We start from the raw sequence: 144,179 nt of genomic DNA, 5'->3' as shown, positions 1-144,179 counted from the left end.
TTTTACAAAGCTCTGATTAGACCCAAATAAGCGGGAGGTGATCAGCATGATACCCGACTCCAGGGGTTAGATTAGGAAGGATTATACAAACTGGGATGTTTTCCCTGGAACTCTATTGGTTCAGTGGAAGTTTTCTTCATAATAAGGGAAACCCGCAGGGTGGATGGGGAGACTATTTCTACTGGCTGAGGAATTTGACAAAGGAGAAATGTCAAAAAGTCAGGACCAAACTTTTCATAGAGTTTGGAATATTCTTTCTGATTTAACATCGGAAGCTGAGGGGAGACCTGGTGGAAGTTAGTAAAATTACAAAAATCAGAAATAAGGTAGATAGTCAGCGCTGTTGTCCCAGGGTGGAAATGTCAAATACTGGAGGGTATGGGTTAAAGGTGAGAGCGAGAATGTTTAAAGCAGATGTGTGAGTGAGTGATTTTACACAGAGGGGTGGATAGGTGGAGGCAGATACAAGAGCAATGTTAACAAGACAATTAGAAAGCCACAGGAGTACAGTGAGGATGGAGGGACACAACCCAACTCCACCTACATCCCATCCTATCACCCACTCCCAACTCTCCTCCTCCTCAGTTCCAATGCATTCATCTTTTCTGTTCCACATCACTCATTCACTACCACCCTGTCACTCACACCCACTCCACTCACTCCCCCTCCCTGCTCAATGCCACTTCCCCTGCCTGCTCCACCCCTCACTCCCCCTCGCTCTCTGAGAGAGGAGACCCACATTGCTGTGCCCAACAACACTGCGCAGTTTCTCCAGAGGGCTCAGTGTTTGAGTCAATCTGTAGCCAATCGAGTGTCTTCACATGGGACATGGAAACACCCCATCACACCTCTCAGTGAGGTAACACTGCTGGCCTGTGTAAGTGTTGGTCTAGTGCCTGTTACGGGTCATTTCCAATGTTGGGCCCAGTGTCTGTTACCAGTCACTCCCAGTACTGGGCCCTGTGTCTGTTACCAGTCACTCCCAGTACTGGGCCCTGTGTCTGTTTCCGGTCACTCCCAGTGTTGGGCCCAGTGTCTGTTACCAGTCACTCCCAGTGATGGTTACCGATCATTCCCAGTGTTAGCACCAGTGTCTGTTACAGGTTACTCCCAATGTTGGGCCCAGTGTCTGTTACCAGTCACTCCCAGTGCTGGGCCCAGTGACGGTTACCGATCATTCCCAGTGTTAGCGCCAGTGTCTGTTACCGGTCACTCCCAGTGTTCACACTGGTGACAAGTTAAGTTCCCTTTGTACTCTTACTTCAGTTGCATGGAATCACATCCAGTCACAGATGGACAGGCTCACACTTGCTGGGAAAAGAAATGTCATTGGAGCCAGGTACGGGAAATTGATTGCTGTGTAAAACTGTGAGTTGCCTGGCCAGCCCATCCCTGGGTGGTGGAGAACTAGGCTGGGGTGGGTGAGCACTGGGAATGTGTGTGAGGGATGTGGGGAGGGGTGGGGTGTGGAGAGGGGCGGGTGTGTGTGGGACATGAAGTAGGGTGGATCAAGTGTATGTGATGGACTATGTTCAGTTGTGCCATGGGTGTAGTAGGAATGGAGGCCGTAGAAGAGTGGTGAGTTGAAGGTAGAGTGGGAGGGTGTGTAGGGCAGTAGGGGTAGGGTGAGATTGGGTTGGGAGAGGAGTGGGTGGGAGGTGGTGGGGGTAATGATGGGATGTGTGGGTTGGAGTGGGAGGGTATGTGGGAGAGGGCTTGGTTGGAGTTGAGAGAGAGTGGGGTAGGAGGTTATGTGGGTGAGGGGTAGATGGGGGGTGGGGGTATAGTCCACAGAGATGCACAGCTGAGGAGGGAGCTCCAGGGCAGAGGTACCAAGGAATGACTGCTGGGACCACTTCTTTTCACATTATATGTCAACGATGTGGATGACAGAATTGATTGCATAGATTACAGACGACACAGAGATAGCTGTAGGAGCAGGCAGTGTTGGGGAAGTAGGGAGGCTGCAGAAGGACCTAGACAGATTAGGAGGGTGAGCAAACAGTAGCAGATGGAATACAGTGTCAGGAAGTGTATGGTCATGCACTTTGGAAGAAGAAATAAAAGCATAGACAATATTCTAGATAGGGAGAAAATCCAAGGTACAATGGGAATTGTGGAGTCCTTGTGCTGGATTCCCTAAAGCTTAACTTGCAGGCTGAGTTGTTGGTGAGGAAGGCAAATGTAATGTTAGCATTCATTTTGAAAGGACTAGAATATAAAAGCAAAGATGGAATGCTGAGGCACAATCAGAGTATCGTGAGCAGTTTTGGAGCCCATAACTAAGAAAGGATGTGTTTCGTTGGAGATGGTCCAGAGGATGTTCATGAGAATGATCCAAGAATGAAAGAGTTAAAGTATGAGTTGTGCTTGATGGCTCCAGGCCTGTACTCGCAGGAGTTTAGAAGAATGGTGGGGGGGGGGGGGTGGAATCTCATTGAAACCTATCAAATATATGAGTGTCACAGTAGCTTAGCAGTTAGCAAGACTCTCTTACAGCTCCTGGTATTCCAGAGTTCAATTTCTCCACTGGGCAGTAAGGACTCTCTGTACATTCTCCCCGTGGAATGCGTTAATCAAGTTTGTCGGGGTTGCTGGGGCGGGATGACTCAAAGGGCTGCAAGGCCCTACTCCATGCTGTATCACTAAATAAATACTGAAAGGCTTCAATAGAGTTGACGTGGAGAGGATGTTTCCAATGATGGGGGAGTCTAGGACCAGAGGGCACAGAATGTAAGGATGTCCCTTTAGAACAAAGATAAGGAAGAGTTTCTTCAGATAGAGGGTGGTGAACTTGTGGAATTTATTGCTATAGGTGGCAGTGGAGGCCAAGTCAATAAGTACACTGTATTTAAAGCGGAGAGCGGAGATAGATAAGTTCTTGATTATTAAGGGTGTTAAAGGTTATGGAGAGAAGGCAGGAGAATGGAGTTGAGAGGATCGAATGGCTGATCAGACTCAACAGGCCAAATGGTCTCATTCTGCTCCTGTGAAATAACTTGCAGCAGATTAGACCGCTGGACTGTGGAGACAAAGTCCAGATGTGGATGTGGTCAGGCTGCTGGTTACAGAGAAGCCTGGCAGAAGCAATAGCTTGGTGGGGAGGGGTGAGGGGGATTGAAGAGGGGAGGGCTGGATGAGATTTCCAGAGGACTAGAACATTAGTCGGACACGGGATCACCAGTCGGTGGGCCTGGAAGGGGGTGAACTGTACACCAACTGACAGCAACTCCCACTTCCCATCAACATCCCTGTTCCCCAGATCCAAGAATTCCAACTGGGTATGGAATCCCAGTTTTAGTGATGGTGATGTGTGGTTATATGTTCAAGAATTCCATTCCTGGTGAATAACCGGGGCCACGGACCCAGTTACAGTGGTGGTGATGAGTGGTTACACATTCAGGCTGTTGATCGGTGTCTACAATGACATTTCTAAATGTCACAGAGCTGACAGTTTGGCATTGCTGACCTTTACAGAGTGTGACAACTGATGATTAAAATGGTTTGTGCTTTCTGCTGCCTTTGATGGGAGTCCTGACCCTGAATAACCTGGACCGCGCCCTGATAGAGCAGACTCAAGAGGCCTGAACTAGGCCTTGAGATGGCTTAGCTGGAATAAACGCTCTAACCTGCCTTCTAATAACATCAAGCAAAAAAAAAATTCTCCCCATTTAGAATATTGCTGCACATTTTCCCTGTCTTTTGTGTCTTGGCCTGAGCTTCTCTAGAAATCCAGGGATTCAGCTACACCCATAAAGTGCAGTTAGATTGGGAAAATCAGGGTCCTGCTGGATCTCAAGAGAAAGAATTTGTACAACGTATATAAGATGGATGTTTAGAGCAGCTTATGGTTAAGCACGCCAGGGAAGTGAGTAACATGTAATATGTAATGAACCAGATTTAATTAGGGAGCTTAAGGTAAAGGAACCCTTGGAAGAAATTGGTCTTGGTATGTTAGAATTCACACTACAGTCTGAGAGGCAGAAGCTAAAAACAAATTTATTGGTATTACAGTTGAGTAAAGGCAGATTCAGAGACATGAAAGAGTCCAGAGATGATTGGAAGGGAGGGGAGTAACAGGGTTGACAGTCGAGCAGCAATGGTTTGAGCTTCTGGGAGTAATTTGAAAGACACAAGATCTTAAAGGATCCCAAAGAAGAAGAAATATTCTAAAAGGAGGATGAAGCAACCATAGCTGAAAAGGGGAGTCAAAGAGAGCATCAAAGCCAAAGAGGGCATATCGAGGCATGACGGCACAGGCACGTGGACGTCAGTGGGATGGTTTTAAAAGCAGAGTATTTTTTCTTCAACGGTTTGATTGAGGCATGACTTCACAGGAGCATGGACATCAGTGAGTTAGACCGGCGGGAAGAATTTAAAAAGAAGACAGCTTTATAGAGCAGGTGTCAGAGTTGGAGGGCTTTGGCTCAACGGGACTTGGGCGAGTTAAGTTACTTGTGAAGAATAGGAAGTATGTCTGCGAGACCAGGACCAGGTTAGGAAACTGGAGATGCAGCTCGAAGACCTTCATCTAGTCAGGGAAAATAAGGAGGTGATAGATAGGAGTTATAGGCAAGTAGTCACACAGGGGCCTTGGGAGACAGATAAGTGAGTAACAGGCAGGCGAGGGAAGGGCAAGAGTCAGATACTAGAGAGTACCCCTGTGGATTTCTCCCTAACAATAAGTACTCCTGTTTGATACTGTTGGGGAGGTGGGGGGGTCATACCTGGGGGAAACAACAGAGGCCGTGGCTCTGGCACAGAGTCTGGCCCTGTGGCTCAGATGGGTAGGGAAAGGAAGAGGATGGCAGCAGTGATAGGGGAGTCTATAGTTAGGGGGTCAGACAGGCAGTTCTGGGGATGCAGGAAAGAAACACAAATGGTAGTTTGCCTCCCAGATGCCGGGATGCTTCTGATCACGTCCATGATATCCTGAAGTGGGAAGGTGAATAGCCAGAGGTCGTGGTACATATTGGTACCAACAACCTAGATAGGAAAAGGGAGGAGGTCCTGAAAACAGACTACCGGGAGTTACAAAAGAAGCTGAGAAGCAGGAACAGAAGGGTAGTAATGTCAGGATTACTGCCTGTGCCACGTGACAGTGAGTATAGGAATAGAGTGAGGTGGAGGATAAATGCATGGCTGAGAGATTGGAGCAGAAGGCAGGGATTCAAATTTCTGGATCATTGGGACCTCTTTTGGGGCAGGCATGAACTGTGCAATGAAGATGCACTTGAATCCGAGGGGGACCAATATCCTGGCAGGGAGGTTTGCTAACGTTATTGGGGAGAATTGCTGTGGGGTGGGAACCGAACTGAAGAGACAATGGCTCACAAATAGAGAAAGCCTGTAGACATTCGGAGAGGGAGGATATGCAGGTGATAGAGAAGGGAGGCGCTCAGATGGATGGTTTGAGATGTGTCTATTTTAATGCAAGGAGTATCATGAACAAAGCGGAGGAGCTTATAGCATGGATCAGCACCTGGAGCTGTGATGTTGTGGCCAATGCAGAGACTTGGATGGATCAGAGGAAGGAATAGCTACTTCAAGTGCCAGGCTTTAGATGTTTCAGAAAGGACAGGGAGGGAGACAAAAGAGGTGGGGGCATGGCACTGCTGATCAGAGATAGTGTCATGGCTGCAGAAAAGGAGGAAGTCAAGGAGGGATTGTCTACTGAGTCTCTGTGGGTGGAAGTTAGAAACAGGAAGGAGCCAATAACTCTACTGGGTGTTTTTTTTTATAGACCACCCAATAGTAACAGGGACATCGAGGAGCAGATAGGGAGCCAGATTCTGGAATGGTGTAATAATAACAGGGTTGTTGTGATGGGAGGTTTTAATTTCCCCAATATTGATCAGCATCACCCCAGATCAAGGGGTTTAAATGGGGTGGAGTTTGTTAGGTGTGTTCAGGAAGGTTTCCTGACATAATATGTAGATAAGCCTACAAGAGGAGAGGCTGTACTTGATTTAATATTGGGAAATGAACCTGCTTAGGTGTCAGGTCTCAGTGGGAGAGGATTTTGGAGATAGTGATCACAATTCTATCTCCTTATACCATAGCATTAGAGAGGGATAGGAGCAGACAATTTATGGGAATGTTTAATTGGAGTAAGGGGAAATATGAAGCTTGGAAGCATAAATTGGGAGCAGGTGTTCAGAGGATACTTGCATGGCATTCTGCATAGATACGTTCCAGTAAGACAGGGAAAGGGATGGTAGGGTACGTGAACCATGGTGTACAAAGGCTGTTGAAAATCTAGTCAAGAAGAAAAGAAAAGCTTACAAAAGGTTCAAAAAACTAGGTAATGATAGAGATCTAGAAAATTATGCCAGCAGGAAGGAGTTTAAGAATGAAAATAGGAGAGCCAGAAGGAGCCATGAGAAGGCCTTGGCAGGCAGGATTAAGGAAAACCCCAAGGCATTCTACAAGTATGTGAACAGCAAGAGGATAAGACGTGAGAGAATAGGACCAATCAAGTGTGACAGTGGAAAATGTGTAAGGAACCGGAGGAGGTAGCAGTGTTATTTAATGAATACTTAACTTCAGTATTCACTACGTAAAAGGATCTTGGCGATTGTAGGGATGACTTACAGCAGAATGAAAAGCTTGAGCATATAGACATTAAGAAAGAGCATGTGCTGGAGCTTTTGGAAGGCATCAAGTTGGATAAGTTACCAGGACCGAACGAGCTATGTGGGAGGTGAGGGAGGAGATTGCTGAGCCTCTGGCAATGATCTTTGCATCATCAATGGGGACAGGAGAGGTTCTGGGGGATTGTAGAGTTGAAGATGTTGTTCCCTTGTTCAAGAAAAGGAGTAGGGATAACCCAGGAAATTATAGACCAGTGAGTCTTACTTCAGTGGTTGGTAAGTTGATGGAAAAGATCCTGAGAGGCAGGATTTATGAATATTTGGAGAGGCATAATATGATTAGGAATAGTCAGCATGGCTTTGTCAAAGGCAAGTCATGCTGTACGAGCCTGATTGAATTTTCTGAGGATGTGACTAAACACATTGATGGAGGTAGAGTAGTAGATGTAATATATATGGATTTCAGCAAAGCATTTGATAAGGTACCCCATGCAAGGCTTATTGAGAAAGTAAGGAGGCATGGGATCCAAGGGGACCTTGCTTTGTGGATCCAGAATTGGCTCACCCACAGAAGGCAAAGAGTGGTTGTAGATGGGTCATATTCTGCATGGAGGTTGGTGACCAGTGGTGTGCCTCAGGGATCTGTTCTGGGACTCCTTCTGTTTGTGATTTTCATAAATGACCTGGATGAAGAAGCGGAGGGATGGGTTAGTAAATTTGTTGATGACACAAAGGTTGGAGGTGTTGTGGATAGTGTGGAGGGCTGTCAGGGGTTACAGCAGAACATTGATAGGATGCAAAACTGGGCTGAGAAATGGCAGATGGAGTTCAGCACAGATAAGTGTGAGGTGGTTCATTTTGGTGGGTCAAATATGATGACAGAATATAGTATTTATGGTAAGACTCTTGGCAGTGTGGAGGATCAAAGGGATCTTGGAGTCTGAGTCCATAGGACACTCAAAGCTGCTGCACAGGTTGACTGTGTGGTTAAGAAGGCATATGGTGTATTGGCCTTCATCAACATGGGGTTGAGTTCATTACCAAGAGGTTATGTTACAGCCATATAGGACCCTGGTCAGACCCCACTTGGAGGACTGTGCTCAGTTCTTGTCACCTCACAACAGGAAGCATGTGGAAGCCATAGAAAGGGTGTAGAGGAGATTTACAAGGATGTTTCCTGGATTGGGGAGCATGCCTTATGAGAATAGGTTGAATGAACTCAGCCTTTTTTCCTTGGAGTGATGGAGGATGAGAGGTGACCTAATAGAGGTGTATAAGATGATGAGAGGCATTGATCGTGTGGATAGTCAGAGGCTTTTTCCCTGGGCTGAAATGACTAACACGAGTGAGCACAGTTTTAAGGTGCTTGGAAGTAAGTACAGAGGAGATGTCAGGAGTAAGTTTTGTTTCTTAAACGCAGTGAGTGGTGAATGCATGGAATGGGCTGCCGGTGACAGAGGTGGAGGCGGATACAATAGGCAGATACAATTTTAAGAGACTCTTGGATAGGTACATGGAGCTTAGAAAAATTGAGGGCTATAGGTAACCCTAGGTATTTTCTAACGTAAGTACATGTTTGGCACAATATTATGAGCCGAAGGGCCTGTATTGTGCTGTAGGTTTTCTATAATATAACAACAATGAGTGGGAAGCCTTTAAAAACTAACAGAAGGCAGCTACACAGCCATAAAGAGAGAAAGGATGAAACAAAGTTTTTTCAGGAAGAGTAGACATTGAACTGATGGAAAATGACACTAGAGGCATAGTAGTGGGGGACAGAGAAATGGTAATGAATTTTATAAGTAATTTGCATCAGTCTTTACTGTGGAAAAATGCTAGTAATTTGAAGAGTGTCATGGGACAGAAGTTAGTATTGCAATATTACGAAGGAGAAGGTGCTGGATTGCTGAAAGTTTTGAAGGTGGATAAGTCACTGGGACCAGGTGGACTAGATCCCAGTGCTCTGAAAGAGATAAATAAAGAGATTGTGGAGGCACTGGTAGTGATATTTCAGAGGACTGGATAATTGCAAATATCACTCCATTCTTTAAGAAGGGAGGGAGGCTAAAGGAAGGAAGTTATAGGCCGGAGTCAGAAGTACTATATATTAATAAAAAAGTGAAGTAGCGTCCAAGGGTTCAATGTCCATTTAGGCAGAGGGGAAGCTGCTGTTCCTGAATCGCTGTGCGTGCCTTCAGGCTTCTGTACCTCCTACCTGATGGTAACAATGAGAAAAGGGCATGTCCTGGGTGCTGGAGGTCCTTAATAATGGACACTGCCTTTCTGAGATTCTGCTCCTTGAAGATGTCCTAGGTACTTTGTAGGCTAGTGCCCAAGATGGAGTTGGCCAGATTTACAACCTTCTGCAGCTTCTTTGGGTCCTGTGCAGTAGCCCCTCCATACCAGACAGTGATGCAGCCTGTCAGAATGCTCTCCATGGTACATCTATAGAAGTTTTTGAGTGTATTTGTTGACGTGCCAAATCTCTTCAAACCCCTAATGAAGTATAGCTGCGTGTCTTGCCTTTATAATTGCATCGATATATTGGGACCAGGTTAGATCCTCAGAGATCTTGACACCCAGGAACTTGAAGCTGCTCACTCTCTCCACTTCTGATCCCTCTATGAGGATTGGTATGTGTTCCTTCGTCTTACCCTTCCAGAAGTCCACAATCAGCTCTTTCGTCTTACTGATATTGAATGTCAGGTTGTTGCTGTGACACCACTCCACGAATTCAAGCCTGCTCTTATTCCAGGAACTTCTTCCATTATGAAATGCTTTGGTTCTGAAGGGAGTTTACACTTGACCCATAAGTTTAATTGCTGTTTCTTTCGACCAGATTGTACATTCTTGCTCTTGCAATGTTGTTTCTTTTCCTGCTCTATGGACACACAATCACCAGTGCTCCCTTCAGGTTGAAAAGCCCAGCTCTCTTCAACATCCACATCTGATGCCAGCTTTAGGGGTCAACCTAGGACCCTCCAATTCCAGTGTTAGGCTATCCCCTGTGTGCTCAGATCTGGAACCGGGTCCAGTAGACGCAGCTTTCCAATGAAAGTATCATGAAGCTTGGAATAACTCTGTGGCTGGGACTGGTGTACAGAGAATCTGGGCCACAGGGTGAGAGAGGCTGTATGGATGGGAGTGATGTGGTGTCATGGTGATAAGTGCACACATGCAGACTGGAGCCATTAATGTGACACAGGCAGACTGTGGATAGGTCAGCGGAACAGATGAACAGTGAGGCAGACTGAAGTGGGCGGAGTGAAAGATAGTTCAGTCACTGTATTAACACTGAATTACTGTAAATATATATATTAAATTAAAGAAGTAGTGAGGTAGTGTTTGTGGGTTCAATGTCCATTCAGAAATCTGATAACAGAGGGGAAGAAGCTGTTCCTTACTCATTCAGTGTGTGCCTTCCTGTACCTCCTTCCTAATGGTAGCAATGAGAACAAGCCAAACAGGTGGAACAGGTTCCGCGGGGTGAATATCACAAATGACCTGACTTGGTCTAACCAAGCAGAGTCCACTGCCAAGAAGGCCCACCAGTGCCTTTACTTCCTGAGAAAGCTGAAGAAATTTGGCCTGTCCCCTAAAACCCTCACTAATTTTTATAGGTGCACCATAGAAAGCATTCTTCTAGGGTGCATCACAACCTAGTATGGAAGTTGTCCTGTCCAAGACCAGAAGAAGCTGCAGAAGATCGTGAACACAGCCCAGCACATCACACAAACCAATCTTCCATCCTTGGACTCACCTAACACCACACACTGTCGGAGCAGTGCTGCCAGGATAATCAAGAACATGACCCACCCAGCCAACACACTTTTTGTCCCTCTTCCCTTCGGAGAAGGTTCAGGAGCTTGAAGATTCGTACAGCCAGATTTGGGAACAGCTTCTTTCCAACTGTGATAAGACTGCTGAACGGATCCTGACCCGGATCTGGGCCGTACCTTCCAAATATACAGACCTGACATGCACTACCTTACTTTCCCTTTTCTATTTTCTAATTATGATTTATAATTTTATTATATTTAATTCGATTTGTACTTCAGGGAGCACGAAGCGCAGAATCAAGTATCGCTGTGACGATTGTACGCTCTAGTATCAATTGTTTGGTGACAGTAAAGTAAAGCCATGACATGGGTGGTGATGGATGTCACCGTCATTTTGAGGCATCGTTCCCTGAAATGTCTTGGATGCTGGGGAGACTTGTGCCCATGATAGAGCTGACCGAGTTTACAGTTCTCTGCAGCTTATTTCGATCCTGTGTAGTAGCACCCCAACACCCCCCATACCAGACAGTGAACAGCCAGTCAGAACGTTCTCCATCTGTAGGAATTGTGAGTGTCTTTGGTAACATACCAAATCTCTTCAAAGCAGATTTATTATCAAAGTATGTATACTATATACAAGTTTGAGATTCATTTCCTTACAGGTAGCCACAAAACAAAGAAACTGAATAGAACTCATTTTTTTTTTAAATAGGAAGATGGTCAAACACCCAAAGTGAGAAAAAAAGAACAAATTGTGCAAGTAATAAAAGTAGGCAAATGACATTCAGAACTGAAGTTCATGGAAGTGAGTCCACAGCCACAAATCCGGTCATCACTGCAGCCCATTCAGGTGCCTATTAGTTGCAGGCCACTGCAGGGGCAAGCAAATCTTAGGGAGCAGTGAGCTGAACTGGCCCGTCCCTCGCATGGTGAAGGCAAAAGTATAACCATATAACAGTTACAGCATGGAAACAGGCTATCTGGGCCCTTCTAGTCCATGCCGAATGCTTACTCTCACTTAGTCCCTGCACTCAGTCCATAACCCTCCATTCCTTTCCTGTCCATATAACTATCCAATTTTACTTTAAATGACAATACCGAACCTGCCTCTACTACTTCTACTGGAAGCTCGTTCCACACAGCTACCACTCTCTGAGTAAAGAAGTTCCCCCTCGTGTTACCCCTAAACTTTTGCCCCCAACTCTCAACTCATGTCCTCTTGTTTGAATCTCCCCTACTCTCAATGGAAAAAGCCTATCCACGTCAACTCTACCTATCCCCCTCATAATTTTAAATACCTCTATCAAGTCCCCCCTCAACCTTCTATGCTCCAAAGAATAAAGACCTAACTTGTTCAACCTTTCCCTGTAACTTAGGTGCTGAAACCCAGGTAACATTCTAGTAAATCTTCTCTGTACTCTCTCTATTTTGTTGACATCTTTCCTATAATTTGGTGACCAGAACTGTACGCAATACTCAAATTTGGCCTTACCAATGCCTTGTACAATTTTAACAAATTTAAAATTGTAACAGTTTTAAAATGTACTAACCACCTTGTCTACCTGAAGCACAGCTTTCAACAAACTCTGTACTTGTACTCCTAAATCTTCTGTTCCACAATACTCCCCAGGACCCGACCATAAGTCTTACCGTAGTTTGGCTTTCTAGACTGCAACTTTTCATATCTATCTGAATTGAATCCTTGGCCTACTTATCGCTGTCAACAGAAGAAGGCTATCAACAAGATCCAAATCCATAGCTCCCTGAAAGTGGCTGCACAGGTTAACAGGGTGGTAAGGAAAAGTTATAGAAGGTTTACTTTAATTAGCCAAGGAATTGAGGAAGTTATGTGGCAGTTTTACAAAACTGGTTCGACTACATTCAATTCTGGTCACCCCCAATGTAGGAAAGATGTGCAGAAGACGTTTAACAGGATGCTGCCTGGTATTATAAGGACTCCCTTAGATTGACACATGGACGTGCAGAGAATGGAGGGATGTGACATTGTGTAGTTAGTTAGACCACAAACAAGAGGAAATCTGCAGAGGCTGGGAATCCAAGCCACACACACAAAATGCTGGAGGAACTCAGCAGGCCACGCAGCATCTATGAAAAGAGTACAGTCGATGTTTCAGGCTGAGACCCTTCATCAGGACTGGAGGAAAAAAAGAGGAAGAGTCACAGTCGCCAGGCAGCATCTGTAGAGAAGAGTGAAGTCAATGTTTCCAGCCAAAATCCTTCATCAGGACTGGAGAAAAAAATAGATGAGGTGAGAGAAAGAAGCAGAAATGAGAGCAAATGGTTAAGAGGTTTTCACTCAGCCGGAAATGGAGGGTATTGAACACGTACAAACAAGCTGGAGGAACTCAGCAGGTCGGGCAGCATCAGTCGAAATGAGCAGTCAACGTTTCGGGCCTCGTATTATTATTATTATTCCTGACGAAGAGTCTCCGCCCGAAACGTTGACTGCTCGTTTCAACGGATGCTGCCCGACCTGCTGAGTGCATCCAGCTTGTTTGTACGTCTTGATTTGACCACAGCATCTGCAGTGTACTTTATGTTTACTAATGGAGGATATTGACGGTATACAGGCAGATTAGGATAAGTTAGACTGGCATCATGGTCAGTGCAGTTATGATGGGCTGAATGGCCTGCTCAGGTTCTGTTCTGTGTTTGTGTATTTAACAGCTTCTCAAAGGGCTTTGGGGGAAAGAAAGGAGGAAAACGCAATGTTACATTTGAAAATATCTTGACAGAATACATCTTTATTATAAAAAGCAAGGTTCCAAGGTTGACATAGCCGGAGGTGGTAATGAGGATAAGCTCTCACTGCCTATAAACTGCTTCCTCGTGGCTTGCGTCTCAAATAGCTTCTGCCAACCAAGTCCAGCTCCCGGCCTTCACGTGTCGAAACTGTTCCTACCAACGGGAGAAGAGGCAAAGGCGGGTCTCTGGCGCCTCAAAACCAGATGCTTCGGGCAGGTGGGGCTCGTTAGTGCCGGTCGATTGCCCACCTAGGAGAAGGAAAACCCTGATTTTAAAACGTCCGCTGCCTTGCGGCCACACCCAATCATAAGAAAGGCTATGGGGGTAAACCCTGAGAAGAAATTCGGAGCCGGAGTCCCGTAGGCGGTCAATAGGGAGGTCTTCATCAATCTATTGTCCGGCGGCTCCTGCAGCCGAAGAGGCCACCATGTGTAACGATCTTCGTGCCAGTGGGTCCTGACCTCCGAGACCGAGAGAGTGGGAGTGTCTCCGTGCTAAGGCGTTTTCGCTATAATATCTCTCACGCACAGGTCCTTGTGTTGTGCATCTTCATCTTCTTTCTCTCTTCAGAAGCCCTCCGGCGATGAGAGAGCAGCGAACCAACAGGAGGAGGCGACCACTGAGTTGCTGTTGCAAACCTGCACGTGGGCGGCCCTTGGACAGATGGTCGTTCTCCTCTGAACCCAGGGCAGTAGGGGAGTCCGGCAGCATCCAGAGTGACTGGCCAGCCCTTTTCAGGACAGCGCTGCCCACCCTGTAATCAGGAAGGGGCCTAGAAAAGGTGGCCTAAACATCGGCTGCCCTAGATCATCCGGCCAGTTAACCGCGACTGACGGATCACCCAATCATTGCGGTCGAAATCAGAATCAAAAGAAAAGGATTCTCCGTCGAGGAGCATGGAACGTTCGCACCTTAATGGATAAGGAAAACATTGCAAGACCTGAAAGGAGAACAGCTCTCATTGGTAAAGAACTTGCTCGCTACAACATTGACATCGCAGTGCTGAGCGAAACCAGGATTGCAGATGAGGGATCCATCTCTGAGCTTGCCATCGGCTACGACTTCTTCTGGAGAGGAAAGGCGCAGAACGAAGACAGGATCCACGGGGTGGGCTTCGCCATAAGGAGTACCCTGGTGCAACAGCTCCCCGACCAGCCTGTTGGCATCAGCGAAAGATTGATGAAGCGACGTCTGCCCCTCAGCCATAATCGACGTGGAACTCAAACGCATCTCTCCCATTTCCCGCACATCTGCCCTCAACCCACTCGGGATAGGGTTCCCCTTGTCCTCACCTACCACCTCACCAGCCTCCAGGTCCAACGTATAATTCTCCGTAACTTCCGCCACCTCCAACGGGATCCCACTACCAAACACTTCTTTTCCTCCCCCCCCCCTTTCTACTTTTCGCAGGGATTGCTCCCTACGCGACTCCCTTGTCTGCTCATCCCCCCCCCCATCCCTTCCCACCGATCTCCCTCCTGGCACTTATCCTTGTAAACGGAACAAGTGCTACACCTGCCCTTACACTTCCTCCCTCACCACCATTCAGGGCCCCGTACAGTCCTTCCAGGTGAGGCGACACTTCACCTGTGAGTCGGCTGGTGTGGTATACTGCGTCCAGTGCTCCCAGTGTGGCCTTTTATATAATGGTGAGACCCAACACAGACTGGGAGACCGTTTCGCTGAACACCTACGCTCGGTCCGCCAGAGAAAGCGGGATCTCCCAATAACCGTACATTTTAATTTACAGTCCCATTGCCATTCTGATATGTCTCCTCTACTGTCAAGATGAAGCCACACTCAGGTTGGAGGAACAACACCTTTTATACCGGCTGGGTAGCCTCCAACCTGATGGCATGGACACTGACTTCTCTAACTTCCGGTAATGCCCCTCCTCCCCTTCTTACTCCATTCCTGACAATATTTAGTTATTTGTTTTTTTCTCTCTCTCTCTCTGCCCATCACTCTGCCTGTTTTCCATCTCCCTCTGGTGCTTCCCCCCTCCCCCTTTCTTTCTCCCGAGGCCTCCCGTCCCATGATCCTTTCCCTTCTCCAGCTCGGTATCACTTTCGCCAATCACCTTTCCAGCTCTCAACTTCATCCCACCCCCTCCGGTCTTCTCCTATCATTTCGCATTTCCCCCTCCCCCCACTACTTTCAAATCTTTTACTATCTTTCCTTTCAGTTAGTCTTGACGAAGGGTCTCGGCCCGAAACGTCGACAATGCTTCTCCTTATAGATGCTGACTGGCCTGCTGTGTTCCACCAGCATTTTGTGTGTGTTGTTCGATGCAACTATTATTAGTGCCTATGCCCCCACCCTGACCAGCCCTACTGAAACCATAGAACAGTTTTACGCCGACCTTGACTCCATCCTGCGCTCAGTGCCGGCCAGTGATAAGCTGATCTTGCTGGGAGATTTTAATGCCCGAGTCGGCCAAGACCATGATCAGTGGAGTGGAGTGCTCGGCAGACACGGAGTCGGGAAGATGAACAGCGATGGCCTTCTGGTTCTCAGCAAATGTGAAGGGCATGACCTCACTGTCACGAACACAGTGTTCAGAATGGCCAACAAATTCAAGACAACATGGATGCACCCTAGATCCAAACAAAGGCATCTGATCGATTATGTCATTGTGCGTCAACGTGACATCATACAAGCCGTGCGAGGAGCAGAGTGTTGGACGGACCACAGACTCCCCCGCACCACCCTCAAGCTACACATCGTTCAATCTCACAAAAAGCGTCCAAAGGCAGTACGGCCATCCTTTAACACCTCCAAACTTCAGCACCTTTCAAAATTTCAATTTCAAAATACTCTTAAACAGAAACTATCAACAAAGCAGCCACTCACGGGTAACCCAATCCAGAAATGGAGCCACTTCAAAAATGCTGTAACTGAAACGGCAAAATCAACCCTAGGCACAAAAATACAACTGCAGATGCTGTGGATCAAAGAATACGAACACAACGCTGGAAGAACTCAGCAGGTCAGGCAGCATCCATGAGAAAAGAGTAGCCAACGTTTCGGACCGAGACCCTAAAATCAAACCTAGGCCGCAGAAAGCGCACCCAACCAAGAATGGGTCAATGAGAATAGCACCATCATCGATGGCCTACTCACCAAGAAGAACAAGGCATTCAGAGAATGGCAGGGTGACCCGAGCTCCACTTGCAAAAAGGACAGATTCAAGTCCTATCAAGCACTCGCTCAAAGGGAAATCCGTATAAAGCGCGACACATGGTGGAATAAGAAGGCGAATGAGGTTCAGCACTATGCTGACACGAACAGCACCAAGCAGTTCTTCAACGCCATCAAGTCTGTCTTTGGTCCCTCAAAGTCAAGCATAGCTCCTCTGCTTTCTGCAGATGGATCCTCGCCTGTCAAGGACAAAAAGGGCATCAACACCAGGTGGAAGGAACACTTCAGTCAGCTCCTGAACCGCCCCTCCACTGTCGACCAGTCAGTACTTGACCAGATTCCCCAGAGCCCAGTCCATGAGCTCCTCGACAACCCCCCCCCCCCCCACCAACCAAGGTCAGCACAGCCATAAAACAGACGAGCTGTGGCAAAGCACCAGGCAAGGATGGCATTCCCGCAGAACTGTACAAAGCCCTCAACCAGGAGTCACTCGAAGCATTCCAGGACGTCCCGGTCAGTATCTGGGAAGAGGAAGTAATGCCACCTGACCTTCGGGATGCTGCAATAGTCGCCCTATACAAAAACAAAGGCCCGCGCACAGACTGTGGGAACTACCGGGGCATCTCCCTACTTTCCATCGCCGGCAAAATCCTGGCTCGCATCATCCTCAATAGACTTATGTCAACAGTATCCGAAGGAAACCTCCCAGAATTGCAATGCGGCTTTCGGCCTAAACGCTGTACTGTGGATATGATCTTCACTATTAGACGAATGCAGGAGAAATGCCCGGAGCGGAACATGAACTTGTACTTTGTCTTCATTGATCTGACTAAAACGTTTGATACTGTCAACAGAGAAGCCTTGTAGATCATCCTCGGGAAACTTGGCTGCCCTCCAAAGTTCACCAACCTCATACGCCTCTTCCAGGACAAGATGACCGGAGAGATTCTCTCAGCTGACGAACCTAGCGAGAAATTTGACATCTCAACGGCGTTGAACAGGGCTGTGTGCTTGCACCAGTACTTTTCAACCTTTTCTTCACTCAATTACTAATGCATGCCGTCAAAGACCTAAACCTGGGCATTTATATCAAATACCGCCTGGACGGGTCACTCTTTGACCTACGTCGCCTTGCAGCACACGTAAAGCCCCTCCGAAAGCTGTTCCTAGAAGCGCTCTTTGCAGATGACTGCGCACTCATGGCGCACCAAGAGGACCACCTACAAACAACGGTCAGCAGATTCTCCGCCGCATCTAAATTGCTCGGCTTGACAATCAGCCTCGGTAAAACAGAGGTCCTCCTGCAGCCTGCACCTAACAGCGCCCCGCCACAGTCATGCATCACCATTGATGACACACAACTACGAAAAGGTGACAACTTCAAATACCATCTCCAGCGACCGTGCCTTTGATAAAGAAATCACGTCAAGGGTCCAGAAAGCGAGCCAGGCACTCGGAAGGCTCCGGGTCAAAGTTCTGCAGCACAAAGACATTCGCCTCTCCACTAAACTGAAGGTTTACAATGCTGTTGTGGTCTCCTCACTTCTACATGGCTGTGAAACCTGGACACTATCGCAGACATGTCAAACAGCTTGAACCATTCCACAATCGCGCTCTGCGATCAATCGTATCTCCAACCTGACGGTCCGGGACCGAGCCATTGAAGCCAGGGTTTCGAAGGACCGGCCACGTGATCCGCACGGATGAGTCCAGAATGCCGCGTCAGTTGTTCTACGGAGAACTGGAGCAGGGCAACCGTGCCCAAGGTCGACCAAAGAAGAGCTACAAGGACAACCTCAAGTCAGACCTCAAGTGGGCCAAACTCCAGCCCCGCGATCTCAAACACACCGCTGCTGATCGGTCCAAGCGGCGCAATCTATGCTCCAAGGCAGCGCATGCAGCACCTCAAGGCGAGTCAAGAAAGACACAGGAAGATGTCCGCTCCTGCCCCAACAGGCGGTGCTCCTTGCCCCATCTGCAACCGTATCTGCGCTTCGGACCTCGGCCTCAGAAGTCATGTGCGTGCCCACAGACGTTGACCGCGCAACACATTCGTCTTCCTCGGACTTCGAGGGACAATACTATAAAAAAGCAAAGGGAATAGTGTTGAGGAGCGCGGTGTCAAGTGTGGATACCAGGCTTTCTCCCCCAGAAACTGTTCAGCAGTCCCGTCCCGTCCCCCCCCCCCCCCCCGTACCACCGCTTTGAGCTATTCACTGACACTGAGTTCCAGGTGAGGGGAGGAGAAGGGGTGGGACTTTGTACAGCCGAGTGAGCTGACAGGTGCTTTAAAGGCACCGTCTGCCTCAGTGGCAACAGACACAGCACCCAGGAAGCGGCTGACACATTGGCTCGGCCCCCGGCAACAACCGAAGGCAAGGAGCTCCCTGTCCTGCACGCCTCCTCTGCCCGCTGGCATCGTTGGTCACCGTCCAACGCACCCACAGAAGGAAACCGTAAGCTTCGCGTTGCTGGGGACCAAGTTATTTCAGAAAAGAATTCTGTTTGTAGTGTAATAGTGATTGTCAGAATCCTTACCAGTGACCTGTCAGCCAGTTTCACGCAACCAGTCGACAGTGTGAGTTGGTAGTTAATTAGCCAGAGTTCAAAAAAACAATAATTAATTAGTGATAAATAACTAGCAGATAAATAATCAGGGGTATTTAATAAGCTGGTTGTTAACCTTTATTTGTAAATTATCAGCATTAGCAGTATCAATTAATCAAAGGACAACCAGCTACCAAACAATTAACTTAGTACTGGTCAATGCATTGGGTTAATTGTTTGGCACAGTTACTCATGCCAAATAACCATGAGATAACTTAATTTCTCTACTCCAAAAGAAAGTTAAATGAATTGTAAATAAGACAAGTTATTGTGAGCCAAGCAATCCACTATTTATTCAACTAAACACTTTAAAATTCAGATTTTGTAGATTTTAAAATTATGTATACAGTAAAAAATGGACAGATACCACAAAGTATCCAAAGATTGTTTAAAATGAGAGAAAGTCAACATGATCTGAGAGGAAGATGTATATTTCAAAAACAAAGGATAAGAACAGATGTAAAAAATCATTGTATTTCAGTCAGAGGGGTGAATCTATGGAACAGTTGTAGTAAGAATTTAAAAACATGCACCACACTTAAATTTTAAAAGTTTTTAAAAATTAATGAACAAATATAAAACATGATTTAAAATGAATGGGAGTAATGTAAATAAGTGATATTTGGAATTGGATTTTGAGTTAAAAGATAATTTTTTTGTTTTTGATGTGATGATTGTCGCTAAATAGCTCGTCGTCTTGGTAAGAGGGGTGGGTGTAATAAGCTGTAGTTTCAGCCTGCACCCTTTCGGTCTGGTTTGAAGAATATCTATGTTTTGTCATAATTTTGTCCTGTGAAATCATCATTGTAAATTATGCTTTTTGTTATGTTTGTACTGACTGAAATAAATTAATTTCATTCATTCATTCAAATTATTTGATGGGACGTTAGCCATTGAACATTATTGATTAGTAAGCAGTAAGTGACCAGCAGAAATCATTAATGATCAATCAGGCAGCTGTTAACCAGAGCCAGTTAATTAGTAAGTGAGTAGCAACTAATGAAGTTAATTAGGATGAACTGGTGATAGTTAGCTAACTGGCAAATAATAAATAGCAATAATCAATAGCTATTAATAAATGGTCAATTAGTCAGTGGCAGCTCCCTCCATGATAGTTGCTAAACCAGGAAAATGCTAGCAGGGATGAGTTAATGAGTGGATAATAATCATGCAGTCAACTGCAGGTTAGTTGGCTGTGAAGTACTGGTTCAGGATAAAGTTTCAGGGACTGGGTTGTGAGGCTTCTCTGTGATTCTGTTACAAGTTATTGCAGAGCTGACTCCGACAGATTAGGATGTCTGCAGGGTTACAATAGGGGGCAACAGGCTTGAGGAAGCACAGGCAGAGATTCTAAGTAAGTTTCTGGTAAGTTCTTTTTCCCTCTATTAGTGCACAGTAGTGTGCTGAGGATAGGTCTGGAGATGGTGGTGTGTTTTTGCATGAGCTGTTGGATCTCTGGAAGAACGCCAATCTCCCTGATAACTACATCTACACGAAGTGCATTGAGCTGCGGCTACTTGCAGACTGTGTTAAGGAGCTGAAGCTGTACCTCAGTGACCTTGGGGCTCCCAAGGGTTGCATGCTCAGTCCACTGCTGTTCACCCTGCTGACCCACAACTGTGCTGCAACACATAGCTTGAACCATATCATCAAGTTCGCCGATGACATGACTGTGGTGGGTCTCATCAGCAAGAACAACAAGTCAGCTTACAGAGAGGAGGTGCAGCGGCTAACGGACTGGTGCAGAGTCAACAACTTGTCTCTTAATGTGAACAAAACAAAAGAGATGGTTGTTGACTTCAGGAGGGCACGGAGCGACCACTCCTCGCTGAACATCAACGGCTCCTCGGTAGAGATTGTAAAGAGCATCAAATTTCTTGGTGTTCATCAAACGGAGAATCTCGCCTGGTCCCTCAACACCAGCTCCATAGCAAAGAAAACCCAGCAGCGTCTCTACTTTTTGCGAAGGCTGAGCAAAGTCCATCTCCCACTCTCCATCCTCATCACATTCTACAGGGGTTATATTGAGAACATCCTGAGCAGCTGCATCACTGTTTGGTTCGGAAATTGCACCATCTCGGATCGCAAGACCCTGCAGTTGATAGTGAAGTCAGCTGAGAAGATCATCGGGATCTCTCTTCCCACCATCACGGACATTTACACTACGCGTTGCATCCACAATGGAAACAGCATTATGAAGGCCCCCATGCACCCCTCATACAAACTCTTCTCCCTCCTGCCATCTGGGAAAAGGCTCCGAAGCATTCAGGCTCTCACAACCAGACTATGTAACAGTTTCTTCCCCCAAGCTATCAGACTCTTCAATACCCGAAGCCTGGACTGACACCTTGCCCTATTGTCCTGTTTATTATTTATTGTATTGCCTGCACTGTTTTTGTGCACTTTATACAGTCCAGTGTAGGTCTGTAGTCTAGTGCAGCTTTCTCTGTGTTGTGTTTTTATATATTACATAGTTCAGTCTAGTTTTTTGTACTGTGTCATGTAACACCATGGTCCTGAAAAACGTTGTCTCATTTTTACTATGCACAGTACCAGCAGTTATGGTCAAAATGACAATAAAAGTTGACTTGACTTGAGATTGAGTCAATTGTATACTCAAAGTGGAAGGTGAACAGCTGGAAGTTGTGGTACATATTAGTGGGAGAAGGCAGAATCCTAAAATGCAGGACCTTCAGGGTAGTAATCTGTGGATTGCTGCCTGTGACATGTGTTGAGGACAAGAATTGGATGATTTGGCAGATGAATGCATAGCTGAAGGATTGGTGCAGGAGGGTCATTGGGATTTCTTCTCAGCAAGATATGACCTGTACAAAATGAATGGGTTCCACCTGAACCTCAAGGGGACCAATATCCTTTCTGACATGTTTGCTGGAGTTTATTTAAGCTAATCTGGCAAAGGACGAGGAACTGAGTGATAGGGCTGAGGATGGGGAAGTTGGTATACAGCTAGATCAGTGTGTAATGAGACTGTGAGGAAGGACAGACAGACGTTAGGGCAAAATTGCAGTCAGTGGAAGGAGTTAAAGTGTAATGGGGCCAAAATCAAAAAGGATGATGAATAGAGAACTGGAGGTGTTGTATCTGAATGCCCACAGTATGCAGATGATCTTGTAGCACAGTTAGAGCTTGGCAAGTATGATGTTGCGGGCATTGCTGAATCGTGGCTGAAAGAAGATCATAGTTGGGAGCTTATCATCCAAGGATACACATTGTATCATAAAAGATAGGCAAAGGGAGGTGGGCTGGCTCTGTTGGTTTACAAAAATGAATTCAAATCCTTCAAAAGAGGTGGCAAAGGATTTGAAGATGTAGAATCCTTGTGGTAGAGTTAAGAAACTACAAGGGTAACAAGACCCTGATGAGAGTTATACAGGCCTCCAAACAGTAGCCAGGATGGGCTACAAATTACATTAGGAGACAGAAAAGGCATGTAAAAAGGGCAATGTTGTGATGATCATGAGGGATTTAAACATGCAGGTAGGTTGGAAAAAATCAGGTTGGTGCTGGATCCCAAGAGAGAATTTGTAGAATGCCTACAAGACAGCTTGTTAGAGCAGCTTGTGGTTGAGCCCACTAGGGGAAAGGCATTTCGGGATGGGGTGTTGTGTAGTGACCCATATTTAATTGGGGAGCTTTGGGTAAAGGATGATTTGAGAAGGAGAAGCTAAAATTGGATATATCATTATTGCAGTGGAGTAAAGGAAATTAGCAGCATGAGAAAGAAGCTGGCCAAAGATGATTGGAAGGATACACTCGTAGGAATGACAGCAGAACAGCGATGGCTGGAGCTTCTGGGGAAAATTCAGACGGTCCAGAATAGATACTTCCCAAAGAGAGGATAAGGGAAATCAAAGAAAGTATTAAAGCTAAAGAGAGGGCATATAATATAACAAAAGTTAGTGGGAAGTTAGACAATTGGGGAGCTTTTAAAAACCAACAGAGGGCAACTAAAAATGCCATAAAGAGAGAAAAGATAAATTATGAAGGTAAGAGAGACGATAGTGTAACAGAGTAATTTTTTTTTCAGAAATATAAAGAGTAAAAGAGATGAGAATGGATATTAGACCGCTGGAAAATGATGCTGGAGAGAGGTAGTAATGGGGGATAAAGAAACGGTGGATGAACTGAGTAAGAATTTTGCATCAGTCTTCACTGTGGAAGACACTAGCAGAATGCAGGTGAAATTAGAGAGTATCAGGGGGCCCAACTGAGTGTAGTTGCTATTAATGAGGAGAAGTGGCTTGAGAAGCTTAAAGGTCTGACAGTAGATAAGTCACTTGGATCAGATGGACTACATCCCTCAGGTGTCTGAAAGAGGTAGTGTAAGAGATTGTGTAGGTATTAGTATTGATATTTCAACAATCACTACATTCTGGAATGGTTCCTGAGAACTGGAAAATTGCAAATGTCACTCCATTCTTTAAGAAGGGAGGGAGGCAATAGGAGGGAAGGGAGGGAGGCAATAGGAGCAAAATTCTAGGACTTCAATGATTGGAAAGCAGTTGGAGTCTATTATTGAGAATGAGGTTTCGGACTACTTGGAGGCACATGATAAAATGGACGAAAGTCAACAAGGCTTTCTAAAAGGGAGATCTTCCCTGACAAATCTGTTAGAATTATTTGAGGAAATAACAGGATAGACAACGGAGAGTCAGTGGATGTTGTTTATTTGGATTTTCAGAAGGCCTTTGACAAGGTGTTGCATTTGAGCCCATGATATTACAGGAAAGGTACAGGCATGGATAGATTAACTGACTGACTGAAGGCAGAGTGGGAATAAAGGGGGCCTCTTCTAGTTGGCTGCCAGTGAGTAGTGATGTGCCGCAAGGGTCAGGGTTGGGACAATTTCTTTTCATGTTCTACTGTATGTCATTAATTTGGATGAAGGAATTGACTGCTTTGCGGCCAAGTTTGCAGATGATACTGAGCTGGGTGGAGGGGCAGGTAGTGTTGAGGAAGCAGGGTGTCTGTAGAAGGACTAGGACACGTTGGGGGAATGGGCAAAGAAGAGGCAGATGACTACAGAGTAAAGAAGTGCGTGCTCAGCCATGACGGAATGGTGGATCAGACAAGATGGTCGAATAGCTTAATTGTGCTCTTGGGCCTTATGTTTTAGGATTAAATTCCTGTGGAGCTTGTATTCAAATACTTTCCAGCACTAGGGAATAGAATTTAAAAAAATTAAAACATGAATGCACTCAAGGAGCAGTAATTCCAGGAAATAATACCTACCCCATCAATTCTCCCTGTCGACCACCAGTTCACCTCCCCATCCCTCCCATAACAGAAATGTACCACCACTCCTACCTTCTCACTGTTGTTACAGATCACAACACCCCCCCCCCCATCAACACAGCTTGACTATAATCATGTCCTCTGGGTACAGTTGCAGCCGGTTGTCCCTCCTCCTGTACAGCCCCTTCCCGCCCAGGGCAGTTACAATCAAGCCTCCTAGGACACTGTCACTCTCAGTTACAGTCAGGTCCCCCCAGCAGCCACTGAGAAGTGAACAGTGCTGGACGAGAGGAAAGCAAAGCTTTTCAGATCCCAGTCCCGTACTGAGCTGCAGGTTTAGTGAGTGTCTCACCACCACAATTGAGGTTTTTGAAGCAGTAAGCAAGGTCGATGAGGGTAAGTTAGTTGTGGTCTTTGCGGACTTTGATAAGGTCCTACATGGCAGAATGCTATCTGGTTGCATGGGATCCAGGCAGAGCTGTCCAAGTAGATCCAGAATTGGCCTGGTTATAACAAGCAGAGGGTGATGGAGGGAGGGTGTTACTTTCAGACTGGGGGCCGTGATTAGTGGGGTGCCTCTGGTCAGAGAACATTGAATACAGAACAGTACAGCACAGGAACAGGCCCACAATGTTCTATTAAGCTAGTAATTGAAAGCCTAACTAAACCAATCCCTTTTGCCGACCCTCTCTCTACATTTGTATACCTATCTTAGAGCCCCTTGAATGCCTCTATCATGTGTGCCTCCACCACTACCCCCAGCAGTGCATTCCAGACACCCACCACTTTGTGTGAAAGAACTTGCCCTGCACATTTAATTGAACTTACTTTAAATCAGGAATTCCTGACTTGGAGTCCACAGACCCCCCCCCCCCCAGTTAATGGGGTCCATGGCATAAAACCCCTGCTTTAAATGTATGCTCTCGGGTATTAAACTTTTTAACCTTGGGTAAAAGACGCTGCATGTCTACTCTATCTATTTTCAAACTCAGCACCTTGATTAATAAAGGCAAGCATGTCACATGCCTTCTTTACCAACCGTTCAACCTGTGCAATCACTTTCAGGGAGCTATAAATCCCTAAATCCCTCTGTACACCAACACTGTTAAGGGAGCTGCCATTACTGCATACTGTCCTTTACTTACATTTGCTTTCCCGAAGTGCAACACCTCATGTTTCGTCATCTTGACTGCGTGACTTTAACTTAGAACCCAATAAACTCATCTTCACTTCACTGAACACACTGTCTCACAACTCATACTCTGTAACCATCTGACGCTGGGTGTGTTTGCCACATCAACATCATCCCAGCATCTACGGGAAGAAACATGAACTAATGAGAAGATGCTGAGAATCAACATCTGGGCCTGGCCTGGCCTCTGGTTAACGAGAGTGAATCACATCTCGTCTTCCAGATCTACATCGCTCATTAAAGGACAGCTTTTAACTTGCACAGAACACACACAATCTGAACCATATTTGAGGAAACAGAACATCATCTTTTAATGGTCAAGAGCCGTGGCAACTATTCTTTCATGTCCACTTCAAAGATTTAAATGAAATGCTTGCTGAGTTTTCTTCTGCAACAACGGGGACTTGACACACAGAAGGTTTATTAAAACCAAGCTCAGGGCAAGTGACTTGAAATAAAGGGATTTTAGTGACTTGCCCGAGTTTCTCTTCCCACAGCATCCTCATTATCTCTCAGCTGTGTTTTGAAATGCATTTTATAAACATTAAAGAATGCCATTGTGTGAATTTTATTTCCCTAATGAGTTTATTGATGTCACTGTCCCTGTCTCTGAGTCTTATATAAACCCGGCAGTATAGGGTCGAGCACACACTGACCAACACTGAGACCAGCTCACACCGACTGACAACCATCTACTACCACTAAGGCACTAGTCTGATATCAAAGACGGAAACACAGTATTTCTGGTGAGTACAATCTTTTCTTTGCGAGAGTGAAGTCAGAACTGAAATGAATAAGAAAGTGAATAGATACCTTACTGCGATGCAGTTCAGAGATCTGCATGAAGCCTTTGATCAGCAGCGAAATCCTGCACCCATTGGTGCTTGTAACCCAATTCTCCATCACCACAGTCTTCCTATCAGTGGCTCCCACCCACCAGAACCCAGTGATTGGCAGCACCCCAAGGGGTTCAGTGATTGACATATCGGACTGCAACCAGAATTTCACCATTGATCTGGAGATGTGAGTTGGAACCCTATACATTCCCATGCAAGTTATTTTAATTAATCTGGAATTTTTATATGAAAATACTTCTTTCAGTAATGGTGAATGTTATTTAGTTCATGATGTCCCTCGGAGAAGGAATTCTGCTGTCTTCACTGGGATGGGCTCATACGTGATCCCAAACTGACCCATAAGATTTACTCTCAACAGACCTATTGCTTAGGGATGAACCCATTCACCTCAGTTTCATCCTCCCAGTGACATTCTCCTCTTCCAACCTCTCTGCTGCTTACCGAGCTACTTCGATCTCCTTCCCAGTTCTGACAGAGAGTCTTTAACGTGAAAAGTTGCTCTCCTCACAGATGCTGCCTGATCTGCTGAGAAATTCCAGGACCTGCTGTTATTTCAGATTTCCAGCATCAGATGGAGTTTGTGGAGATGACATGGTCCATCAGACTGTTGCCACTAACAGTGTCTGGTAATCACTCCGGAAGTCCCACCGAGAACCTGTGACTTTGGACTCCTGGACAAGACACAGCCTAAATGCTTACAACCCAGCTCTTGAGTGTGTATGGGTGTCTATGTCAGTGTGTGTGTCATTTGAGGTGTATTACCATTATATCAGAGTGCTTTGCATTGCGTATATAAAGATATAAGATGTTGCGTGCAGGTTGGGGTGTATATATTAAAATTCAAAGTAAAATCAGGGTAGAGACACTTCACCACATGCAACCTTGTGATTCTTTATCCTGTGGGCTTGCTCGGCAAATCTATAGTATAATAATTGTAAACATGATCAATGAAAGAGCAAGAGCAGAGAAAGAAACAAACTGTTGAAATGCAACTAAAATAAATAAATATAAACAACGAGAGCTCGAAATAACAATCACAAACAAGAAAGAAATCTGCAGATCCTGGAAATCCGAGGAACTCAGCAGGCCAGGCAGCATCTATGAGGGAGAAAGTACAGTCGACAGTTTGAGCTGACACCCTTCAGCAGGACTGGAGAAAAAAAGTTTAGGAGTAGATTTGAAAGATGGGGGAAGGGGAGGGAGAAACACCAGGCGATAGGTGAAACTTAGAAGGGGAGGGATGAAGCAAAGAGCCGGGAAGTTGATTGGTGAAAGAGACAGAGGCCCATGGAAGAAAGGAAAAAGGTGGGGGGTGAGGAGCACCAGAGGGAGGTGATGGGCGGGCAAGGAGGTAACATAAGAGAGGGACAAGGGGATGGGAAATGGTGAAGGGGTTGGGGAGGGGAGGCATTACTGAAAGTTTGAGAAATTGGTGTTCATGCCATCAGGTTAGAGACTACACAAACGAATATAAGGTGTTATTCCTCTAACCTATGTGTGGCCTTATCCCAATGGTGGAGGAGGCAGTGGATGGGCATATTGGAATGGGAATGGAAGTGGAATTAAAATGGGTGGCCAAAAACAAGATAAGTGAAATCAATGTTTGTGGGAACATCTCAACAGATGAATGCAATTATCCTCTTGTTCAGGAGCCTGATGGTTGAGGGCTAGTGACTGTTCTTGAACCTGGTGGTGCAAGTCCTGAGGCTCTTGTACCTTCTGCCTTATGGCACAGCCTGAGTGGTGAGGATCTTTGACGATAGATTCTGCTTTCCTACAATCGTGTTTCCTGTAGATGTACTCAATGGTTGGAAGGGCTTTACCCATGAGTTACAGGACTGAATCCACTACCTTTTGTAGGATTTTGTAGAATTACATGCTCTAGTGTACGATTAGGTGCGATTTGGTGCATGTGATTTAAGTACGTGTGCGCTGCGCTGCTGTTGGGTGTGTGATTCTGCGTATGTGTGCCTGGGTGTGAGTCACTATCGGGTGTGAGTCTGGGTGTGAGTTGATTGCCAGGTACATCGTTGAGTACGAACCAGTCCCATTGGCAGAATGTAACTCCACTGTTCTACACAAGCTGCAGACCCAACCTGCCCTGTGTTTTACCGTGGGCCTGAAAGAAACATTCAGGTCGTTGTTTCTCGTTTCTCTCACAGGTCATGAAGCCTTGGTCCTATGTTCGGGTGCTGTTGGTGGGACTGGTACTGAGCTGCGTCCCAGCCCTGTGTGCTGAAGCTGTTTCTGCCTCAGCTCGACACTCAGAGAGGTAAAATTCCCCTCAGCAACAGTTGCTGTTGCCCACGTGCCGTCCGTATTAAACATGGAGAAGGTCATGGAGGCTCGGAATTCAGGGAGAGAATAGTGATGTCTTGGATCATGTCCATGAGAAGAGGGAGGAGGTGCAGGTGGTCTTAACTCACAAAAAGGGGCCTAACGAAGTGCATTGTGGGAAACCAGGGGAGAAATTCCAGGAGGCCAGGTAGAGACATTTATATCATCAGCAATAGGTGAGATGCCAGGAGACTGGAAGATGGCAAACATTGTGTCTTTATTTAAGAAGAGTGACAAGGACAAGCCAAGGAACTCCAGGCTGGTGAGCTCGTCAGTGGTATCAAAGTTACTGGAAGTGATTCTGAGGGGCAGATTCTAACTGCATTTGAATGATAGATGGAGTTTAACTCTGACAGTGGGAAGTGTTGTATTTTGGATTGTTGAACCAGTGCAGGCCTTCAATAGAAAAGGGGGAGCATTGTCAACAGAGGTGTAGTGTTACAGTTAGTTACTTCCCTGAAAGTGGTGACAGAGGTAGAGAGGTTGAAGAAGCTCTTTGGCCAGGGGATTGAGCACAGGGGTTGGGATGTCGTGTTACAGCTGTATGAGACACTATTTCTGGCAGCTCATTTAAAACACACACCAGCATGAGTGTGAGGAAACTGCGTCTGTCATCCCTATTAAATATATCACCCTTGATCTTAAACCTATGCCCTCTATAGTAAATCTTCCCTGAGAAAAAGACAGTATACTTTCTCCCCTGACAATACCCATCATGATCTTGGGTACCTTTATCATGTCACCCCTCAAACTCTTACACTCCAGGGAATAAAGTCCAAACGTACAGCCTCGTTGAAAAGTAGTGTGAGTGAGGGCTACAAGGAGAAACCTTGTAATGTAAGAGAATAAGCAGTGACGTGATGGAGGTGTACAAGATAAGAGACATTGAGAGTGGACAGCCAGAGACTTTTTCCCAGCTATAGCTAATAATGGGGGGAGGGGGGGAATACTTTAATGTTGATTGGAGGAAATTAAGGAGGGGAAGGTTGTCAGAGGTAGGTTTTTTTCCCACTCAGGGTGCCGGGGGTGGTGGTAGAGACAGATACGTTAGGGACATTTAAGAGACTCTTGGATAGACACGTGGATGAAAGAAAAATGGAGGACTATGTGAGAGGGAAGGGTTAGACAGATCTTAAAGTAGGTTAAAAGACTGGCATAACATTGTGGGTCAAAGGGCCAATGTTCTATCACCCTCTCCTTGTAATTCACACCCCCAACTCCAGCCAAAATCTTTTTGTACTGTTGCTAGTTTACCAACATTTTTCCTGTAACAGGATAGCTATAACTGTATATAATGCTCCTCACCAATAACATAAATAATTGTAACAAAGCATCTGAACTCCTATACTCAGTGTCTAGGCTGATGAAGACTGGTATACCAAACACTACCTTCACCACCCTATCTATCTGTGATGAGCTTTACACTTGTACTGCTAGGTCCCTCTTTCATAACACTCCCCAGGATCGAACGATTCACTGTACAGGTCCTCCCTGGTATGATCTCCCACAGTACAAAAACTTAAATTGATCTGGATGGAGATCTATTTGCCGAGCCTCAGCCCTCACACCAAGCTCATCAATACCCCATGTCGTTTTTCATAACCTTCTACACTATCCATAAAACCACCTATTTTTATATCACTTACAAACTTTATATATTCACATCCAAATCATTTATATAAATTATAAGCAACAAAGGTCCCAGCACCAACTCCAGTGACAGGCTTCCAGTCTGTGAAACGATCCTGAACCATCACCCTCTGCTTCCTCCCACTGAGCCAATTATAAACCTGTTCTGCCATCGTCCCCAATTCCCATCCGATCTAATCTTCCGGACCGGCCTGTCATGGAGGACCTTGTCAAAGATCTTGCTAAAGTCCATATGGACAATCTACAGCCTACCCTCATCTAGCCTCTTGGTTACCTCCTCAAAGAACTCCAAGGGATTTGTTAGACACCAAATCGCACACACACAGCCACGCTGACCGACCGGAATCAGATCCTGTCTCTCCTGGTGTTTTAGATCCTGTCTTACAGAATTCCCACAGCAATTGGAGGAGTTCCTGTGGCCATCTGGTCCTTCATTCCACCTAATCCTGGCTGATCTCCAAACCAGTCCCCCATTTTCCTCACTTTTCTGCTCTTTCTAAATTGTGACTCCCTAAACACAACGCCCTCCACTTCTGTCCCTGCAGAGAGCACTCTACAAAGGCTGCTTGTATCACTGGAAAACACTTGATGTGAAAGATTTGCAGGAACTGAGACTTGCTTTGTCCATGTCTAGGTCTGGGACAATTACAAAGCGGTCGGATGTGATGGGAGACGAGCAGTGGGGGAGCCTTCTGCAGATCATCATGGGCTGTCATGCCTCTGGCCCAGAATGCGGGAGCAAAGGGAAGGAAATGTCAACACTCGCTGGTCCCAGAGGTCTCTCAGGGAAAGACTCCGGGAGCTGGCAGATTTTGGCATTAAATTCGAGAGAAGGCCTTGATGGGAGTTCGCTGGAGCGCAGCGCTGCTGACAGTGGAGCAGGAGGGACTGGGGCTCTGCTGGACAAGAACTGGGGCTCTGACTGGCTGGAGCCCAGCACCAAAGCAGAAGCAAAGCGAAGCACCGTGGTGGCGGATGACGTGTTTTTCCGGGAAAAGAGCAAGTTATTGGCTGCTCTGGAGAGGCAGAAATGGCTGAAGTCGATGATGAGTCGCCTTGTGGTTACCTAATTGTGCGGACTCCACAAAGCCTCAGAGTCTCCACGAGGATTCACTCCTGAACTCTAATAAATTTCTCTGCAACACACCGTCTCCTGCGTGGTTTAGAATTGCAAACAGTGGCTTCTGATTGTCAGCTTGATTTGGGTGGATTCCAACCCACAGCCCTCTGTGTGTACTGGGGTGCAGGTAGAATGGGGGGCCCGGCAGAGGAGGGTGTGGGCAGTGGGTCAGCGGTTGGGGATTCACATTGGGAATGGAGGAGTGTGACACAGGAATGGGAAGTCAAAGAGGGGCTGGATTAGGGCAAGAGGGAGGTAACAATAAGGGAGGAGAGGTAAGAATGGGGGCAAGAAAGTGAGGCCATTGGATGTAGGTCAGAGAAGGGAGAAAGTGGAAGGACAGAGTTAGCAGAGTGATTTACAGGATGATTTACAGGACTGTGGAGGGTCTGGGAAAGTTGGGCTTGTTCTTTGAACAGTGAAGGAGATTTACAGAGGCGCCACATTCTGAAATGTGCAAGAAAAATACAGATAAATTATTTCTAGTGACAGAGGACAAGTTACTGAGGCTGGGAAAAGAAGTTTTCAAACAGAGAGTTGTGAAATGGAACACACTGCCCAAACGGGCAGTGAAAGGAGATTCACTGGGAAGGGGCTGGGGTAAATGGTGAAGGTGGAGGGGGGGGTCAAGGGAGGAAGTGACATCAGTGGAATCATCCTTCCACAGGATGTCCCAAAGGCATGTGTCTTGATGGGTTAACTGGCCTCTGTAACCTGCCCCGTGGGTATTGAGGAGGGGAAGAATCTGGGGACAGTCAATGAGAGTGGGAAGAGAAGAAAGGATTAGTTTAGGTCAGTGCACAATGGTCAGCACAGAATGAATGGGTCAAAAGGCCTGTTTTTGTCCTGTGCAGACTTATTACAGAATAAGGGGCTTGGCCTGGCAGACAGTGGAGTATCCGGGTTCAAAGGTTAATGTGAACCCCATGATCTTGAAACAGAACTGTGTTTGGTGTGGGAGCGGAGTCCAACACTCATCGACCTACGTAAGTGAACACCATACGAGCCACTAGACTTAGGGGAGAGTCCTTCGTATTGGTGCAGTGGGCGGGGGTAGGGGCTCTCTGCAACTGGGTACTGAAACCATGGGAAGGGTTGTGCCAACCACTGGTTCTTCTGGGAAGAGTGTCTGAAAGCAATCTGGGAAGAGGGCATCCAGCACTGGTTTCACACATTGGGAAGAGGCTTGCAGAAATATTCACAGAGGATGCCATTCATTGAAAAAGTTACCGTCTGTTCAGAGGTAAATTATCCACACCCAGAATCATTTACTGTACACAGTTAAAAAAGATACTCAGTGGGGTGGTAAGAAACCGGGAAGGCTGCAGAATGAAAGAGATCAGGTTTGGTTCAGAATGGGGATTGCCAGGACCAAACAATGGGTTCATATAAACATTGGCTTTTTAACTCGGTTCTTCATCTACCAATCAGGTCCCAGAAGGATCGCTCATCAGATGGGACACTTCCATCCCGTCATCAGCTGTCCAACACTGCCCATTAAATCAACTTTCACAGAATAAACGACGGCCTCGTCCAGATGGAGTGAAAGGCGAGGCTGTTGCAGTGTCTGCCCTTTCTAGAGAGGCCTGTGTCCTAGGCCCACAGCAATGTCAGCACCTCAGTGATCATACGGATGGATGTGTACCTCTGGTTTCCTGCTGTGGTCTGACTGAAAAGACCAAACTTTACAGATTTTACAATGACTTAGGAATACAACAGTTCTCCAGATTGAACACAGGAATGGTGAAAGGACACAAGCTATGAGATTATAAACGTACATACAAACTCATATGAACAGACCTCAGTTACTTGGTTCCTCAAACTGGATCCACTACTGAATAAGTTCACACCTTGCATGACTAACTTGGAGCCCTGGTGACTCTCTGAGGGAAAAAAAACCACAAAGAGAGTCATAGAGCCATGCCAAGCATAGAGGTCCCACTTACACCATCCCTACATCCATTAACAGAAGCCCTTTGGCCCACATTGTTGAGTCAGATCTATCTAACCCTTCTCTCTCACACATAGCCCTCCATCTTCCTATCATCCATGTGCATATCGAAGAGTTTCTTACACGCCCCCAATGTATCTGCTTCTACCACCACCCATGACAGGGTAATCCACACACCCACCATACTCTGTAAAACAAAATTACCCCTGACATCCCCCCTATATTCTTTCAATCACATTAAAATTATGGCCCACCCTATTAGCCGTTTCCACCCTGGGAAACACCTCTGGTTATCTACTCAGTCTATGCCTCTTATCATCTTGTACACCTCTATCTCATCGTCCTTTTCTTCAGAGAGCAAATCCCTACCTTACTCGACCTCTCCTCATAAGACACATGCTCTAGTCCAGGCAGCGTGCTGGTAAATTTCTTCTGCAGCTCCACCACAGCCTCCACATCCTTCCTATAATGAGAACTGACCTCAATATTCCATGTGTGGTTGAACCAGTTGCAACATTACCTCACGCTCTCAAACTCGGTCCCACAACTAATGAAGGCCAATATCAAACTATCAACATCCATGGCAACATTAAGGGATCTATGGACATTGGCCCCAAGATCTGTCTGTTCCTCCACACTGCTAACAATCCTGCCATTAACCCTGTATCTGCCTTCATTCTGTTTGATGCTTTATATTCCTGACTGGGCAACTCCTTCACTCTTAAAATAATTAAATAGTTTTGAGGATTTGGAAGGTTTGAGGAAATAACAAGAGGCTTCAATTGAATAAATTAATGGTCAAAACTGAATGAAACAGAACAATTCAGTGAGAACGAAAAATGCAAGAAAAATTTAGAAGAGATGAGAGAACTTGTACTGAATTCTCATTGGATTTCACCTGGCTGTGACGTATTCGTGTGAGGACAAAAATACTTCTGTAACTGAGCTGCCCTGCAGAGACAGGACCAGCATCCTATTTCTTGCTTGCAGAAACGAGCAGCACCCCAACCTCCTGAAACTTTTAACTTCAGTAGTTCCTGTAGTAGTTTTAAGTTTTGCTAACACGAGGGGAAATTTGAAAGGGTTTTGAATACAGGACTGAAAGTATTATATTTGAATGTACACAGTATACAGAACAAAGTAAATGATCTTGTGGTGCAGCTAGTGTTACAAGGGGCGATGGCGGAGAACCCAAGTGCAGGACACTAGCACGTCGACTCAGTTGGAGAGGCTGTCGTAGACTTGAACGTAGAGCAGAAAACCAGGGGGATCTTGACAAGGAGACAGGATTCACAGGGATTCTCTAGAACTAGGGCGGAACTTAGAATTGCTGATTCCAATCTGAATGGGGAACAAAGTATCACACGAGGGTTGACCAACGAACTGGCAACCTGTGATAGGGTCGTCCTCGTTTTTATTTCCCATTCTCTGATTGAAAGCCAGATGTACAGTAATTGGGTAACTAGCAGCAATTAACTGAAATTGGGGCATGATCAGGGAGAAAGGAGTGTTAAAGGGGAACGGCCGACCGGAACCATGGCAGTTAGAGATTGGCAGGTGTGACATTCTGGGCATCATCTGAGTCGTGGCTGAAAGAAGATCATAGCTGGGAGGTTATCATCTAAGGACACACGTTGTATCAAAAGAATTGGTGTTGGTGTGGCTCTGTTGGGAAGAAACAAAATCAAATCCTTACATTGAGGTAACATAGATCGGAAGATGTAGAATCCTGTGGGTAGAGTTAAGAAACTGCAAGGATGAAAAAACCCGCTGGGAAAATGATGCTGAGAGGTGGTTATAGGGAACAACACAAATGGCAGCCAAACTTAATCAGCATGTCACATCAACCTTCACTGTGGAAGACACTCGCGGAATGCTAAAAATTCGAATGTATGTCGGGGGCAGAAGTGAGTGTAGTTGCTATTACTCGAAGAAGGTGCTCAGGAAGCTGAAAAGTCTGAAAGTAGTTAATTCACCTGGACTGAATGGACTACATCCTAGGGCTAAAGAGATTGTGAGGGCATTGGTCATGATTAATAGTGTCTATGTTATTGGAAAGATACTGGCATGGAGAGAAGATTGGCATCAGTGGCGCAAGGCTGATGCTCTATGAGGCATTGGTCAGACTGCACTTGGAGTACTGTGAACAAGTTTGAGGCACTTTTTGTAGAAAAGGCATGTTGGCATTGGAGATGGTCCATAGGATGTTCACAAGAATGATTCCGAGAATGAAAGTGTCAACAGATGAGGAGCATTTGATGGTTATGGGCGTATACTTGCTGGAGTTTAGAAGAATGAGGGGGATCTCACTTAACTATGAGGGGCATAGTGAAAGGCCAAGATAGGGCAGATGTGGAGAGGATGTTTCCTATAGTGGGTGAGTCTAGGACCAGAGAGCAAAACCTCAGAAAAGAGGGATATCCATTTAGAATAGAGATGACAGGGAATTTCTCTAGCCAGAGGGTTGAATAGGTAGAATTCATTGCCACAGACAGCTGTGGAGGACAAGTCATAGGGTATATTTAAAGAGCAGGTTGATAGGTTCTTGATTAGTTAGGGCATCAAAGGTTATGGGGAGAGGTATGAGATTGGGAACAATAAATCAACCATGATGGAATGATGAAGCAAACTTGTTGGGTCAGCTGGCCTGATTCAGTTCCTATGCCTTAATAGACAATAGACGCAGAAGTAGACCATTCAGCCCCTCGAGTCTGCACCGCCATTCTGAGATCATGGCTGATCTTATGTCATCAAATCCTTTCATTGAGGTAACATAGATCGGAAGATGTAGAATCCTGTGGGTAGAGTTAAGAAACTGCAAGGATGAAAAAACCCGCTGGGAAAATGATGCTGAGAGGTGGTTATAGGGAACAACAGTCATATCTCCAGTCATGTCTTATGGCTGACTGGCGGGAGACAAAGAATGGGAATAAAGGGTACCTTTTCTGGTTGGCTGGCAGTGACTAGAGGTATTCTGCAGAGCAGCTGTTGGGACAGCTTCTTTTCATATTATACATCCATGATTTGGATGATGGAATTGATGGCTTTGTGGTGAAGTTTGTGGATGACATAAAGGTAGGTAGAAAGGCAGGTAGTGTTGATATCTGCAGAAGGACTTGGATAATTTAGGAGAATGCACAACAAAGTGGCAGATAGAATCCAGTGTAGGAAAGTATATGGTCATGCATTTTGGTAGAAGGAATAAAAGAGTCGATCATGTTCTAAACAGGGAGAAAATTCAGAAATCAGAGGTGCAAGGGGACTTGGGAGTCCTCATGCAAGATCCCTTAAAGGTTAACTTGCAGGTTGAGTCAGTGGTCAGAAAGGCAAGTATTAGCATTCATTTCTAGAACACTAGAATATAAAAGCAAGGATATAATCCTGAGGCTTTACAAGACACTGTTCAGACCACACTTAGAGTATTGCAAGCAGTTTTGAGCCCCTTAGCTAAGAAAAGATGTGCTACTATTGGAAAGGGTCCAGAGGAGGTTCATGACAATGATCCTGGGATTGAAAGGGTCAATGCATGGGGAGTGTTCAATGGCTCTCGCCTTTACTTTCTGGAGTTTAGAAGATTGGTGGTGGTGGTGGTGGTGGTGGTGGGGGGGGGGGGGGGTTCTATCAGATCGCCCCTCAGTTTCCACCACTCCAAAGAAAACAACCCAAGTTTGCCAAACCTTCCTTTGAAGCACATGGCCTCTAATAAAGGCAACGTTCTGGTAAACCCCTTCTGCATCCTTTCTAAATCTTTACATGTTTCCTATCATAGGGAAACCAGAATTCAATACAATACTCCATATACAGAATAACTAGAGTTTTATAAATCTGCAACATAACTTCCTGACTTTTGAACTCAGTGCCTCGACCAATAAAAGCAAGCATGCCATCTACCTTCTTTATCACCCCGTCAATCTGTGCAGCTACTTTCAGAGTGCAATGCACTTGGACACGTAGATCCCTCAGTATATCAGCACCCTGTTAAGGCTCCTGCCATAACGTGCACTGTACCTTTATATTTGAGTGTCCATGGTATCACCTGAGAATTTACTAACCCACCCATCTACATTTTCACCCTGATCATTTATATCACAAATAGCTATGGTCTCAGTTACGTATCCCTGTGGAACGCTGCTAGTCACTGATCTCTATCCAGAATGTCCCATTGACCACACCCTGTCTTCCACGGACAAGCCACTTCTAAGTCCAAACAGCCAAGACACTGTAGATCCCATGCATGTTAATCTTCTAGATCAGCTTTCCATGATGGATCTTGTGAAAGACCTTATTAAATTCCACGTGAACAACATCCACAGCTGTACTTTCGTCAATCAACTTTGAAAAATGTAATCGCATTAGGAAGATGTGACTCACTCTACAGAAAAAAAGATATGCTGACTGTCCCTGATTAGGCCACAGTTTTCCAAATGCTCATAAATCCAATCCACAAGAATCTTCTCCAATAGTTTCCATTCTGATATGAGACTCACTGCTCTAGTTTCCAGGGTAATCCCTGTTTTGCTTTGGGAATAATGGAACAACATCGGCTGCTCATCGGTCCTCTGGGATGTCACATGTGACTGAAGAGGACATGAAGATCTTGGCCAAGGCCCCAGCAATCTCATCTCTTGCCTCTCTCAGGAGTATATCCCATCAGGCCCTGGACACTTGTCCACCTTAATGATCGTCAAGAGACTCAACACAACTTCTTCTTCATCTCAAAACACCTCTTCATCCACATGCTTCTGACTGGAAAATCCTGATGCAAAGTATTTACTGATTTTGGACTTGGATCACATCTTCCACCCCCAAGCACATGTTCTCGCCATTATCCTGAGTGGTTCTATTGCAGAGAGCTGTGGACAGGGTCCAGCCTATCATGGAAACTAGCCTCCATTCCACAGAGCCTTCAGAATCAGGTTTATTATCACTGGCATGTGATGTGAAAATTGTTAACTTAGCAGCAGCAGTTCAATGCAATACATAATCTAGCAGAGAAAAATAATAATAATATAAAAATAATAATAATAAATAAACAAGTCAATTACATATATCGAATGGATTTTAAAAATGTCCAAAAACAGAAATACTGTATATTTAAAAAGGTAAGGTAGTGTCCAAAGATTCAATGTCCATTTAGGAGTCTTTCTGTACTTCACGTTGTAAAAGCAGCCAACATAATTGAAAATCCCTCACACCCTGGACATTCTTGCCCACTTTCCAACAAGGAAAAAATACAAAAAATTGAAAACACACTGCCAGTCTCCAAGGCAACTTCTATCCCACTGTCAGAAGACTTCTGAATTGACCTCTTATGAGAAATTCTTAATCTTTCAATCTTGTTGTGGCCCTTGCATCTTATTGTCTACCTGCGTTGCACTTTTTCTGTAACTGTAACTCTTTATTTTGCATTCAGTTACTGCTTTACCCTTGTGACATTGGATGTACTGATATGATGAAATGATCTGTGTAGATGGCATGCAAAATGAACATTTTCACACTATCTTCGTACATGAGATAAAAACTAAATACCAACTGACCGGGCTGTATTCCATTCTTTATCATTTTGACACTGACTGTTTTCTAATTTGCTGAAACTGCTCCAGGAGTGAAAGAGAGAATTTTGCAAGACATTGCAGTGGCTCAGTAGGTATTACTGTTGTCTTATACTTACTTAGATGAGTACAGTTCCAGTCTCCAGTGCTTTCTGTGTGGAGTTTGCACATTCTCCTGTGACCGTGCTCGGCTATTCTGACTTCTTTCCACGTCCTCAAAACAGGTGTTTGATAGGTTAACTCTGCTGTGCGCTACCCCTCGAGAAGATGGCTGGAAGGAGAACCTGAAATAAGTTATAGAGAGAGAATAGGTTCCCAGCCTGGGGTCCACAGATTCCTTACTTAATGGCATTGGTCCATGGCATGAAAAAGTTGGGAACTCCTGGGTTACAGGGTAATTACCAAGGAACGGGATTAATCTGACAACTAGCTCAGACTTGTTCCATCATTAGCCAAACCTTTTGAAATTCTCAGAGGAAGACGTACATTTGCAGGCATTTTGTCAGCCTCTAGTTTCCCCTCCTTGCCCAGTTCTTTTCCTCGCATGACAACCCATTTTCAGGGCCCTCATTCCCTTTTACCTTCTGGTTAACAGCTATTTTGGTTTGATTTCATTACATTTTACTGCAGAGAATATCTACTGTTGTTTAGCTACAACTAAATCTTTTAAACTTCTCTCCAAATATTGTCTATCCAACATCTTGCAAACCAATTTCATTACTTAAGCTTAAAACTCACAAAAATGATTTTCTGTCCATATCTAATTTGTAATAGGGTGTGGGACCCCTTAAGCTGCATCACCTGGCTTATTCTCAATGGTTAAAGGATCATGTCCAGAGAGCCCCTCATTTGGGATTGCCTCATAATTGAGGGCACATTCATCTTGAACTGTCACACCTAAGCACAGGTTGCAAGTACCAGATCCTGTTTTTTAGTACAAAATAATTTCATCCAAGTCCAGTAATCCAGTCACCAACAAGAGAAAATCTGCAGATGTTGTAAATTCCAGCAACGTGCACAAAATGCTGGAGGAACTCAGCAGGCCAGGCAGCATCTAGGAAACTGAAGGGTTTCGGCCCAAAACGTCAACTGTACTCTTTTCCGAGATGCTGCAGGGCTTGCTGAGTTCCTCCAGCATTTTGTGTGTGTTTATCCAAGTGTGAGTTGGGCTGACACCAATCAGCTGCCCAACTTGTTTATTGGACCATCCATATGAACCCTGATTAAAGCCCAGGTGACACCCGACAGAGCACTGAAGGGCTAACTTCTGCACTGAATTGCCTAGCCATTCTCTGCTGCCAGGGTTGTATACCATTAATGGAAAAGAATATAAACAGTTGATGTTTTGGGCTGAGACCCTTCATCAGGACTCAAAATCCAGATGAAGGGTCTCAGCCCGAAATGTCAACGGTGTACTTTTTTTTTCCTCCATAGATGCTGAGTTCTTCCATTTTTTTGTGTGTCTATGTTGCTTAGATTTCTAGCATCTGCAGATTTTCTTGTGTTGTATACCATTTATCAGCCAATGTCCTGATACGTAGGGCTTAAAAGTTCATTTCATTTCACTGTGCACTGATCCTTGGGTGGAAAAGCTGATGAAGCCAAACATCCCATAAACATCCCATGCCTTTGACTGTAGCCGTAAATAAGAGCGAGCTTTATCCAATTCTGACAATCAGTATGGTCCAACCAAGCCAAGATGTTGTGTGATGGTGTAGGGGAGATTTATCAGACTGTAGCTATGAATGGGGACTTTAGGCTGGGCTAAGGAGAGGAGACTAAGGAATGTAAAGTTTGAGGGAAATTGATCATGTAGAAAAACCCTTTTTCTCTTGTGGTGCCTTCCCCTGCAAAAGCGTTTATTTGAGTGGTAGGTAGTTTAGAGGGGATCTGACAGGGAATATTTATTTAGAGACACAGAACAGACCCTTATGGGCCAATGAGCCGCAACATGGAGTAACCCTGCTATTTAGCACTGTCCTAATCACAGGACCGTCCACAATGGCCAATTAATCTACTAGCCAGTACACCTTTGGACTGTAGGAAGGAATCACAGCACCTGGAGTGAACCCGCATGGTCATGGGAAGAAAGTGCAAACTCCTTACAGATGGCACTAAAATTGAACTCCAAACTCCAGAATGCCCTGATCTATGTTACCATGGATGGTCAGGAAAGCGCTGTCTGAGATGGGGGTAGAGGCAGAAACAACACAAGCTCTTGAATTACAAGGTACAGAAGGTGACTAAATAGGATCAGTATGGAGCAACACAAAATGCTGGAAAAACTCAGTAGGTTGGTCAAAATGTATGGAAGGAATAAACAGTTGACGTTGGTGGGAAGAGTACAAGCTGGATAAAGGTAGGTGAAACAATGAGGGGAAGTACGGGAAATGAAACAAGAAGCTGGGATATGATAGTTGGAAGAAGTAAAGAACTGAAGTAATCTGAGGAGTGAACCAAGGGAGAAAGAGAAGGACAAGGGACACCATGGGGAGGTGATGAGCAAGTGGAAAGGGAGCTAAGAGGAAAACCTGAATGAGGAATAGAAAAGAGGGAGGGAATGAAATTACAGGAAGTTGGGAATCTATGTTAATACCATCAGGCAAACCAGGCAAAATGAGATGTTGCTTCTCCAACCGGAAAGTGGCCTCCTTGTGACCATAGAGGAGGCCAAGTACTGACATGCCAGAATGGGAAGCAGAATTAAAATGTTTGGCCCCTACTCTCCCACCTTCCTCTTAACCTGGCTGCACCTGCCAGCTCGTACTCTTTCCCCCACATTATTCTTGTTCCTTTCCAGTCCTCCTAAAGAGCCTTGGCATGAAACATTGACTGTTTATTCCTTCCCAAAGATGCTGCCTGACCTGTTGAGTTCCTCCAGCATTTTGTGTGTTGATCATCATTTCCAGCATGTCTTGTATCTGGGTTCAGTATGGATGAGATCACATGTGGCTGAAGGGTTTATTTCTGTGCTGTGTTAATCTAAACTGCACGTCGTAGCCTCATGAAATTGCGACACCTACCTAAACTACTTCTCTTACAGGTGACCCTCCGAGCTATCTCTCTATCGAGGTGTGGTTAGAAGACTGCAATCTTCTAACATGATTGTGATCACTGTGCTCTTGTCAGCGGCCCTCTTCATCTTGATTGTTGGATTTGCTGCCACTGTAGTTGCTGGTTGGAAATGAAATTTCTTGTTAGTGGTCTTAATGTCTCAATGTTCTAAAGAAAAGAAAAGCACTGGATCATAATTACTGTACTAGAAACTAGCGGTTGCATGCAGCAAACTTTTGTCGGAAAACATCAATTTCAAGCTGTTGGATTTTACTGCCACTAGGGCAAAGTATCATTGGACATTCTTCAGTAAGCTACTCCAATCTGGGAAGCTGCTCCCAGTAAGGGAGTATCAATATTGGAGTTGCAAATGATATTTTCTTCATTACCTAATTTGGGGATTCCCAACTTTTCTCTCAAGCCATGGACCAATACCATCAAGCAAGCAGATTGAGAACCCCTGAGCAAGATGGACTGGTGTACAGTTGAGTGGAACATCCCTTTACTCTAGGCTTGTCCTTCTGTGTCAAATGCACTAGGAAGTATTGGCATGTAACTGCAATGCATCTTGCAAATGGTACTCAATGAACTGGTAGAGTTGCTGTATAGGATGGAGAAATATTCAAATATAACTACCACCTACTACATAGAATATTCCTCTCAGCTTCCCCACAGATTACTGAAGATTACTAAGTGCTGCTGGGAACATGACTCCAACAGGTAGAGAATTTAACTTTTTAAGCAGCTTGCTTTAAGTAAGTTTTTCCTGCTCTGGAGCCAAGGGTCCCAATGGAAATACTGTTAGAAAGTCCCAATGTTGATTCCTTTCACTTAAATGTGGAGAACTTGGAGCAACAGGACTATAAATATTCTGCATTGAGCAGATGCATGGGGCCTAATTGTACATTACAGCCTGGGTAGAAGCAGCATTTGTCTTCTGAAGGCTTTTCATCACTTCGAACACATAATTAGGATCCCTAATCCTTGTAATTGCTCCTCTCATGTTTGAAGGAGAGGGAATGAACAGCATAAACTATTGCTCTTGCAAAGGGAGTGGTGCATTTGTAGCATTTTGCTTTGTGACTTTCTGCTAGCAAAAGTGATTTGTATTGGGCTGTTAACTACAATGGGAAGCAGCTTTGGAGCAGTAGCAAGAAAATGGACTCTGAGAACACCACAGCTGGTTTAAAACATTTGTCATTGAATCAATGCTGGCTTTCTTTGTCTATCCATACTATTCCCATCATATTTTCCTGCTGCCATAATAGTGATGGTTCCTCTCGTCCTTACTTGCCACCCCACCACCCTTCACATCCAACACATTATCCTCCACAACTTCGGCCATCTTCAAAAGGACCCAACCTCCAAACATGTCTTTACCTTCCCCCTCCCCACTGTAGATAGGCTGTACCATTCACCCTTTCCCCCAGAGTAAGGTGAGAGAGAAAGATTCACTGCTCCTAAAAAAAATTTGCCCAACACCCTCAAAAAATTGCATATTAATGTTAAGGAACATTTCTTTCGCATCCCTGGCCGGGACCCGCCGGGTCTCCCTCTGTCCCGGAAAGCGGCCACCGGTTGAGAGACGAAAGGAACTGAACCCTTGACCGTCCCATTGCGTTCGCGCCCTTATTCAAATATACCAGAAATACACACTGACGCAGCCTCCGGCTTTATGACGTGTTATCTGCCAATCACGCAAGCCTGATGCCCTTCTCGTGTTTCTGATTGGATGAACGTTCGCAATGGGGCCGCTGATTGGCTGTGCAAACACCGACGGCGGCGATGATGTAGGGCCGCTGATTGTCGGCGGGATTGAAGGCGGCGTCCGTCCCCGCTCACCCGCACCCCGTCCCAGGCCGGAGACAATACCTGCCGGTATCTGCCATCTCTCCCCAGGCCACAGACAACACCTATCGGGACCTGCCAATTCTTCCCAGGCCAAAGAAAACACCCAACAGAACTGTCCATCTCTCTCCAAGCCAGAGCTAACGTTGACCAGGAGTTAGTACATTTCCCCAGCTACTGAACAACATTGGCATTTGTCAGAAGCAATGGTCTAATCTTGGTACCTTTCCCGATGTATTGAATAACATTCACCGGAGCTCGTCCCTGGCCATAGTACAATTTTGGGTTTACATGACAGCGTGCAAATCCGAGACTACTGCGCCTTCCCTCCCATTCTGTTGTGATGCATCATGAGTGCAGTTCCCAAAGGATCGACAATCTCCCTGCTTAACAAACTATCCACTTCCTCGCTCAATCGGCTAGATAGCCTCCGGACACTGGTGCAGGAAGATGTGATGCTAGTCGAGGTAGCATGGGAAGTGGCCAACAAAGGTGAGGATCTAGTTGAGTATAGTTTAGAGGTGTCGTTCCCCATGTCCCAGGTCTACCTCAGGGGAGAGATTGTCTGACTGGGTCTGTCACGAGTTAGTTCTAGAACTTGGGCTCAATTCTGATCTTGGGTGCCATCTTTCTAACGCTTGTGTATTCTCCCTGACTACCTGGGTTCCTCTCATTTCCAAAGATGTACATGTAGGCTACTGCAAATAACCACTTAGTTAATGCCAAAAAAAATAGCCAAAAGGGAAATAATGAGCGTTGGTGAGAGAGAAATGGCTGGACTATGTACAAATAAAGAGAGGGGAGGTAGCTTTGAACCGATGAGAAGATTCACCCCTTTCTATGACATTATAGCAATGAATGCTTCCTACACTCATATCCCTCAAATCCAGTAATCTGCTTCCTCCTTATTCCTAATCAAACCTTCAGTATCCTTAGTCATATAAGATTCTCTGATCTTGCCTTCTTTGCCCTTCAATCTCACTGGAACACGCTGGCCCTAGGCTGTTGGAATCATGTAGTTATTGAGATTTGGTGCTCACACCCTATTGCTTTGTAGGTCGGTGGTTTCCCACCAACACGTGAACTGTTTCTCATTGCCTTTGTCAGGGGCAGGTGCACCTTCAAGTGGCAGATGTCATTTAGTTTTGGTGTCTCACCTCACAGGTGTGGAAGGCTGCCCTTTCCGGTTTAGAAACATGACTCTTCTTGTCGATCTCTGAGGCAATGCTCAGTCAAACTCATTTTTTTAAACCATGCCACAAATCACTGTCCCACTAATATTTTCCTGCACTGTCCAGCTTTAATCATAGACCACACATAAAGGCCCTTCAGCCCAATTCATATACACATAAGGTCCCATCCTGAGCTGGTCCCATTTTTTTAAAAAAATCCATCTCCCTCTGCACCTTTCACAACCAGAAACCTCTCCAAATGTCTGTTAAGTGTTGTGATTGCCTCTACTTCTACCACTTCCTCGTGGGGGGGGGGGCTTGTTCTTTATATCTACCACCTTGCCTCTCAGGTCCCCTTTAAAGTTGTTCCCCTCTCATCCTAAAACTATGTCTTCTAGGTTTTGGCTCACCTATGCTAAGAGAAAAAAAATCTGTGACTTCCTTTTAAGTGTCCCTCATGATTTTATAAACCTCTATGAGGTCACCACTCAACCTCCCATACTTCAGAGAAAGCAGTCCCAACCTAGGCAGTTTCTTCTTGTAACTCATGCCCTCTCCAGGAGCACTCCTTGCAAATCTTTTCTGCACCTTCTCAGGGTTAGTCACATCCTTCTTCAGAACTGTGCACAAAACTCCAAGTAAGGTCTTCCCGATGATTTGTAAACCTGTAACATGACATTCCAACACTTGAACTCAAGTCCCAACCAATAAAGGCAAATGCATCATAAGCCTGCTTTACCGTATTAACATGTCACCACCTGTCTAAGTTTCTCTGATGTACACCACTCCTCAGAACCCTGCCATTCACTGTGTATGTCTTGCCCTGGTTTAACTTGTCAAAGTGCATCTCTTGGCATTTATCTGAGTTAAATTCCATCTGTCACTCCATTGTCTACTTCACAATTGATTAATATCCTATTGTAACCTCAGACAATTTCTTCACTGTCCATTACACGTTCAATTTTGGTCTTATTTGCTAAGTTACTAACCATGACACTGACATGTGTAACCAGACTGTGTGGGGAAAAAAGTGAATTCAGTTTTTATGACCCTCATGATTTTATAAACTTCTGTAAGGTCACCACTCAGCCTTGTACTCTTCAGGCAAAAATATTCCCAGGCAATCCAGCCTCTAGCGCTCCAGTCTTGGGAATATCCTTCCAAATCTCTTCTGCTCCCTCTCTAGCTTAGTCAGAGCCTTCTTATAATATGGTGACCAGAAATGCACACAATGAACTGACTAAGGTCTCCCAGATGATTTATACAGCAGTGACATGACATAAGGTGAACTACACCAGTCCCTGTGGCACACCCATTGGTCACAGGTGTCTATTCTTAAAAGCAACAATCCACCCTTGCCCCCCAGCCATTTAGCTAGCTTGCCCTGGATCCCATCTTTCAGCCAGCCTACCATGTGGGCCATTGCAAGGATGCTCATGATCCCTTTTTGCCCTTCTGATTCCCTTTCCCAGTGTATTCCTGCATCCCTTACGCTCTTTAGGGGGCTTCAGTTGATCCCATATCTGCATACCTGACGTTTGTCTCTGTTTTCCTCACTGGAACCTCAATATTCATCAACCAGGGTTCCCAAATCCTCCCAGCCTTGCCATTCACTCTAAAAGGAGCACACCGGCCCAGAATTCTCCCCGTCTCACTTTTTAAATGTTGTAATTTCACCTACCCCTTGTCATGTAAAAGCCCCTTTTCCTGCTAAACGCCTCTCCCAGTCAAACTTTCCAAGCTCCTACCTAATGCCATCAAAATTAACTTCAGCACCATTTAGGATTCTAACTTATGTACCAGTACTTTTCTTCCAAGACTATTTTTAAAACAGTTCAATTATGGTCACTGTTCCCACTGTCACATCAGTCACCTATGTAACCTTTTTCTCAAGAAGAGTCAAGTACAGGTTACCTCCTCACTCATAGGGACCTATAGATAATGCTGCAGAAAACTCTTCTGGACGTAGTTAACAGATTCTGCCTCATCCATTCACTTAGCATTATGACAGTCCAGTCAATATTAGGGAAATTAAAATCATTTTTAAAAATTATGAGGGGTATAGAATAGATATAAAGGGTCTCTTTGTTTCCAACTCTTTTATGTAACTCTTTATTTCTGTCTTAACTGCCCAGACAGTAATATCATAATCTCGCTATTTCCCTGCTTGACTCACAGTTACTCCAGCTTTTGTTTGTTTCTCCAGGTTTCCCGTATCTGCAGGCTTTCATGTCTCCCTTATACCCATTCATGCCATAAGTCTATGCTTCTTGCATTTAACTGAATGTAGTTCAGCCCATCAGACCTTCCTCGTTCCTGCCTATGATCTGCCTATGGATCTTGCTCACTTTAACTTCTATATTTGCTCTAAGTTCCCATCGGCCTCACTACTACTTTGGGTCCCACGCCTTGCCAGTTCAAACTTTCCCAGGTGCAATTAGGATATTTTGCCAAGATATCAGTCCTCTTATAATTCAGGTACAAAATGCCCCTCTCCTTCTATGGATCACCTCTACTCCAGAAAAGATCCCAATGGTCCAACGCCATGAATCCATCCCTCCTACACCAGGCCTTCCACCCCAAAAAAAAAGTAGTGGATGCAGCCCAGTCCATCACAGTAAAGCCCTCCCTACCACTGAGCACATCTACACGGAGGTTTGTCACAGGAAAGCAGCAACCATCATCAGGGAACCCCACCACCCACATCATGCTCTCTTCTCGCTGCTGCCATCAGGAGGAAGATACAGGAACCTCAGGACTCACACCAACAGGTTCAGGAACAGTTATTACTCCTCAACCATCAGACTCTTGAACCAAAGGGGGTAACTTCACTCAACTTCACTTGCCCCATCATTGAAATGTTCTCACAACCTATGGACTCACTTTCAAGGACTCTTCATCTCATGTCTTTGATGTTTATTGTTTATTTATTATTATGATTTCTTTCTTTTGGTATTTGCACAGGTTGTCATCTTTTGCACACTGGTTGGATGCCAGTTGCTGCAGTCTTTCATTTATTCTATTATGGTATTATTCTATAACGGATTTATTAAGTATGCTTGCAGGAAAATGGATCTCAGGGTTGTATGTGGTTTTATATATAGTTTGATAATAAATTTACTTGAACTTCGGAGCACAGGTGTAGAATCCAGAGTTTGCGATTATTGAGGTCCTACTTTATAGCCTTGTATTTAACTCCCTATAGTCATTCTGGAAGACCCTCCCACTATTTGAAACCCTTCTGACAAGTTCCAGTTTCTGAGTGTATTATCTCGCATAGGCAGGTGACATCATACTGAGGAAAGCAACAGCTCAGAGCAGAGCATACTACACTCCTTAAAGGCAAATTCGCCAATACTGTATATGTCCTATAGTCTGTCTATCACTGGGTCCTCTGTGAATATTTTATAATGTCTCACTTTCTGTTTCCAGTTGGAGGTATCTACACCGTGATTCAAACGAAGGCAAAGCTCACGACAGATGAGTGGCAAGAGAATTATGTGCTGATGGGTCCATATTTTGAGCAAAATGTCAGAACGCAAGTGGAGCTGGTGGAGCCACAGAACCCTGCGATCAAACACACCATTAACTCAATGAATTCCAGGGGCTGTAAGGTACCAGATACTTGGGAGCAGGGAGTAAGACCTGAATTTGCATTGGCTGTCAACAGGGAGATTCACGGCTTCCATGTTAACGTTCACTCAACACCAATAATGAACTAAAGCTTCTGTCACTTTGAGGCATTTATGAGAAACTTTCCTTTTACAGAGGGAGTTAATGTTGAGTCTCTTTAACAACACTAAGGTGGATGAGTCCCCATGGGATACACCCCAGGTTACTGTGCAATCAAGAAATGAGATTTCTGGAGCCTTGAGCTCTGTCTCCCACAGTTGAGATTCTGGAAGACTGACGAGTAGCTAATATTTGTTCCATTATTCAAGAAAGGAAATAGGGATAATCCTCTGAACAATGAGTCTCACATCAATGGTGGGGAAGCTACGGGAGAGAATTTTCAGAGATAGAATTTGTGCGCCATGAGTAATTAGGGACAGAGAGCATGGCTTTGATGGTTGCAAGTCATTTCTTACGAATTCAATTAGTTTTTCGAGGAGGTGATGAAGGTGATTGATGAAGGCAGAGTTGTGGATATTGTCTATGTTACACTTTACAAATCCCTCATAGGATGCTAATCCAGAAGATTAAGAAAATCATGGTGACTATTCTGTGTGGATTCAGAATTGGCTTCCCGTAGAAAATGGAAGATAGGCATCTGTGGGATTATTCTGGCTGCCGATCCATGCCAAGTGAACCTTTGCTGTTTGTGATATATATTATTTATTATTTAGAGAGACAGCGCAGTAACAACCGAATGAGCCCAAATCGCCCAACTACACCCATGTGACCTGTTAACCAACTAACCCATATATCTTTGAAATGTGGGAGGAAACCAGAGCATCTGGAGGAAACCCACATGGACCTGGGACAACGTCCCAGATAAATCACCCAGTTTAACCTGCAGATGGGTGGGTTAGTTGGCAAATGATCAAAAGCTTGATAGGTGTTGTAGATAGTGTAGAAGATAGCTAAAGGAAACAAAAGTGTATAGATCAGTTTCAGATGTACATGGAAAAATGGCAGATGGAGCTTAATCCGGTCTGTTAGCAGCCTTTTTCTTTACTTTCTTCCTGGTGTTTCCATTATTTGGTCTCCTGTTATTACTTTGGGCATTGTTGTAACAATCATTCGGATATTTCATGTGTTTTCTTCATGCATACTTTCTGATAATTCTCTCTGAAATGTTTTTGAGTATGCTGATCCCCATCACAAATCTTTCCTTATTCTTTCTATTCTTCGTGAATTCATCTGCCTGATCCAAACTCTCCATCAAATCCTGTTAAGTTTGGTCTTGCCTAATTGTCTTTCTCACTTTCAACGAAGTTTATATGTTCTCCCTGTAGCCACACAGGTTTCCTCCCACAAATCCCATAGCCTAAAAGGTTGGTAGGTAATCGGTTACATGTGCAATTAGGCGACGTGGGTTCATAGGACCTGTTACTGTGCTGTATCTCAAAATGAAAATAAATAAATATGATGTGTTACACTTGCGGAGATCAAAGTTAAAGAGTTGGGGGGAGTACGTAATTAATGACAAGATTCTTAACAGTTCTGGTGTACAGTGGGATCTTGAAGTCCAAGTCTTTTCCAAAGTCAAAATGTCTAACAGCAGAGGGTAGGCATTAAAGCTGAGAAGGGGTAAGCCAGGCATGGGCAAACTACGGCCCGGGGGATTAAGCTTTTTAATCCGGCCTTCAGAACTTGATGAAATTATATTAATAAACCTTGTTAACGATTTTTCCCCGCAATTCTGGCATTTTCCCAATAGATGACGCACTCTATATACATTGACCTTTGTTGAGGTGCAGCGTATTACTCCACATTTGCGCTTTACTCTTTGTTCGGCTCGACCTATTTGTGTGAACAGGCGTTCAGCATCATGAACGTCAAGAAAGCCAGCCACAGATCCAAGTTAACTGACCAACACCTCAGATCCATCCTGAGAATCACCACAACAAAACTAAATCCAGACTTTGATGCGCTGGCTAAAAAGGGAGACCAACAACACTGTTCCCACTGAAATTAAAAATAAGTTTCTTCATTGTGTTATGTAAAAAATGCATTTGAAAATATTTTTTTCAATAAGCCTTACATGTTACATGTCATTTCTGTTAAGTGATGGACATGAGTAGTGCGCAGGTGCACGTACGTTCTCAAAATAAAAAATGCGCTCCAGATCAAATAACGTGCTCCGCATACTGGCGCGCTGTCACTGTTCTGTCCTTGTGCTGGTCATTGTTGAGCTTTGGCACAGGGGACAAGTAGACCTGCATCTCCTACCATTTTTGAAATAAAGACAGTCAGGAGGAGAGTGATGATGATAATATCTTGAAGGATAACAGAATTTTCAGTGCTTTAAAATAATAACTGTTACTATTTAAAAAAGCTGTATTTTCTTCATTTAATTTTCAGTGTTTTAAAAATCATTTCAATAAATAGCTAAATACCATGGGACTTCAAAGACAGATATTTTGTTGTAATGCATTTGTTCATTTTCAATTGAAATTAAAGCACATGTTTTCTACATATCCCATGATATTTTATTTTCTCTTATGAGGTGTATTACCCAAACACTCCGTCCATCTGCTTCTGGTCCAGCCCCCCTGTCAAATTTTAGAACCCTTTGTGGCCCACAAGTCAAAAAGTTTGCCCACCCCTGGGGTAAGCTCAAAGGAGATGCTTTTTGTACCTGGAAAGTTCTGCAAGAGGTGGTAGTGGAGGCAATATGATAGAGGAATTCAAGAGTCTCTTAAGATAGACACATGAATGTGCAGATAATGGAGGGCTTAAATTACATGTGGATTGTTGGGGGGAAGGGATTTGTTTAGTTTGGCATTCATATTTTAGTTTAATTAGTTTGGCACAGCATCGTGGATTATATGGTCTGTTCCTGTGCTGTCCTCTTCTCTCATCTGTGCTCAGCATGTACACATTACCAGCAAGACCAGTGTTTATTGCTCATCCAATATCCTGTATCAGTGGTGTTTCTGTACTTTATTGTAAACAGAGACCATCAAAGCAAAATCAGAATTATTATCACTGATATATGTCATGAAAATTGTTGTTTTATGGAAGTAGCACAGTGCAAACATAAACATTATTTTAAGTTACAATAGATAGATAAATAATAAATAAATAAATGGCAATCTCTCTCTGTCAATAAAACCCAGACCCCAGATGGGTCTTGTTTGCATGGATTTCCCAAGAGCTCAGCATAATAAGTTCAGCAGTTTACAAAATAGTCTTCCTATAAGGATAGTGACCTGTGATGTTCAGTGGGGATCTGTTCTGAAATCCCTGCTTTTTTGTCATTTTATAAATGACTTGGATGAGGAAGTGGAAGGGTGGGTTTGTATGTTTGCAGATGACATGAAGGTTGGTGGAGTTCTGGATAATATGGAGGGTTGTTGTAGGTTACAGTGGGACATTGACAGGATGGCGAGCTGGGCTGAGAAGTAGCAGGTGGAGTTCAACCCAGGAAAGTGTGAAGTGATTCATTTCGGAAGGCCAAATTTAGAAGAGAGAAATGCAGGGTTATCAGCAGAATTCTTAGTTGTGTGGAGGAACAGAGGGGTCCGTAGATCCCTCACAGTTACAATGCAAATTGATAGGGTTGTTAAAAAGGCATATGGTGTGTTGGCCTTCTTTAGTCAGGGAATTGAGTTTCAGAACCACGAGGTAACCACGAAGTCCTACTTCCTCCTGGTTTACTGCCTGTGTGAATTGTTCTTGATGCTGAGGTGCTCAGCCATCATGAGGACATGTCTGGATGCCGAGGGTCCCGTGGGTCTCAGAATACCCAGGACTCTATGCCCTGTGAAGTGGTGTTGTGGGATTTGTAACGTGCACTTGAGGGGGGGTAGACGTTCTATCTAGAAGATCGCGCTGTGGTGGATTGTCAAACTTGGGCTGGAGTTTATAACCTTCTCACCCTGAGCGATTGGCAAAACCCGCTTCTCCCAAGGATCCAGAACCACTGTGCAGTAACTACGCTCGGTAACTGGTCCTGTTTTCTACGTGCAGGTGTACTTTGGGAAGTGGCTGATCGAGGGGAACCCTTCTGTTGTCCTGTTCGATGTCGGTGTTTCAGCTTGGAACTTGGACCGCTGGAAAGCTGAGCTCTGGGAGTGCTGTTCCATCGGGGTCCCCTGGTATGACCGAGAAGCCAATGATGCCATTATCTTTGGTTTCCTCATCACTTGGTTCCTGGGAGAGGTCAGTGAAATCCATGTCAAGTTATTCTGGGTACTGGACTCTATGTCATCCGTGTAAAATTCAAAACAAATTCATTTTCAAAGTACCATATACTACCCTGAGATTCATTTTAGATTAGATTAGATTCAACTTTATTGTCATTGTGCCGAGTACAGATACAAAGCCAATGAAATGCAGTTGGCATCTAACAAGAAATGCAAAGAATAGTGTTATTTACAAAATAACTGTGAATAAAATGTAAGTGCTACAGCACACAAATATAAAGGTACTGAGACAGTCCAATATGGGTGCAATACTGCTTAGTGCTGTGATGTGAGGTTCAGCAGGGTCACAGCCTCAGGGAAGAAGCTCTTCCTGTGCCTGCCGGTGCGGGAGTGGAGGCTCCTGTAGCGCCTACTGGATGGGAGGAGAGTAAAAAGTCCATGGTTAGGGTGAGATGCATCCTTGATGATGCTTTTCACCTTGCCCAGGCAGTGTTTATGGTAAATGTTCTCAATGGTGGGCAATTGGGTGCTGATAATCTGCTGGGCTGTTTTCACCACACACTGGAGTCCTTTGTGGTCCGATACGGGCCAATTGACATACCGCACTGAGGGGCTCAGTGAGTATGCTCTCAATGGTAAAAGTCCGTCAGTATCCTGGGACAGGAGTGAGCTTTCTTGATGTTCCACAGGAAACAAAGATGCTGTTGTGCCTTTTTGCTCAGGATGGAGGAGTTCAGGGACCAGGTGAGATCCTCCGAAATGTGGACAGCAAGGAATTTGAAGCTTGATACACGCTCTTTCTTGCATGCATTCAAAATAAGTAGAAAGGAACATTATAGAATCAATGAAAAATTGCACATGGCGAAGACAGACAATGTACAAAAGACAACAAACTTTGCAAATACAAAAAGAAAAGAAATAATAAAAATAAAACAAATAAGAAATAAATATCAAGAACATGAATAGCAGAGTCCTTAAAACTGAGTCCATAGATTGTGGAATCCGTTCAGTGTTGGGTGAAGTTAAACCCTCTGGATCAAGAGCCTCACACACAAATTGCTGGAGGAACTCACCAGGCTGGCAACGTCTAGGAAAAGAGTACAATCAATGTACTTCAACTGTACTCTTTTCCATAGATGCTGCCTGTCCTGCTGAGTTCCTCCAGCATTTTGTGTGTGTTGCTCAGATTTCCAGCATCTGCAGATTTCCTCTTGTTTGTGGCTCAAGAGCCTGATGATTGAGGGGGAATAGCTGTTCCTGAACCTTGGTGGCGTGCAACGTGAGGCTCCTGTACCTTCTTCAAAGCAATGAGGCCTGGATGGTGGGGGTCCTTGATGACCGATGCTGCTTTCCTGCATCAGCGCTCCTTGCAGATGTGGGGAGGGCTTTACCCGTGATAGACTGGGCCGTATCCACTACTGCTAACTCTTCTATAGATTTGCTGGGTACGCCAGCATGATAAAGAATTTCCTTCAACAACATTCCTGGTAGCTTCCTGAAAGCCCTTGGATTTTCCTTCACCTTGACAACCAGAGCAGTCTCATGCCTTCTTTCAGCCCTCCTGATTTACCTCTTGAATTCCTTTGCCTTTCTTATACTCCTCAAGTTCCTCATTTGTTCCTTGCTGCCTATACCTGCTAGGCAGTTCTTTCTTTTTACCAGGGCCTCAATATTCCTTGAAAACCAAGGTTCCCTAAACATGTTAGCCTTTCTTTTATTCTAATAGGAGCATAAAAGCTCTGTACTCTCAATATTCCACTTTTGAAGGACTCCCTCTAACCAAACATGCCTTTAAACAGTGTCTCCCAATCCACAACTTTCTGACGCCAATAGAATTAGCCTTTTTTCCTATTTGGAATCACAACCCAAGGAACTGCCCTATCCTCCATAATTATCTTGAAACTAATGGACATATAATCACCTGATGCCAAGTATCCCCCTACACAGGCTTCTATCATCTGTCCTGTCTTGTACCTTAGTAAGAGATCCAGTAGTACACCCTCTCTAGTTGGGACCTCCATGTAATGATTAAGGAAACATTCATGAATACATTTGACAAGCTCTATCCCATCCAGTCCTTTTACAATATGGGAGTCTCAGTCACCATGTGGAAAGTTAAAATCACCTACTATCACAACCTCATTTTTCTTGCAACTGTCTGTATGTACAAATTGGCTCCTCTAAACCCCACTGCCTATTGGGAGGTCCATAATATATAATGTGGTCATCACTTCCTTTACCCTCAGTTCCGCCCACAAGCTCTCCGGTCTGTCCTGTCTAAGCACTGCCATGATATTTTCCCTGCCACCTCTCCCTTTTTAATCTCTCCTCCTCTTTCATGCCAAAATCAACCTCAGAACACTGAGCTGCTACTCCTGACCTTCTCCAACTGTCTCACTGATGACTACAATGTCGTAATTCTATGTGCTGATCCATGCCCTGAGCACATCCACCTTACTGACAATACTCCTTGCATTGAAAGGGAGATGCAACTCAGAATATTATTCCCATCATGCTCAAACTTCTGATTCCTGTCTTTATATGTAGGCTTAACATCATCTTCCCCCACAACCACGCCACTAACTGCCCCAACACTCTGGTTCCCACCCCCCTGCAACTCTGGAGCAGCATTTGCAAACATTCCCACAGGGATATTGGTCCCCCTTCATTCAGGTACCAACTGTCCCATTTGTACAGGTCCTTCTCTGGAAGGGAGCCCAATGATCCAGAAATCTGAAGCTCTCCCTACTGGCCACATGTTTAACTGTAACACTAGGGTGGCCACTGGGAAATCCTGCTTTTTATGGCAGATGGAACAGTCCCCCAATGTACGCCTGGTCTCACCGATGTAGAGGAGGCCACACCAGGAGCACTGGGTACAGTGGATGACCCAGACTGTTGAAGTGTCACCTCACCTGGATAGTTTGGGGCTCTGAGTAGTGGTGAGGGAAGAGGTATACAGGTAGGTATAGCTCTTGTCCCACTTGCAGGGGTGAGTACCAGGTGGAAGACGAATACATAAAGAGTGATTCCTACAGAAAGCGGTCAGAGGGAAGAAGAAAGTATGTGTTTGGTGGTCAGATCCCTTTGAGGATTGCAGAAGTTACGAAGAATGATGTGCCAGGTTTGTGGGGTAGTAGATAAAGACAAGGGGAACTCTATCTCTGTTACGGCAGTGGGAAGATGGGGTGAGGGCAGATGTTGCTCTGGATCTCCTATGTTTATGATTTGCTGCCTCGCAAATCAAACCCTTGGCACTTCAATTCATACAGTGCCTTCAGCTCCTGAAAATAGCTGCTCCACTTGAGCCTGTCTCCCTTTCATACCCGAAAACAACTTGTAAACACTGCTGGCTGCTTATGCAAAACACAGTTGAACGAGCCAGGGCTTTTCTCTTTGGAGAGGAGGAGGATGAGAGGTGACAAGAGTGGACACCCAGAGATGTTTTTCAGGGCAAAAATGGCTAATATGAGGGGGCATAACTTTGCAGTGTTTGAAGGAAAGTACAGAGGGGATGTGATCCATGGTTTGATAGTTCCACGAGGCATTGACTGATTCCAAGCCTGAGTTCTGTTCTCTAAAGTTTGAACCGGTTAAGTTGAGCTGTAACTGGTTCGAAGAATGGTAGGTGCATAGAATGTGCTGCCGGGGTGGTGGTAGTGACAGATACATTGAAGATATTTAAGAAACACTTAGATGAAGATGTATGAAAGAAGAAATAGAGGACTAAGGGTTAGATTAATCTTGGAATAGGTTAAAGGATTGGCAAATTTTGTGGACCAAAGTGATCGACACACAACCTTAAGATTCAACTCCTTACTGGCAGCCACAAATCAAAGAAGCACAATAGAACCTATTTTTTAAAAAAGGCCATCAAACACCCAAAGTGCAAGGGGAACAGAAACAAATTGTGCAACTGATAAATGTAAGCAAGTAACATTCAGAACTGAAGTTCACAAGAGTGAGTCCACAACCACAAAGTCAGTCATCGCAGCAGCCGATTCAGGAGCCCGTTAGTTGCAGAGCACAGCCACAGATCAGCGCAGAGATGAGTAAACCCACCTCCCTGTCCTTTTCAATCTGCCCTGGCACTTAAATTGCCCAACCCTCAGGTTGCTTCTCACTCTCATACCCAGGCCCTGCCACTTATTGTGGCCACGTAGGTATCCACAAAGTGCCCTAGTTTCCTCCCAAGCAAAGATATGTGGGATGGTCGGCTAACTGGCCAATTTAAATTGACCCTACTGTATAGGTAAGTGGCAGAATCTATGGGGATGGATGGGAATGTGGGGAGAATAATATGGGATTAGCATAAAAGGCATACACAACTCAGTGATAAACAGTCATTTTCCCAGTGTGGAAATGTAAAATGCTATAAAGCACAGTTATAAGATGGGTAAATTATAAAGAGGATTTTTAAGCAATTGTGTTTTTATAAAGAACACAGTGGGTGCCTGGAATGTGGAGGCATTTAGTCCATGTGCAAGTAGATTTTATTTAGAGATAGTGTGGAACAGGCTCTTCTGGCCCAACTCTAGCCCTGGCCTTATCACAGAACGATTTACAATGACCAATTAACCTACCGACCGGTATGTCTTTGGACTGTGGGAGGAAACCAGGGCACCCAGAAGAAACCCACACTCTCAAGGGAAGGACGTACAAACTTCCTACAAGATCAGCAGAATTGAACTCTGAACTTTGACGCCACAAGCTCTAATAGTGTCACACTAACCACTATGCTACACACAGATGTACAGCTTAAATTCGTATCATGGTTGGCATAGACACCATGGCCCTAATTTCTAGAGAAGTTGTCAGCGTTCCCCTGGTAACCGCTGCTCCTGAGATGCGCTGGCTGATGTACACCAGCTGATGACTTTGAATAATTCTGTAACGGTGTTTTCTGTCCGTGTCTAACACAAAGCATTTGCATTTCAGTTTGTTTCCCAGTGCAAGGAGAATTGTCCATTTATCATCACTCATTTCCACGAGTGGCAGTCTGGTATTGGTCTGATCATGTGCAGATACCGCAAGATTCCTGTGGCCACCATCTTTACAACACACGCCACGCTGCTGGGACGGTACCTGTGTGCTGGGAATGCCGATTTCTACAACAACCTTTCAAACGTGCGTAAGCATCCTTCCACTTCTGTTCTGAACTCTGGCCAGTATCCTGAATCGTGCAATATTCCTCTGGTTTCACTCTGAATCAGGTGTAATATCATGAAATTTGTTATTCTGTGGCAGCAGTACGTTGCAATACATAAAAAGACTATAAATTACAATAAGAAATATATTTAAAGAATTAATTTAAATAAAACACACACAAAAAGGTTGGAGGAACTCAGCAGGTCAGGCAGCGTCTATGGGACTGAATGAACAGCCAACATTTGGGGCCGAGACCCTTCTCCAGGACTGGAAAGGAAGAAGGAAGATGACAGAATAAAAAGCTGGGGTGAAGGGAAGGAGAATTGCTGGAAGGTGACAGGTGAAGCCAGGAGAGTGGGAAAGGTAAAGGGCTGGAGAGGAAGGAATCGAAGAGGAGAGAGGACAACAGGAGAAAAGGAAGGAGGAAGAGATCTGGGGGAAGTGAAGGGTAATTGAGAAGAGGAAGGGGGCTAGAGTGGGGAATAGAAGAGGGGAGGGGGAGGGAAAATATTTCTTTTAACGGAAGGAGAAATAAATATTCATTCTATTAAGTTGGAGGCTACCCAGATGGAATAGTGAGGTAGTGCTCATGGGTTGGTTCATTGTCTGTTCAAAAATCTGGTGGTGGAAGAGAAGTTGTAACTAAAATGCTCTGAGGCTCCTTTGGGCCCTCATACATCCTCTCTGATGGTAGAAGTAAGAAGAGAGCATATCCTGGGTGACAGATGCCAACTTTTTGAGGCATCGCCCTTTGAAGGAGCCCTCGGTGCTGGGGAGGCTAGTGTCCAACCCTCTACGGCTTTGGCAAGTTCAAGTTCAATCATCATGTACACAGATAAACAGATCAACGTCCTTCTGGGACCAAGGTCCAAAATACAAAGTGTATATCACATACAGCAGATAAAATAATATGAACACAGGAACATTAACGTTCTGTAGATTTGCAAGTTAACATAGTGTATATACGATATAGAGTTAAACATACAACAGTATAACAGATAATGTGCCCTGGATGGTAGCCTGGGTAAAGAAGCTGTTACCCCCCCTTGTTCTTTTCCTGTGGCATGTTCTGCCTGACAGTAGGAAGTCAAAGAGGCGGGCGGGAGGGATTCTTGACAATGCTGAGGGTGCTGCGAGTGCAGAGCTTCTGATACGTGTTCTGGATGGTGGGAGGGGGGCTGCGTGTGGGGGAGAGACCCATTGATTCTCTCAGCAGTCCTCACAATCCGTTGCAGGGTTTTGCGGTCTTGTTATTCCCATACAAGTCGGTAATGAAGCTGGTTAGGACACTCTCGATGGTGTTCTGGTAGAATACACTTAGAATGGAGGCGAGGAGCCTCACTCGACTCAATCTTCTCCAGAAATAGAGGCGCTGCTGTGCTTGCTCTCCAAGAAACCTGGTGCTCCTGACTCTCTCTCCATGGAGGAGAGGTTGATGTGCAGTAGAGAATGGTCAGCCTGAAGTCCTCAGTCATCTCTTTGCTCTTCTCCACGTTGAGACCCAAGTTTGCCCCAGTCCACAAGCCACTCAACCTCCTCTCTGTATGCTGACTCATCATCGTTGCTGATGAGGCCAACCACAGTGGTTAGAGCTGGACCTAGCAGTACAGTCAAGCGTCAGCAGTGTGAACGACCCCAGGGTTTTGATCCTGTGCAGTGGCCCCTGACTCAAAATGTAGAGATCGGGGCTCAGTCAATGCGTTGTGGAGCTGTCCCACGACAGGTCACAGCCAGGTACAGAATGAACAAGTCAGCTAAAGACAACTTTCATCCAAAGAGCAAACATGACGAAATCTGCAGATGCTGGAAATTCAAACAACACACACAAAATGCTGGTGGAACACAGCAGGCCAGGCAGCATCTACTGGAAGAAGTACAGTCAACGTTTCGGGCTGAGACCCTTCGTCAGGACTAACTGAAAAAAAAGATAGTAAGAGATTTGAAAGTAGTGGAGGGGAGGGGGAAATGCAAAATGATAGGAGAAGACCGGAGGGGGTGGGATGAAGTTAAGAGCTGGAAAGGTGATTGGCAAAAGTGATACAGAGCTGGAGAAGGGAAAGGATCTTGGGACCGGAGGCCTCGGGAGAAAGAAAGGGGGGGAGCACCAGAGGGAGATGGAGAACAGGCAGGGTGAAGGGCAGAGAGAGAGAGAGAAAAAAAACAAACAACTAAATATGTCAGGGATGGGGTAAGAAGGGGAGGAGGGGCATTAACGGAAGTTAGAGAAGTCAATGTTCATGCCATCAGATTGGAGGCTACCCAGCCGGTATATAAGGTGTTGTTCCTCCAACATGAGTCATCCGAAGATGTGGCTTTTTAAGAATATCTGAAAGATAGAGATGATTAGGGCAGGGATCCAGCTCAGAGGGGTGATGGGGATCAGTGAGGAGAGGAATAAGGTGGGTAGATGGTGATGGAGTTAGAGGGCAGGGCGGCAGCTCCTCTGGAGGTGGAGGGCAGGAGAAGGGTGACTGGAATGGTCAGCTCCAGGTAACAAAGGCACAAATGATGGTTACAGCTGCAGAGAAAAGGGCAGACGGAGGGGGAAGGAAGGATCTCAGTGATGGAATCGTAGAGTTATACAGTACTGAAACAGGCCCTTTGGCCCAACTCATCCATGTTGTCTCAGGTGACCACATTCCTCTAAACATTTCCTATCCATGTACTTGCCCATCTGTCTTTTGAAAGTTGTTATGGTACTTGCCTCTGCCACTTCCTGACTGCTCGTATCATATCAACACACAAAATGCCAGAGGAAGCCTGCTGAGTTTCTCCAGCATTGTGTGTGTGTTCTCGTATTTCTTGCATCTGCAGATTTTCTCATTCCATATACTCACCAGCCACTGCTTGAAGAAGTTGCCCCTCAGATCTCTCTTAAGTTTCTGAAATTAATTCTGTGCCTTCTTGTTTTTGATTTCCTTTCCCTGGGAGAATCCATCCCCCTCATAATTTTACAGACTTCTATAAAGTCACCCTCGGATTCCTACACTCCAAGAAATAAAATGCTCGTTTGCCACTCTCCCCCTAAACTCAAGCCCTCAGTCCATGGCTCTTCTTTGCACTCTTTCCAGTTTAATGATATATTTCCAAATAAAAAGGCAACATTGAACACAGTAAGTGCAGCCTCACCAAGATCTCGTACAACTGCACCAGAACCTCCCAACTCTTATACTCAGGGCTCTGACCAATGAAGGATAGTGTGCTAAATGCCTTCTTCACCATCTTGTCTACTTGTATTGCCACTCTCAGGAACCGTCTATTTATTCCAAACTGTCCCTTTCTTCGACAACACTCCCCAAGGACCTTGGATTGGTAGTGACGGTACTGACAGAGCCACGACACTGCTGACGGTGATAATCTCAGCGAAACCTCAGCTGGTGCTGGGAAGAGACGGAGTGGGTGGCCCAGGTACAGAGTCAATGTGAACTGACAGTCATCATCTTGTCCTCTCCACTCTGATTACAGAGCTTTTGACATCCAGCCTTCAACTCTAAATGCAGGCTGTTCATTCTGCAGTGAAAGGTGTGATCCATAAAGCAATCTCTGGGGAATCCAGCCTGACAGCAGCTTCAGTAGCGTTCATTTATCACAGATAATTGATGTGTCTGTGAGACAAGTTCTCTGTCATTTTCAATATTCTTCTCTTTATAGAAGTATAGCACTTAAACAAGCCCTTCGGCCCATCTAGTCTGTGCCATAACCATTTAAGCTGCCTATTCCCATCAACCTGCAGTGGGATCACAGCCATCCATACCCTTACTATCAATATACCTATCCAAACTTCAGTTAAACTTTGAAATCAAGCTCGCATGCAGCACTTCTGCTGGCGGCTCATTCCACACTCTCACAACCCTCTGAGTGAAGAAGTTTCCCCTCATGTTGCCCTTAAACTTTTCAGCTTTCACCCTTAACCTATGACCTCTGGTTGTAGTCCCACCCAGCCTCAGTGGAATAACCCTGCTTGCACTTACCCTAGCTGGACTCCTCATAATTTTGTATACCGCTATCAAATCTCCTTTCAATCTTCTACATTTTAAGGAATAAAGTCCTAACCTATTCAATCTTTACTGATAACTCAGATTCTCCAGAGCCAGCAACATCCTTGTAAATTTCCTCTGTGCTCTTTCAATGTTGCTTACACCTTTCCTGTAGGTAGGTGACCAAAACTGCACACAATACTCCAAACTACACCTCACCAATGTCTTATACAACATCTCTTTGTGACACCACTTTCAATGAATTACGGACCTCTATTCCGAGATCCCTTTCTTCCTCCACACTCCTCAATGTCCTACTGTTCACTGTGTTTGACCTACCCTGGATGGTCCTACTGCAGTGCATCATCTCACACTTGTCTGCATTAAATTCCATCTGCTATGTTTAGCCCATCTTCCCAGCTGATGCAGGTCCTTCTACAAGCCATGATAGCCTTCCTTGCTGTCCACTATACCACCAATCTTGGTATCATGCACAAATTTGCTGATCCAGTTAACCACGTTATCATCCGGATCATTGATATAGATGACAAACAATAATGGACCCAGCACCGATCACTACAGCACTCTACTAGTCACAGACCTCCAGTCAGAGAGGCAAACATATTCTACCACTCTCCAGCTTCTCCCACAAAGCCAATGTCTAATCCAATTTACTACCCCATTTTGAATGCCGAATGACACAACCTTCTTGACCAACCTCTCATGTGGGACCTTGTCAAATGCTTTGCCAAAGTTCATGTAGACAACATCCACTGCCTTGCCTTCATCTACTTTCTTGGTAACTTGCTCTTAAACTCCGTAAGATTGGTTAGACATGACCTACCACACACAAAGCCTTAATCACGCACTGTCTTTAATCAGTCCATGTATATTCAAATACTTTTATATCCAATCCTTTAGAATACCTTCCAATAACTTTCCCACAACTGATGACAGACTCACCCGCTGAAAATTTACATTTAGAGCCTTTCTTAAACATTGGAACAACATTGGCTATCCTCCAATCCTGTGGTAAATCTCCTGTCACTAAGGATGATTTAAGTATCTATGCTGGGTCCTGACAATTTCTGCACTTGCCTCCTATAGGGTTGTCATCCACCCTGATTTGCTTCTCCCTCTGCAACCTGTACAAGATCCATGAAGTTAGTGCCACTTTACTTCACTTTTATAGACTCTGCGTCCATTTCCTGAGTAAATACAGATGCAAAAAATATTTAAGATTTCCCCCACCTGTTTTGGTTTACCATTCTGATCTTCCAGAGAACCAATTTTGTCCTTTACTCTTGCTCTTAACGTATTTGTAGAATCCCTTAAGATTCTCCTTCACCTTGTCTGCTAGAGCAACCTCATGCCTTCTTATAAGTCCTGCCGAAGGGTTTCGGCCCAAAACATTGACTGTACTTTTTTCCATAGATGCTGCCTGGCCTGCTGAGTTCCTCCGGCATTTTGTGTGTGTTGCTCAGATTTCCAGCCTCTGCAGATTTTCTCTTGTTTGCCTTCTAGGAGACCTCATGATTTATTTCTTAAGTGTTCTCTTGCATTTCTTGTACTCCATAATCACCTCATTTTTTCCTACAAGCCAATACCTGCTATGCACCTTCTTTTTACTCTTAACTAAGACTTCAATATATCTTGAAAACCAAGGTTCCCTACATTTTCATTCTTACAGGCACATACAAGCTTTGCAATCTCAAAATTTCGATTTTAAAGGCCTCCCGTTTACCAAGTATGCCTTTGCCAGAGAAGAGCGTGTACCAATCCACACATTTCTGATACCACCAAAATTGCCCTTTCTCCAATTTAGAATCTAGATGCAAAGTGTTCCCCTGCACAAACTTGTGTCACCTGCCCTGTCTCATTCCCTAATAGGAGATCAAGTATCGCATGCTCTCTCATTGGGCTTCGACGTACTGATTAAGGAAACTTTCCTGAACAAATCTGACAAGTTCTATCCCATCTAGTCCTTTTACAGTATGGGATTCCCAGTCAACACGTGGAAAGCTAAATTCACCTACTATAACAACCTTATGTTTCTTGCAACAGTCTGTGATATTTTTACAAATTCGTTCCTCTAAATCCCTCAGGCTCCTGGGTTGCCTGCAATATAGCCCCATTAACGTGGTCCTACCATTCTTATCTGTCAGTTCCATGCATAACGCTTCTCTAAATGAGCTCTCCAGTGTATTCTGACAGCACTGCCGTGACATTTCCCTGACTAGTAATGTCACCCATCTTCCTTTAATCCCTCCTTCTCTGTCAAGTCTAGAGCAACAGACCCCCGAAATATTGAGCTGCCAGTTCAAGTCTCAACCGTACAGCATTGGCAAATCTTCCCACTAGGGTATTAGTCCCCCCCTCTAGTTACGGTGCAAACCGTCCCTTCTGTATAGGTCCCAACTTCCCTGGAAGAGAGTGCAATGATCCAAAAATCTTGTGCCCTCCCTCCTACACCAAATCCTTGGCCACATGTTAAACTGTATAATCTACCTGGTCCTGGCCTCCTTTCTGGTGACAGCTCGCCTCTTCGCACCCTTTCCCTTCTGACTCACAGAGCCAGACTCAGTGCCAGAAACTTGATCGCTGTGACTTTCCTCTTCTAGGTCATTCCCCCACCAACAGTATTCAAAGTGATATGTTTGTTGAGGGGGATGGCCACAGGTGTACTATGCATTAGCTGTTTAATCCCTTTCCCCTTCCTGACTGTCACCCAGTTTCCTGTGTCCTGCACCTTGGTTGTAACTACCTCTCCATATGTCCTATCTATCCAGCTCCAGCTCCTTGACATGGATTGTTAGAAGCTGCAGGTAGATGCACTTCTTGCTGATGTGCTCGTCAGGGACACTGGAGGTCTCCCTGCCTCCCCACATCCTGCAAGACCATTCCACTATCCTGACTGGCATCTCTACTGTCCAAACTGAGCAAACATAAAGAAGGGGAGAAAACTCTACCTTCTTTGGCTGAAGCCTCTCCTCGCTAAAGCCTCAAAATCTCCACTCTAACTCTGTCCACTCCAATGATAGCCACTGTGACAATGGCCATTCTGCTTGCCCCGCCTTCCTTTAATTTGTTCTTGCTAATCATTCCCAAATGCTGATTGGTTGCTGGTCAGAGTTAAAAAAAAAAGCTACCATGAGTCACTGCCTTTAATACTTGACCAGTGAGCCTGTGAATTCCATCCTCTCAAGCTTTTGATCTCAGTAATTGGTCACTGGTCAATGCTTTAGTCCAATCAACTCAAGCAATTTCTAATAAAGACCATTGTCACCTGTTTTCACAAGGCCTATTTAAATCCCCTCTCACATCAGTCAGTATCTGTGGAGGGAGAAGCAAGCAGCTGGTCAGTCAGCGTCTATGGATGAGAAACAGGAGAAACAAACCTTCGACCTCTGTCTGTCTTGCTCGGGTTCCTCTTTCTTTTCTGGGAACGCTTTGTTGTTCAGTCGCACAGTAAGAGGTGTCTGTGCAACGGTTTTGGATGGTTACCGACTGTTAGATTGAGGGGCGCCAATGAGAGGCAAGCATTTGTTTCTTTTGCACATTCTTGAGTCTCTCCTGAAGCAAACAGCTCCACAGATGCTGTCTGACCTGCTGCGTGTTTCCAGTGTCTCGCATTTCTAATCTCAGATTTCCAGCATTTGGAGTTTCTGCTGTTCATGCTATGATAGTGTCTATTTCAGTTTGATGTAGACCGTGAGGCAGGTGAGAGGCAGATTTACCATCGATATTGCCTAGAGCGTGCAGCTGTCCATTGTACTCATGTCTTCACCACAGTGTCGGAGATCACAGCCGTGGAGGCAGAACATCTGCTGAAATGCAAACCCCGTGAGTAACATCTGTCACCCTGTGTTGAAATGTAGCCCTCAGCTCCAACTTCAAGACTGTGGTCTCAAAGCCTTTATAGAAACTTGATTAAGAGAAAGTCAGCGCTGGATACTTAATGCGCCACTGTTTAACTGATTTACAAATGACAGAGCTAAAAGTAAGGAGGGGAGATGCACTATTAATCGGAGACAAATTCACAGCTGCACTCAGACGGGTCATCAAGCTGAATCTATATGGTTAGAGCAAAAAATTAAGAAAGATGCAATCACTCTGATGGGATTATACCACTGAGCCACTGGAACATGGAAAAATAGATAATATATCAGTTTAGAGAAAGATGCAAAATCGACAGGGTTGTGGCAGTGGGTGACTCCAGCTTCCCTAATATACTGTAGATTGGGTCCTCCATAATGCAAGAGCTTTTTAAATGTTGCATCTAGGAGGGTTTCTTAAATCAATATGTAGATATACCAAAAAAGAGGAGTAGACATTGCACCTAGCCAGGTGACTGAACCTTAAAGTGGAGGGCAATTAGATAACAGTGACCACAATTCCCTAAGTCTGAAGACAAAGATAAATACAGAACCTGCAGGAGAGTGTTAATTTCAAGCAAGGCAAAGTACGAGAGTATTAGGCAGGGACTAGGGAATGTGAATTGGGAACCGCTGTTTATGGGCGAGTTTATAATTTGACACGTGGAGGGTGTTGAAGGACCATCTGCACAGAGTACAGGACAGATGTGTACCAGACAGAAGGGAAGACAAGTACAGCAAAGTAACAGAACCTTGGATTATGAGAAAATAGTGAATTTTCAAGAAGAAAATGGAAACTTAGGTAAGGCTTAGGAGGCTAAAATTGAACAAAGCTCTGGAGGATTATAAAGAAGATAGAAAAGAACTCAGAGAGGGAATTAGGAGACCCAGGAGGGGTCATGAAAGCCCTTGGCAATTCAGATTAAAAGGGAATGTCAAAGCATTCTGCACGTACATCGAGCCACAGAAGGATGACTAAGGAGTGGGTAGGAACATCAAGAATAGAGGGAGCATGTACGTGGAGGCAGAGGATATGGATGAGGTCCTGAATTAATAGCTTGCATCAGTGTTTACCTAGGAAAAGGACATGGAGGGTAGAGATGAGTGTGAAGGAAATGCCATGTTCTATGGTATTTTGAGATAAAGATGGAGATAGTGTTGAGTCTTTTAAAGAAAATTAAGATGGTTAAGTCCCCAGGGCCAAATGGGATATAACCCACAATATTGAGAGAGGTAAGAGATGAGATTGTAGGGGCTTTGACATGATTTTCTGGTCTCTGTTTCCATGTACAAAGTCCCAGTTGACTGGTGAGTAGCTACTATATTCAGGAAAGGAAATAGAGATTATCCTGGAAACCACAGACCGGCAAGTCTCATGTCAGTGATAGGGAAGCTATGGGAGATCATTCATATAGATTAGATTTATGAGTATTTGGAAAACTATGGCCTAACAAAGGACAGTCAGCATGGCTTTGTGTGTGGTAGGTCACGTCTTACTGCCTTGTGTTTTTTGAGAAGGTGATTGATAGCAAAAGACCTGTGAATGTTGTCTACATGTATTTTAGTAGGGCATTTGACAAGCTCCTTCATGGGAGGCTCATCTAGAATATTAGGATTCATTGGATCCACAGTGACTTTGCCATTTAGATTTCAAATTTGCATGCCCGTAGAAGAGAGAAGTGTTAAATGGGATTTATTCTGGTTGTGACTAATGATCTTGTCTTGTCCGTACTGCACCAACCACCGCCACTGGGCTATAAACGTGCAGGAGCAGTGTGTGGTAAGGGCCTTGCTCAAGGACACACATGCTGCCTCGGCCTCGGCTCGAACTAACAACCTTCAGATCATTAGCCCACAGCCTTAACCACTTGGCCATGCGCCAACACATGGTCCATACTGGGATCTCTGCTGTTAATGATATCCTTCATTCATTACGTGCCATTTCATATGGCGTGGACGATCATGGTCTTTCCTTGACCATGATTGTCCTAGGCAACTTTTTCTACAGAAGTGGTTTACCATTGGGCGGTGTCTTTGCAAGACGGGTGACTCCAGACATTATCGATACTCTTCAGCGATTGTCTGCCTGGCGTCAGTGGTTGCATAACCAGGACCTATGATGTGCACCGATTGCTCATACGACCATTCACCACCTCCTCCCATGGCTTCACATGACCCTGATCGGTGGGGCAGGGGGCGGGGGTGAGGGGTGTTAAGCAGGTACTATACCTTGTCCAATGGTTACCCGCAGGCTAGCGGATGGAAGGAGCACCTTACACCTCCTTTGGTAAAGACATATCTCCACCCCATTTATTATCATAAACTGCATAGAAATGACCTGGATGAAAGCATAAGTTCGCTGATGATACCAGGACAGCTGGTAGTGCGGATAGTGTAAAAGATGTAGATAAGCTGCAGATATAGGCAGGAAATTGACAGATAGAGTTTAATCTGGTCAACTACAAAGTGTTGCAGTTTGAGCAATCTAATGTAAAGGGACAATACAGAGTTAACAACTGGACCCTTAATAGTGTTGATGCACAGAGTAATTTTGGGGTCCAAGCCTATAGGTCCCTGAAAGAAGCTGCATAGGTTGATAGAGTGGTAAGGAAGGCTTTATTAGCTGAAGCTCTGAGTTCGAGAATCACAATGCTGCAGATTTATAAAACTCTAGTTAGACCACATCTGGAGTATACATCCCATTTGATTGCCCCATTACAGGAAGGATGTCAAGGCTTAGGGGAGAGTTGAGAAGAGATTTACCAGGACACTGCCTGGATTAGAAGGCATCTTCCATAAGGAAGGGGTTGGATAAAATTAGGGTGTTTTCTCTGGAGTGGCAGTGGCTGAGGTGAGACCTGATAACAGTTTGTAAGACTACAAGCATTGATTAAATAGGCAGCCAGAATCTTTCTCTTAGGGTCAAAATGTTTAGACCATAAGACTATAAGATATAGGAGCAGAAGTGGGCCATTTGGCCCATCGAGTCTGTTATGCCATTCAATCATGAGCTGATCCTATTTTTCTGGTCATCCCCAGTCCTCTGCCTTCTCCCCACACCCTTTGATGCCCTAGCTAATCAAGAACCCATTTATCTCTGTCTTAAATACACCCAATGACTTGGCCTCCACAGCCGCTCGTGGCAACAAATTCCACAGATTTACCACCCTCTGACTAAAATAATTTCTTTGCATCTCTGTTCTAACTGGACGTCCTTGGATCCTGAAGTCATGCTGTCGTGTCCTGGACTCCCCTACCATAGGAAATAACTTAGCCATATCTAATCTGTTCAGGCCTTTTAACATTTGCAATGTTTCTATGAGGTCTCCCCTCATTCTTCTGAACTCCAGGGAATACAGCCCCAGAGCTGCTAGACATTCCTCATACAGCAACCCTTTCATTCCTGGAATCATTTTCGTGAATCTTCTCTGAACCCTCTCCAATGTCAGTATATCCTTTCTAAAATAAGGAGCCCAAAACAAATTTAATACTAAAAGCATTTATTTAAGATGAGAGATGAGTGGGACATAGTGCGAGATGGGCCCCTGGAATGCACTTCCTAGGTGGCAGTGGGGGAAAGTGCAATAGATGGGTTTAGAAGCCCTGGGCAAAAGAGTCCCTTTAATTGGTCTCTTTAATTAGACTGAGGAGATGGGTGATGCTAGATTGGAGCTTTCCTGGCTGGCAGATCATTGGGTTGAGGTCACTGTCAGGTTGGGGTTATCTGGGACTGGTTGGGATGCAGAAATATCAGGATGGGTACTGTCTCCATATTGGGCAGGTTTTGGCCTGGGCTCGTGTTTGGCTGTTGGTCTCAGAAGTAGTCCCTCTCAGAGTTGTTGGTATTAGTGCCCATTATGCATGGAATTGATTGAAAATTCCTGTTCCAAAACAGACTCTCTGAGTTAATAACTTTCTCCTTTCTTTCCACAGATGTGGTCACTCCAAATGGATTGAATTTGAAGAGATTCGCTGTAATACATGAGTTCCAGAATTTGCATTCCACAAGCAAGATGCGGATTCAGGAGTTTATCCGAGGCCATTTCTATGGGTAAGAGGGCCCCTTCTATTGTTATTGTCTCCGTGGAGCTGTGGCGTTCCTCTAAATGTCCATCTCCATTCTCCTGACTTCACTGCAGACCTTTCAAACCATTGCTCCACGTGTCAATCCCGTCCAAGGCAGTAATTTATTTTGAATGTTTAACAGTGGGCTGGTTGCCAAGTTCACAACCTGGTTCTGAATGGCAGTTTGGTTTGTGATTCTTGTTCTCACAGAAAATAATTTTACATAAATTCTCAAGTGCTTTCACAATGTCTACCTACCTCAGTGTCGCAAGAGATTCTGCTGATCTTGAGCAACACACAAAATGCTGCTCAGCAGGTCAGGCAGCATCCATGGTGAGGAATGAACAGTCGATGTCAAAATAAGAAATAGAATTAGTTTTAATATCACTGGCATGTGTCATGTAATCTGTTGTTTCGTGGCAGCAGTACAGTGCAATACTTGATAATAAAATTCTATAAAGTTACAATAAGATAGATAGGCTGATAGATACTTATTGATCCCAGAGGAAATTACAATGTCACAGTAGCATTACAAATGCACAGATATAAATATTAGAAGAGAAGTAGAAAGAATAAAAAATCAGTAACCTCAAGCAGTCTAACAGGGGGGGAGGGGTCATCACTTCCCTGGCCATATGTTGACTCATTATAGAGCCTAATAGCCGAGGGTAAGAATGGCCTCATATAGCACTCTTTGGAGCAGCACAGTTGTTTTACTCTATTACTGAAAGTGCTCTTCTGTTCAACCAAGGAGGCATGCAGAGGGTGAGAAACATTGTCCAGAATTGCCAGGATTTTCCACAGGGTCCTTTGTTCTACCACAGCCTGCAGTGTGTCCAGTTTGACTCCTGTAACAGAGCCAGCCTTTCTAATCAGTTTATTGAGCCTGTTGGCATCACCTGTGTGGAAGCCATTGCCTCAGCACACCACTGTATAGAAGACTTTACTGGTGACAACAGACTGGTAGAACACGTGAAGGAGAGGCCTGCATACTCCAAAGAACCACAGTCTCCTCAGGAAGTAGAGACAACTCTGGTCTTTCTTGTACACAGCTTCTGTGCCAATAAGAAATATATATTTAAAAAACAAATTAGTGCAAAAAGAATGTGGAAAATAGTGAGGTAGTGTACATGGCAGTTTTATGACTTGGGCCAATACCCTTTATTAATTCGTTTCAGAATCAAAATCAGGATTAATATCACCAGCATATGCTGTGAAATTTTATGTTTTGTGGCAGCAGTACATTGCAATACATAGTAATAAAAAATATAAGTTATAATAAGAAATACATATTAATTTAACTTTGTAAATATATATTTTAAAAGTTGAATTAAATAAGTAGTGCAAAAAGAGAAAAAAGAGGGAAAAAATAGTAGTGAGGTAGTGTTAGTGGGTTCAAAGTCCATTCATGGCAGAAGGGAAGAAGCTGTTCCTGAATTGTTGAGTGTGTGCCTTCCTTCCTGATGGTCGGAATGAGAAGAAGGAATGTCCTGGGTGATGGGGGGGGGGTCCTTAATGATGGCTGCTGCCCCCACAGATGCTCCACTATGCTACTGTGGTACCCTTTGGTTATTAAAGTTTGTAAACTTTAAGGTGGGTGCTGTTGTTTCTGTGAGCAGGTACAATCTGCGAGTTAAATCAACACGTACAAACAAGCTGGATGAACTCAGCAGGTCGGGCAGCATCCGTGGAAACGAGCAGTCAACGTTTCGGGCCAAGACCCTTCATCAGGACTGAAGAAGGAGGGGGCAGGGGCCCTATAAAGAAGGTGGGGTAAGGGTGGAAAACCAATCAGAGGAAAGATCAAGGGTGGGGGAGGAGAAGCAGGGAGGGGATAGGCAGGAGAGATGAAGGAGGAATGTAAGAGGAAGCACAATGGGTAGTAGAAGAAGGCAGAATCATGAGAGAGGTGATAGGCAGCTAGAAGAGGAGGCAGGGTGAAAGTGGGATGGGGGAAGGGGGAGGAAGGGAATTACCGTAAGTTGGAAAATTCGATGTTCATAACAAGGGGCTGGAGATTACCCAGACGGTATACGAGGTGTTGCTCCTCCAGCCTGAGTTTGGCCTCATCATGGCAGTAGAGGCCATGTATGGACATATCCGAAATATATCCAACATGTGTATGGACATGTACTTGTTGATTTGACCACAGCATCTGCAGTGTACTTTGTGTTTACAATTTGTGAGTTGGTAGTTTACTTTTGTTGTAGAATGGGATTGAGCCAAGCTGTCAAATTTAGCACAAACGTAGGTCTTCAGCCTACCTAATCTGGCATTGACCCTCATTAATCCTATTTTAGTCTTATTCCAATCAACTCCCTCCTTGCCTGCACACTGGGACAATGTATAGCTGCCAGTCAACCCATCAACTGGCACCTTTGCATTATGGGTAAAATCAAAGTGCCCAGAGGAAACCGATGTGGTCAAAGGGGGAATGTTCATTCCACGCACAGTACTACAGTGTAGGATTGAACCCAGTCACTGAAACCGAGGCAGAATCTCAACTAGCTGTCATAGGTGATAGAAAAAAGGAGAGCGATACATAGAAGGGAAGTGTCAGAATGATCTTAGAGTAGGATCAAAGGTCAGCACAACATCCTGGGCTGAAGGGCCTTACTGTGTTGTTATGTTCTATAAACCTAGAATTCAATATTAAGACTGCACTGTGCCCAGATGGAGTTGAGGTGTTGTTTCCTGGGCTTGCATGGGTCTGGGTGTAACAGAGCAGGAGGGCACAGACAAAGAGAAAATGGAATGGTGAATTCAAATGTCCTCCATGGACGAGGACAGGTGCTGCATAGTGTGATCACCCAGCCTGCACTTGGTTTCCCCAGTGTCAAGGAAACCACACTGTGATGCAGTGCATTGAATGACCATAAGATACAGGAGAAGAATTAGGCCATTTGGCCCATCGAGTCTGCTCTGCCACTTTATCATGGCTGATGCATTTTTTCCTCTCCGCCCCGTTCTCCTGCCTTCTCCCCATATCCCTTCATGCCCTGACCAATCAAAAATCTATCAACCTCTGTCTTAAATGTACATCGAGACTTGGTCTCCACAGCTGCCCGTGGCAACAAATTCCACAGAATTCTCTCTGGCTAAAGAAACTCCTCCTCATCTCCATTCAGAAAGGACACCACTCTATTCTGAGGCTGAACCTTCTGATATTAGACTCTCCCACCACAGGAAACATCCTCTCCACATCCTCTCTGTCAAAGCCTTTCACCATTCAACAGGTTTCAATTAGGCCACCCCTCATTCTTCTGAATTCTGGTGAACACAGGCCCAGAGCCATCAAATTCTCCTCATACAACAAGCTGTTTGATCCTCAGATCATTTTCATGAACCTTCTTTGAACGCTCCTCCAGTTTCAGCACATCCTTTCTAAGATAAGGGACCCAAACCTGCTCACGATACTCTGCAAACACAAGGAAATCTGCAGATGCTGGAAATTCAAACAACAACACGCTCAAGGTACTCTGAGTGAGGCCTCACCAGTGCCTCAAAGTCTCAACATCACATCCTTGCTTTTATATTCTAGTCCTCTCAAAATGAATGCTGACATTGCATTTGCCTTCCTCACCACCGACTCAACCTGCAAGTTAACCTTTAGGGAATCCTGCACAAGGACTCCCAAGTCCCTTTGCACCTCAGATTTTTGTAATCTCTCTCCATGAGAAAATACAAAATGAGAAGAATACAAGTTTTACCTGGGGAGAACATCTGGTCTTGGGGTGGTGGGAAGAGAGGAGGTGAAAGGGTAGGGTCTGCAGCTACATGGGAACCTGCTGTATGACGGCGAGTGGTTGGTGGGGACAGAAAGAGTACAGTGGAGTAACAGAGGGAGTGATCCCTGTTAAGTGCTGGAAGGGAATGGGAATGTATCCAGTGACGGAATCTTGTTGGAGCTGATGGATGTTGTGAAGGGTGATCTTCCCACGGATGCTGCCTGACCTGCTGTTTTCCGGCACTTTCCATTTTCTGTTTTTTATTTGCTATGGAGGCACAGTTTAAATTTTCCTGCTTGTCAAGGCTCGTCTGCTGCACGGGTTTCAAAACTGTTAACACAAAGCCAGATGTGCTGTTAAATACTGAGCTTAAGCCACTTCAAACTCAACATGTCACAGTCACTCTACACACCCTTGGCCCGCATTCTCTCTCAGGGAAAACCGACCAGCAGCTTTCTCCACACCGACAGCTCCTGAGGCCAGCACCGTGCCTCATCCCTCAACTCTGTTTATCTCCATCTTACTCAACTTTCCCCTCTAATCATCGCTCTATGTCCAGCAAGTTCCACCACAGGCCTGTAACTCCTCCCTTGACTGTGTCTGTACTGGCAGAAGTAGGGTCCAGTCCATCGCATCCCAGCAGCACTCAGACAGACAAGCTCTCTGAGCAGCAGGAAATGCTCCTGAGTTTGCAGTCGCGGCAAATAAAATTAATTGTCCAAGCAGTGAATACTAAATTTTAACCGTCTTTCTTTTGATTTATTTAGCCATTTGGATTTTGATCTGGATAAGACCCTATATTTCTTCACTGCTGGCCGTTATGAGTTCAGAAACAAAGGGGTTGATGTATTTCTTGAGGCCCTGGCACGACTCAACTATCTCCTAAAGGTGAGACCCCTCTCTGACCCTGCGTAAGACAATGTGCGATTCTGCTGGTGAGTGGAGGTGGAAGGGTCATCCATCATCGATCCTAGGAGTAAGAAAAGGAGTCCGGGGAGAAGGGCTACAGCTTTAGGTATAAACAAAGCAGTAACTGGGCAATGCTGTGACACACAAATACATTGCAGCAGGTTGTCAACAGCAACTCCAAAGCCAGCACAGAGAAGGACAAGGACAACTGAGGCCGGGAAGCTCCACCATCTGCTAGCTTCCCTAGCAAGGTTGAGAGGGTGCACAGCTTTAGATTCCTCGGCATACACGTCACCGAGGATCTCACGTGGTCTGTACACACCAGCTGTGTGGTGAAAAAGGTTCAACAGCACCTCAGAAGGTTGAGGAAGTTTGCTTGTGGGCCCCCAGATCCTAAGAACTTTCTACAGGGGCACAATTGAGAACATCCTGACTGGCTGCATCACTGCCCGGTATGGGAACTGTACTTCCCTCAATCACAGAACTCTGCAGAGAGTGTTGCGGACAGCCCAGTGCATCTGCAGTTGTGAACTTCCCACTATTCAGGACACTTACAAAGACAGGTGTGTAAGAAGGGCCTGAAGGATCATTGGGGACCTGAGTCACTCCAACCACAAACTGTTCCAGCTGCTACCATCTGGGAAATGGTACCACAGCATAAAAACCAGGACCAACAGGCTCTGGGACAACTTCTTCCACCAGGCCATCAGACTGATTAATTCGTGTTGACACAACTGTATTTCTATGTTATATTGACTATCCTGTTGTACATAATATTTATTATAAATTACTCTAAATTGCACAGTGCACATTTAGATGGAGATGTAACGTGAAGATTTTTACTCTTCACGTATATGAAGGATGTAAGTAATAAAGTCAATTCTTGGCCTGGAAACCCTCATCCTTGCTGGGTCTAAGTCCTTGCCCACGATGAAACAGAACATTGAAAGAAATCAGAAGACCTATTGAGGAATTAGAACTCATCGAGACATACAGCAGGGAAACAGGCCTTACAGCCCAACTGGTCCATGGTGACCGAGATGTTGGTTATATTGGCCCATACCTCTCTAAACTCTTTCTATCCATCTACCTGTCCAATTCAATTTTATATTTTATAAGTGTTCCTGCCTCAGACACTTCTTCTGGAAACACATTCCAATTACTGTGTGGAAACCATTGCCCCTCATGTCCCTTTCAATCTTACCCCTCTCACCTTAAACCTATGCCCTCCAGCTACTAATTCTCCAATGTTGGGTAAAAGTCTCTGCATATTCTCCCTTTTTGTGCTCCAAAACTTTATAAACGTCTCTAAAATCACCCCTTATTCTCTTACACACCACTGAATAACTTCTTAGCCTGAACAACCTCTCTCTATAACTGAGTTCCTCAAGTCCCAGCAACATCCTCACAAGTCTTCTCTACACACTTTCCAGCTAACTGGCATCTTTCCTGACCAAAACTGAACACAATATTCCAAACACAGACAAGAGAAAGACTGCAGATGCTGGAAATCCGGGCAATGCACACACAATGCTGGAGGAACTCAGCAGGCCAGGCTGCATCGATGGAAAAGAGTACAGTCGATGTTTTGGGCCAAGACCCTTCCCAAATGTGGCCTCACCAATATCATATCCAATTACAACACAACATCCCACCTTCTATACTCAGTGCCTACTGATGAAAGCCAGCATGCCAAAGCTGCCTCAGCCACCCTACTACCTACCTGCGATGCCACTTTCATCGATCTGTGTACTTGGACTGCAAGGTCGCTCCATTTTACAACATTTTCCAGGGCCCTACCATTCACTGTGAAAGTCCCGCCCTTATTTGTCTTCGCAAAAACAAGCCTCACTTATTCAATTTAAATTTTATTTGCCGTTCTCCGCCCACTTACCTCGCTGCTCAAAGTCTCTCTTTAATTTCTGATAACTTGGAGTTTTGGGCTCCTTATTTTATAAAGGATATGCTGGTGTTGGAGAGGGCTCAGAGAAGATTCACGAGAATGATTCCAGGAATGAAAGGGTTACCATATGAGGAACATCTAGCAGCTCTTGGGCTGTATTCCCTGGAGTTCAAGAGAATGAGGGGGGGATCTCATAGAAACATTCGGAATGTTAAAAGGCCTGAACAGATTAGATATGGCGAAGTTATTTTCCATGGTAGGGAAGTCTATGACAAGAGGGCATGACTTCAAGAATGAAGGACAACCATTTGGAACAGAGCTGCAGAGAAATTACTTTAGTCAGAGGGTGGTAAATCTGTGGAATTTGTTGCCACGAGCGGCTGTGGAGGCCAAGTCATTAGGTGCATTTAAGGCAGAGATGGGTAGGTTCTTGATTAGCCAGGGCATCAAAGGGGAGAAGGCAGGGGAGTGGGGATGACTGGAAGGATAGGATCATCCATGATTGAATGGCGGAGCAGACTCGATGGGCTGAATGGCCTACTTCTGCTCCTATATCTTATGGTCTTATAACTCTCTTCATTATCCACTCTACAGCCTATTTTAGTGTCACCCACAAACATACTAACCATGCCTTGGACATTCTCATTGGAATTATTGATATAGTAAATGACAAATAGTAATGGGCTCAGCACCGGCCGCTGAGGCACACCACAAGCCACGGGCCTCCAGTCCAAAAGAATCTTCCATCATCATCATAGAACATAGAGTATTACAGCACAGTACAGGCCTTTCAGGCAGCAATGTTGTGCCAACATTTTAACCTACTCTAAGATCAATCTAACCCTTCTCTCCTACATTCTTCTATCATCCATGTGCCTATCTAAGAGTTTCTTAGATAGATACATTAAGAGTTTCTTAAATGCCACTAATGTTTCTGACACTACCACAACCCCGACAGATAAGACCGTAAGATATAGGAGCAGAATTAGGCCATTTGACCCATCAAGTCTGCTCCACCATTTCATCATGGCTGATTCATCTTCCTTCTCAGCCCCAACCTCCTGCCTTCTCCCTGTATCCCTGAATACCCTGACCAACCAAGGATCTATCAACCTCTGCCTTACCTTTCCATGCTGCTACCATTCTCTGCTTTCTACCATATAGATCCAATTAACCAGCTCTTCTGAGATTTCATGCGATCTAACTTTCCACTGCAGCCTACCAGGACCTTATAAAAGCCCATACAGATAATGCAAGGAAATGACGATTGCCAAACATCCATGCATTTATTATTATAGCTGGTGTCATCAGAAATGACCTGAGGCCGTGTTCATCTCATGCAGAACGATTCACATTGTAAAACTTGTTGTTTCAGACTCATCAGAGCATCGTGACCGTCATTGCGTTCTTCATCATGCCCGCCCGGACCAACAACTTCAACGTAGAGTCGCTGAAAGGTCAGGCAATTCGGAAGCAGCTGTGGTGAGTACCTGGACCAGTAGAGTGGGAAGTCTTAGACCCTGAAACGACGCCAGATTGAAGCCATGGGAGGCAGCTCATAGCACAGAGTGTGCTGGTGACTGCTTTCTGTCTGACTGCTGGTTCAAAGACTCTACTGTTGGCATCAGGGCACCTTGCATTAAAATAGTATGCAGTAAAATTGCTATGATATTAACTATAAAGACCACAAAATCCAAACCCAAGTGACTTCCAATTTCTTTGTAGTATCTTCTATTTCTTCACGATCCGCACTCTCTGTCTGCGTCAGCCGATCCAATCTCTCATTGTAACTGAAATATTCCATCCCAGGCAATATCTCCTTATGGTAACTTCTACTTTACAAAAAGACCTCTCGACAACTTGATGGCCAAAAGAGCATCTTTATCTGGGACGGCAAATGATATTTACAATACAGAGGCTTCCAGGTACCTCGTGCGGCCTGGGTGGAGGACTATATACAATGCATACTGGGAGTAAAAAGACCCGCCAACCCCGGATCCCGCCTCTTGCTACCAACAGCTCCCCGATTAGTATTAACTTACCTCTAATAATACTCACATTACAACACTCCTGGATCACAAAACATAGCATAGCAAGAATCGGACCCTTTAGCCCATGATGTTGAGCTGACCTAATTAAATGTGTAACTGAACTAATTTTTTCTGCCTACACAATGTCAATTTGACTCCATTCCCTTCATGTGCCTAACTATGAGTCTTTTAAATGTCTGTATCGTCCCTGTCCCCACCACAACCCCCGTCTGTGTATTCCAGGCACCCACTGCTCTATGTAAAGAAACTTGCTGCGCACATCTCCTTTGAAGTCACACCTCTCATCTCTAAGGGTCTCTTTCTGTGGTGCGTAACTCCCTGCTCACAGAATTAAATGTTCTGCTGTCACCAGTATTTTGTTAGTTAAACAGTTATTTAATTCAAGTGGTACTTTATTGAGTTATACTGAGTTTTTATCCACCTTTAAATTTCCTGTGACTCCAAATGAATTTGCTGTTGTTATGCATGCAGGCACGTGGCCTAGTGGGCAAGGCATCAGACTAGTAACCTAAAGGTCACTGGTTCAAGCCTCAGCTGACTGAGGCAGCGTGTTTGTGTCCTTGAGCAAAGCACTGAACAACACATTGCTGTGTGACGTCACCGGCAGCCAAGCTGCATGGGTCCTAGTGCCCTTCCCTTGGACAACATCGGGAAGGCAACTGCCGGTCTCCCATACAACCCTGTCCAGGCCTGCGCCCTGGAAACTCCAGGCACAGATCTATGGTCTCTCGAGACTGACACCATGCATGCAGTTCTCTCTTGTGCAATTGTGTTGTTTAGAAATACGTCAGTTGAATTACCCAGCTTGGATCCATCCAGCACAGCTGTTTTCCTCCCTCTTTTAAAAAAAATAATAGAGGTATTAGAAGTTTGTTTCAAAAAGACATTACTTCTATTCCTACAGCTGTTAGTTTTTGAAATAGTCGCTTGGGGAGTTTTTTTTAATTATTTAATAAATTTTTATTGAGGAATAAAATTAAAGAAATTTCATTTAAAATTATACATAGATATTACCCAACCAATGTTTATTTGATGAAGTTTAATTCTGATATTGAAACTAACTGTTCTTTTTGTGGTTTACATCCAGAGGATTTATTTAATCTGTTTTGGGATTGGGAATATGTTAAAACATTTTGGGTTGATGTCTTTCAATTTATAGATCAATATATTAATGCGAATTTTACTTTTTGTTTTGAAAATGTCTTATTTGGGTTTACTAATAATACCAAATCTCATAGGGATCATTTCTTTATCATAAATCTTTTGTTAATTTACAGCAAATTTTATATCCATAAATGTAAATACAGCAATAAGAAACCTTCAATTATATTTTTTACATCAGACTTCAAACTATACGTTAATACTCTGAAAACTTCCCATAAACAGAAAGCTGTAAAGACCCTACAAATTTGTCAGCATTTCGGGTTATCCCTAAATCTTTCTGTTTTGTGACTCCTTTTAGAAATAGTTCCTTCTGTCCAACAGTATATAGAGTGGATTTTCTTGTTTATTTGTATATTTAAAGTTAATAGTTACATATTTGTTGCTTCCCTGGCTTTGTTAGCATATGTTTAGTGTTTTTTGTTTGTGTTCAATAAAAATTTTAAAAAACTTAAAAGATAACCCTATCTCCCATCACCAAGGCCATTTTGGGTCCATTTTACCCTTTTACCTTTGACCCTGAGGGGCCCAGTGCCCTATGTGGCACCCTGTCAGAGGCTCTTCGAAGTCCACAGAAACCACTGCACTTGCCCATGTTGATACCCCTGTGGTTTTTTTTTTGAAACATTCATTAAGCTTGGTCAGACAAGAGCTCTGGTTAATGAAGGGGAGGGTGCAAGATGTGAAGTTAATACTTCACACCAGTATTGAGTAAGTGGTAAGGCGTGGACATGGAGAGATAAGGGAGCTGTATGCTGATTTTCCCAGAGTATAATTATTATATAAAATGGAGGAAGCGATAGGTCTTTTAATGGTAAGAAGGCACACTCTCAGACAGGGCCAAACAAAGGTGCTGTTGTCTTTTTAAGCATATTTTTTACAATTACAATAGCCTGCTGGACATTAAGAACTCAAAGTACTGCAGGTCTACCCCATCAGAGAGTTGCTTATTGGTGGAGAAAATGAAGGAACTGGACTTTGTGCTGCCTGCTGCAGGAGAGATGTCAGCGTCGGTGCGTGAAGACAGTAACAGCGAGTGATTGTCTTAGTCGCTTTTCTTGTGGTCGCAAGACCCTGTTGGACATTGGTGATGTGAAATGCTGTAAGTCTGGTTCACTGTTGGCAGATCCGATGGCGGGAGAGCTACGTGGCCTCAGTTATAGCAAGGACGAGGCCTCCAGCCGCTGTGTCGCCTGTTTGCGGACGTCCAGGGTAGAGGCGTCGGTCGGTGTTAGAGGTGGTGTGGCATAGTGTCGGTGCTCCCTCTAGTGGTTGCTCGGTGGAAGACCAGGCATCAAGCCACAGCATTGCAGTTCGCAGCCATCCAGGAGGGAGTATCGGAGTCGGTGCTGGAGGCACATGCTGGCTTTGGTGCTGCTCTCCAGTGTTTGCTCAATAGAAGGCAAATTATATTGTGTTCAACTGCAGACTGCTGCAACGTGGACTCAGAGACTTGGACTATATTTTTCGTGTGACTGTATTGTACTGCAGTCTTATATGTGCTATATGCACCTCATGCTGTGCATGACTTTTGGTACCTTGTTTTGTACCTTGGCTCTGCAGTAACTCTGTTTTGTTTTCCTGTATTCATATATATTTGAATGACAATTAACTTTGAACTTGAAACTGGATAAGTCCTGATAGAATTGATCCCAGGTTACTGAGAGACAAGGTATGATATATCCGATGTCTGGAGAATTACAAGGTTTGCTCATTTGTTTAAGAAGGGCATTAAGGGCACTCCAGGAAATTAGCCAGTGATCCTTATAACCATATAACAACTACAGCACAGAACAGGCCATCTCGGCCCTTCTAGTCTGTGCCGAACGCTTACTCTCACCTAGTCCCACCGACCTGCACTCAGCCCATAACCCTCCATTCCTTTCCTGTCCATATACCTATCCAATTTTTTTTTTAAATGACAATATCGAACCTGCCTCTACCACTTCTACTGGAAGTAGATGTCAGGGGTAGGGAAATTACTGGAGACAATTCTTAGCGATAGGGTTTGCTCGCATTTGGAAAAGTGTTTGGAGCAGCACCCAATCAGAGATTGGAAGCCTAATAAGATGTAGCTCACTCAGGTACTCACAGCACTTTGGTGCTTTGAGCAGCAGCCAATCAGTGTTCAGGATTGACTGGCAAGAACAAATTAAAGTAAGGCAGGGGGCAAGCATCATTGGAGCAGCCACCAGTGGACTGGTCAGAGTTACAGCAGGGTTTTTTTTCATTCTTTAGTTCTTCAATGAGGAGAGTTGAGTGAGAGAAGGCAAAAAAAAGCTGTAAGCAGAATCCCTGCAGTTTATTGTTGTAATTTCTTTATATTTGCTCAGCTAGAACAGTAGAAATGCAAGGCAAGATAATGGAATGCTCCTCGTGAGGGATGTGGGAAGGCAAGGAAATCTCCAGTGTACCTGACGACTACAACTACAAAACGTGCATCCATCTGCAACTGCTAACCTCCACGTTAAGCAATGGGAGCTGGAACTGGATGAAGTCCCGATCATCTGGGGTGCTGAGGGGGTGATCTATAGGACATATAGAGAGGAAACTGGGTAACAGTCAGGAAAGGGAAAAGGGTTGAAAAGAGTTCAACAGAGTACCCCTGTGGCCATACCCTCAACAACAGGTATACCACTTTGGATACGGTTGGGGGGTATGACCTAACAGAGGAAGGGTGAACAGCCAGAGGTTGTGGTCCGTGTAAGTACCAATGACCTAGATACAGAGAGTAATGAGGCTCTGCAAACTGAGTTCAGGGAGTTAGGTGGTACCTCCAGGGTTGAGATCTCAGGATTGCTACCTGGGTCACATGGTAGTGAGGCCAGAAATAGGAAGATTATACAGTTTAACACGTGACTAAAGAGCTGGGAGGGGATATGATTTTTGGACCATTGGACTCTCTTCCAAGGAAGGTGGGAGCTTTACAGAAGAGACAGTTTGCATCTGAACTGGAAGGGCACTACTAGGAAGGACCTAGTAGGAAGGTTTGATAGTGCTGCACGGTGGGGTTTAAACTAAGGTTGCAGGGGGATGGGAACCAGAGTGCAGAACAGTTAGTGGAGAGGTTGTGGAGGCAAATGTTTCAGACCTCAGACAAAGTCAGGAATCAAAAGGTTGATCATGATGTGATTATTCCCCCGAGCTGCGTGCATTTCAATGCATGAAGCATTGTTAGAAAGGCAGATGAGTTCAGGGCATCGATCAACACCTGGAATTATGATATTGTAGCCATTAAGGAGACTTGGTTGCAGAGGGGCAGGGCTGGCAGCTCAATATTCCAGAGTTCCATTGTTTTAGACTCGACAGAGCCAGGAGGTATTAAAGGAGGAGGGGTGGCATTACTATTCAGAGAAAATATCTCTACAGTGCTCAGTCAGGACAGAATGGAGAACTCATCTAGTGAGGCATTATAGGTGGAATGAAGAAATAAGAAAGGAATGACCACACTAATGGGGCTATATTACTGAGCACACAGAGTCCAAGGGATTTAGAAGGACAAGTTTGCAGAGAGATCGCAGATTGTTACAAGAAACATAAGATCTTTATAGTGGATGATTTTAACACATATTGACTGGGACTAGGTGGGATAGAGTTTGTCAAATGCTTTCAGGGGAGTTTCCTTAATCATCATGTGTAAGTCCTAAAGAGAAAGAGTGTGATATTTGATCTGCTATTAGGGAAGGGACAGGACAGGTGGAATAAATTTGTATAAGGGAACACTTTTCATCTCGTGATCACAATGCCATTAGTTTCAAAGTAAATATGGAAAAAAGTTACGTCTGGTCTGTGGATTGATATGGAGAAAGGCCAGTTTTGATGGTATCAGGAATGTGTGGATTGGTATAGGCTTTTTTTAAGGTGTACTTGGTAAGTGGGAGGCCTTCAGAAGTGAAACTTTGAGAGTACAAAGCCTGTATGGGCCAGTCAGAATAAAAGATAATGATAAAAGCTCTTGGTTTTCAAGAGATATGGAGGCCCCGGTTAAGGAAAAAGTGAATAGTAGGTATAAGCAAGTAAGAAAAATTGAGGTGCTTTTGGAGTATAAGAAATACGAGAGAACATTTAAGAAAGTAATCAGGAGGATGGAAAGGAGACATGAGGTTGCGCTAGCAGACAAGGTGAAGGAGAATCCTAAGGGATGCTACAGAAAAGTTAGGAGCAAAAAGACTGTAAGGGACAAATTGGTCCTTTGGAAGATCAGAATGGTCATCCATGTGTGGAGCTAAAAGAAATGGGGGAGATCTAAAATGAGTTCTTGCATCTGTATTTACTCAAGAGATGGACACAGTCTATAGACGTGAGGCAAGCAACAGGGAGGTCACAGACTCATTACAGATCACGGAGGAGGAGGTTTTGGCTGTCCTGGGACAAATTGGGGTGGATAAATCCCCAAGGCCAGACAAGGTATTCCCTTGGACCCTGTGGGAGGCAAGTGCCAAAATTGCAAAGGCCATAGCAGAGATATTTAATTCTTTAATTCTTCCTTAGGTGACAGGTGAGGTGCCAGAGGTTTGAAGGATAGCCAATATTGTTCCAGTGTTTTAGAAACACTAAAAATAAACCAGGAAATTATAGGCTGGCATCAGTAGTGAGAAGGTTATTGGAAGGTAATTTAAGGGACCGGATATATAAGTATTTGAATATACATGAACTGATTAAGGATTGTCAGCATAGCTTCATGCCTGGTGGATCATGTCTAACCAATTTTATAGAGTTTTTCGAGCAAGTTACTGAGAAAGTTGATGAGGGAGAGTCAGTGTATGTTGTCTGCATGGATATCAGTGAGGCATTTGACAAGGTCCTGCTTGGGAGATTGGTTAAGAAGGTTCAGTCGCTCAGCATTCAAGATGAGCTAGTAAACTGGGTTAGTCATTGGCTTTGTGGGAGAAGCCAGAGGGGTAGTAGATGGTTGCCTCACTGACTGGAGGCATGTGACTAGTGGACGGCCGCAGGGGTCGGTGCTGTGTCCGTTGTTTGTCAACTATATCGACAATCTGGATGACAATTAGCAAATTTGCAAATGACACCAAGATTGGGGGTGTAGTGGACAATGAGGAAGGCTATCATGGCTTGCAGGGGGATCAGGGTCAGCTGGAAAAACGGGCTGAAGAATGGCAGGTGGAATATAATGTAGACAAGTGTGAGGAGTTGCACTTTGGTAGAACCAACCAGGGCAGGTCTTACACTGTGAACAGTAGGATTGTGGTAGAGTAAAGAGATATGGGAATACAGGTCCACAAATAATTGAAGGTAGCATCACAGGTAGATAGGGTTGTAAAGAAAACTTTTGGCACATTGGCCTTCATAAATCAAAGTATTGAGTACAGGAGTTGGTTAAGACATTGATTAGGCCTAATGTGAAGAACTGTGTGCAGTTTTGGTCACCTATCTACAGGAAAGATCTAAATAAGGGTGAAAGTGTACACAGAAAAATTACAAAGATGTTCCCGGGTCTGGAGGGCTTGAGTTACAGGAAAGATTGAATAGGTTAGGATTTTATCCTTTGGAATGTTGAAGATTGAGTGGAGATTTGATAGAGGTATATACTCAATTACACAGGGTATAGATAGGGTAAATGCAAGCAGGCTTTTTCCACTGAGGTTGGGTAGGATTGCAACCAGAGGTCATGGGTTAAGGGTGAAAGGTGAAAAGTTTAAAGGGAACGTGAGGGGAAGCTTGTTCACTCAGAGGGTCGTGAGAGTATGGGACAAGCTGCCAGCACAACTGGCGCATGCAAGCTCAATTTCGATCTTTAAGAGAAGTTTGGATAGGTACATGGATGGAAGAGGTATGGAGGACTATAGCCCTGGTGCTGGTTGATGGGAGTAGGCTGTTTAAATGGTTTGGTACTGACTAGATGGGCCAAAGGGCCAATTTCTGTGCTGTACTTTTCTATGACTCTGTGACTCGTTAGGGACATGTCATGGTTCCGGTTGGCCATTCCCCTTTAACACTTCTTTCTCCCTGATCATGCCCCAATTTCAGTCAATTGCTGCTAGTTACCCAATTACTGGGAAGCAAATACAATGACGACTCTATCACAGGTTGCCAGTTCATTGGTCAGTTCTCGTATGATACTTCGTTCCCTGTTCCGATTAGAACCGGTAGTTCTAAGTTCCGCTCTAGTTTCTAGAGAGTCCCTGTGAATCCCGTCTGCTTGTCAAGATCCTCTGGTTTCCTGCTCTACGTTCAGGTCTACGCCAGCCTCCCCAACTGAGTCGACGTGCCAGTGTCCCGCACTTGGGTTCTCCTCCGTCGCCCCCGTTTAATAGGACATCAGTATGGTCTTGCCAAGTCAAGTTTATTGTCACATGCACAGGTGCAATGAAAAATTTACTTGCAGCAGTGTTAAACCAGCATGTAACATCATATACGCAGCATTCACAAGAAAAAACAATTCTACATGATTTTTAAAAGAAGCAGTATAAAAGATGATTGATGAGGGCAGGGTAGTGGAGGTTGTATATATAGTATAGTAAAGTATTCAACAAGGTCCCTCGTTTATAGGCTGATCCAGAAGCTTAAGGTGCATGGGATCCACTGATGACTTGACCATCTGCACTTATATTGGCTTGGTCATACAAGTCAAAGGACAGTGGTGAAGGGCGCTTCTCTGACATGGAGGTCCAAGACCATTGGTATTCCACAATGGTCTGTGCTGGATCCTCAGCTTTTGGTGTTATACATAAATGGTTGTGTTGGAAACGTAGATCAGCTGTTCAGTAAGTTTGCAGACAACATAAAAATTGGTGCAGTTGTGAACAGTGAGGAAGGCTGTCAAAGATACAGTAGGTGTAAATCATTTGGAAATGGCAGATTGAGTATAATCTAGACAAGTATGAGGTGTTGCACTTTCGGAGGTCAGATGTAAGAGGAAAGGCAGGACCCTTTTTAGCTTTGCTGTACAGAGAAATCTGGGGTGCAGCTCCTCAGCTCCCTGACAGTGGCAACAAGAGTGGAGAGGGTGGTAAAAAGGCAAAGAGCATATTTGTTTTTATTGGCCATTGTTGCAGATGTGTAAAACTTTGGTTGGGTTATATCTGGGAGTATTGCATGCAGTTCTGGCTGCAGTATTACAGAGGAAATGGAGACTTTGGAGAGGAAACAGAAGAGGTTTGCCAGAACATGGCCTACATTAGAGGGCATGAGGTATAAGGAGAGGTTGAACAAACTTGGGTTGTTTTCCATGGAGCGGCAGAGGCTGAAGGGACATCTGACAGAGGTTTATAAGATTATGAGACAGATAGATAGGGTAAAGAGATTCTTTTACACAGAGATTTTTACCCAAATTCTTTTATGTCAGATAGTGACAGTCATAGCTTTAAGATGAAGAAGAAAGTTTAAAAGAGCTGTACGGGGCAAGTATTTTTTTAAAAGAGACAGTGATAGCTGCTGGATTGTGTTGCTGAGAAGATAGTGGAAGCAGATGCAATATTTAAGAGGCATTTAGACATGCACGTGAACAGACAAGGAAGATTTTTTATTTATTTATTGAGATATAGTGTGAAATAGGCCTTTCTGGACCTTTGAACTGTGCCATCCAGCAATTCCCCAATTTAATCATATGACAATCTACAATGACCAATTAACTCACCAACCGGTACGCCTTTGGAGTTTGGAAGGAAACTGGAACACCCGGGGGAAACCCACGCGGTCACGGGACAAACATACAAACTCCTCCCAGGTGGAAGCGGGAATCGAACCTGGGTCGCTAGTACTGCAAAGCATTGTACTGACCACTATACTACCACATAGTGGAGGTTTTAGTTTTAGGTCTGGAGTCAGGGTTTAAGGATGACCAGGAGAGTGTGCGTTTTGATGGTAGCAGAATGTGGAAGAGCTGTCAGACCACTGTGATCCTGGACAGGAATGTTTTGGAGGAACACGGAAGCTGTGTCGAGCCGGCTGATTGTGTCCAGGTCCCCTCCGAGGGGACAGTGACCATGTCGAACTGCCCATCATAAAGAAGATGCAGGACTACAAAGCAAAACGCTGAAGCTGCTGGCCAGTCAGAGAACCACAAAGCATAAGACATAGGAGCAAAATTAGGCCATTCAGCCCATCGTGTCTGCTCCACCATTCCATCATTATCCCTCTCAACCTCATTCTCCTGCCTTCTCCCTGTAACCTTTGCCGTAGTTGCTGATCAGAACCTATCAGCCTCTGCTTTAAGTTTATCAATGACCTGACTTCCACAACCATTGGTGGCAATGAATTCCACAGATTCACCACCCTCTGGCTAAAGATTTTTTTTCCCGCATTTCTCCTCAGAAGGGATGTCCTTCTATTCTAAAGTTGTGCCCTCTGGCCCTAAGCACTCCCAGTATAGAAAACATGCACTCCAAGCCCACTCTAGACCCTTCCATATTGAATAGGTTTCAAATTCAAAGTAAATTTATTAACACTATATGTCACCATGTTCTATCCTGAGATCCATTTTCCCATGAATAGTCACATTAAATACAAAGAAATGGTATGGAATCAATGAAAAACCACACCCAGCAAATATGGACGAACAACCCATGTGCAAAATAAAACAAATTGTGCAAATACCAAAAAGAGAATAATAATAAATAAATATTGGGAACGTGAGTTGTAGATTCCTTGAAAGTGAGTCATTTGTAGACTCAGTCCAGTGTAGGGATGAGTGAAGTATCCACTCTCATTCAAGAGCCAGAGAATTGAAGGGTAATAACTGTTCCTGAATCTGGTGGTGTGGGACCTAAGGCTCCTGTACCTCCTTCAACAAGAAGAGAACATGGCCTGGATGTTGGAGGGTCCTTGATGATGGATACTGCTTACCTGCAACAGTGCTTCTTGTAGATCTGCTCAATTATGGGGAGGGCTTTACCCATTTTGGACTGGGTTGTACCCACTACTGTTTGTAGGCTTTTCCTTTCATGGGCATTGGTGTTTCCACAGAAGGCTGTGATACAACCAGTCAGGATACTCTATAGAACTTTGTTGGAGTTCTAGAAGACTTGCCAAATCTTCACAAACTTCTAAGTAGAGGCACTACCATACCTACTTTGTAACAACACTTAGGTGAAAAAGGATGTTTCAGTAAGATCCCCTTCATTCTTCTAAACTCCAACAAGTACAGGCCCAGGGCCAACAAATGCTTCTCATAAATTAACCCTTTCATTCATCAGATCATTCTAACAGTAGGTCAGATTTACCGCTGGAAGCTCTTCAAACTTTATTTCATATTCAGGGTATTGGTTTACATACCTGCTTCTTATGTATCCCTGCACATAGAGATATTGAGGGGAATGAGCAGGTTGATTGGCCAAAAAAGCTGTCAACTGTGGATATAGACATTCCACTCAGCAAATCAGAAGCTAAGGGGTTGGTGGGGCTAAGAATTAGGGGATTATGGCAAAACTTGTGGGATAATGGGCATAAGGGGAAACATGTCTACAGAATACATAAAACTGTTGGGTCGATAGGAGAAGGGGTAAAACAAGAAGGGAAGGAATGTATTGACTCGACTTAGAATTGGGCATCCTATGCTTAATTATTCCTTGTATCTTGTTGGAAAACATCACACTAGGATGTATAGGTTTTTTTTATCATTATCAAACAGTTGAACAGGTTCTTTTTATAATGTGAAGCATATGAGGTTGAAAGAAATCAAATGCAGGATTCACTACTATCTTTGGAGGTTGATAGTTTTCATTTAAAGACCTCACTAAGTTACGGAAGTAATTCACAATATTGTCTTTCATTATTTACAATCTAAGGACTTTCTGGAATAATTTAGTTTTCATTTGATAAATAACTAGTAGGGGTTTTATTTCCCAACTCTCTACACCAGACTCCAGTCCAGTTGGTGGCGGTAATGCACCTTTAAATTGGACTGCCAACCACCATTAAAAGTCAGAAGAATAAGAAGGTCGAACTGCTGGTGAGTCAGTATCCTGACAAATACTACACCATGAAGACAAAATAACACTCCAAGTAACTCCACAAAAAGGTTATTTAAAAGCACAAGTCAGGAGATGGATACAAGCAAAATTTCCAAGTCACTGAATATATCTTGCAGTACAGTGAAGTCAACCATCAAGAATTGGAAAGAAAATGGCACAGCTGTAAATCTGCCTCGAGCAGGCCATCCTCAAAAACTGAATGACTGTGCAAGAAGGGGACCAGTGAGGGAGGACACAGAGAGGCCTATGACAACTCTGGAGGAGTTACAGGCTTCAGTGGCTGAGATGGGAGAGACTGCGCAGACAGCAACTGCCGGGTGCTTCACCAGTCGCAGCTTTATGGGAGAGTGGCAAAGAGAAAGCAAATTTTTTTTTAAAAAAACAGCTGACATGAGATCTCAGACAGAGTTTGCCAGAAGGTATGTGGGAGACTCTGAAGTCAGCTGGAAGAAGGTTCTATGGTCTGATGAAACCAAAATTGAGCTTTTGGGCCATCAGACTAAACGCTATATTTGGTGTAAGCCAAACACTGCACATCGTCAAAAACACACCATCCCTACCATGAAGCAGGGTAGTGGCTGCATCATGCTGTAGGGATGCTTCGATGCAGCAGGCCCTGGAAGGCTTGTGAAGGTAGAGGCCAAAATGAATGCAGCGAAATACAGGGAAATCCTGGAGGAAAACCTGATGCAGTCTGCAAGAGAACTGTGACCTGGGAGATTTGTTTTCCAGCAAGATAATGACCCCACACATAAAGCCAAAGCTACACAGGAATGGCTTAAAAACAGCAAAATTAATGTCCTGAAGTGGCCAAGTCAGAGTCCAGACCTCAATCCAATTGCAAATTTCTGGCTAGACTTGAAAAGTACTGTGTCCCATGCAATCTGACAGAGCTAGAACAGCTTTGTAAAGAAGAATGGGGGAAACTTGCAGTGTCCAGATGTACAAAGCAGATAGAGACCTATCCACACAGACTCAAGGCCAAAGGTGCATCTGCTAAATACTGTCTTGCAGGGGGAGAGTAATGGAATTGAATTGACTTTATTACTTATGTAACACACTGTAAGGTTTCACTGCTAAGGCTAATGTAATGGCTTCTCTGTAATGTTCCACTGCTAAGGAAATGGTTTCTCTGTAGCAGCAATGTTTGGGTTACGACTAGAGATAACGGGGCTTTGGAATGCAGAGGCTATCCAATGGGAGAAATGGTTTTTTTTTCTTGTGTGTCTGGGAGCCGGGTTTTTCATGGTTTTTCATCGGGGAGCGTTGAAGAGAGAGGACACGAATGGAGAGAGTCGGAAGACCACCAGGTGGAGTGGACTGAGGAGTGAGGGTTTGAGGGCCGGCTACGCTGAGGCCGACGGGAACAAATGAACGAACAGTGAGCTCCAACGATGCCCAACAGACTGTTCCATGAGAATGGGCCCTTTTCTTTTGTTTTGTTTCTTTACTAACCATATAGCCAGTTTAAGAATCATAAAGATCAATTGTTCAATCGCATATGGTGTACTGTTTGATATTTTGCGGTGTGGATTTGTAACTGGGCAACACATCACACAGCATCCACACAAACGAGGTTTCTCAGTTTGGCGGGGCCAGAAATTGTTTTCCCCGGACGAACACTTGGTGGCCGAGCCTGAGGGTTAAACATACATCCTTCATATACATGAGGAGTAAAAATCTTTATGTTATGTCTCTGTTCAAATGTGCAATTATAGTAATTTATAATAAATATTATATACAACAGGATAGTCAATATAACACAGAAATACAGTTTCGTCAGCATGAATTAATCAGTCTGATGGCCTGGTGGAAGAAGCTGTCCCGAAGCCTGTTGGTTCTAGCTTTTAAACTGCGGTACCATTTCTCGGATGGTAGCAGCTGGAATAGTTTGTGTTTGGGGTGACTCTGGTCCCCAATAATCCTTTGGACCCTTTTTACATAGTTGTCTTTGTAAATGTTCTGAATAATGGGAAGTTCGCAACTACAGATGTCCGTGCCACTCTCTGCAGAGTCCTGTGCCTGAGGGAAGTACAGTTCCCATACCAGGCAGTGATGCAGCCAGTCAGGATGCTCTCAATCGTGCCCCTGTAGAAAGTTCTTAGAATTTGGGGGCCCATACCAAATTTCTTCAACTGTCTGAAGTGAAAGAGGCGCTGTTGTGCATTTTTCACCACACAGCTGGTATGTATAGACCACATGAGATCCTTGGTGGTGTTTATACCGAGGAATTTAAAGCTGTTCACCCTCAGATCATTCGATGTCTATAGGGGTTAGCCTGTCCCCATTCCTCCTGTAGTCCACAACCAGCTCCTTTGTTTTTGCAACATTGAGGGAGAGGCTGTTTTCTTGACACCACTGTGTAGGGTGATGACTTCTTCTCTGTAGGCTGCCTCGTTATTATTTGAGATTAGGCCAGTCAGTGTAGTGTCGTCAGCAAATTTAATAAGCAGATTGGTGCTGTGGGTGACGACACAGTCATGGTATACAGAGAGTAAAGGAGGCTTGGGACACAGCCCTGAGGGGCACCTGTATTGAGGGGCAGAGGGGCAGAGGTGAGGGAGCCCATCCTTACAACCTGCCGGCAATCTGACAGGAAGTCCAGGATCCGGCTACGCAAGGTAAGGTGTTGTGGGCACATGGCCAAGTGGTTAAGGCTTTGGACTAGCGATCTGAAGGTCGTTAGTTTGAGCCTCAGCCGAGGCAGCGCGTGTGTGTCCTTGAGCAAGGCCCTTAACCACACAATGCTCTTGCACGTTTATAGCCCAGTGGTGGCGGTTGGTGCAGTACGGACAAGACAAGAAGGCCAAGGTCTCAAAGTTTCTTCCCCTGGATGGAATTATGGTATTGAATGCTGAACTGCAGTCCAAGAACAGCATAAGCATCCCTCTTCTCCAGATGTGTAAGGCCGGTGCATAGAACTGTGGCTATTGCATCGTCTGTCCATTGGCTGTGTCAGTAGGCGAATTGCAGGGGGTCCAGTGAGGGTGGCAGCAAGCTGCAGTTGTAGTCTTTGACCAGCCTCTCAAAGCATTTGCTTATTATTGAGGTGAGTGCGACAGGACATGTTACCTTGGTCTTTTTAGGTACAGGGACAATGGTGGATGTTTTGAAGCAGGTGGCCACTCTGTATTGGAAGAGGGAGAAGATTAAAAATCATACAATCAATTTTTTTTGTTTAATAATTGTAATCAATTTAGACAAATTTGTTTTTACTTTGACACCAAAGGGTATTTTCTGTTGCTCAGTGTCAAAAAAAAAGCCAAATTAAATCTGTTGTGATTCAATGTTGTAAAACAATAAAACATGAAAACTTCCAAGGGAGAATGAATACATTTTATAGGCATTCTACATACCTGTCCAACTGTCTTTAAATTACTGTAATCGTAGCCGCCTCTATCACTTCCATATACTGAGTATGGTCTGATCTACCACAGCTGGATAACTGTCTCTCCCTCCTCCTCCAGGGACACAGCAAATACAGTGAAGGAGAATTTTGGAAAGAAGTTGTACGAATCGCTGCTGGTGTAAGTACTGGCTGTTTTGGAGGGTCATTTTAGAGGTGGGGTGGTTGTGATCAGGGCACAGGGGAGCAAAAGTGACTCAGCCTGGGAAGATTTGCCAGCTATTCCTTGTCAATTCAAGTACTCATCCAGATTTTTGTATTTTATGTATGTGTGTTGATCTGTCTCCATCCAGCGAGTTTCAATCTGCATTCACCTCTTGGTAATTCTCCGACTTACTCTAACTTTCCTTCTTTTAAATGTAAGCTTATGCCCTGTACATAGAAAACACAGAAAACCTACAGGACAACACAGGCCCTTCAACCCACAAAGCTGTGCCGAACATGTCCTTACTTCAGAAATTACCTAGAGTTACCCACAGCCCTCTATTTTTCTGAGCCCCACGTACCTGTCCTGGAGTCTCTTAAAAGACCCTATCGTATCCACCTCCACCACTGTTGCCGGCAGCCCATTCCACGCACTTTCCACTCTCTGCATAAATAAATTAAAATTTAAAAAATATTAATTACCCCTGACATCTCCTCTGTAGCTACTTCCAAGCACCTTAAAACTATGCCCTCTCATGCTAGTCATTTCAGCCCTACGGAAAGCCTCTGACTATCCACACAATCAATGCCTCTCATCGTCTCATACACCTCTATCTGGTCACCTCTCATCCTCCATCGCTCCAAGGAAAAAAGGCCGAGTTCACTCAACCTATTCTCATAAGGCGCATATGGGGATGATTTCTCACTATCCATCCTATCTGTGCCCTGCATAATACTGACTACCTCTATGAGGAACCACCATCCCGCCCTCCCTCCTCCTCAACTCCAAGGAGAAACCTGGCCCATCCAGTCTCCCTTATTACTGAATGTTCCATCCCAGACAACATTCTGGCAAAACTCCGCAGCACCCTTTCCTGTACAACCATGTCCTTCCTCTGGAATGAGGATCAGCTCAAGCTGGACTTGGTGCAGATCGTGCTGCTGCCTATGTCAGAGGATTTGGTGCGCAAAGGCAGCGTGCAGTCTTGGTCGCTTTTCTTGTGATTGCAAGGCTCTTTTGGACATTGTTAATGTGAAATACTGCAATTCCGATTCACTGATTTATTGGCCTCAGTCATAGCGCGGACTAGGCCTCAAGCGGCAGTGTTCCTGTTTACAGCTGCCCGGGGGTGGGGGGGGGGCGGGTGGTTGGAGTTGTTGCGCTCCACTGTAGTGTCAGGGCCGGTGTGCTGCGACATCGAAGCTGGAGTCAATGAACCCCCCCCCCCCCCAGTGTTCACTCAACAGAAAACAAGCCATATTGTGTTCGACTGCAAACTGCTGCAACATTCATGGTCTTGGACTATGTTCTTTTTTCTGTGACTGTATTTTAGTGATATTTCATATGTTCTTGCTACCCTGTACGGTACTGTGCAAAAGTCTTAGACACGTATATATAGCCTAAGACACATATATATAGCTAGTATGCCTAAGACCTTTGCACAGTGCTGCATTTGTTAACGTGCAGCAGAGAGCCAGTTGGAGCAAAGGATGCTGGGAATGGTAAGGGTGGAGCAGCTTGGGAGGGGTGTGAGACAGGTGGTAGAGAAAGAGTGTTAGGGGTGTGATTGGTGATGTGGGTGCAGACCCCAGGCAAGGTTATTTGATTCCAAACAATTGGTTTATTGATCAATACAAAATGTCTCTCTGGTGCTTCCCTCTCGTAGCAGACTTGATGGGCTCAATGGCCTATTCTACTCCTGTGTCTGACGGTTTTACAGGTCTGGAATGAACTAATATCATGAATCATACAGAGATTATTATTCTCTGCACATGGTCGTAGGTAACCTGCATCATCCAGCTTTCAGTTATACATCACAGATGAGTAATCTCTTGATCAATGCACGGCGACATAGCTACCACCTGACATACATGGAATGACCTTTGCCCCCGGTCCGTATCCAATTAAAACAAAATAGGTGGAGCTAAGTTAAGCTTCTATTTTGAGATGGCTTTGGGCTTAGATCAAAACATCCTTAAAAGGCTTTTTGTCCTCTGAAGAGAAGTTAGTTTTTATAAAACTTATATTCAAAGGATCTGCCAATAATTAAAAGTTCTTGTATTTTTATTACTAATATTTCTATTTCTCTTGGCAAAAACCTGCTGTAAAGTTCTCAACTGTGGCTTAAGCAGTTAGAAAAATGAAGAGTGATCATCTATTTTACTCAAGTTTTTCATGCACTGGAATTACAGCCAACATTCTGAAGACAATAGTTAGTTAATGTTAATTTTATCGATTGAATTCCACACACATTTGTTGCAGCAGCAAGTCTAAGATGTCCATTCCAAGCGTGCTGTAGGTAAGTTGAAGAACAGACTATGGAAAGAATGGGGGGAGGGTGGGTGCTCAAACTCAGCAGGTCAGGCAGCGTCTATGGAGGTAGGATGGTGGGCGCTTCATGACTGCATCAGAACTGCACGGTGGTGATCCTCAGAATCAAGAATCTGGTCCAGTGTTCACCAAGTGGTGTGAGGTCCACAGGTGATCAGCCTGCCAAACTCAGTGGGGTGTTGCACTGGATCGTTGAGGAAAGTCTTTGTGGTTATGTTGGGACCAAGCAAATCAGCAGTGCAAGGTAGTTCATTTGTCACTTCTTATGACTGTTCAGTCTATCATACCTATGACAGCTTTCAGAGCAATCTCTCCTAACCTATTACATGTGCATATAAACACCATTTTGTGGACACCAGCAGATTTGGAAGGTGGGAGGAAATCAGTGCACCAGGGAGAAACCCATGTAGTGTGCAGACTCCACAGAGACAGCAGCTGAGGTCGGAATCCAGCCCAGGACTCTGGAGCTGTGGGACAGGCGCTCTTCCGACTGTACCATGGGCCACCCGACACGGTGGAATGCCCTACAAAGATACTGCTGTTGCATAACAACAAATTTCACGACGTATGCCAGCGACATTGCACAGAACTGTCAAACATGAATTTTCTTGAATCAAAGGATATTGATTTATTGTAGTTAACGCTGTCTGTATGGTGGGGATGGAGTAAATTGGACTGTAATGCTTTAATCAAGGAGCAGCTTCAGAACTGGCTGGTTTTCTTAAACCAAATCCATTTCCTTTTTTTAAAATTTTTATATGCGTTTCTACAGTACAACTACAAAGAAAACCATCAACAAAATGGAGATTAACACAGTGCAAAACAAATGTATCTAATTCATAACAATAAGGAAAAACGTCATTTCTTTAGATACATTCAAATTAGACATTTCATTAACCCTTTAATATCAAATTTACCTGAGATGCCCAAGAAAAACGTTGTGGACCTGTTCCTTTGTATTAATCCGCCGGATAAAGGCTTAATATCTTCTATTCGTGATAAGTTAGTGACCCTTTGATAAAATTAGAACCGCTTGGGAGCATGATTTAAATATTTCTTTACCTAATGCGGTCTGGGATTCAATTCTTAAATCAGTTAATTCAACCTCTTTATGCGCTCGCAACTGCCTTTTGCAGTTTAAGGTTGTACATATAGGGTCATATGTCTAAAACTAAATTATCGCAGTTTTATTCTGACATTAGTCCTGTTTGTGACAAGTGTAAATGTGGCGAGGCTTCTCTTATCCATATGTACTGGGCTTGTCCTAGTTTAGAGAAATTTCGGAGAGAAGTTTTTTCATTTTTATCCCATATTCTTAATTACCACTTAGAACCTAATCCTCTGATTGCCCTTTTTGGTACCTTGGGTGAGGCAGACATGCATTTGAGTCCAGCTAAATGTCGAACATTATCTTTTGCCTCTCTTTTGGCCAGACGCTTAGTTCTCCTCAGGTGGAGAGATGTTGCCCCCCCCCCCCACTCATGTTCAATGGCTTAATGATATTATGTCCTGTTTAGACCTTGAAAAGATTCATTATTCACTTCTCAATTTGGGCATAAGGTTTCATAAGGTGTGGGGATCTTTTCTTGAATATTTTCATAACTCCCCTTTAGATTAAGTTTAAACCAAATCCATTTCTGTTCGAGTGCAGGGGGGAGTTACCAAATATGAGCAGACTGATTGACCAGGAAGACATCACCATAATGAAAAGGGCATTGTTTTCTACCCAGGTGAGAGTGCTCCACTCAAAGGTAAGGGGAGGGAGTGAACTGGGCAGCCTGGGGAGCCTCAATGGGTGGATGAAACTTGCCTTGGGATATACCTGCTATGGATGGAGAATAAACTAGAGCAATTACTGTGGCATGTCAAACTGGTGGGTGAACTATCAGTTTTTGTTGTACTGCAGGTCGAGCTCTTTATTGGGGACATGCTTGGCAGGCGGAGGGTGTTGATGCTTTTCTGCAGAAGTGGGTGGGGGTGAGGGATGGTTGTTGCTTTGCTGCTTGTGAATGGGAGGGGGAGTCAGGGGGCTTTGGGGTTCTAACATTTCAACTGTCACTCATTCTTTGGGGCACTCTTCTGTTTTCGTGGGTGTCTGCAAAGAGCAAGAATTTCAGGATGTGTATTGCATACATTTATCTGATATGAAATCAAACTATTAAATGCCAGCATCAGACTCTACTGAGTCCTGGCCCAAGGGATTTATCGGGTGGGCAGCAGAAAAGAGTCAGGACATTCCCAAAACCTCATTGGAAAAGGTGATCTTCCCACCAAATTGTGGGAATCCCTGGCTCTCAACTACAGAGGCGTATTCAGGATGGTCCTGAGCACCAAGTCCATGTGTTATGGGCACACAGACGCTCTGGGGAATAGAGTGAAGGAAGTACATCTCTGACCCAAAAGAGACAGAACAAATCCTCCTCAATCCAGGGGGGCTGTGGCCGCCTCTCCCCGGAGAGTTACTGTTTTATATTTTGCTTCTGCCAAACCTGAAGGTGTCAGCTGTGAATCTAATCTCTTTGTACTCTCCAGCGACACTCGCTGCCTCCCGTCTGCACTCACAACATGTTGGACGACGCCACTGACCCGATCCTGAACACCATTCGACGCATCGGTTTGTTTAACCACCCCAACGACCGGGTGAAGGTGAGAACCCTGGCTGGCACTGACCGACTCTCCATCAGCTCGGCCTTCACAGCACAGAATGACTGAGTGAATATTCTTCGGTTTTCTGTAAGGGAAGTAAAATGGCAGTGGAGAGTGGAAGGTGGAAGAGACATGCTCTTCCTGATTCATAGAAACATAGAACACTACAGCACAGAAACAGGCCATTCGGCCAGTCTAGTCCATGCAGAACATTGACGCTGGCTAGCCCCATCAGCCTGAACTCAGACCATAAGACATAGGAGCAGAATGAGGCCATTTGGCTCATTGAGTCTGCTGAGCCATTCAATCACAGTTGATCCTTTTTTCCCTTCCCCAGCCCCACATAGCCCTAAACATCCTTGCCATCTATGTAGCACCTATCCAAATTTCTCCCAAATGTTGAAATTGAACCCACATCCACCACTTCCACTGGTAGCTTATTCCACACACACTCACCACTCTCCGATTGAAGAAGATCTCCCTCATGTTCCCCTTAAACGTTTCACCTTTCACACTTAAGCCATGACTTCTATTTCTAGTCTCACCTAACCTCAATAGAAAAAGCCTGATTTCATTTACCCTATCTATATCCTTAATTTTGTATGCCTCTATCAAATCTCCCCTCATTCTCCTATGCTCCAGGGAATAAAGTCCTAATCTATTCAACCTTTCACTATAAGTTAGGTCCTCAATTCCCGGTAAAATCCTTGTAAATTTTCTCAGCACTTTTTTCATCTTATTGTTATTTTTCCTGTAGGTGATAAGGACTGCACACAATACTCCAAATTAGCCCTCACCAACATCTTGTGCAACTTCAGGATAACATCCCTACTCCCGTACCCAACACTTTGATTTATGAAGACCAAAGAGCCAAAAGCTCTATTTGCAACCTTATCTACCTGTGATACCACTTTTAAGGAACTGTGGATCTGTACTCCCAAATCCCTCTGTTCTACCACACCCCTTTTTGCCCTACCACTCCCTTTGTAAGCCCTACCCTAGTTAGTCCTCCCAAAGCACAACACCTCATACTCGTATCTGTATTAAGTTCATCTGTCATTGTTCAGCCCATTTTTTTCCCAGCTGGTCCAGATCTTGCTTCAAGCTTTGATAATCTTCCTCACTCTCCATTGCACCTCCAATCTCAGTGTCATCTGCAAATTTGCTAATCCACATTATCATCCAGATCATGATTGTAGATGACAAACAACAACAGATCCAGCACTGATCCCTGTGGCATTCCACTCGTGTCAAGCCTCCAGTAGAGAGGCAACATCTACTACCACTCTCTGGTTTCTCCCACTAAGCCAATTTCTAACACAATTTCCTATCTCATCCTGAACGCCAAGCAATGAATCTTCTTGACTAACCTCCCAGGCGGGACCTTGTCAAAGGCCTTGCTAAAATCCATCTAGACTGCATCCATTGCCTTTCCTGACACTTCCTCAAAAAACCTCTGGAAGAGTGCTTAGACATGATCTGCCATGCACAAATTCATGTTGGCTATCCCTAATCAGTCTCTGTTTATCCAAATAATTGTTTATCTGGTCCCTTAGGACATCTTCTAATAACTTACCCAATACTGCTGTCAAGCTCATTGGTCTATAATTTCCCAGCTTATTCTTAGAGCCATTCTTAAACAACTAAACTCCAATCCTCCAGTACCTCACCTATGGCAACAGACATTTTAAATACCTCTGCCAGCACTCCTACAATTTCTGTACTAGCCTCCCATAAGTTTGAAGGGAACACGTTGTCAATTATCCATCCTAATTTCCCTCAGCGCAGCAAACACCTCTTCCTCTGTAATCCATATAAGGTCCATTGTCTCATTACTATTTTGCCTCACTTCTATAAACTGCATGTCTGTTTCCTGTGTAACTACAGATGCAATAAGTCATTTGAGATCTTCCCCATCTCTTTTGGCTCCATGCATAGATGGCTACTCTGATTTTCAAAAGGACCAATTTTGTCTCTTGCTATATTTTTATAATATATCTATAGAAGCCCTATGAATTCTCTTTCACTTTATCTGCGAGAGCAACATTGTGCCTTGTTTTTATCCTTCTGATTTCCTTCTTAAATGAATTTCTTGTTCTCCTCCTCAGGTTCCCCATTTGCTCCTTCCTGCCTTTACTTTTTAACCAGGGCCTCACTATCTCCTGAAACTCAAGATTCCCCAAACCTCTTCTCTTTGCCTGTGCTTTTACAACTTTCCCAGGATGCAATCTGTCCCGATCCACACTTGCCAGACCCTTTCTGATATCATCAAAATTGGCTTTTCTCAATTTAGACTCTCAACCTGAAGACCAGATCGTCCTTCTTTATAATTATGGTGAAACTAATGGCATTGTGATCACTAAATTAAAAGTGTTTCCTTACGCACACTTATGTCGCCTGCCCTGTCTAGGAGGTCCAGTATCAACTCTGTCTAGTTGAAACCTCAAAAGTTTGATTAAGGAAACTTTCCTGAACGTATTTGACAAACTCTATCCCATCCAGCCCATTTACAGTTTGGGAGTCCCAGTCAATACATGAAAAGTTAAGATCTCTTTCTATCATAACCTCATGTTTCTTGTAGCAGTCTGCGCTCTCTCTACAAATCTGCTCCAATAAATCTCGCTGACTATTGGGTCATCTGGAATATAATCCTATTAACATGGTTATCTCTTTCTTCTTCTTCACTTCCACCCATATAGCCCAGTAGTGCCTGCACTCCCCCTTCCCACTCTACCATGTCTAAAACAAGGGAACCCTGAAAAATTGAGCTGCCAGTCCTGCCCCGTCTGCACAAGTCTCACTAATGACATCAGTGTCATAATGCTGATCCATTCTCTAAGATCATCCGCCTTTTCTACAATACTCTTTGCATTGAAATAGATGCAGTTCAGAGTCCACTGTACTGAACCATTTGATTCCTGTCTTTGTATGAAGACTTAACATCTTTTCCCACAGCCACTCCACTATCTGCTCTGGTATTCTGCTTTCCATCCCCCTGCAAATCTAGTTTATACCAACAAGTGCAGCGCTAGCAAACCTACCCGTGAGGATATTTGCCCTTCGCTGGTTCAAGTGCAAACTGTCTCTTCTGTAAAGGTCCCACCTTCCCTGGAAGAGAGCCCAGTAATCCAAAAGTCTGAAGCCCTCCCTCCTGCACCAACTCCTAAGCTACATTGAATTGTACTATCCTCCTATTTCTGGCCTCCCTAGCATGTGCTATGGGTAACAATCCTGAGATCACAGCCCTGGAGGTCTGACCTTTATCTTTGCACTTAAACTTTATCTAAACTCTTTTTCTAAGACCTCGGCACCCTTCTTACCCACATCATTGTTACTGACATTGTCCGCTGTTCACCCTCCAACTTAAGAACATTATGGACTTAATCGAGGTGTCTCTGATTCTAGCCCTTGAGAAGCAACATACTATCCAGGAATCTTGTTCTCATCCACAGAACCTCCTGTCTATTCCCCTAACCAATGAATCCCCCATCACTACAGCTCGCCTCCTCTCCTTGTACCCCCATCCCCCACCTTCTCTTCTGAGCCACAGAGCCAGATTCAGTGCCAGAGATCTGGCCTTCGTGGCTTTTGTCTGCTTCTCAACAGTCTCCAAAGTGGTATGCCTCCTATTGAGTGGAATGGCCACATGGGTATCCCCTATCCCCTCTCCCCCTTCTGATAGTCAGCCGTTTACCTGTGTCCTGCACCTTAGGTGTACCTACCTTCCTGTATTGCCTGTCAACCTATCCCTTTGCCTCCCAAATGATCTCATGTTCATCCAGCTCTAGTTCCAATTCCGTAACAAGGTCTGTACGAAGCTGCAGCTGGATGCACGTCTTGTCCGTCTAGTCAGTCATCAGGGACACTGGAGGTCTCCCTGCTTTCCCACATTCCCCAAGAGGAGCATTCCACTATCCAGCCTGGCATCCCCCACTGCTCTGGCTGTGCAATGAAATAAAGAAAAATTAAACGAAGAAATCTACTGAGAGTCGTCATCTTTCCTCGCCGTTGCCTCAATGAGCCAAAGCCTGAACTTCCCACTCTAACACTAGCCCACTCCCACTATGACCGCTCCCACAATTATCTCTCCACTTAAACCTGATTTCTTATTGTTGGCCCTTGCCAAGTGCCTCATTACCCCATGATATGTGGCGCATTGACTGTCCCAGCTGCTCCTGCTTGCTTCTTTTTCAAATCTCGCTCCCACTGTACACAATCCAACAACTCCCCATGACCTGTGGCATCAGAGTGTCTGAGCCTCCCCCATTCACTTTTTTTTCCCAATGTCTCTCCTGCACAATCCACAGGCACTCAGTGATCTGTCGTGTGCAGAATGACCTCTGCCCTGGAATATTCTGGAATATGGGTCAGAAGATAGACGCAGTCTGTGAGTTGTGCCTAATTCCTGACAGTCACCTCACTTCAAAGTGCAACATGCAGTAGGCATGCAAATCAGTGAAACTGCAGGTGCTGGAAATCTCAGAGAAAATCACAATATGCAGGAGATACTCGGTAGGGCAGGCAGCATCTGTGGGAAGAGACACAGTTAACCCTTTGTCAGAGCTCGTTAAGTAGCAGGGAGGGTGGGGGAGGTGGCGTTGCTGAGAGGGTGAAACTGGGGTGACGTGTGGGTGAGCTGTAACCAAGGTTACCCAGTCAGGGACTGAATGGGAACAGTTAAGAGAACGAGAAAAGAGACAAAAGAACGTGAGAGTTGTGAGATGGAGAGCAGGAAGACATGTCCAATCTGATCACAGCTGTTTTGTGGTGAACATCTCTCAAATGGGGTTACTGGCTCTGGCCGTGGAGATCAACCCCAGAATGTTACACATTTAATAAAGGGGTCAGTCTGTAAGTGGGATCTGATACATATTTGGTGGGTTCTGGTGGCTGACTGTTGCTGATTGGCGCCCTTTTGGAAGTGAGATGCTGATTGGTGGGTTCTGGTGGCTGACTGTTGCTGATTGGTGCCCTTTTGGAAGTGAGATGCTGATTGGTGGGTTCTGGTGGCTGACTGTTGCTGATTGGTGCCCTTTTGGAAGTGAGATGCTGATTGGTGGGATTCAAATCCTGCAGGCTGCAATGATGAGATGTTGTTCCTCAAGCTTGCATTGGGCCTCATTGAACTGAAAGAAGAGAGAACGTCAAGGGTGAGTGAGGTTTTCGATTATGGTCGAAAACCAGCAGTCTGATGTCTGTTTTGCTGTCGTCCAGGTGCTCAAAAGCCAAGTAGAGAGCCAGTGAGGTTGAGTTCACTGAAGACCTGTTGTGGCAATAGATACTTTGCTGCAGGTCCAGACGCTTGCTCAGGCAGGAGTTAATTCAAGCCGTGATCAACCTCTCAAAGCATCACCCTCTCTAAATTTGGGTTTTCTAGTCTAATGGAGGTCACAATGTGAGCACTGAATGCAGTAAAATAGAGCGAAGAAAGGGAAGTTAATACTGCCAAACCTGAAATGACTGTGTTGGATGGAATGAGCTGAAAGGATGGGTGTTGCATTTTCTGCAGTTGTGTAGGGAAGTGCTGTGCTATGGGGAGTGGTTGGTGGGGATGGAAGAGTGGACCAGGGAGCTGCAAAGGGAGTGATCTGAATGATGAAAGGGAAGAAGAAGGGCTGCTATGATAGCGGAATCTTGTTGGAGGTGACGGAAATTGTGAAGGAGGATATGTGGAATAGCATAGCTAGAAACTTCTTCAGATCAATGAGTATTACAACCAAGTACAGCATCCACACCAAAGTGAAGCTGTACCAGCTCTGGTTCTGTCCACACTCTTGTATGGGTCAGAATGCCAGCACATAACATAGAGTGACCTTGTCAAGCTGTCATCATTCCACACCATGATCCTCTGGAAGATCCTCCGTAATTTCTGGCCAAGAAAGATCTCCAACCACACCCTCCTACTTCAATGTTACCAAGAGGGCACGGCCACAATCTTCATGAAGAAACATTGGAGATGGATTGGGCAAGTGATGAGAAGAGATGCCAACTCCATCATCGCTTCTTTGGACCCCTGGGGGGCAGAGGAAACGCGGGAGACCGAAGACAACTTGACACCGTACTGTAGAAGTATAAATGAGTACCATGAACCACACTTAGAGAACAAAAGAGAAGATGGACAAGGACAGACAGAGATGGGGGACCTTCATTGCTGCCCTAAATGCCGGTGGTGTAACAGGCAGTAACTAACTAACTAATGTGTGGAGGCTGGTGGGGGTCCAGGAAAAGGAGAAGTGAGATTGGAGGTGTTGGAAATGGTTGAGATGCAGATAAGAACTCTCTCCACTATGCTAGAAGGAAGACATAGTTCAGGAAGGAGGACAATTTCACTGAGGCATCTGTGCAATACATCTTCTGATAAAAGCAGATGTGACAGGGATAGAGGAACTGAGAGAATGGAATTGTTCTTAGTGGAGGCGGTGTGGGAGGAAATAAAGTCAAGGTACTTTGTGGGAGCTATGTGGGCTTGCTGAGGATATTGTTAGCTAGCCCATGAGTGGAGACAGAGAAAGGGGAGTAGTTGGGGATGAACTGTGTGAAGGATCGAGTGGGGAATTAGGATGCAAAAGTGATGAAAATATTGAGATCCGCATGAGTGCAGGGAACAACAATGGAGTTGCGTGAGGGGACCCAGGTAGGAGTGAAACAAAAACCCTTCTCTATCTACCTAGCAAGACGTACACAGCTTGGGCCAGGTGACTGCCCTGTAGCTGTGCCCATCTGGAGGGCCTGTACTGAGAAAGCTACATTGTCCAAGGGGCAGGGTTTGAGGTCAGAGGGTTCGGTGTGGGGCAAAGAGAAAATCCACCGATCTTTCTTTCCCTCTGTGCCACTCTCCCAGCGTATATCATTTCCTCTGCATTCTGGAGGATGGCTTTTCACTTTGGGAGGAGCAAAAGTAACAAGGCTTGTGTTGTCCAGGTGATCTTCCATCCAGAGTTCCTGTCATCCACCAGCCCACTGCTTCCACTTGACTACGAGGAGTTTGTACGTGGGTGTCATTTGGGAGTCTTCCCCTCGTACTATGAGCCTTGGGGTTACACGCCAGGTGAGTGAAGGAATCACACTCACACTTGAAACCAGGTGGAGTGGATGTATCTGAGCAAGCGGACTGAACTTATTCCCTCTCTACAGAATGTCTATATCTTGCCTTTTCCTGCACCTATCTAAGAACCTCTTGAATGCCTCATTTGTATTGCCTCCTGCATCCTCCCAGCAGAATATTCAAGACACCCACCCAACTCTGTGTAGACAACTTGCCTGCTCATTCTCCCCGAACTTGCCTTTCCCACCACTCGGCCATATTTTCAATCTCCCACCTATATAATTTGTCACCACCTTTTTAAGCAAACTTAAATATGGCCTTGGAGCTGTGCTTAGCCCCACAGTCATTAGTATAAAGAGAGTAGAGCCTCGTGGTGCACCTGTGCTGGTGGAGATCGTGGAAGAGATTTCATTGCCAATCTGAACTGACTGGGGTCTGCAAGTGAGGAAATCCAGGATCCATTTTACAAGGAGGTATTGAAGCCAAGGTCTTGGAACTTATAGATTAGTTTTGAGGGGATGATTGTATTGAATGCTGAGCTGTAGTCGATAAAGGGCATCTTGACGTATGCACCTCTGCTGTCCAGATGTCCCAGGGTTGAGTGAAGAGCCAATGAGATGGCATTTGCTGTTGACCTGTTGTGCCAATAGACAAATTGGAGTGGATCCAACTCACGTCTCAGGCAAGAGTTGATATTTTTCATCGTCAACCTCTCAAAACACTTCATAACTGTGGATGTAAGTGCTGTTGACAATAGTCATTGAGGCAAGTTTCCACATTCTTCTTCAAGTGGGGTACCTCATACTGCTGAGACGAGAGGTTAAAGATACCGATGAACAGTCCAGCCATTTGATCAGCCAGGTACCCTATCTGAGCTGGTTCCTTTCCAAGGGTTCACCCTCCTGAAGGATGCTCTCATGTCAATCTCAGAGACTGAAGTCACAGGGTCACTGGGGGCTGTGAGAGTTCAGGAAGGTTCCTCCATGTTTTGATGATCAAAGTGAGCATGGAAGGTATTGAGCTCATCTGGAAGCAAACCCTGTTGTCTCCTATGTTGCTTGGTGCCACTTTGTACTAGATAATAGCATTGAAGCCCTGCCACAGCTGTCAACTACCCACCAGTGGCTCATGTTTGATCCGGAATTGCCACTTCACAGGTGAGATGGCTTTCCAGAGACCGTACCTAGACTTGGACCCCCAAGATCTTCTGCACATCATTAATGAGCATCATGCCATTATCAGTGTGAACTCCTGAAGTTCAACATTTCACACTCGCCAATTAAGGATTGCTGACTGCCACAGGAACCAGGCTGCTGACAAAGATAATGGGTCATATTGACCTAGCTAGTGGATAAGGCATCAGTCTAGTGATCTGAAGGTCACTGATTCGAGTCTCAGCTGAGGCAGCGTGTTGTGTTCTTGAGCAAGGCACTTAACCACACATTGCCCTGAGACGACACCGGTGCCAAGCTGCTTGGTTCCTAGCGCCCTTCCCTTGGACAACATCGGTGGCATGGACAGGGGAAGGCTTGCAGCATGAGCAACTGCCGGTCTCCCATACAATCCTGCCCAGGCCTGCGCCCTGGAAACCTTTCCAAGGCGCAAATCCATGGTCTCACAAGACTAACGGATACCTATTTATTTGACTTAGCTACTGCACAGGCCAAAGGTAACTTCTAATGAGTGCAGCAAAGCACTCCTGTTTGCATAGATGGTCTAAATAAACAGATGACTGAAGGAGTCTTTTCAAACCACACTTCCCTCTTCTGGCTTAATGCGGTAACTCCCCTGTCCCTGATTAATTGTGATTAATGTGAAGTCTCGTTCCTTTGGGGTGTGCCTCCTGTTTCAGGTTGCAGGGGGAGTTCTTTTATATCAATGTCTTATAATTCAATTATTTCCCCTCTTTATTTCACCCTTGGTCCCTTATTTGAATTACATTTAAATTTATTTTAAATTATTTGAATAGCAAGGTCAATGTAAATTTATTACCAAAGTACCTACAGTATATGTTGGCATATACTACCTCGAAATTCATTTTCTTGAAGGCATTTACAAGAAAGTAAAGAAATATAGTAGAACTTAAGAAAAGCTGGATATAAAGACTGACAAAAAACCAATGTGAAAGAGAATACAAATTGTAGAAATAATAAATATTTAAATATTAACAACCATAGGAGTTGTAGAGTTCCTGAAAGTGAGTCTGTGGGCTATGGAGTAGTTCAGAGTTGATGTGAGTGAAGTTATCCATGTCAGTTCAGGAGCCTGATGAGTGTAGGGTAATAACTGTTCCTGAACTTGGTGGTGTGAGATCTAAGACTCCTGGACCTCCTTCCCAATGGGAGCAGTGAGCACAGAGCGTGACATGGATGGTGGGGGTCCTTGATAACGGATGCTGCTTTCTTGTGACAGCACTCCTTGTAAATGTGTTCAATAGTGCCAATTGTGGTTGACTGGGCTGAATCTGCCGCTTGCTGTAGACTTTTCTGTTCCTGTGCATTGGTGTTTCCATACAAGGCTGTGAAGCAAACGGTAAGGATACTCTCCACAGTGCACCTATAGAAGATAGTCAAAACCTTTAGGTGGCATGCTGAACCTACACAAAGTTTTAATAAGGTTAAGGCATTATTGTGCCTTCCTTGGGATGGCACAAGTGCTGGTACCGGATCCGATCCTCTGATATGACAACAGCAAGGTATTTAAGGTTAGAACAGCGGGCTAAGCACACAGGCTTGTGGTGCACCTGTGCTGATGGTTATTGTGGGGGAGACGTTACTAATCCGTCCCGACTGAGATCTGTGGGTGATTACATCAGGGATCCAGTTGCACAGAAGAACAGACAGGGTGTTGGAGCATGCCTTTCAGCCCACCAATACTGTGCTGACCACATTCCCCCATCCTGGTGGTTGTCTGTTGTATCCCACAATGACAGGATTCCTTTGGGGGGGAGTTTTTAAAGTGGAAAAGCCATTGCATTGGGGCAGTTCCGCTCTCTCGACCTCGGAAGTCCGGGTCCAGTGGTATGAGTAGTCATCACAACTGGGGTCTTGCTTTGTTGTGGTGGATGACCATGACGCCTTCTGTGCCTTGTCCTGCTCTCCGCTCTCCACAGAGCAATACAGAACCATCTTCTTGGCCGTTTGGATCTCCCTGTTGATCTCATCCACTCAGTCCGCCGGAGCTGACTTCGCATGCTAGGGCAGGCATGTCCCTGCCTCACAGAGGTATGAGGATCCCCAGCTACCCTCACCTGGTTTAACGTGCCTGTCGAAGCAGTGTGCCGGAGTGTGGCCGCTGTCGAATGCTAACAGCTACTGGGAGCCATGGGTGAGAGCTGTGTCCAGTGGGGACCAAAAGTCAGTGAGATGCCCTAGAATAGACACGACAAGTCTTTCACCAGAGGTGCTACCACTCCCTGGACACCCCACACACCCAAAACCCCCATCGTACATCCATCCCAACTTCCTTTCTCCCCACATTCTCACTGTAAATTCAACCCCTCACCTACACACCAGGGGCTATTACAGAGACCGATGAACTTGCTAACTCGCATGTCTTTGGAATGTTGGAGGCAACTTGATCACCAGTGGAAACCCACATGGTCACAGGGAGAACACGTAAAGTCACAACAGTTAGCACCATAGGACAGGATTGAACCTGAGTCCCTGGCACAGAGAGGCTACAGCTTTACCAGCTGTGACACCCCATTCTCATTACAACAGCATGCCAGTCCTCTTCAATAACCTTAGAAAAGGGCATTAGAAGCAGGAGCGGGTCATATGCTCCTCGAGCATTTTCTATCTTTCTGGAAGATCGTCACTCATTCAACATTTGTCCTTCAGTCTACTTTCTTGTCTCATCCTCTTAACCCTCAATTTTCCTATGGTCCTAACATCTTCAGTATTTCCTAACATCTTCGGTGTTAGCCGTGAGCCATTCGGAGAGGAGAAGTCGAGGCCGAGGAGTTTTGATGCCCTTACCACTGGCCGGAGTGCGAAGTTGGATCACTCTGGGTGCTGAGCTGATTTGGAGAAAATGAGAGTGGCTTTGGGCTGGATGGTGAAATCTGGGCCTGGAGCGAGTTGCCTTTTGCTGCAGTGGCGCCCAGGTCCTAGTATGAGGTACTATACGCAGTTTAGACAATTTAAACGCTGGTTCAGATAGACTGGAAAGACAAGATGTCAGGATCAGAGGCGAGAGCTCGCTCGCTCTCTCATGATGTTCATTCCTCTCTCTGTGGTGCTGAGGCTATGAGGACTACCCTGGCTGTTGTGCTCCATACCTGCTAATATGATGAACTGATACCAAGGCTTTGGGCCTACATTGGGCTGTTCTGGGGTTCGGATCTAAGGACTCATTTTGGTTTGGAATGTTGTTCCTTGCTTCTGTTGTTTGCATGATTTGTGGGTTTTTTTCCTTTTCTCCGTGTTTTGGGTGTTAGTCTTTATTTTGTTTTTCAAATTAGGTCCTTTCAGGTTTCTTACTTTGTGACAAACAAGTCTCCAGGTTGTACAATTTATGCATTCTTTGATATTAAATGTACTTTGAAACGAATGCACGGCACAATTTCCATTTACGGCATCACAAACTCTTTGCCATCCTTGTGACTGGGACTGGGTGAATGGTGACAAGGTAGCATAGTGGTTAGTACGATGCTTTACAGTACCAATGGCCCAGGTTCAGTTCCCACCTCTGCCTGTAAGGACTTTGTACATTCTCCCCTTGACTGCGAGGGCTTCCTCGTGTGGTGGGTTAATTGGTCATTGTCATTGTGATTAAACTTGGGTTAACTCGTGGGTGGTGGGCACTGGATGGTGCGACTCAAAGGTCCGGAAGACCTATTCTGCACTGTAGCTCAATAAATAAGTACTGGGAGTACTTCCTAAGTACCTCCTTTCAGCTTAAGGTCCACATTCTCTATGTGGATCTGCTGTTCAGGCTTCGTCACCTAGACAGTTCTCTGTCCTAACACAGGCTTCCTAATATCCCAATGCTCATTCCCCAGCAAAGGCTCATGTTATTATTAAAAGGAGCTGGTTGGCAAGATTGATTCTGCAATGATATTCAGGCCCTTAGACAAAGATGGAGACTGGCTACAGACAATGGACTGAGCTCCAGAAATTTCCATCTGTTTGGGATGGATGAGCTTCCCGCACATAGTACAACTGCTCTGTATAGTGATACAGGTCTGGAAGTCAATAGGTTAAACAGGCTTAGGGTATGTTCTCTGGAGTGGTGTAGGCTCAGGGGCATCTTGATAAAATTATAAAATGACGAGAGGCACAGGGAGGGTAGATGGTCTTTTTTCGAGGGTGGAAATGTTGAATATTGGAAGACAAAAGTTTGAGGTGATGGGAGAAGGTTTTAAGGGTGAGCTTTTTTGTACAGAGAGAAGTACGTGCCTGGAACACTGACTGAGGAGGTTGCTAAAGCAGATTTCAGAACAATGGTTAAGAGGCATTGAGACTTACACATGAACATGCAGGGAATGGAGGGATATAGCAGGCAGATGGGGTTAGTTCAGCATGGCATCATGGTTGGCACAGGTGTGGTGGGAAGAAAGGCATGTTCCAGTGCTGTACAGGAGCCTCATGGCCCACACCACCAGATTCAGGAACAGTTATTACCCCTCAACCATCAGGCTCCTTATCCACAGGGGATAACTTCACTCACCCCATCACTAAAATACTCCCACAACCTATGGACTCACTTTCAAGGACTCTTCATCTCATGTTCTCTATTTATTGCTTATTTATTTATTATTATTATTTCTGCTTTTTGTATTCTGGCTGAATGCTCTGGTCAGAATCAGAATTGGGTTTATAATCACCAGCATGTGTCGTGAGTTTTGTTACGTTAGCAGCAGCAGTTCAATGCAATAAACAATGTAGAATAATAATAATAAATATATCAATTACAGTATACTTGTATTGAATAGATTAAAATCGTGCAAAAAACAGAAATTATATATATTTTTTTAAAGTGAGGTAGCATTCACGGGACCAATGTCCATTTAGGAATCAGATGGCAGAGGGGAAGAAGCTGTTCCAGAATCTCTGAGTGTGTGCCTTCAGGCTTCTGTACCTCTTACCTGGTGGTAACAATGAGAAAAGGGCATGCGCTGGCTGCTGAGGGTCCTTAATAATGGACTCTGCCTTTCTGAGACATCGCTCTTTGAAGATGTCCTGGGTACTTTGTAGGCTAGTACTCAAGATGGAGCCGACTAAATTTACAACCCTCTGCAGCTTCTTTCGGTCCTGTGCGGTAACCCCTCCATACCAGACAGTGATGCAGCCTGTCAGAATGTTTTCCAATGGTACATCTATAGAGGTTTTTGAGTGTATTTGTTGACATGCTAAATCTCTTCAGACTCCTAATGAAGTATAGTCACTGTCTTGCCTTCTTTATAATTGCATCGATATATTGGGACCAGGTTAGATCCTCAGAGAGCTTGACACCCAGGAACTGAAACTGCCCACTCTCTCCACTTCTGATCCCTCTATGAGGATTGGTATGTGTTCCTTTGTCTTACCCTTCCTGAAGTCCACAATCAGCTCTTTGATCTTACTGACGTTAAGTGCAAGGTTGTTGCTACGGCACCACTCCACTAGTTGGTATATCTCGTTCCTGTACGTCCTCTCGTCTCCATCTGAGATTCTGCCAACGATGGTTGTATCATCAGCAAATTTATAGATGGTATTTGGGCTATGCCTAGCCCCACACATGGGTATAGAGAGAGTAGAGCAGTGGGCTAAGCACACACCCCTGAGGTGCACCTTTGTTGATTGTCAGTGAGGAGGAGATATTATCACCAATCCACACAGACTGTGTTCTTCCAGTTACGAAGTCGAGGATCGATTTGCAGAGGGAGGTACAGAGGATAAGGTTCTGTAACTTCTCAATCAGGATTGTGGGAATGATGGTATTGAATTCTAAGCTATAGTTGATGAACAGCATCCTGACGTAGGTGTTTGTGTTGTCCAGGTGGTCTAAAGCCATGTAGAGAGCCATTGAGATTGCATCTGCCATTGACCTATTGTGGTGATAGGCAAATTGCACTGGGTCCAGGTCCTTGCTGAGGCAGGAGTTCAGCCTGGTCATGATCAACCTCTTAAAGCATTTCATCACTGTCGATGTGAGTGCTACTGGGCAATAGTCATTAAGACAGCTCACATCATTCTTCTTGGGCACTGGTATAATTGTTGCCTTTTTGAAGCAAGTGGGAACTTCTGCCTGTAGCAGCGAGAGGTTGAAAATGACCTTGAAATCTCCTGGTTGGGTGGATCTTTCATTGATTCTTATTCATGCTTATTATTCCAGAGATTTACTGAGTATGCCCACAAGAAAGTACAACTCAGGGTTGTATATGGTGACATATATGTGCTTTGATAATAAATTTACTTTGAACTTTGAATTTTGTATAGTTCTATGTATTCCGGAAACAACAACACCAGGGACTGCGGAGGTACGAAGGGTGTGGGATGCCCCACATTTAGTGCTTGTTGTGCTGTGTTTGATCTGCCTCTGAGTGCTCTTCCCTCTTCTAGCCGAATGCACAGTGATGGGAATTCCCAGTGTCTCCACTAACCTCTCTGGTTTTGGCTGTTTCATGGAGGAACACATCACAGACCCTGCAGTCTATGGTGAGAATCAGTGATCGATGCTGTCTGAGCCGTCATCAGACCAAGGTCACCCCGCCCTCCTCGTCTCTGACTCTTTAGCCCTGGCATCCCTTTCCTCAAAATCAGATGTTTGGATACAGTATTTAGGTTTGGTCAATTAATCTGACCAGATGTGGGAGTGGGACTGACAGCAAAATGAAACTCTTGGCAAAGTCATCAATGGGCACTAACCAAGTCTGCTTCAGAATTTCAAAGCAACCGGGAATGCCTATGGTTTTCCTTGGGAGGCAAGTTGTATTGAATATACTGATCTTTTTCTCCCAGGGATCTACATCTTGGATCGTCGCTTTAAGAGTCCGGACGAGTGTTGCAATCAGCTCACCTCATTTTTGTACAGCTTCTGTCAACAGTCCCGACGCCAGAGAATCATCCAGCGAAATCGAACCGAGCGCCTCTCCGACCTGCTGGATTGGAACTACCTTGGCCGGGTAAGGAGAGCTTTGAAAAGAGCCATGTAGAAGTCACAGGGAGAGTCCAGTGACAATGGGAGTGATGCACCATCAATAACTCTCGGAGACGGGAGGCAAATGATAGGCTCTTATTAGCAGCAAAACGGAGCACAGCATCTCAGAGACTGAGGGGGGAGCAGTGCCCCAATCGCCTTTATACAGGGGTCTGTGGGGGGAGCCACAGGAGCAGTCAGCAGAGGTGCGTGTCCAGACAGATATACTTAGTTTACCACAGGGAGGCTGCTTATCTCCACAAGATTAGGCATAAGGCTGGGTCAGGAATTAGTTACAAAGCTGATGCCCATTCCCCTCTGCAGTTTCTTGAGTCCCTCAAGTGTCAACGTTTAAACTGGAGAAGCTTGACTAGCCCCTTTCGTAATGGGTAACAACGAGATATGTGTCCAATGTGGGTTCATGCTCAGTCCCATCAATATGATCTGCAGGAAGTGCTGCGGAGGTTTGACAGATGGTGGACCGGTTCGTGAGAACTGTAACCCTTTAGATAAAATGATTGGGCTGCATCAGGATCTGACCTCCATGGGAGAGTGGGTCCATATTGAGAAGATTACTTTTCATATGCTTTCTGCCTGTGGCCAAGGAAGGGAACCACTGTGTGGGATAGGTAGATACGTTATTGATCCCAAAGGAAATTGCAGAGACCTGACCTGAGTTAGGATCTGTTTATCAAAGGGATTGAAATATCTAGTCCTATGAACTCAAACACTTACACCACCATCCTATCTCCTATACTGAACCAGTTTTGAGGTATTGGATCCCATGAGCTCTAACCTTTCAGACCAGGGGTTCCCAACAGTCCCCTCGGTTAATGGTAGGGGTTCATGGCATTAAAAAGGGTTGGGAACCCCTGTTTTAGACCAATCATTCATGTGGGGCCTTGTCAAAGGCTTCAATGATGTCTGTAATACACATTAACCACATTACTTTTGTTAATACATTTAGCTACCTCATCAAAAGCAACTCAATTAAATGAGTCAGACAAGATCTACCACCAACAAATCTTTCCTGATTATTGATATCAATTATTGATTTATTATTGTCACATATACCGAGATACAGTGGAAAAACTTTGCTCTGTGTGACATCCCTCCAAATTAACTCATCATAACAGTGCAATGAGATAATATAAGGGAAATCAATTACAGAATGCAGAATAAAGTGTTTCAGTTACAGAGAAAGTGCAGGGCAGGCAACAGTAAGGAGTAAGATCATCAGATTCAGGATTAATATCACTGGTATATATGGTGATATTTGTAGTCTTTGCGGCAGCAGTACAATGCATTATGTAATAACAGAAGGGAGAAAGTGAATTACAGTAAGTATATACCTCCTTTCTGATGGTAGCAGTGAGAATAGGGCATGTCCTGGGTGATGGGAGTCCTTAATGATGGAGGTGCCTGAATGAGAAAATGTCCCGAATAGTACAGAAGCTAGCACCCATGATGGAGCTGACCAAATTCACAATATTCTGCAGCTTATTTCAATCCTGAAATTTCAATCAGACCCACAACACCCCCTCCCATACCAGATGCAGCCAATTAGAATGCTCTCCATGGTACTTGTGTAGAAAGTTGCAGGTGTCTTTGGTGACATACTAAATCTCCTCAAACTAGAATGTCTAATACCAGAGGGCATGCACTGAAGGTGAGAGGGGGATGTGAGGGGTGAGTTTTTTTTACTCAGAGAGTGGTGGATGCCTGGTATGGTGGTACAGGCAAATACATTAGAGGCTTTTAAGAGACGTTTGGATAGGCACATGGATGTCAGGAAGATGGAAGGTCATGGTGTATGTAGTGTTCTCGCTTGGGTGTAATGGAACGCCAAACTAAACACCAAGGTAAACCGTAGTCAATGAAAACAAGGTCGCAGTAAGATTAACCATTTACTGTTCACTCTTCCACATCAACGTATGGTGAAAACTGTTGATAAAACAATACAAGATTTGTACAGTATTTGTTTCCTTCTTGATATCACATTTACATCGTAAATACTTGCAAGAGTAAAACTACAACAACTACATTACATTAAAGTGCAGCATACAGTCAGAATCTACCTACACCATTGACTGCTTTAAATACACTTCAACACAAACTATCTGCAACTCTTTAACTAACGAAAACATAAACCTTATCGACCGTCGTTACTTTTAACAGGATCGGCGTTAACACTTTAATTCAACATATCGATTATCTCATGACTTACGGCGTTGCTCCCACTATGTTTCTAGTGCGTAGAGAGAAAACCTTTCTTGCACTGGACTCGCACATGTGTGGCTCCCTCCTTCCCGTTTCTCCAAACCGGTATTTACCCACAGGATGCGGCGAAACCGGATGTGACATCATCGCATGCCACGATATATCACAGACAACGAATTTACTTTAAACAATCCTAACTTTAACTAAAATGCTAACAAACGAATTACTAAGCGAAAATATTATAAACTAAATAACTGCCATAAAGGCAACACACTCCCCGCTTGACCTTCGTAAGGTCACAATGAACATAATACAAACTTCAGTCTCTAATCAGTCCTTAGGTAGAAGTAGAATGACTTCTGTAACTGGCCTTTGGTAAATTTTCACATCGCCTTGGTCGGTAGTTTTCAACTCAACCTTCCTGACATGTCCATCCCTGCTAGGGAATGTAGCAGTGATTCTGGCCATTGGCCAGCAGTTGCGGGCGATTTGCTTGTCCCTGAGCAGGACTAAATCTCCAACTTGAAGATTCCTGCAGGATTCTGTCCACTTTTGTCTGTGTTGCAACAAAGGTAGATATTCCTGTCTCCAACGAGACCAGAACCGATTTGCCAGAGCCTGGACCTGTCTCCATAGCTTTAAGTACAAATCCTTATCGCAGAAGTCCCCTGGTGGAGGGGGAGCTCCTGCCTTTTGCGTAAGGAGCATTGATGACGAGAGTATGAAGGGGTTTTCCGGGTCAGAAGACACAGGTAGGAGTGGTCGTGCATTTATAATGGCTGTGACCTCTGCCATTAGTGTGCACAGTACCTCGTGGGTCAATCGGATGCGTTGCTGCATCTCAGGTTTCCTTTTCAGGGTTTTTTGCAAGGACGTAAACTGCTTGACTGCCTGCTCTTTGTTGTTTGGTAAGCACTGGCGTGGTTCTCTGAAAGGCAGTGGGGCAACCCCATTATTTGCTTCATCTCTGAAGACCTTGGTGTCCTTTGTTTTTAAGAAAATGGCATCTTGATCTGATGGAACAAGTTTATTATCATGCTCAGTTTGAGTGAAGACTGACTGACCCAGCGTCTCATCAGTTACTTTACGTTTGTTAAAGCCTTGTCGTGCTCCCTTAATACACGTGACACTTGTGCAGGGTTGAAAAATTGAATGGCGGCCACTCTCTAGCACATTGGTCTTGAGTGTGCTAACCGTCGGTTTGTGTACATTGCCAGGGCACACCTCTCCTATCACCACCCAGCCCAGATCCAGGCGTTACGCAAAGGGGGCGTTATGTGGTCCATTGACCTGCTGCCTGACCTTGTGCACCTGAAGAACATCTCTTCCTAATAGTAGGAGTATTTCTGCTGTTGGATCCAGTTCTGGGATGTGTTTGGCGATGTGGTGGAGATGTGGCTGGTGTAGCACTGCACTTGGCGTCGGGATCTCAGTGCGGTTCTTCAAAATCTCATTGCACTCTAAGAGTGGAGGGAGACAGATGACGACTTTACCATCCAGGGACTCGAGCTGGAAGCCTTCTGCCTTCCTTCCATAAGTTTCCATGTCGCCTGAGCAAGTTCTAAGGTAGTATGGGAACTGCTCACTCTCAATGTTGAACAAGTTAAAGAACTCTGGACTGACTAGTGAGTGATTGCTCTGGTCATCCAGAATTACATAGGCTTTGATGGCCTTGTCTTTGGCTCCCTTAGGGTACACCTTCATGAGGCAGATCTTTGAACAAGAACGGCTTGACTGAGCTTGACCGCAAACTTCTGTGCAGTTCGAGCTGACAACAGTTGTCCTGGAGTGAGCCTCTCCTCCCCGCCATCCTGTTGTGGGGGTGAAGGAGTGTTGTCGGTTTGCGGTGACAGGCCGGGATGCATGGCCCCATTGTGATTAGTGCTATCACATTCCGGACACTTCACGGCGATCGTACACTCTCTAGCAAAGTGAGAGGTTGAGGAACAGCATTTAAAACATATTCTTTTCTCCTTGAGAAGGGTCATCCTCTCTTCAAGGGGTTTTTCCCTAAACGTTCTGCATTTTCTGAGGGGCTGGGGTTTGTTATGCAATGGACAATTCTTGCGAGGGTCGTTGTTAGTTGTAAAGACTTCAGTCTTAAGCACTGAGACAGGTTTATTAATGTTGAAATTATTCAAAGAGGATTTATCTGGCTTGGTGTAAATTGTACTGCTTCCTGGACCCATGATGCTAGGGTCGTTTCGCTTCTTCGCCTCCTTGCGTACAAACCTAGTGAAATACTCAAAGGGAGGAAATCGACCATTGTGGTCTTCTTTGTACTCTGAGGCAACAGACACCCACCTGTCCTGCAGCCCAAATGGAAGTTTGTCCACGATTTGTCTAATCCCGGATGGAGTATCTAGGTATACTAGACCAGTTGAGTAGCCATCTTCTTTGGCGCCTTGAATCTCCATGAGTAAATCTCCGAGCTCCCTTAACTTAATGTGGTCCTTGGCTGACACCTTAGGAAAATTTTCCAGACGTCGGTATAGCGCCGCTTCAATAATTTCGGGGGCCGCATAGCCCTCCTGAAGTCTCTCCCATGCTTTGCTTAAGGCTAGCTCGGGGTTGTTGATGTACACTGAGCATATGCGTCTCACCTGTTCGCATGATTCTTTTCCCAGCCATTTCGCTATAAGATCCAACTCTTGGGTTGCTCTGAGCTGGACTCCGTCGATAGCGTTGGTGAATGTGGAGTACCATGCACGGTAATTTTCAGGTTTATCGTCGAACTGGTACAGTCCCGAAGTGACGAGATCTCGTCGGTTCAATTGCAAGTGGCATGCGGCCTGGGGAAATATGTCGGCGGGTATATGACCGAGGGTATACATCTGTTATGGAATTTGCTGTTCTGAATTCAGCCTTTGCCTCTCTTCTCGCCAGATCTGGTAAGTTTGGTGTCGAGAAGTATTTGTCATCTGCCCTTTCGTTCTTGAATTCATTGCAGAGTTGCAAGGGTAAATTGTCTTCCTCGGATGGATGTGATGCAGTTGGGCTCTCTGAGACTCCTCATGACGTGGGGCATGAGCGTATAAGTATGGAGAGGAAGAACGAATCTTCCAGTCTATTTGAGATTGGACATAGTCGCTTGTGCGTTCCAATCTGATCTTTTCTGAAGTAGATTTTATGTCAACCAGATCATGCATTTCTTCAGCATCTTCTATTAACTCTGCTTCCACCCTGGCAACTTCTGCTTCTCGGTGTAGCATCAGCACTTCTAACTCTGACGCTATCCTTGCCCTTTCCAACTGTTTTTGGTTTCTCTGGCAGCCGCTTCCTTCTGGTTTTCAGCTTCTCTGGCAGCTTTTTCCATTCAGTTTTCGGTTTCTCTGGCAGCCGCTTCCATTTTCAATTTTGCTTCTCATTTGGCGTAGCGCACTCGTACCTTGGTGAATTCTGCTTTAGCTCTTGCGTGGGCGACCTTACTTGATGATGCCCTACTGCCCCTGTCGCTGGATGGCAACAACTTGATGTTGGATCAAGTTGTCATTGTAGCAATTGAAACACCTGATAATGCCGCCTTTTCACTGTAGTGTTCTCGCTCGGGTGTAATGGAACGCCGAACTAAACACCGAGGTAAACCATAGTCAATGAAAACAAGGTCGCAGTAAGATTAACCATTTAAATGAAAACTGTTGATAAAACAATACAAGATTTGTACAGCATTTGTTTCCTTCTTGATATAACATTTACATCGTAAATACTTGCAAGAGTAAAACTACAACTACGTTACATTAAAATGCAGCATACAGTCAGAATCTACCTACGCCATTGACTGCTTTAAATACACTTCAACACAAACTATCCGCAACTCTTTAACTAACGAAAACATAAACCTTATCGACCATCATTACTTTGAACAGGATCGGCGTTAACATTTTAATTCAACATATTGATTATCTCATGACTTACGGCGTTGCCTCACTATGTTTCTCATGCGTAGAAAGACAACCTTTCTTGGGCTGGACTCGCACATGTGTGGCCCCCTCCTTCCCGTTTCTCCAAACCGGTATTTTCCCACAGGACGCGGCGAAACCGGATGTGACGTCATCACATGCCATGATATATCACAGACAACGAATTTACTTTAAACAATCTTAACTTTAACCAAAATGCTAACAAATGAATTGCTAAGCGAAAATATTATAAACTAAATAACTGCCATAAAGGCAACACAGTGTAGGTAGGAGGGATCAGTGTTTGGTTGTTTTTGATTTGCCATTTAGCTGGTTCAGCATAACATTGTGGGCTGAATGGCCTGTTCCTGTGCAGTACTGTTCTATGTTCCTAATGAAATATAGCTGCTGTCGTGCCTTCTTTGTAGCTGCATCAATTGTTGGGCCCAGGATAGATCCTCAGAGATATTGACACTCAGGAACTCGAAATTGCTCACCCTTTCCACTTCTGATCCTTCTCTGACAGGTGGTTCTTCCCTCGTCTTACCCTTTCTGAAGTCCACAATCAGTTCTTCAGTCTTACTGACATTGAATGCAAGATTATTGCTGAGAGACCACTCAACTAGCGGACGTATCTCGCTCCCTTACGCCCTCATCACTGTCTGAAATTCTGCCAACAATAGTTGTGTCGTCAGCAAATTTATAGATGGCATTTGAGCTTTGCCTAGCCATATGGTCATGGATGTAGAGAAAGTAGAGCAGTGGGCTAAGCACACGTCCTTGTGGTGTACCAGCGTTGATTATCCAAACTGCAGACTTTGGTCTTCCAGTTAGGAATCAAGGATCCTGTTGCAGAGGAAGGTCAAGTTGTTTACATTATTGTACTAGTTGGCCATTCAGTAGTCGTATAACAGTGGGATCGAGCTGTCCTTGAGCCCTGGTGGTACGTGCTATTGGGCTTTTGTATCTGCTACGTTGGGACACATGAAATGCTTCAGGATTGTGTCTGTCAGTGATATTTCATCAACCCTCTCTGCCCTCATAATTTTTTCAAGCTGCCTCTGCACTCTATCCTCTTGAAGGGCCTCTCCCAGTTCACTGGACCTACGATTTGTTTCTGTATCAAGTCCTCAAGGTCCTTTAATCCAGAGTCCATAAACTTGCTGTCCTTACCCTTCAGTCTTGTGGGAACATGATAGCCCAGAGCTCTCACTACTTAACTTTTAGAATACTTTTTGGAGGTAAATTTCCCAGCAAGAAGCCACTCCCAGTTTACAATGTCTCAATTCTGTCTCATGATTTTGAAATTGAGCTTTGTTTAGTTCAGATAATTAGTTTTTGGACTATTCCTGTCCCCTTTCATCACCATTTTGAAACTTACTGATTTAAGGTTTGTAGAGAGGAGTGTCAGGGTGGAGATAATAATCTACTAAAGGAGATGTAAGCGCTCCTCCCCTTCGCTTGCCTACAGGTTACCCTTGGGCAAGGTGTAGCACCTACTTAGCCCCCAATCAGGGTCACGTGAAGGCATGGGAGCAGGTGGTAGATGGTTTTATGAGCAGCTGGTGCAGATCACAAGTCCTGGTTATGTGACCACTGACGCCAGGCAGGCCATCTCTGAAGAGTATTGATAATGGCTGGTGTCATCCATCTTGTAAGGACACTGTCCAGAAGGTGGCAATGGCAAACTACCTTAGTAGAAAATTTGCCAAGTTCAATCATGGTCAAAGACCAATCACCTCTGTCTTACAACACAGCACATGATGATCATGATGTGAAGAGTGTGCCAAAAGGAAGGAATGGTATGGATGCTTAGAATGAGGGGTAAATAGAGAGAAAGAGAGGGAAGGGTGATTGGGGGAGTGGGCAGGCATGAATGGACGGGGTGAGATGATGTGTGAATGGACGGAGGAATGAGAGGGCTGTTTTTCCCTATTCATTTAAACTGTGTATTTACCCTTTTCCTTTCAGTATTATAATCATGCCAGGCTTCTGGCTCTTGCCAAAGCTTTTCCCACTGAATTCAGCCACAACGTGTTTGGAGTTTCAACGGTAAGTAAACAAAATAAATTAATAAAACTGCACTGGGAAACAGAGAATTTTAAGGAGGAAAAAATCTTCCCCTCTCCCAGATATTATCCACACTTACCATGTCAGTGGTCAGAGATGGTATCTTTCCAATAAACAATAAAACATTCATCTCCCATTGTCTTCCATGTGTAGGTATGTCAATCAGTTCCTGCCCTTCTTTCCCTACTTTTCCATCTGGTCTCTCATCTCCTCTCCCCCCAGATGCTATCCTTTCCCCCTCCCAGTGACACCCCATCCTAATACCCATGAATAGCATCCCCATTCACAGATTCCTGTTCTCCTTTCCCTATCCTCAAATCCTACATCTACTGTCTCCTAACTCTTTCACTTTTCATTCCCAATGTCTCTCTGTCCCTTTACTGAATCCAGTTTGAGTTTGTTTTTCACTCTTCCCAGTCCTTTCCCGTTGTCCCTAGGATCTGTTCTCCTACTCAACCCCCATCTTCCCAATCCCTACATCCCTATCTGCCAATCCCATTTCCTCTTCCCTTATTTACTGCATTCCCCAATTTCTCTGTAGTCCAGTAGCTCTGATCTCCTCAATCCCAATTCCCCATTCGCAGCTCCCTTCCCAAGCTTGGGGTTGGAAGCAGAAGAACTTTGGAGATAGATAAAGTAGTGTTGAAACTCGGTGATGCAGGAGTTTCAGTAGTCAGTAAAACGTTTCATACAAGTTCCAGTCACCAAGAGATGCTGAACGTTCTGGAGGTGGAGGAGGGTAAGCTTTAAGTCATACTCTGGAATAAAGATAAGCAACTGGTTAGGATTCTGCAGATGAAAAATTTCAGTTGCCTGGCTCAACTACATGGAACATTAGAAATTTCATCTTCCAGGCAACATGTATTCAGGAAGTAGAGGGAGGCTGATGTGACCTTTAGATTATGTTAGTCCTGGAGAGGTGAAATTGAGATATAGTTGAGTCATACAGCACAGAAACGGGCACTTCAGCAACCCCCTACCCAACTCGCATACCCATGCCAACCAATCTAATACACCGGACAATAAATTTTTTTGAAAGTGTTGCTTCCTCAGATTTAATTTTGTTTTTTATAGACTACTTTAACTCAAATATAATTTCATACTGCATGTATCGCATAGGAGTTTGGAGAAAAACTAGTTGTTATGGAATATAATGTGTTTAATTGTATAATGGTGCAGATGCTTTGCTAAGCTCAACTGAGCTAAAAATGTTCTGTTGATTATTTTCACTTGTACTCAGTATATTGAGTTTCTGACTTAAATGTCCAACAGTAATCAGCCAGCATTGATGGATTCCAATTGCCCTGATACTGTTTCTTCACAACCACAATGTCCTGGTGAAACCTTTCACTGTGCTCGTCACTGACAGTTCCAAGACTTGCAAGGTGGAAGTCTAAATGGGAATGCAGAAAATGAACCTTTAGTGACATGTTGTACTTTATAGTTTTGTATCCTTGAAGCATGTTGTCAACTGGCTGCATGTAGTTTGGTGCTCTGTAGTCGCCAAGAAAAATCTCAACACCCTTCAATGCATTCCATACAAGTTTCTCTGGTCCCTCGACAAGTTCTCGACTGTCCAACAAAAGATTTTTGTTGTGGACCAACAAAAATCCCTTCCTTAATTATGGCATCAGTTACTCTGACTTGGATTATGAATTGAAATGATAAATATAGACTATTTCAAACACTAGCGTGTGTGTGATAGGGAAATATTGTGGTCATGCACAATCAGTAGCCAAAAATCCATAAGATACATCCAAAGGTATTCACAAAGCAAGATCTTTGTTGTCCAGTGTAATTGGCCACTGTTGAACTAGATACTTCTTAAATGCACTGGGACTCTCTGCTTCCTCAGCCAGAGCATTCCTGATTCCAGCCTCTCTTTAAGTAAATACATTCCTCCTTAGGCTTCTCCTCCAAGGCTCTCCCCCTTACCCAAGGAAAACAAGACCAGCTACTCCAGTTTCTCGTAACTACATGCTTCATCCACCCATAGCAGGCTGATGAATTCTCTTGAGACCTTCTCCAGTCCAATCATGTCCTTCTATGGCCAAAGAGCCTGTAATGTGCTGCACTATTCTATGTTCCTGTGGTATAACCGACAGAATCTCACACAGCATGGACACACATAACCGAACTTCAACAAAGTCTTCTATAACCTTCCAGCTTTCATATTTTACCTCCAGCAGATGGAGTCAAACATTTCATGTATCTTCTTCATCACCTTATCTCTCTGTACCCCTACCTTCAGGGATCTTGTATGCCAAGCTCCTTCTGTTCCTTGATACTTCTGAGAGTCCTACAGTTCACCATGTATGTCCTGCACTTATTGGTCCTCCCTTGTACTTATCAGGATTAAATTCCATCTGTTGTGTTCTGCTCATTTTAACAACTGATCAATATTTTCCTATAAGCTGAGCCTGTCCTCTTCACAATCAACAACAACCAATCTTCATGAAATCTGTAAACTTGCAAGTCATTTCTCTTACATTCATTTCTCCATTATTAATGTAAACAGCAAACAGTGATAGCCCCAACACCAGTCTACAAGCAGTTTTGAGCTGCAGTAAAGACATGCTGACTCTGGAGAAGGTCCAGGAAAAGTGCACGAGAAAAATGCCAGGAAGGAAAGGATGACATTAACCAGCTCCTGTCTTCTGGTGCCTCACACATGGCTAGGGGAGATCAAATGAATCTTCTGCCAAGTCTCCATAGATCTCTTCCCTCCCACGCACCCAAGGGTGCACTCGGTCGGGTCCCTGGGATTTATCTGCCTTTATGCACCCCAAGACAGCTAGCACTTTATCTTTCTTAATGTCATCAACACAAAAGGTTCTGCAGGTGCTGGAGGAACTCAACAGGTCAGGCAGCATCTGTGGAAAGGAATAATTTCAGACTGAGACCCTTCAATTCTTTATTCCTTTCATAATGTCAAAATGTTTCACAATATTACTGTCTCTCCCCTGGACTCACTAGCTTCCCTGACCTCCAAGGTAAATATAGAGAGGTATTCACTAATGACCTCACCCATCTTCTGTAGTTCCACATATAGATAACCACACTATATAACCATATAACAATTACAGCACAGAAACAGGCCATCTTGGCCCTTCTAGTCCGTGCCAAACGCTTACTCTCACCTAGTCCCACCGACCTGCACTCTGCCCATAACCCTCTGTTCCTTTCCTATCCATATACCTATCCAATTTTACTTTAAATGACAATATCGAACCTGCCTCTACCATTTCTACTGGAAGCCTGTTCCACACAGCTATCACTCTCTGAGTAAAGAAGCTCCCCCTCGTGTTACCCCTAAAATGTTGCCCCTTAACTCTCAACTCATGTCCTCTTGTTTGAATCGTCCCTACTCTCAATGGAAAAAGCCTATCCACGTCAACTCTATCTATCCCCCTCATAATTTTAAATACCTCTATCAAGTCCCCCCTCAACCTTCTACACTCCAAAGAATAAAGACCTAACTTGTTCAACCTGTAACTTAGGTGAAACCCAGGAAACCCAGGACACTGATCATTAAGAGACTTATTCTCTCCCTAGTTACCCGTTTACTCTTAATATAATTACAGAATCTTTCAGGGATCTCCTGTGCCTGGTGATTAGGATTGTACCCAGGTCACCAGACCCACTGCACAGTCAGTTGTCCAACTTCTCTGAGAGACTTCTGAATGTCTTCTCCGGTTTCCCCCCCTTCCGCTACAAGTTCCACAAGCAAGTCTGGAAGGGAAGCTTGGGAAACAATTCATCAGTGTGGTCAGTAACCCAGTTTCCTCTCAGGATTCTTGCATTTCCCCACTCTGTTTGTAGCAGACAACGTGCTGCAGCTGTTGCGTTCTAGAGCACAGCTGACATGTTGCTATGATGCACTCCCATCTGGAATAACCAGAGGAATTTCTTTGCTGAGTGCTTGGAATTCGGAGAGCGCTGAAGGCAAAGACTCACACTACATTTAACAAGCTTCTAGGTGTGAAACTGAATGACCAAGGGGCATTAGGCCAACGACAACATGCTTTAAACAGATGGGTAACCAATGATCATTACGGCCATGATGGGCTTTTCACAGAACATAAAATAGTACAGCACGGTACAGGCCCTTCAGCCCACAATGTTCTGCTGACCCTTAAACCCTGCCTCTCATATAACCCCTCCACCTTAAATTCCTCCATATACCTGTCTAGTAGTCTCTTAAACTTCACTAATCAGCCTCCACTACTGACTCAGGCAGTGCATTCCACACACCAACCACTCTCTGAGTAAAAAACCTTCCTCTAATATCCCCCTTGAACTTCCCACCCCTTACCTTAAAGCTATGTCCTCTTGTATTGAGCAGTGGTGCCCTGGGGAAGAGGCGCTGGCTGTCCTCTCTGTCTATTCCTCTTAATAACTTGTATACCTCTATCATGTCTCCTCTCATCCTCCTTCTCTCCAAAGAATAAAGCCCTAGCTCGCCTTTGCTTTGCTTTCAAAAAGGAGCTAGATAGGTATCTTATGGATAGGGGAATCAAGGGATATGGGGACAAGGCAGGAACCGGGTATTGATAGTAGATGATCAGCCATGATCTCAAAATGGTGGTGCAGGCTCGAAGGGCCGAATGGTCTACTTCTGCACCCATTGTCTATTGTCTATTGTCTAGCTCCCTGAATCTCTAATCATAAGGCAGCATGCTGGTAAATCTCCTCTATACCCTTTCCAATGCTTCCACATCCTTCCTATAGTGAGGCGACCAGAACTGGACACAGTACTCCAAGTGTGGCCTAACCAGAGTTTTATAGAGCTGCATCATTACCTCGCGACTCTTAAACTCTATCCCTCGACTTATGAAAGCTAACACCCCATAAGCTTTCTTAACTACCCTATCTACCTAAAGGCAAGTTTCAGGGATCTGTGGACATGTACCCCCAGATCCCTCTGCTCCTCCGCACTACCAAGTATCCTGCCATTTACTTTGTACTCTGCCTTGGAGTTTGTCCTTCCAAAGTGTACCACCTCACACTTCTCCGGGTTGAACTCCATCTGCCACGTCTCAGCCCACTTCTACATCCTATCAATGTCTCTCTGCAATCTTCGACAATCCTCTACACTATCCACAACACCACCAAACTTTGTGTCATCTGCAAACTTGCCAACCCACCCTTCTACCCCCTCATCCAGGTCGTTAATAAAAATCACAAAAGGTAGAGGTCCCAGAACAGATCCTTGTGGGACACCAGTAGTCACAACTCTCCGATCTGAATGTACTCCCTCCACCATGACCCTCTGCCTTCTGCAGGCAAACCAATTCTGAATCCACCGGGCTAAACTTCCCTGGATCCCATGCCTTCTGACTTTCTGAATAATCCTACCATGTGGAACCTTGTCAAATGCCTTACTAAAATCCATGTAGATCACATCCACTGCACTACCCTCATCTATATGCCTGGTCACCTCCTCAGAGAACTCTATCAGGCTTGTTAGACACCATCTGCCCTTCACAAAGCCTGATCAGACCATGATTCTCTAAAGGCCCATAGATCTTATCTCTAATAATCTTTTCCAACAGCTTTCCCACCACAGACATAAGGCTCACTGGTCTATAATTACCTGGACTATCCCTACTACCTTTTTTGAACAAGGGGACAACATTTGCCTCCCTCCAATCCTCCGGTACCATTTCCGTGGACAATGAGAACATAAAGATCCTAGCCAGAGGCTCAGCAATCTCTTCCCTCACCTCATGGAGCAGCATGGGGAATATTCCATCAGGCCCCGGGGACTTATCCATCCTAATGTATTTTAACAGCTCCAACACCTCCTCTCCCTTAATATCAACATGATCCAGAACATCAACCTCACTCATATTGTACTCACCATCATCAAGTGCCCTCTGTTTGGTGAATACCGAAGAGAAGTATTCATTGAGGACCTCGCTCACTTCCACAGCCTTAAGGCACATCTTCCCACCTTTATCGCTAATCGGTCCTACCTTCATTCCTGTCACCCTTTTGTTCTCGGGGTTTCCCCAATGCCTTGGGGTTTTCCTTTACCCTACTCGCCAAGGCCTTCTCATGCCCCCTTCTTGCTCTCCTCAGCCCCTTCTTAAGCTCCTTTCTTGCTACCCTATATTCCTCAATAGACCCATCTGATCCTTGCTTCCTAAACCTCATGTATGCTGCCTTCTTCCACCTGACTAGATTTTCCACCTCACTTGTCACACATGTTCCTTCACCCTACCATTCTTTATCTTCCTCATCGGGACAAATTTATCCCTAACATACTGAAGAGACCCCTAAACATCAACCACATGTCCATAGTACATTACCCTGCAAAAACATCATCCCAATTCACACCCGCAAGTTCTAGCCTTATAGCCTCATAATTTGCCCTTCCCCGATTAAAAATTTTCCTGTCCTCTCTGATTCTATCCTTTTCCATGATAATGCTAAAGGCCAGGGACTGGTGATCACTGTCCCCCAGATGCTCACCCACTGACAGATCTGTGACCTGACCTGGTTCATTACCTAATACTAGATCTAGTATGGCATTCCCCCTAGTTGGCCTGTCAACATACTGTATCAGGAATCCATCCTTGACACACTTAACAAATTCTGCCTCATCTAAACCCTTGGAACTAATCAAGTGCCAATCAATATTAGGGAAGTTAAAGTCACCCATTGAAAACAACCCTGTTATTTTTTCACCTTTCCAAAATCCAGAATACCCCCAGTAGAGTAACTGCTCCCTTCCTGTCCCTGACTTCCACCCATTCTGACTCAAAAGAGGATCCTGCTACAGTACCCACCCTTTCTGTAGCTGTAATAGTATCCCTGACCAGTAATACCACCCCTCCTCCCCTTTCCCCCCTCTCTATTCCTTTTAAAACACTGAAATCCAGGAATATTGGGAAACCATTCCTGCCCTGGTGCCAGCCAAGTCTCTGTAATGGCCACTACATCATAATTCCATGTATGTGTCCAAGCTCTCAGTTCATCTCCTTTGTTCCTGATGCTTCTTGCATTGAAGTACACACACTTTAGCCCTTCTATCTTACTACCGTTACACCCTTTATTCTGCTTCCCTTTCCTCAAAGCCTCTCTATGTGTTAGATCTGGCTTAATCCATGCATTTCTACCACTGCTCTATTGCTCCGGGTCCCATCCCCCTTGCAAATTAGTTTAAGCTCTCCCAAACCATGCTAGCAAACCTACCTGCAAGATATCACTCCCTTTTGAGTTCAGGTGCAACCCATCTAATCTGTACAGGTCCCACCTTCCCCAGAAGAGATCCCAATTGTCCAAAAATCTAAAACTCTAACCCCTGCACCAGCTCCTTGGTCACGCATTCAACTGCCATTTCCTCCAATTCTTACCATCACTATCACGCAGTACTGGCAGCAATCCTGAGAACACCACCCTTGAGGTCTTGTTCTTCAGCCTTCTACCTAGTTCCCGAAACTCACACTTCAGGACCTCATCCCTCTTCCAGCCCATGTCGTTGGTACCAAATGTATCACGACTTCTGGTTGCTTTCCCTCTCATACCAGGATGTCGTGCATCCAATCAGAGACATCCCGGACCCTGACACCCGGGAGGCAACAAACCATGCGGGTGTCCTTCTCACGTCCACAAATCTCCTGTCTGCTCCCCTGACTATAGAGTCCCCAATGACGACAGCTCTCCTCTTCTCTGTCCCATCCTTCTGCACCACAGGGTCAGACTCAGTGCTAGAGGCCCTGCCACCGTGGCCCACACCTGGTCGGTCGTCCTCGCCAACAGCATCCAGGACAGTAAACTTATTATTCAGGGGAATGGCTACAGGGGTGCTCTGCACTACCTGCCTACTCACCTTCGCTTTCCCCCCTCTGACTGTTACCCAACGATCTGCTTCCGGCAGCCTAGGTGTGACTACCTCCCTGTAGCTCTCATCTACGACTGCCTCATTCTCCCTTATGAGTCGAAGGTCATCCAGCTGCTGCTCCAGATTCCTCACACGGTCTTCCAGATCGCCCAGCCGCAAGCACTTCTGGCAGATGTTACTCTGCGGGAGAGGGGAGTTCCCCCAAGACTGCCACATCTCACAGGAGAGGCACATCACCGTCCCAGGAGGCATTGTAAAGCCTAACTGGGCTCGCCCTCTGCCTCTTCTCATCAAAGCCTCTTCTCGTCAAAGCCTCTTCTCGTCAAAGCCTCAAAGCTCCACTCCTTCATTGGCCCACTCACTCATGAGTGTACTGTACTACATGAGTCTATAATGGAATTTTTGATGCATAAAGCTAATTAATGTAATTACCTATATCTGAAATAGTGACCAATTATCATTGTACTTTGTTTCAGGTTTACCACATCTCAGATTTATCATCATTCCCTGTGTCCCCGGCCTTGTCTGTCCACGCCACTTCTCACTACAGAAACACTGAAGATGAACTATACACGGAGGAAGGAGAGGCTGAGAAAGATCGTTCAAGTATCAAGCTGCAGTCCGAAATGGACTTCCTCCCTGATCTGAACAGAAGTATCATGGAATCCATTGTGGCATCAACCAATACCAGCGTCAGTAGCTCCAGAAGATCCAGCAAGCCTATCGATGGCAACACCTCTGCCCATCCCACCATACCCACTGAAGCCACCAATTTTACAAATCCCAGCAGCTGGAGTAATCCCAATCCCACAAATCCTAATCCTACTAATTCCACCAAATTTGCTGATCCCAGCAGCCCAAGTAATCCCACCAACCCTGCCAATCCCACCAATCCCAGCAGCTCAAGTAAACCCACCAATCCCAGCAGCTCAAGTAAACCCACTAATCCCAGCAGCTCAAGTAACTCCACCAATCCCAGCAGCTCAGGCAACTCCACCAATCCCAGCAGCTCAAGTAATCCCACCAATCCCAGTAGCTCGAGCAACTCCACCAATCCCAGCAGCTCAAGTAAACCCACCAATCCCAGCAGCTCAAGTAAACCCACTAATCCCAGCAGCTCAGGCAACTCCACCAATCCCAGCAGCTCAGGCAACTCCACCAATCCCAGCAGCTCAAGTAATCCCACCAATCCCAGTAGCTCGAGCAACTCCACCAATCCCAGCAGCTCAAGTAAACCCACCAATCCCAGTAGCTCAAGTAAACCCACCAATCCAAGCAGCTCAAGTAATTCCACTAATCCCAATAGCTCGAGCAAGTCAACCAAGCCTGGTGGGATCTGACAATCCTCGTGTGCCAAGTAAGTCCAAAGAAACCAGGGAAGGTTCACACCAGCACATTGTGACCACTCTCCTCCTTTAACCTGAACTCCATCTGAATGGAATGAGGAGCAAAGTACAATTTTCAATAAACTATGGTGCTGACCGGTGCAACTTTCCCTTGGCAATTGACCATCCTTAATCAGACTAATCCAGAGCCAATGCAATTTTGGTTCAGTTGATGTTGCATGAGTTTTAGCATTGGCGTGGGAGGTCTGCTGATGTCACCGCGGTTTGATGTTATTCCACTCTCCATCAGTGTGATGGTTCCAGTTTGGCTGAGGCTAATTTCTCGATAGTTATTGTGAATCCACAACCCTGTCTCCAATGAAATGAGCTCGGGGAATCTTTGTACACCCCTGGTCTGTCTAACGGTCACCCATACTACCCCTGCCTACACTGGTCATGTGGCTCTCAGCTCGGTAGGTGCTCTGTAGAACTGCTTGGGCTCTGCACACTGGAACTCCAGCTATTCTGACCGGCAACACTTTCTGGATGTGTGGTCGCCCAGGAGGCAAGCTGCACCCCGGAGCTTCACACGACACAACAACTGAGACTCTGGTGTTTTTCCATACCCCTATTTCCCAGAGGATAATCACTTTCAAATCAACACTTCCTTTACATTAAACAAGAGAAAATCTGCAGATGCTGGAAATCCGAGCAACACACACAAAATGCTGGAGGGACTCAGCTGGCCGGGCAGCATCTATGGAGAAGAGTAAACAGTCGTTTCCAGCAGAGACCCTTCATAAGGACTCACTTGATGAATGGTCTCTGCCCAAAACACTCTTCCGTAGATGCTGCCTGGCCTGCTGAGTTCCTCTAGCATTTGTGTGTGTGTGTGTTGCTTCCTTTATGCTAGGTTGTTGCAATTAATACCATTTTAAATGGTTGCTGCTTTCTTCTTTACTTAATGCTATTTAGTTATAGTTATTAGCTGTTATTATTTCACAGAGGTACATAGCTAACTGATAAGCAAGGGGTGGGAAGTTGCTGTGGGTAGCTGGAGTTGATTAACGTCAATTCATGGTCTTGTTGGACGGTAGAACAGCCTCAGTCTATTCCTGCCCCGAGTCCACAAGCTTCTGTGTACCAGCTGCCACTAATGTGAGCTGGGGGCTTGGCAATCCAGATGAACTACAGCAGTAACTCTTCGTCCCCAGTCAGGCTTCTGGACCCAGCAATGAGCCCACCTTTGCTGAGCTATCTCACCTCTTTGCTGGCTGAGGGAGTGGAGAAAGGTGAAAGAGCCTGTGGTGTCATTTCATCCCCAGCAGCTGCATAACAGAAGACTCCCTGATCTACGGGCTGTTCCCGGGGACGCACGCAGAGACGAGCATCAAATTTGGGGCCGACCAAAGAGCATCTGATAGTCTACCAGCACGCTGAGATGTCCATGGCAGAATGCTGCCGACTGGCACATTATCGGCTGCAGGATTACGTGCTAGACGCACTGAAACCACAAGGTAGGGTCCTTCCACTGGAGAGGGAGGGGCTGGGTGGGGGAGAAAGCCCCTCAATTATTGTAGTAGATAGTGCACCACCCTAGGGTGCCTCATGAGTGGCAGCAGAACTGTTAATATGTATGAATGTAACCATGTGTGAAAAGAATGAAAAGGCATTGAACTGTTTATTCTTGTAAATTTTTTTATTACGAATAAAGTTTATTTTGTTTTAAAACTGAGCCCATCATTTCACATCGTCGCCATCTACAGGTTTCTTTTTCAGATTTGCTGCATCTACAGAATTTCCCTACTGAGAAACATACAGTGCGGGTGTGGTTTACACAGGGTAAATGCAGAGGTCTCAGAAAAGAGGGCATTATGGGGGAAAATGGATGCACCCACTTGAAATGAAGAAGGGTTTCTTTCCTTCAGTGCTGGTTGTGTGTTTTCAGAATTCCTTGCCACAGTCCTTGATGACATTTAAGGCTCAGGTAGAGAGATATCTGATCAGTGAGGAAATTGAGGGTTATTGTGAAAGGGTACACAAGGAACATGGATTCCAATATCGCTCCTACAATTCTGATTTAAAAGCTCCAGGACCTGGGCCTCTGTACCTCCCTCTGCAACGGGATTCACGCCTTCCTAACTAGAAGTTCACAGTCTGTGCAGGTTGGAAATAACATCTCTGTGCCGACAATCAACACTGGCACACTTCAGGGATGTGTGCTTAGCCCATTGCTCTACTTTCTCTACATCTGTGCGGCTAGGCACAGCCCAAATGCCATCTATAAACTTGCTGACGATACAACCATCGTTGGCAGAATATCAGATGGTGACGAGAGGGCATACAGGAGCGAGATATACCAGTTAGTTGAGTGGTATCTCAGCAGCAAGCTTGCACTCAACATTAGTAAGACCAAAGAACTGACTGGGGATTTCAGAAAGGGTAAGACGAGAGAATACACAACTATCATCATAGAGGAATCAGAAGTGGAGAAAGTGAGCAGTTTCAAGTTCCTGGAGGAGCTCTGAAGAGTTCTCTGAGTATCTCTCAGGACCTAACCTGTACCCAATGTGTTGATACAGCTATGAAAAAGACAAGACAGTGGCTATATTTCGTTAGGAGTTTGAGGAGATTTGGTATGTTACCAAAAATCACTAGCAAATTTCTACAGATGTACTGTCGAGAGCATTTTAACTGGCTGCATTACCGTCTGGTATGGGGGAGGGGGGCTACCGCACAGGATTGAAGGAATCTGCAGAGAGTTGTGAAGTTAGCCAGCTCCATCGTGAGCATTACCCTCCAGGGTATCCAGGTCATCTTCAGGGAGCGGTGCCTCAGAAAAGAGACTTCCATTATTAAGGACCCCCATTCAACGATTCAGGGAGTTTCTTCCCCTCTGCCATCTGATTTCTGATTGGACATTGAACCCATGAACACTACCTCTCAATTTTTTATTTCCTAATTATTGCCCTATCTATTTAACTATTTAATAAATATACTTACTATAATTCACAGTTCTCCTTTTTCTCTCTATTACTTTGTATTGCATTGTACCGTTAACAAATTTCATGATGTATGCTGGTGATAATAAATCTGATTCTGGATGGTGGATCAGCCATGACCCTTTTGTGCGGTGGAACAGGTTTGAGGGGCTGGGTAGCTTCCTGCTCCCCTTTCTTGAGCTCGTCTAGCAGGTTCCTTGACGGTACGGGGTTGTTGGTGCCCTCTGAATGCAAGCTGGCATCTTAGATCCACAGTTACCAAGCACAGGAATGTGACAATGTCAGCAAGAGGCAAAAATCTGTGGGTATCATGGAAACTAGCTCAGGGATATCTCTGTTCCTCCAGTCAACTTACAAAAATAAAGTGACATCAGTTGGATTGCATTCTGCCAATTAACAGTCTACAAGCATTCCCTTTCACACAGCATTTCTCTGCTCTGAAACGGAAATTTCAGAGTATGACAGAGCTAAGGTGAGTGGGAGGACAGATGATTGGGAAATTTTTAAGGAACAACAGAACTTAACTAAAAAGGCAATATGGGGAGAAAAAATGAGGTACGAACACAAGCTAGCCAGGAATATAAAGGAGGATAGCAAAAGCTTTTTTAGGTATGTGAAGAGAAAGAAGATAGTTAAGAACAATGAATTGGGTGAAATTGTTGTGGGAAACAGAGAAATGGCAGAAGAATTTAATAAGCACTTTAGATCTGTCTTCACTAAGGAAGACACAAGCAATCTCCCAGATGTGTGAATGGGCCAAGGACATAGGGTAACAGAAGAAATGAAACAGATTGACATTAGGAAGGAAACAGTGATGAGTAGACTGATGGGACTGAAAGCTGACAAATCCCCAGGTCCAGATGGTCTGCATCCTAGGGTACTAAAGGAGGTAGCCCTGGAAATTGCGGATACATTGGTAATCATTTTCCAATGTTCCTTAGATTCAGGATCAGTTCCTGAGGATTGGAGAATGGCTAATGTTATCCCACTTTTTAAGAAAGGAGGGAGGGAGAAAACTGAGAACTATCAACCTGTCAGCCTAACATCAGTAGTGGGGAAGATGCTAGAATCAATTATTTTTTTTATTAGTTTTTTTATACATTTTACAGATTTAAAAACCCCAAATCACAATGAGGAACATTAATACAGTGCAAAATTAAGCATACAAAGAATCCATTATTAAAGATGAAATAGTGGCATATCTAGATAGCAGTGATAGGATTGGGCTGAGCCAGCATGGATTTACCTAGGGTAAATCATGCTTGACTAATCTATTTCGAGGATGTAACCAGGAAGTTAGACAAGGGAGATCCAGTGGATGTAGTGTACCTCAATTTTCAGAAGGCATTTGACAAGGTCCCACATAGGAGATTGGTGGGTAAAATCAAAGCTCATGGCATTGGGGGGAAGACATTGACATGGATAGAAAACTGGTTGGCAGATAGAAAGCAAAGGGTAGCGGTGAATGGGTGTTTGTCGGAATGGCAGGTGGTGACTAGTGGGGTGCCACAGGGCTCGGTATTGGGACTACAGCTGTTTACGATTTACGTCAATGATTTAGATGAAACCATTGAGAATAACATCAGCAAGTTTGCTGATGATACTAAGCTGGGTGGCAGTGTGACATGTGATGAGGATATTAGGAGAATTCAGGGTGACTTGGATAGGCTGGGTGAGTGGGCAGATACTTGGCAGATGACGTTTAATGTGAATAAGTGTGAGGTTATCCACTTTGGGAGTAAGAACAGGAAGGCAGATTATTATCTGAATGGTGTAGAGTTGGGTAAGGAAGAAATACAAAGAGATCTAGGAGTCCTTGTTCATCAGTCACTGAAGGTGAATGAGCAAGGGCAGCAGGCAGTAAAGAAGGCTAATGGAATGTTGGCCTTTGTTACAGGGGAATTGAATACAAGAGCAAGGAAATCCTTTTGCATTTGTACAAGGCCCTGGTGAGACCACACCTGGAGTGTTGTGTACAGTTTTGGTCTCCAGGGTTAAGGAAGGACATCCTGGCAGAGGAAGTACAGCGTAGATTCACAAGGTTAATTCCTGGGATGTCCGGACTGTCTTACGCAGAGAGGTTAGAGAGACTGGGCTTGTACACGCTGGAATTAAGGAGATTGAGAGGGGATCTGATTGCAACATATAAGATTATTAAGGGATTGGACAAGATAGAGGCAGGAAATATGTTCCAGATGCTGGGAGAGTCCAGTACCAGAGGGCATGGTTTGAGAATAAGGGGTAGGTCATTTAGGACAGAATTAAGGAAAAACTTCTCCCAGAGATTTGTGGGGGTGTGGAATGCACTGCCTCAGAAGGCAGTGGAGGCCAATTCTCTGGATGCTTACAAGAAGGAGCTAGATAAGTATCTTATGGATAGGGGAATCAAGAGATATGGGGACAAGGCAGGAACCGGGTATTGATAGTAGATGATCAGCCATGATCTCAAAATGGTAGTGCATGCTCGAAGGGACAAGTGGTCTACTTCTGCACCTATTGTCTATTGAAATGTCAGATTGACAGTATCTCTGGGCGTTGTCACACAGCAGCTTCCTCACTGAGGAATACCTCCCTCAGGGAGTGTGGCAGGCCACAGATCTGCTGAATGAAATCTCCCTGCCTTGCTCGGGATCCAAAAGCCCCCAGTTTGGACCAAATCAGCAACCTCCTCATTCTTAGCTGTAGTCATGGTTTGTACCACACTTGCCATGTGTTATCTGTCACTGCCACGGAGCCTGGGCACTCTTGTAGGTGGGCAGCTGAGAGGAAGATGGTAATCACGAACATGAGAATGCACACGTTCCAGCCAACCAGGGTTCCTTTGTAATTGTGTTTAATATCTCTTCCTTTTGCTTCAGTCTTGTCAGGTCTTGATCGAATCACAGTGCTCCCTGCTTAGTCCACGTTCTGGGGTAGAAGATTAGTGACTTAGTTAGATGTTGTTAAAGGACCAATTTAGTTCTAGGTTATTGCTTTCCAGCCGCGGTGGCGGCATTAGTTTTTAGTTGGTTGAGAGCTTTTAGTTAGCAGCCCTGTTGGCCTAGTGTTTATTATCTTCCTTTGTTCTTATTAAAGTCAAGTCATTTAACTATATACATGTATATAACATATATAACCTTATAATGTATACAGAAACAAGACGATGTTTCTCCGAACCAGGGTGTAAAGCACAGTATTACACATAACACACAATAATTTATGAAAGTAGGATAAAATCTACAGATAAATCAGACATAAATAACAAACTAAAGTGTATTATTATTAAATATTGTATGGTAAGGAACAGGTTAACCAGTGACACCTCGAATACGACGCGGCTGGGAGTTCAGAAGCTTAACGGCCTGAGGGAAGAAACTGTTTCTCATCCTGACCATTCTTCATCTTACATTGGAGTCTCCTGCCTGGATGGATGGGCAGGATCATTAATAATACTAAGGGCCCTGTGTACGCAGCGCTCCTGATAAATGGTCCTGATGGGAGACCCCTATGACCTTCTCAGCTGTCCTCACAGTCCCTTGTAAGGATTTCTTGTCCGATGCTCGGCTGCTCCCGTTCCAGATGGAGATGCAACTCAATGGTGCTCCTGCAGAATGCAGTCAAGATGGAGGGCCGAGGAAGCCCTGCTTGCCTCAATCTCCTTGGGAAGTGGAGGCACTGCTGTGCCTTCTCGCTCAGGGTGTGTGACCAGGTTCAAAGATTCATTTTATTATCAAAGTAAGTATGCAGAATACAACTCCAAGATTGGTCTTCTTATTAAAATGTAGCGCTGTTCATTCTGGGTCTATGTCTCCCTCTCTGCGCTTGGGCCATCAATGAACTGCCAGTGGTTCAGAAGTCACAATAATTAAAAAACATTTAAAGGTAGAACAGTAACTTCTGAGGAGAGGTGGACAGAACTATGAGGGGTGTAGGTGGGGGAAATGCAAGCAGACTTTTTGCACTGAGCTGGTGCACGCCAGCTTGATTTCAATGTTTAAGGGGCATGGATGGTAGGGGGGTATGGAGGGCATGCCAATGGAACTAGGCAGTTTAAATGGTTCATCACTGACTAGTGATGGGCGGAACTTCTTCTGTTTCTGTGCTGTATTTTTCCATGACTCTAAACCAACACTTCTACATTAAAACAATGGTAATTATTACAAATTCCCTCTGTGAGGGCAGTTGTGGCAGCCACCAGGAGGAAGTAGTTAATATCCATGTATTTCCACGGAGAATTCTCAGAACAGAGAACTGAATCTGTATTCATTCATTCACACACACACACGCACACGCACACGCACACGCATACGCACACGCGCGCGCGCGCACACACACACACACATACACACACACACGCACACGCACACACACACAGAGTTAATCATGCTTAATTGTCCAGCCCTGATGAAGGGTCTCGGCCAGAAACATCAATTGTTTATTTCCCTCCGTAGATGCTGCCTGACCTGCTGAGTTCCTCTGACATTTTGTACTTGTTGCAGCATCTGCAGAATCTCTTGTGTTTTTGTCAATGTGCTAATCTCTGCAGAGGGACAGTGGCGACAGTTCAACTAGTTGCTTTATGTCCGATATGGGGAAGGGGCCACAACAGGTGATCAGAAAAAGCTGCAGGAACTTTAAACTCTGCCAGCTCCACCGTGGGTACCACAGAAAGCTAGTGTCCATTATTAAAGACCTGCATCACCCAGGACATACCCTCTTCTCATTGCGACTATCAATAAGGAGGCTCAGGAGCCTGAAGGCACACACTCAGGAACAGCTTCCGCTCTGCCACCAGATTTCTGAATGGACATTTCCTCAGTATTTTCGCTCTCTTTTTGCACGACTAATTTAATTTGTTTTATATATAATCTTATTGTAATGTGCAGTTTTTATTACCGTGGACTGTCGCGCATTGGAACCGCAAGGCAAAAAAATTTCACGATATACGCCGCTGATATGAAACCTGCTTCTGATTATTTTGTTGTTTATCTTACAGACGTTAAAGTTATGTATAATTTATGTGTAACTTAAGAGAAGTTAAAGTTGATATCGGGATCTGACGGTAACCACCACGATTCTAGCTGGGTGGACCGAGGCAAAGGCTGAAACTGTTCAGCCTGTAGCCGGAGCGGACATGAATTGTGCGAGTCTATGGTCGGGCGTGTCGGGGTAACCGGTGCATTGCACTGAGATCGCCGCATTAACGAGCCTCCCGCGGCAGCCGCGGATGCCGGAACCAGCGCGGCCGGCAGGGGGCAGCCGTGGGCGGCGGCCGGGTCCCACCTGGGCAGGTGACACTCGCACCTTTCTGAGGAAACGAAACCGAGAGAGCGGGCAGGGGCGGGACCGCCTGACGCCTCCCCAGCCTGCGGACCGAGTGCCGGAGCTTTCGATCGGAACGGGCCGAGTTCTCCAGGACGCGGCGAAGAACCCGAGGGAGGGGAGAGCACAAGGCAGGTAAGTGATGGAGGGGATTCCACTGTGGGGGCTAGCATGGAGCGACGGGGCGCATGGTCGCCTGTACCGATCCCGGTGCCCCGGTTTAGAATTCTGAATCTCACGCTCTGAATGATATGAGGCCGCCCGCACCCCCTGCTCTCTGGTACTGTTCCCCCCCCCCCCCATTATTCTTCTCTCCTGATCCCACGTTCAACAACAGCAACATCTTGCCTCCCCAGTGCCTTTTGCACCCCGTTCGGGGGGAGGACAGAAGAAATTATCCGCAACCCGTCACCACTCCTAGGCAAAAAAAGATTTTGGCATCTTACCTTCTCCAAAGGCATAAAGGGTTGTGAAAAAGATGGGAGGACGGGCCAGGTGTGGACCAACTCTGCTGGCAGAGCTATCCCCCTCCCACTCTCGCAGAGCCACTGAGCCAAACTTGCTTCATCCCAGAACTGGAGAACTAACCCTCCCTGCGGCACCTCCGGGGCAGAGATACACACCTAAAGCGACCAGAACTCCAGTTATGATTGCAGGGAGCTGTGAGGACAATAGATTGTCATGATAGGGACAAGATCTGAGACAGACCAGGCCTGCCAACATGCTAACAGCTTGGGTAGGGTGAGCTTCATCCAGTGTCTTACAAAAAGTTTCCTCACACGGTACATAGAAGGCAAGATGTGATTCTGCCCACAAACAACATTCTCAAATCAACTTTCTCGAGTTCCTGTATAATACCATAAAAATGTACCTTGCCCAAATTTAGAACTTGAACCTGAGGATGAGATCTGTCCCTTTCAATAGAACTCTGGGCACTAGTGCTCCCCCACTGATACCTGAATCATTTGTCCTGCCCTATTTCACTGAATCTTTGCTCTCTCTCTAGTAGCATCGTGTGCCAAAACTTTCCTGAACACACTTCATATAACAAATAAACTCTCCTAGCCCTGTACAAGTATCAATTTTAACAGAGAAGAGAAACTCTGCAATCTCAGGATTGATGCTTGGGCATGTCTAGTCTAGTGGTAATTATTCCCCCCCCCCCCCCCCACCCTGGTCATCCATCCCTCCTGATTGGTTAATCCTCATCCCCTCATCCAATCAGGTGTCCACTGTCCCACCTTGTTTACAATTGATTCTTGTTTATGCTTCATATATTCTGCCTCATTAGCACTATGTTGGTCCCAGTCAATTAGGATAATTGAAAACACCAACAATTGCAACACTATTGTTACAATTCTCCACAATCTCCTTGCATATTTGTCCCACTGTTAGGTACAATCCCAGCAAGGTGACCATCTCCTTTCTTTTAATCAGCTCCTCTCTAGATGACCCCTCAATAGTTTCATCACAGTTACTGCCGCAATGTTCTCCTTAAATGCAACTCTCCCTCCTCTCTTTCCTCCACTTCTGTCCTCATTCATCTGTCAGGGCAATGAGAGTTGACGTCGGGATGCTATGTCGCAATTGTTCAAGAGGGGAATCTGCCGAACACAGACAAATGGGCTGAGCTTAGATGGGAGTCACAGTCGGTTGGTAGGAGTTTGAGAGGAGGGCCTGTTTCAGTGCTGCGTGACCATGACTTTGCCTCTATAACTGAGGGACACAAGGTTCCCTGGAAGGGATGTCGCAGATAGACAAGGTGGTGAAGAAGACTTTTGGTAGAATAGCCTTCATCAGCCAGGGCAACGAGTATAGGAGTTGGGAGGTGGTGGTGCAATTGTACAAGGCACTGGTGAAGCCATATTTGGAATATTGTGATTAGTTTTGCTCCTACTGCTGTAGGAAAGTTGCCATTAAACTGGAAAAAGGTGCCAGTTCCTACACTCACCCACTATAGGAAACATCCTCTCCACATCCACTCTATTTAGCCTTTCAATATTCAATACATTTCAGTGACATGCTCCCATCATTCTTCTAACCTCCAGTGAGTACAGGCTCAGAGCCATCAAGTGCTCCTCATGAGTTAACCCTTTCATTCCTGTAATCATTCTTGTGAACTTCCTCTGGACCCTCTCCAATGCCGGCACATCTTTTCTTAGATAAGGGGCCCGGAACTACTCACAATGCTCCAAGTGTGGTCTGACAAATGCCATGAAGCCTCAGCATTACATTCGTGCTCTTGTAGTCCAGTCCTTTCAAAATGTATGCTAACATTGCATTTACCTTCCTCATCACCGATTCAACCTGCAAGTTAACCCTTAGGGAATCCTGCACAAGAACTCCAGTCCCTCTGCACCTCTGTTATTTGAACTTTCTCCCTGTTTAGATAATGGTCTCTGCCTTTATTCCTTCTACCAAATTGCATGACTATACACTCTCCTACACGATATTCCATTTGCCACTTCTTTGCCCATTCTCCCAATCTATCTAAATTCTTCTACTAACTCCCTGCTTCCTTAACACTTCCTTAACCTCCACCTAACTCCATGTCATCCACAAACCTGGCCACAAAGCCATCAATTCAGATATCTAAGTCATTGACATACAATGTGAGAAGAGGCAGTCCCAATGCAGATCTCTGTACAACACCACTAGTCATCAGTAGCCAACTAGAATAGGCCCCATTTATTCCCACACTTTGCCTCCTGTCAGTCAGCCAATCGCCTATCCATGCTAGTGTCATTCCATGGGTTCTGATCTTGTTTTGCGGCCTCATATGCAGCACCTTGTCAAAGGCCTTCTGAAAATCCAAGTAGACGACATCTACTGACTCTCCTTTGTCTCTCCTGCCTGTTATTTCCTCAAAGAATTCCAACAGGTTTGTCCGGCAATGTTTCCTTAAGGAAACCATGCTGGCTTTGGCCTATTTGCCATGTGCTGTACCTCCAAGTATTCCGAAACCTCATCTTTAATAATGGACTCCAATATCTTGCCAACCACTGGAGTCAGTCGAAAGCAGGATCCAGTCCCACTCTGATCTCTGAATTTGGCCTCTTAATCCAGGGATGCTTAAAAAGAGCATTTCATCTGAGTAAGTTATAGCCTGCAGCCACATCTCCATTTTCCCTTTGACACAGATGTTGCCCGACCTGAAACTTAACAGTACTTCCCTTTACTCGATACTCCCAGCAGCTGCAGACTTGCTCTCACACTTCCCAAACTGTTTCCTCTCTCCCTCTGCTCTCACAGCTCGTCCAGCTAGGTCACCGTCTTCTCCAGCCTCTTCCCACCAGCACTGCCGCTACTTCCTAAAGTCTGGCTGTCTGACGGCACTCTGTCGCAAAGGGAACCCACTCCGACTTCACCTGTGTGTAGCTCCCTTTCCTGCAGTGGTGAAGGGAATCGCACAGCCAGGCTGAAGTCCAGAATGGCGAGACCATTAAACGAGGAGGGAATGAGACCATTCATCTCCACTGCAGAAACTGAGACTGGAGTTCACAGAAACCATGCAGCCCAGATGCGGGGAGGATGGGTCCAGTGATTGGGAATTTCAGTGTATACTTCCCAGACTCAGATCTAGAGAGATTCCTTCATTGGTGGGGGGTGGGCAGGGTGAACAGTGGACCTCCCAGCTGCCTGTGGCTGTGGCTGTGGTGTTCATTATATTTAAGGAAGTAGATTTTTATTTTGAGAGACTTCAGGTGGCAGTTGCTGGAATCTGGAGCAACACACAGGATGGTAAAGGAACTCGGTGCCAGTGGCAACTGTGGGGTGACCTTTCTCCCTCCACGGAGACGGGGAGAAGGGTCCACCATTTCTCCCTCCATAGAGGCGACGAGAAAAGTCGGCTGTTTCTCCCTCCGCTGAAGCTGCCCGGCCTCTGTTTTAGTTAAAGTTAATGGAAGTTTCATTGTAGCCCAGAATAACCCAAGGCAGCCCACTAACCACTGACATCAGTAGATCTCCTGGAGATACTGGTGGCTGACATGATTAATTGTTGTTGCCATGGTACTGCCCTGACGTGTGCAACAGGTTCAACGAGAAACTGAGCCTCACAGCCCAAGTAACACAGAACCTGCCCCTTTTCAGTTTCTACATTGGGCAAAGTGTTTTAAGTAAGTTCTCGTGGGGTTTAAATTCACAATTCCTAGACTTGGACCATGACGGTTACCTCATTAGTTCAACCAGTACCCATCCTGCTGTCAATCTCTCTCAGAAATATTTAGATTTGGCAAGGACTTGGTGCTGGTAGAGTGTAGTATGCTGATGTTGGAGCAGAAGCTCTGCTTGAAAACTAGATCCTGAACTCAACTTTTTTATCTGTCTTATTTCCTGGTCATGGGCAGAATGGTTTTCAGGGATCCATTTGTTCCCAATGAAGGACGTTTCTACATCAGATATAGAACGTAGAATAGTACAGCACATTACAGGCCCTTCGGCCCACAATGTTGTGCCGACCCTCAAACCCTGCCTCCCATATAACCCCCCACCTTAAACTCCTCCATATACCCGTCTAGTAGTCTCTTAAGTTTCTCTAGTGTAAACTATCCAGAGATGATCACAGGTTATGTGGACAGGGGAATAAAGCAAAACAGGGATTTTGGAGCCTGAAGAAGGGGGGGTCAGAGGTGCTGGGAGACCCCAGTGTTGAAGTGAGAGCAGGTTTGCAGTTCTCATAATACCGAGGGCCCGGTTCATGTCAGCAGCTGTAACACGTGGAGCTGTGTGCACGTGTGTGTAAAAGCATCCAATGGGGAGCCTTACCTGTTGTGACTTGGACTGCCATTTAAACTTCACCAAGTGCAGGGCCAATTGCAGAATTACCAGTCACCCCTCCAGAGGTGTGCAGCCAACAGATTCTCAGGAGCTGGTTTCAACAGGCACGTTTAGTGTCGGGGAAATGTACACAATATGCATTCTTTTTCTTCACAAACATCCACAAAAACAGAGGAGTGCCCCAAAGGATGAGTGACAGTTAAATGTTAGAGCCCCAAAGCCCCCTCCAACTCCCCCCTCCCTCGCACAAGCAGCAGCAAAACAACGGCCCTCCCCTCCCCGCCAGCAAAAGAGCATCGGCACCCCCCACCAAGCACTCAAGTGTGCAGCAAAGCATCAATAAAGGCACAGACTTGCAGTACCCCAAAGGCTACTCATTCACCCAGTATTTGACATACCACAGGGTCTCTCTCTCCCTCTGATGCTCTCCCACCACTATCAGGATCGCCCTGCAACAAATGGGGCCTGCTGGCTCGGAGAGAAAGGAGCGTCATGGCTAACAGAAAATCTCGTCCCACACGAGGGCAGTGAACGCCAAGTCTGTGCTACAACTGTGATATCCTGACCTCTGCCGTAGAAAACCAGCATCCGTCATCAAA

At 45.0% G+C, this 144,179-nt stretch overlaps 2 protein-coding genes across 3 annotated transcripts in view; both read left to right on the top strand.

Moving 5' to 3' along the window:
- The first annotated feature begins 47,565 nt into the window (after nucleotides 1-47,565).
- LOC132383104 (glycogen [starch] synthase, muscle-like) lies at nucleotides 47,566-132,122 on the top strand. Its single transcript, XM_059953900.1, has 16 exons — nucleotides 47,566-47,646; nucleotides 48,308-48,489; nucleotides 52,514-52,705; nucleotides 57,628-57,816; nucleotides 65,513-65,657; nucleotides 69,623-69,740; nucleotides 74,250-74,370; nucleotides 77,670-77,776; nucleotides 92,906-92,965; nucleotides 96,972-97,050; nucleotides 97,853-97,966; nucleotides 104,888-105,014; nucleotides 112,559-112,654; nucleotides 112,958-113,121; nucleotides 121,226-121,306; nucleotides 129,650-132,122. Exons 1-16 carry the CDS (start codon nucleotides 47,583-47,585, stop codon nucleotides 130,511-130,513), a joined length of 2,703 nt encoding a protein of 900 aa, XP_059809883.1. The 5' UTR covers nucleotides 47,566-47,582; the 3' UTR covers nucleotides 130,514-132,122.
- A 6,513-nt stretch (nucleotides 132,123-138,635) lies between these two features.
- LOC132383106 (circularly permutated Ras protein 1-like) overlaps nucleotides 138,636-144,179 on the top strand; it is a 65,223-nt gene continuing 59,679 nt past the window's right edge. The window contains exon 1 of one of the 2 annotated variants that reach the window (XM_059953904.1): nucleotides 138,636-138,936. The gene's annotated coding sequence lies outside the window, so the exon portion shown is untranslated. The remainder of the gene's footprint in view (nucleotides 138,937-144,179) is intronic. The other variant, XM_059953906.1, reaches the window with a different exon arrangement.

Source organism: Hypanus sabinus, chromosome 29 (genome assembly GCF_030144855.1).
Source record: "Hypanus sabinus isolate sHypSab1 chromosome 29, sHypSab1.hap1, whole genome shotgun sequence".
NCBI lineage: Eukaryota > Metazoa > Chordata > Chondrichthyes > Myliobatiformes > Dasyatidae > Hypanus > Hypanus sabinus.
Note: the sequence above shows the minus strand (reverse complement) of the source record. Positions and strands in the feature narration are given on the sequence as shown.

Coding starts and splice junctions, on each gene's coding strand:
- LOC132383104 (XM_059953900.1), top strand. CDS start 47,583: ATGCTCTCTTCTCGCTGCTGCCATCAGGAGGAAGATACAGGAACCTCA. Junction 48,490..52,513: donor TGAATTCCAGGGGCTGTAAG/GTACCAGATACT, acceptor TTCTACGTGCAG/GTGTACTTTGGGAAGTGGCT. Junction 69,741..74,249: donor ATCCGAGGCCATTTCTATGG/GTAAGAGGGCCC, acceptor TGATTTATTTAG/CCATTTGGATTTTGATCTGG.